General features: G+C 56.9%; 3 protein-coding genes across 3 annotated transcripts; all 3 read right to left on the bottom strand.

Moving 5' to 3' along the window:
- Positions 1-27,472: 27,472 nt before the first annotated feature.
- Positions 27,473-28,583, bottom strand: Utf1 (undifferentiated embryonic cell transcription factor 1). Its single transcript, XM_077105287.1, has 2 exons — positions 28,031-28,583; positions 27,473-27,942 (listed from the first exon to the last, which is right to left on the bottom strand). The coding sequence occupies exons 1-2, from the start codon at positions 28,581-28,583 to the stop codon at positions 27,473-27,475; spliced, it is 1,023 nt and encodes a 340-aa protein (XP_076961402.1).
- Positions 28,584-33,905: 5,322 nt separating this feature from the next.
- Kndc1 (kinase non-catalytic C-lobe domain containing 1) lies at positions 33,906-78,317 on the bottom strand. Its single transcript, XM_077105436.1, has 30 exons — positions 78,219-78,317; positions 71,337-71,535; positions 70,622-70,680; positions 64,876-65,022; positions 64,353-64,470; positions 62,625-63,355; positions 60,098-60,212; positions 59,240-59,311; positions 59,112-59,173; positions 55,916-56,074; positions 55,331-55,408; positions 54,963-55,056; positions 54,353-54,512; positions 53,638-54,278; positions 53,208-53,352; positions 52,798-52,883; positions 51,602-52,011; positions 47,184-47,277; positions 47,016-47,113; positions 46,690-46,910; positions 44,633-44,746; positions 44,032-44,179; positions 43,763-43,942; positions 42,984-43,190; positions 42,243-42,325; positions 41,955-42,105; positions 36,655-36,777; positions 36,516-36,575; positions 35,695-35,852; positions 33,906-34,137 (listed from the first exon to the last, which is right to left on the bottom strand). Exons 1-30 carry the CDS (start codon positions 78,315-78,317, stop codon positions 33,906-33,908), a joined length of 5,244 nt encoding a protein of 1,747 aa, XP_076961551.1.
- Positions 78,318-87,732: 9,415 nt separating this feature from the next.
- Adgra1 (adhesion G protein-coupled receptor A1) lies at positions 87,733-131,725 on the bottom strand. Its single transcript, XM_077105452.1, has 7 exons — positions 131,331-131,725; positions 130,402-130,610; positions 123,252-123,379; positions 119,106-119,229; positions 115,603-115,748; positions 91,340-91,438; positions 87,733-90,616 (listed from the first exon to the last, which is right to left on the bottom strand). Exons 2-7 carry the CDS (start codon positions 130,402-130,404, stop codon positions 89,416-89,418), a joined length of 1,701 nt encoding a protein of 566 aa, XP_076961567.1. The 5' UTR covers positions 130,405-130,610; positions 131,331-131,725; the 3' UTR covers positions 87,733-89,415.
- Between the last annotated feature and the right edge of the window lie 6,827 nt (positions 131,726-138,552).

Raw genomic sequence — 138,552 nt, 5'->3', positions numbered from 1 at the left:
GGCCCTTTGCCTGGGGAGCAGCACCTGTCTGTGGGGTCCTCCTGGGCAGCCGGGGTCTTTTGTCCACTGTCTCTGTGGTGCCGTCCCCGTGCTGGCCCAGTGTTCTTGCCCCCCACGTTGCGGAGCCCTGTCTTGCAACCCCCAGGAGCTCTGGGAGGAGAGCCTGTGGCCCCAGGAAGGCTCTTTGTGCCTCACACTTGGGACAGAGGTCTGTGCCTCACTTGACCCTGAGAACAGAGGCCACCAGAGGCCCAGATGGGGTGGCCTTCCCAGGGGCAGAGGTCTGGGGCTCAGTGCCCGGAAGAGTGAAGGCAGCCATGGCCTGCTGGTTGAGTCTGAGTTCCTCACAGCCCAGTGTCCAGCAGAGCCGGCTGAGGTGCTACTTTCCCCGAGCTGGGCAGCCCTCGAGGGGGAGATACCCCCCTTCCTGGATGAGCGATTCTCCCCCGTGTGCATGTTCTGGGCCCCTGACGCAAGCAGAAGCAACATCGTGAGATAAGTGTTGAGGGGCAGCCTGCCAGGGCTGGCCCCATCCCAGCTCCTGAGCCAGCAGCCCCAGCTCCGGGGCCTAGAGCCCACCCGCCCACCCGCCTGCTCAGAGCAGGTCTTTGTGCCCCAGCCTTGCAGGTGCGGGGGTGGGACGGGGTCCTTGGCACAGAGCAGCTCTCTGACCACATGGGACAGCTGCTGGCCAAGGTCTCCGCTGAGGATAAATGAGGCTCTGGGACCGTGCAGCAGCAGGCGCCACCGCACCACAGGGGAGTCCTCCGCTCTTCTCCCTGACCACCAAGGATCCAGCAACCGGGAGCCTGCACCAGGTAAGGCTTGGGCTGCCTCTGAGGACACAGTCGGCGGACGGGGCACTCCTCACAGCACAGGGTGGCAGGCCTTGGTCAGCAGCTCCTCGCTGCTGGCTTCGCAGGACCCCTCCTGGTGGATGGCCCTCCCAGGGTGAAGAGCCACCTTGGCAGAAGCCGGAAGCTCTCGCCGTTCCTTTTTCCTATGCATATACTTCTTTGAGGATCTGGCCGAAAGAGGTATAGGGCATGGGAAAATGGGGCGGCGAGTCCTCACCAGCTGGCACCGGACACCTGCATCCTGCCAGCCCCGACCTCCTTTCTACCGGATCCAGCCGGCTTTGCTGCCCTCTTCCTGGGGAGAGGCGGGCAGGCCTGCCAGGGCCAGGGCAGCAAGGGTGGGCTTTCCTGTGTGCCCTGCACCCTGCTGGCCTGGGTTCCGGGCTGCCTGGTGGGGCAAGGCCATTGGGCACCCAGGACTCATTCTCTGGTAACTTCTCTACAGGTGGAGCACAAGGAGTGACCTTTCTTTGCACACAGGTGGATGGCTGTGGGTCTGACACTGGAGGAGACGAAGTGCCAGCCAGGCGTGTGTCATGGTGCTGGGTGCAGATTTTGCTGCTTCCCGACACCTTTATGCTATTTTGAAAGAACGGGCATGCCTTGATTTTTCTCATCAGATGTCAGTAAGACTGGGGCTGGGGGTGTGGCTTGGCAGGGGAGCTCTTGCTTGGCATGAGTGAGGCCCTGGGTTCCATCCCTAGCATCCAAACACAAAGCAAGCGGAAACGTCGGTAAAGCGGATTTCACTGGAGCTCATCAGTGTGGCCAACTAACAAAAAATAAAAGTCCAGAGAGAGCAGTTGTGTTGTGCTGTTTTCCTCCGTCCTCGCCAGTTCTCGCCCATGCACTGTCCCCAGGGACCCTGACTAAGAACAAAATGGTTCTCAGGGGACTGGCAGGGCTTTGAGGCCAGATGTGGGCCTGGCGCCCCCTCTCTGAAGCCCAGAGCCTGGGGATGCTGTGGTGGGTGGGAGAGCCCAGGGCAGAGTCTCCTGAGCCAGTGGCCTTAACTCCCCTGGATCCAGGGTGGACAGTGACGTCCACTGCTGCTCTCAAGGGATCTCTCCCTCCAGCCAGGCCCAGAGTCTGGGGGGGGCGCTGGTTCTTCATAAGCCCAACAAAAGGCAATTAGCCTGGGGGTGGACCCCTCTACCAGCGGTAGCCTGCCCTGGGCGGGGCCGCAGCTTGTCCTTAATCTCCATAGCTGGTCCCTCCCTCCTCGGTGCAGATGGTGTGGGGAGGGAAAGATCAGCCCATAGGCAGACGGGGTTTCTGGGTAGAAGGTGCTGGGCCATGCTGGCAGCCCCCAAGAGGCCCTCCCTGCACAAGTGGTCACCAGTCCTCATATTGCCCCAGAAGGGGCTCTGCTGATGAGCCTCAGACCCCCTCAGCCCTGCAGTTGTCTTGTCCCCAGGGGCCCAGTGGATGCTTGAGGAGTATGGGAAGCAGCACCCCCCATGGTGGGGAACAGGGTAGGGGGAGCCTGGAGCTGCGGCTTCCTGTGGAGGGGGCAGGGCCTGCAGCTGGGGGGAGGGCCCCAGGAGCCTGGCTTCCCAGCCCAGTTCCACTCTGTGTCAAGGCTGGAGATGCCCCTCGCCATGACGGTACCTCCCCTCCCTGCCAGAGCTCAGGCTTAGGCACCCCCGGGCTCAGGATGGCCTTGGCCATGGGAGAAGCTGGTCCAAGCAGTCCTTCCCAGCACCTTCCTAGGATACTTTGAGGAGAAAATTTGGAAGGAAAGGGACAATACCACCCAGAATCTCACCACCCCAATCCAGCAGTGAACACCCTGCAGGGTCTGCTTTATCCCACTCCGTTTTGAATGCTTTGAATGTCAGCTTTGGATCACGCAGGCTCCGAGACAGCTGTGTTCCTGACCTGGGGGTGGGGTGGGCGCCCACCCAGTACTGAAGAGAGCCACTTTATCCTCTGGCCCTCACTGGCCCCTGCTGCCCCTTTCTGTTCTGCCCTGCTCTGCTGCCCTCAGTCCTTCAGGTATTGTCTGCCATCTGCAGGCCCTGTACCCATGTCCCTTGTTTCTGTTCCCCAGAGACTGGCCTGTAGGGTGGGAGGCGAGGTCCGGATGCCAGGACAAGGGTTATGAGGACATCAGTTGGCTGGGCGGAGCCAGGAAGGAGAGTGTCGCTAGGGGGCAGAATTGCGACGTATGCAGTCGAGGGGAGAAATAAAGAATGTCCATACACTTCTGCCCCTTTTAATGCTTTACTTACTCAAATTACTCCATACAATTTCACTCTATGGGTTCTTAATCAAGAAAACGACAATCCTTAATGCTAGGCACTGCAATAGACATAATCAATTCACAGCAAACAATTCTAGATTAATTCTAAGCACTGCAAAACACACTTAATCATTACAGGCTAATGACAGACATTTCCTCTGTATGCTAAATTCAAAAGTCTTAAGCCTTAGGCTTTATATCCAGCAGATGCACACTCACTTAGACTGTGGTGGCCAGAGCTGGAACCAAGGCAGGCCTTTCCTGGCGTGGAGTGGATGACCGGATGAGGAGAAGGTCACAGGGAGAGGTTGCGGCTCTCACCAAGGTCCAGATGAGGAGACAGAGTTTGAGAGTGGTGAGGATCACGCAGAGGCTCAGAACAGTGACAAGTGATGGGACGTCAGGTGCTCATCAGGCTCTCCAGCTCGAGTGCGTCCTTGTTGTGGCTGCTGAATCCCTGTTCATTTGCTCTATTAATTATACTAAATTTGGAGGCTTTTGACTCTGCTGCAATCCTTATCAGCTACCACCAGATTTCTCAGTGACATCATTTACCCTGGGGTCAGAAACATCTGGTCTGGTGGTCTCCACCTTGATCTTCTCTTCCTTTCGCCCTTTCCCTCTTAGCAGGCGAGGCCAGCCTGCCAGGGGCTTCACTCTGTTTATCAGGGTGAGGGGAAGTAACTTGTCTGAGGTCATGCTCCAGGGCTGTGTGGGTGTCCTGGTGAGACTGCAGGTTTCAAGCTGGAATTTTAAAAATGGAGTTGCTTAGGCTCAGGCCTAAGGCCATCCTTACAGTTCAACCCCTTGATTCACAGTGTTCATGCTGGGGCGGGGTGGGGCCGGCGGGGGGGGGGGGGGGGGGGGGCGCGTGTGTGCCCGAGCTGGCGCTGCAAATCAATACAGAGGCATCACCCATTCTGCCGGCCAAAGACAGGACTCCACATATGTTCAAAAGTCACTTCTCATTGTGGTTTGTTGTATTGTTCCATAACCACCAATAGTGACCATAGTCCAATGACATCTGGTTGAGACCAAAGTGGTTGCAATGTACCCAGAGATTTAATTATAATATAATTAAAATCAGGTGGTATGATAGGATTGAGACATGTATAAGTTTGTCTTGTATGTAAGTCCCAATGGACTAATTCTGTTACATTGTCCCAGTTGATTCTAATAGTCACTATGAGATTGTCAAATGCTCTGAATCTAAATATTGACTAAAATTCAAGAATGAAGGTGTTCCTCTGGTCGTACATACATAGGCATTGCAATCCCAACTTCCATCTCTCTGTATTCATAATAATACAAACTTCCATCTTCGAAAACAGAGCCTGGCTTTTCCTGAATCCACCCTGGTTCTACCCATTCCTTTAGATCAAAACCCTTATGGAGCTCTCTGAGATCTGCGTCAATGTATTGCCCTAAGTTTGCACATGAACATATTGTACAGAAGGGAAAGAATCCTTAAAGGATTGGATTCTAATGTTATTTTTTCTGGTTTGTTCTCATATTATGTCCTTTTTAAACTTGTCTGTAAGATGTGGAAATCGACCTGGTATGGTGATATGGGCTTTGATCCTGCTATTAAGATCAGTATTGCAGCCTGTATAGGTATTATGCCCTGTATTATTTCTTCTGGATAATATGCTTTATTCATAAAAAGTACATAGCTGAAAGAGTTGCAACTTGGGATCTTGTATCTAATGAGAAGGGACGAATCTTGTTATTAGTTGGGTCAGGGAGCAGCAGGGCAGCTGAATTGTGGGTGAGATTATAAAAGGGATAAAGCTCAAGCTTTTGTGGAGCACTGTCAGCACTGGCAAAGCTATCATGTTCTGATACCACTATACTATCTGTATTTACTATATCATCTGTATTTACTATATCATCTGTATTCACTCTATCATCTGTATTCACTATATCATCTGTATTCACTCTATCATCTGTATTCACTATATCATCTGTATTCACTATATCACCTGTATTCACTATATCATCTGTATTCACTATATCACCTGTATTCACTATATCATCTGTATTCACTATATCATCTGTATTCACTCTATCATCTGTATTCACTATATCATCTGTATTCACTATATCATCTGTATTCACTATACTATCTGTATTCACTATATCATCTGTATTTACTATATCATCTGTATTTACTATATCATCTGTATTCACTATACTATCTGTATTTACTATATCATCTGTATTTACTATATCATCTGTATTTACTATATCACCTGTATTCACTATATCACCTGTATTCACTATATCATCTGTATTCACTATATCACCTGTATTCACTATATCATCTGTATTTACTATATCATCTGTATTTACTATATCATCTGTATTTACTATATCATCTGTATTCACTATATCATCTGTATTCACTATATCATCTGTATTCACTATACTATCTGTATTCACTATATCATCTGTATTCACTATATCATCTGTATTCACTATATCATCTGTATTCACTATATCATCTGTATTTACTATATCATCTGTATTCACTATATCATCTGTATTCACTATACTATCTGTATTCACTATATCATCTGTATTCACTATATCATCTGTATTCACTATATCATCTGTATTCACTATATCATCTGTATTCACTATACTATCTGTATTTACTATATCATCTGTATTCACTATATCATCTGTATTCACTATATCATCTGTATTCACTATATCATCTGTATTCACTATACTATCTGTATTCACTATATCATCTGTATTTACTATATCATCTGTATTCACTATATCATCTGTATTCACTATATCATCTGTATTCACTATATCATCTGTATTCACTATATCATCTGTATTCACTATATCATCTGTATTTACTATATCATCTGTATTCACTATACTATCTGTATTCACTATATCATCTGTATTTACTATATCATCTGTATTTACTATATCATCTGTATTCACTATACTATCTGTATTCACTATATCATCTGTATTTACTATATCATCTGTATTTACTATATCATCTGTATTTACTATATCATCTGTATTTACTATATCATCTGTATTCACTATATCATCTGTATTCACTATACTATCTGTATTCACTATATCATCTGTATTCACTATATCATCTGTATTTACTATATCATCTGTATTCACTATATCATCTGTATTCACTATATCATCTGTATTTACTATATCATCTGTATTTACTATATCATCTGTATTTACTATATCATCTGTATTCACTATATCATCTGTATTCACTATATCATCTGTATTTACTATATCATCTGTATTTACTATATTATCTATATTTACTATATTATCTGTATTTACTATATTATCTGTATTTACTATATTATCTATATTTACTGTATTCTGGCAAGATTCTATATTAAAGTGGGAGTCATGAAAATTAAAAATGAATAGATGGGTCATTGGGCTTTTAAAAGCATCCCAAATAGGTGGTAGTTTATATGGATATATCCACCCCTCAGTATAAGCTTTGTGTGAAATCCAAGCATTGCTCTGAAGCACACACCAAAAACTACAGTGTTGTATATGAGACACAATGACATGACCTTTCTTTACATTTTTCATTAAAACATCTGTCAAATCCTGATAAATGGTCTCGCTTCTCTTAAATCCTAAATATCTTAATTTTCTAGTGATATTCTGAGCTCCACAGTCCGTTTCTCAGGAAGTCCAGGTAGGTGTTGACACAGATAAGTGAGTCCAGTGGTATCCAAGTGAGCTGTAAAGTGCAGATAATAATCATAAATGTTTTGTCCACTTCTCCATAATCAGAGGTGATTGTAGAGTGGTCACACAGCCATCTAATATTACCTACATGTGTTTTAAGTTCTTCTTGTCTGGTTTTAATTTCTTTATTCCATTTAGCATGCATCCTGAAATTTTTAAGGCTATCATGAATATGAGTATCAGCAGTGTATAATGGACAATTTCTTTTCTGTCCTGGAGCCAATTTGGGATGTGCCGGCATTCCATGTCAAACTTGAGGAGCCTATAGAATGAATCTGCCCAAGAACATCGTCCATTGATTACATTATGTTTGTATGCTAAAGAATCTGTTTCCATCACATGTGCTGTCTGTGAGACAATGTGATTTGTGTTGTTAAGGTGTGCTATATCCAGTGTTACTTGGGCATCCTGTTTTTGTAGCTGTTCCATATTATGTTCAATCTGGTTTGGAAGTTGCTTCATACGTTCCAATTGTATGTCTGTTTTATCCTCATCTTCATCAAATACCACATTAGTCTGTAATGTATGTTTCATCTGTATCTGTTGATTTGGGAATGCTGTTGAAGTTTTACCTGATTTAGTGTGTAATGTCAACTTCCATGTGTTGGATACCATATGGCATCCTGCTTCATGGGTTGTTCTAATTCATCAAAACATATATTGGTGTCAGGATGTTCAGAGTAATAATAGTAGTAATCCTCGCTATGGGAGGTGCTGTCAGATGTGTCTTGTGTAGTTGGCACTGTTTGTGTTGTAGGGCATATGTGTTTACATGGATAAGTTGTACTAAAGGTATTAGGTGAACAGACTGCAAAAAAGATTATTTCCTTATGGTATCACTTCTTCCTGTGGGTCAGTTATAGTGACCTTAGATGTATGTAACTCATGAGGTTTATATGTCCTGAGTATAGGCAAGTCAGTGTGCCAATTGGTATTACTGACTCTTCTGGTAAGTTTGTTTCATTTAGGATAATGCCTGATCTTACTGGTTTTATGAAAGTGTTTCCTATTTTCTTGTATAGTATAGTGTGTGTCCATGATATGCTGTGTGTATGTCTGTGAACAGAATTTTTAGTAAAGATAATTGACAAAGTGTTTCAGTGCAGTATGTGTCTCTACTGGGATCTAGTGTAATTTTTATGTGAGTTTGTTTGTTCACCTTGTCCTGTATTCAGCAAATGTTGTAAGTCTGCTCTGGCCTGTTTTTGTAACAGTTCCAAGTATGTACATTCATATTGGATGCTATTATATTCATTTTCTTATCCATTTTATGTATAAAAGCATCATAATATTCCTTTTGGCTGTTAGTGTCTGAATTATAGTGTGCCTCTGTAGTTCAGCTTGATGTATTATTTCTGTGATTGTATATAAAGATTTAGAAATCATTTTGAGTCCATGAATTTCTTTGTCTCTAGTGTGTTCCAGGGCTGTAATTCTAACATCCAAGTCCTCTATATGTTTTGCGTTAACAATTTCTCCTAATGCTAGTCCAGGTATAGCTATCCATTCTAAAATCTTCCTTGTTCTCCTAATGTGTTGTCTCTGTATTGTGGTAATGTGCCATGTTGTTTTCTGAGGGCATCTCCTATATAGCTCCTTAGCATATATTGCTGTGTCAATAGTTAATGTTATCCTCTGACTTATGGGATTTACAATTAGTTATAGAGGAATTTTTATATTTGGTATTACATAAGATACTTTGGTGATTGTGGTTAGTCTTGGACTTTCTCTATATAATTTTACTCCTGATGGGTAATGTGCTGTAAATAGTTTATGTGTGGAATTAATACTTCCTCTATCAATTATACATGGTTGGAGGTAGTCCTTAATGTAACATCTTTCAAAGGACATGGGTAATACAAATACATGTTCCTGTTCTTGCCATGATCTTTTGATAATTAAAGATCTGTTAAGTAGAGGTGTATGAGACACAAAATCATATTGAATTAATTCCCATGGCTTGTTCCATCATGGTAGTAGCATATAGAAATGGTATGGCATATAAGTATAATCTCTGCTATATTGTGCTACCCTATCAAAATTCACACCTTCTGATTTCCGCCATGATAAAGGCCTTTTATCTGCTGCTTTTATCTTATACCTGGATAGAAGTAGGTATATTCATTTTTACACTCACCCCACTGTAGCGATCCCATTAGTATGTCTCGTGTTACATAATCATCTATCCACACAGCTCCACTTACGTTAAGTTTATGGTCTGATCCTTTGTCTAGGTATGGTATTATGCGTGGTTGGTTGTCTGTTTTTATGTCTAAGGGAATTTCAAAGTCTAATGTGTTGTCCATGTGTACTGCAGCTATTTGGTCACACACAAAGAATACAGATAATCTAGATGTGCATTTATTGACATCTATACTATGGGATGTGTTCATAAGTCTTTTTACTTTCATTAGTTCTTGTAGAGATATGACCAACATTTTGCTATATGTCTGGGTTTCTATTTTGTGGGGGGCTATATGGTGTTATGAATAATACATTAGAAAGTGCTGTATAGTCAAAGAATGCTACTAGACTCTTTTCTAGAAGCATGGAATGTGGCTTAGGTGGGTCCCAATGTGTACCATTGTGTGTCCATGTGTGTGTCCAATTCCATGAAACATGATAAGTGTTCTCCTGTTGTATAGTTTATTAAGTTTAATTTTATACATGATGATTCTAATGTATAGTTTTCCTTATTATCTTTGCAAAGATATGATTTATTAGCATAATGTGTGAAATTATTGAAATGTGTAAAGGTGGTATCTTGTGCTATTTTTCTTAAGAAATTATATTTGGTGTCTAAAGCTTGAAATACATCTCCAAAGTTGTTTGTTTTTATGTTCCTATACATAGTTAAATTCTTATGATTGTAGTTAAAGCAAGAATATTCTAAGAATGCTTGTGAGGTTTCTCTTGTGTAAGGCTGTACATCAGGAGTGTCTGAGAGTAGAAACTGTGCAGTGTACCCATCAGTGAAAATTGTTTTTAAGCAAAGGTAATCCCAATGTAGGCATTCCTGTTTTGGAGGTGGCCAAGTTTGTTTCACCAGTTTGTGAGGCTGAGGTATGGGATCTGTAATAATTATAGGAAATTTTTATGTTTGTGTACCTGATGCTAATATGTCTAATCATGTCTCAGCTGTTGGAAATGAGTCATTATCTATCTTAAAATCTGATGTCCCATGTACTAAGTCAAATTTACCATAGTACGGGAAATCTATTACACACCATATTGTGGTGTCTTCATTACAATTCCCTGTAATGAAGTTCCATACATCCTCAGGACATGTGAACATAGATGCTGATTGATTGTAATGATGGAATTTTGCCTCAGGATAATTGGTTGATTATGTAATTGGTCTGTGTAGGAGGTTCTTGGGGATTGTCCCCATTGAGGTTTGTGTAGATGCATTGCTCATTAGTGATCTCTAGGCATGAGGTCTGTGGGAACATAGGTGAAAAGAAGAGTGATAGGAATTTAAATTCTGTAGCCCCTTTGCATGGAAATATAGGTTCTTGTGTATTCATATATGTATGTTGCCTGTGTTCCATTAGGTCTAATCCTGTGAGTGATTTCTCTGTGGATTTAAGTGAAGTGAGTAGAAGGGGTTAATGGCCTCCAGGGAAGTCAGGTTTCTATAATATTCAATGTATGCACATCTTAAAGGGTTTTGTCCCAAATATTATAGTATTATCTAAGTCAGTTAACTCTCTGTGGCCAGTGGTGGTGATGAGTTGGTGGCCTTATAGTATTCATCACAACTAAGTTATTGATATATATCTGTTCTACAATGAGCATGTTTTGAGAAAAAGGCTTTAGTTATGAGTGTCAGATTGTGTCTTTCCCTGTTTACCATTCTGTTAGCCTCAAGGTATCTGTTTTCTGTAAGCCACGTCATTGATGTCAACACTCTGTATTGGCAATGTAGGGTCAGGCTGTGGTGTCTGTGCTGTCAAAGATGTTATGGATAGAAGCAGTATTCGATGCATCAGTGCCTACATTGTCACTGTGTCACTGAGTGTCAATCTGTCCGCCTGTCCAGATGTTACCTGGACAGAGTGGAAGGAAGTTATTAGTATATGTCTTTTATTTTGGTGAGTTTTAACTCTCCTTTCCCTGATGTTGGCCACACAGTATTTTCTGTGCCTCGTGCTATGATTTCTCCTGGTGTAGTGCTAGCATCTGATTATTTTATATGGTAATAATATGGGGTTATCTTGTGTATTGAAAGTGAGGGGAATATCTTGTCTAGCTATAACTTCCTCAACTGGGGAAAGTCTGTTTCTCCTAGCTCTGTTGTTTAAATTCACTGTAGCCTCTTGTAGGGCTTTCTGTAAGGGTTCACCTTTGTGAGAAAGCAGTTTATTTTGAAGTAATCCATTCCATCTCTCTAGATTCCCTGCTGCTTTGGATTGTTTGCTAGATGATAATTCCATTGCATATCAAGAGTTGTTATTAGATGTTTGAGTAATTTCCCTGTGAAATGGGTGCCCTGATCAGATTCTGTGATAGTGGGTCTGCCATAAGCTGCTATCCAACCTAGGATACGTACTATAGTGATGTGTTGTGCTAGTTTGTTAGCTGCAAGTGTCATCCCAACACCTGTACATATGTCCACCAATGTGGCAACATACTTATTGTGGAAATCCTTAAGAGGTCCTATGAAGTCAGTTTGTATTCTGTAGTTAAAGATTTTATATTCTAAATTTGGTTGGGGAATTTTATGTAGATTAAATCTCAATTTCATCTTTGGGCAGGTGGTGCTCCTGTGTAAAGCAGCGCTGATGGCATTCCATGCCACATCTAAGTACTCCTATGTGACCTAATTGCTCATGTAACTTTATAATATCATGTTCAGTAATGTTTATTATTATGTTATCAGGTTTGATGTTTTTCCTTGTTCCTTTAAATTTAAGTTTAAAAAGATCTTTGGTGGGTTTCAATTGGCTATTTTTGATAATTATCTACTGTGTTGTTAAGTGTACTGGTGCCTGTGTCCCTGTGTGTAGTTCATCTACATGTGTAACTTTTATGTTAAGTTTTGTACTGGCTTCATAGAGTTCTTTCCATGTACCTCTTGACCAAAAGGTTTCCCATTGACATGAAGTCTGGAGAAGCCCGTTTCCCTGACCAGAGCGCTCTGCCATTTGCAACACACCATGGATCTGTATAAATACACATTTCTTTACATTCTGTCAACAAGGCCTCTCTAACGACTAATGCAGCTGCTCCTAGTTCTGCATGTTGTGCTGATTTGTGTTCTCCTTGCTCTGTCAAGATCTTGCCTGTCTTAGGGTCATATGCTGCTGCTTCCCACTCAGTATCTCCTTTCACTACTGTGCGTGATCCATCTATAAACCATGCATTTTGTATATTTCCATTGTGTTCAGGCCCTCATGTGCCTATACTTCTCAGTGTGGGTTGTGTTGGGATACCAGGCATTGGTACAAATGGTAGCTTTGCTACTTCTTCTGTGACTTTATATGTGCCTACGTTTTGATCCTCCTCTTGTAGAAATTGCTGTAGGTACCATTGCCATATCAGGACTTTCTTTTCCCATCCAATATTTTGTGTCTCTTTAGGGGTGAGTTTACACCTGTCTTTAAGCGAAACAGGAGTTCTTAATATAATGTGATCATTGGTCATGGTTTTAGCTTGTTTAGGTGCCTCAAAGGCAACCCATGCCAATTTTTCAAATATTGAATATCTATTGGATGCATATGGGAATCTTTTACAAAAGAATCCTATTGGTTGGGGCTTAATTTTGTTATTATAAAGTCCCTATATACCATAGTCCTGTGTGAAAATGATGTCCACAATCATAGTTCCTTGGAGGTTATGCAATTTTCTAAATCCTGTTGTATACTGTTTTAATATATCTGAAGCTTTTTGGTGATGTGATTCCCAGATAAAGTCCTGTGATTTCCTTGTTATTGCATATATTGGTTGTAAAATAAGATTTAAATATGGTATATGGTTGCGCCAACCCTGATATTCCTATCAATTGTTGTGCTTCTTTCGTATTGGTAGGAGGTGTAGTCCCAATATTCTAGCTGTGATTTGATCTGGGACTTGCCTTCCTTCTGCTGTGATCAAAACTCCTAAAAACTTCACTGCCTGGTCTGGTCCCTGTACTTGCTCTCTGTTGACTGTCCACCTTTTGCTGTCTGGTGTTGGTCACTCTCTCTGACACTCCGTGCAGACGTTGATTGTCATCCTGATATTAGTGTACCATCTACACATGTGTATATTGAGGTAGCTTTAATTTTAAGATCCTTAAGGGATTCTGATAGAGCAATATGTGCTATTAGTGGGCTATTTTTATAGCCTTGTGGTAATCTTTTGAAGCGACACTGCACAGAATTCCACATAAATGTGGTTATCTCTCTGGATTCTTCTGCTATGAGGATAGCAAAGAACATATCTGACAAATCTATAGTTACAAAAAATTTGAAATTGTTGGAGTGTATTTGTTGTAATATTGTGGTGATATCTGGCAAGTCTCCTGACATCTGTGGTGACAGTGCATTGACTGCTCTATAATCTACTGTAAATCTCCATTTACCATGAGGTTTTATCGTAGGCCAAATTGGGCTATTATAGTCAAATGAGAAAGTTCTTTCTTTGATGTCTTCCCTCAACAATTCTTCAATTTTATTAGTTATCTCAGTGTGTCCTCCTTTTATTGGGTATTGCGTTGTGAAGCTATGTTTAATTTTAGGTAGGACTATGGGGTCCATTAGTAAAAAAGCTAGGTGTGTCTGAGACTTGGTCATATTATTTTTAAACTTTTTGTTAGTTATCCATAATGGAAAAATTTTAGGTATAAGGTCCATTCCTAGGACCTTAAAAGGTATTTCAGCTAAAAGTATCTTGGTTTTAATGATTTCTCTAGTCCATAAAGGATTAGTTACATTTTTTCCATTTTGCTTTAATTTCTGCTCCCTATTCCTGCTATCTTATGATCACCTTGCATAATATTATATGTTACTCCCCAAATAGTTACTTGGCTTCCTGTATCCATTAGGAATTTATGTGTTTCTATTTTTCCTGCTTTTTCTGAGAGTATTAAAGGTATGTGTAGGTATATTCTATCAGCCCCCGGCTGTTCTAATATTGAAAATGCTGTCTAACTTCTGGGTTCCCTTGTCTGTTGAATGTCATGTTCCTGTTGTAAACTGGTGTGTTTGTGTGCCTGAAATTGCTGTTGTGTTTGGGGAAGTTGTTGTTTTGGGTTCTTTGTTGTTGGTGTGGATCATCTGTTTGAATGGAATCTGCCTCCTGATGGGAATCTGGGTCGTCCTCTGAATGGTGCACTGCCCCTGGGCCTCCTGGGTGTGAGTCTCCCCCTGACCGGGATCTTGTCTGGGAGGCTGCCTTCGCTGTCTGTTGTTAGAAGAAGGGAATCTAATCTGGTTCTGTGAGGTCTGAGCTGGAAAACTTAACTGGTTTGAGCTGGGAAAGAAAAAGCTGTAGCACCACCCAGCTCTTTGGCTTCTTTGCAGTAAGTAACCTCATCTTGTAGTGTATGCATGCCTTAAAATGCTGAGGTGAAGTTAATCTGAGAGGAGGTGGACCCCTCTGATTACCAGTCTTTTCATCTGCGGTAACAGCTCTGCTTGTAACGGCGTGCTACATGGGTGCATACTGCATATCATGAAGCATATTCCTGATTTCCTATTTAAAAGCCTGCTGGTGTGTAGTCCGTTGTATCTGTGACTCAAACTGCCTATAGCCACCTCGGGAAATGCCCTCACCCAAGCTGATGTACCCACTCCAGGAGAGTGTGCTCCTGCGATCTTGTCTCACTAGTTTCAGCCACTAAAGCCTCACACGTAGATTCATTTTCTACTACAGAGGATATTGTATGCATTTCATCTCCACTGACTCTGATGGCGTGGGCTCCATGTTCCCATAGTCTTAGTAAAAATTCTACACCTTGCCACCCTTTCTGGGCAAATTCATTCCTGAACTGCTGCAGCTCTATTCTACTAAAAGTTCTCACTTCCACTTCCAGGAACTTTCTCATATGGTGGCACATATCCAGGGGTCCCTAGATATGTGCCACCATAGGGCAGCCTAGTAAGACCCCCAATCACTATCTTCTGATACCCTTTTCCTTGGCGTTTTGGGCTCCTTTCGTGTAGTTACCGGTAAAACTTCACTGTTATCTGGGTGACTTTCCTACTAAGGTTTCACCTTTAGCTCTGTCCTCATCGACGTCCTTATTAGTTTTAACTCGCAATCCCAGATTTCTTTTGGAGTGGCTCTAGCAAAGACTGGCTGAACTACCTCTGGGTGGGATAAGGGGACATCAATTCCTTCAGTTCCCTGGTTAAATCCTGGCAGTTTCCTGTGTACTGCCCTTTCTCGTTCTCTCCAGGGACTATCAGAACTAAGTTCCTGGTTAATTTTTTTTTTAAAGATGTTCTTTAATTTCCTCATTTTATCAATATGCTATAGACCAATTTAATATACTTTTTCCTACAATACCACACAAAAGACGTGTCTGTCTCTCTCTGCTTTAGTGCTTTTGCAATTTGACTTTCTAGGTGTCTGTGTAAGTGTTTTTCTATCCAGTTCATGTGTTATTGTATGTATCTGTCTAGGAAGCAGATTGTGTAGTTTGCTATATGATGGTTTATCCGTGTGGTGTTATTACCAATTTAATATATGTCTTTGCAGAAGGTGTAATGTCCTATGGGGTTTATTGCTATAACTGCCAATGTAAATATTATAATAAGCTTAACTGTGTTAAGTTTCTGAATCTTATATGTGGTTGTCACACAGGCAGGATAAGACATTTTTCCCAGATACAGTGTCTGTTTCTTTGATTGCTGACTATGCCAACTGTCGAAGGAGGCAAAATTGTGACCTATGTAGTCCAGGGGAGAAACAGAATGTCCTCGTGCTACTGCCCCTTTCAATGCTTTATTCACTCAAATTACTCTGCACAGGGAGGCACGGTGACACGCCTGGGCATGGGCCCTGCAGGTCCAAGGAGCTCTGCAGGAGTTCAGGCCCAGGACAACACAGCACCTTCTTTCCTTCCAAGGCTCCTTTTCACATACAAACCTTTTAATGTATACTTTTTTTCAGCCAGAAAACCAGTTTCTCCAACACCTTTCAGTGAGTAACTATTCCTTTCATCTGCTGAGAGCCCTGCACATCACAAGCCCACTTCTAGCTTCTGAGCTCGTTCTGATACATCAACTGCTCCTGAACTGATGCTTGCAGAGATTTTCAGTGAAGGGGTGGATTTACAGCTTCTCCAGAGCTGGACATGGTGGCACATCTAGGGACCCCGCACTCGGGAGTCCGAGGTAGGAGGATCCCACGAGTCCAGGGGTCCCTAGATATGTACCACCATAGGGCAGCCTAGTAAGACCCCCAACCCGCAAAAGAAAACACAAAACAAAACTCCTTCAGCTTTAAAGTCTCAGGGTCTTGGGTGGCCAGGGCTGAAGTTCCACCTGTGGACAGGACAGTTTCAAGGACAGTTATGGGTTCGGGCCACTGTGCGGTGGATGTCAATGGCAAGCAGCCTCCAGGGGGCGCAGGAGAGGGCCTGAGCCTCAGGCATCCTCAGAAGGTATCCTTGGGCTCCAGCAGAGTGTAAGGTCTGCTGGACAAGGCTGGTCCCAGGTGTGCAGGTAGCTCCCAGGGTCTGGAAGGTATGTCAGAGGCCGGCCTTAGCATGAAGCCCTTGCTTCATGGAGGGGAGTTAGGGGAGCTTGTTCCATGGGGCAGAGACACCAGAAGCAGCCAGGGCACAGCACCAGAGCTTGGGGCTGAGATGTCTGTAAGTACTGCAGCTGCAGGTCCAGCCCAGGACCTTGTGGGGAGGCCCGGACAAGGGGACTTTCATTGGAGGTCCTGGGTTTGACATTTGTGCTTCATCCAGCGATTCTGAAACCACGTTTTTATCTGTAGGAAAAACAAGCTCAGAGCTGGGTGAGAACAGGCTCCTGCCCAGCACCCCTCCCAGGCTTCACCCTACTTGTGACTCTGACAGCTGCACCTCCGAGGCCAGCCTCCTCCGCTCCAGTGGACCCAGGTACTGGTGGTGCTGGAAGGTGCGCTCCAGGGCCATGAGCTGCTCCCAGGTGAAGACTGTGAGGGTACGGGGTCGGGGGGGGGGGGATACGGGGGGGGGGGAGTGGAGGTGCGGGGGTGGGGGGGGGCACGCTGCACGGGGTCTGGCTCTCTGCTCAACCCTGGAGAGAAGGACAGGGCACAGGTCCGCCTGGCTGAAAGTACCACCCCATGGCGCAGGCCGGGAGGGCAGGGGCTCTGCCCTGACACAGACCAGCCAGAGCAGGTTGACTGCCACCTTCATGACTAGCAGCCCATTGTGGCCTCCCTGTCCTCATGTAGGATGGGGACCAGAGAGATGCGGCTCAGTGACAAAGCAGTCAGTGGCACTGAGGTCCCCTCACCTGCAGGTCAGCATGCTGGGGTCTCTGTTACCCGAGGGCGGGAGGGGAGTTTAAGTAAGGGACTCAGAGTCCCTTCATGAGTAACTCCACGACAGCATATCGCTACACCGTATGTCCCTGTTGCCCCCCTTTCACTGTGTCCCACAGGTTACCATCACACAGGGCCACACCGTCCTGGGGGCAAGGTACCCTTCACTGTGTCCTGAGTGCTCAGTGCACACACAGCCACCTCCCTGAGCAGGGACCCTTGATGCAGTGCAGACAAGGGGTGCTCACGAGAGTTCAGTGCCTTCTGCCACCACTCTCTGCCACATTTCTCCCAGTGGTGACAGGACAGACCAGGCCTGTCCTCAGTGCAACTCCCAGGCTCTCCCTGATCCAGGGTCCAACACCACAGAAGCCTCCCACCCTCTGTTCTTTGCACACTCCTGTGTCCAGTGGAGACTGGAGGAGGATGCCCATCAGGCGGGGCAGGCACCAAAGGCTTGGCAAGGCAAGGGTTGGCAAGGCAAGGGTTGGCAAGGGTTGGCAAAGCAAGGCAAGGGTTGGCAAGGCAAGGCAAGGCAAGGGTTGGCAAAGCAAGGCAAGGCTTGGCAAGGCAACCCCAGCTTGTCCCTTGAAGAGCAGGAGCAGTCCACGGAGAGAGCATTTCCCTCAAAGGCTAAGTCCTTAGAGCTGGCAGCCATAAGCCATGAGCAAGCCATAGCCCTTCCCGTCTGGAAAGTTGTGTCTCCCCAAAACCCCTGCCCTGAAGTCCTAACCCCAGGCAGGACCTTAGAGAAGATGGGTCAACGTCAAAGGAGCTCCTGGGGAGCCCAGTAGCTCAATCTCATCAGTGTCTTTACATGAGGACATAGGAGGGACGCCCAGGGACAGAGGCCAGGCTGTGCCAGGAGGAGAACCCAGAAACAGCCTTGGGGGAAAGGGTAGGAGCCACCCACAGGGTTCCAGAGAGAGTAGTCCAGCCCTGATGGCCAAATGGAGGAATGACTCTGATTTGGCAGGGGTTGAATTTATAAGCTCAGGGAGAGGAGGTGGGATGGGGGCTGCAAATCCACAAATAAGTTGCACCTAATTGCCTTCAATTCCCAGCACAAAGGAGGCGGTTCACACCCCCCAGACTCCAGGATGTATTGGAGCAGGGGTGGAAGTGTGGCATGGGGCCTAGTCACATGCTTTCATCTCCCCTGCACAACCCTGGCCCAGGCTGCTGGAACCTGAGGACTGTCCCCTCCCACCCCAGTAGTGCAGCCTCCTGAGGTTAATTCTGGAGCAAGCCCCCTCCCAACTCCATGCCAGTGCCCAGCCTAGAGGTGATAGGTGTGAACACCTGGGAAGTTGTTTGGCAAGATGGGTGCACTGGCTGTGGAGCATATCCAGGCTGTCCAGCAGGGCAGATATTTAACGAAAGGACACTACGACAAGATACACCGCGGGGTCCAGGGAACTCTTTAACGTTGGCCCCTCTGTGCACTTTGTCGCCCCTTGGGCAGCTTCTGTCCTGCCTGGCTGCCGGCTCAAGGCGTGAACAGCCCTACCTCATCTTCCAAGCAGAAAAGAAAAGGGACCACCAACCTGTGTCGCTGAAATTGTGCCTGGAGCCGAGCCCCAGCTTATCCTGCGCTGGCCTTCGGTACTGTCACCCCGAACCCAAGCCTATGCACTGGAGTCTGCGTCTCGGGCTCGGCGCTGGTCTACCGTGATGGCGGAAGTGCTGGCGGGACCAAGTTCGCAGGCCAGTGAGCGCGGGGCGGTCACAAGTCCACAACCCAGGCAGGGCGGAGTCGCAGAGACCTCGGCCTCGGAGACCAGGTCCGATCCGAAACGCCGAGTCCCGGGGTGCCGGCGCCAGCCGCACCTGACCTGGCCCAGGATTAACGCTCTGACCCGCCCTCGGGCCTCTGCGGGGAAGCGGAAGGGAACCCGGAGGGGGGGGCCCACTGGACCCGCAGCCCAGCGGGGGACTGACCTGCCTTCCTCAACCGGAGACCAGACCTTAGCGTTCCCGTTCCTGCTCTCGGTTCCCCGGGAAAGGGGATTTGAGTCACTACTGTAGGACCCCGAGACGCAGGATGCAGGTTGTCCGGCAGAGGGCGCACGGAGAGTCCCTCAGACGTGTACGGTATCTGCTCCGAGGATGCTCCAGGTGTGGAATTCCTACCCACCGCGACACCAGGGACTGTCTTGTTCCCTGGAAAGAGCCTGTCCCCGGGGGTGGTTGTTCACTAGGGCAAATGTAAGCCCCCCCCAGCTGCTCAGCCAGGAATAGGTCAAAGGCGCTTAAATAAATTAAGATACTTGTGGAATCATTGCGTTTTGCGCTCCAGAGCCTGAATTATGAACTGTAAATCACTAACTCCCTCACTTTGAAACATAAACGTGTATTTTTTTTTTCTTTCTTGCGGGGGTGACTGAACCTAGGGGCTCTTTACCACTGGGCTACATCCCCAGCCCTTTATTTTGAAACAGGGTCTGAATTCCCCAGGCTGACCTAGAATTTGGGATCCTCAGATTAGCCTCCGGAGTAGCCGGGATTACAGGCACGCACCATCGCGCGACTCTTTTCTTTTTCTAATCTCTCGGTGGGCTCTTTGCCCTGCCTGCCGCCCCTCCCCCCACCCCGCCCAGTCCCAGCTCTGCGACTCCATCTGCATCCGGCCCTCACCCTCGCCTCCACTCAGCAGGGGCACACGTCCCGCCTCCCTTGGCCCGCCCCCCAGTTCCTTGTGGCTGCCAGAGGTGGTCCCCTCGCTTCCCCTAGCAGACAGCTCTAGAGAACAGGCCCCTCTGCTCCCCGGGGGCTGCTGAAGCCAGGACTGTAGTCCCGGACACCCTGCCTCAGCCTCTTACTTGGCTGCTAGGAGTACCTTTCCGGTTCTGGGATCCGTGCCCACCTCCGCCCCTACCACCCGCGGCTACGGGCGGATCTCCAGGCCCAGACTGCGCCGGGCCCCTCTGGGAATGGCTCCCCGCACCTGCCCGGGGCTGGGCGCTGTAGAAGCCAGCAGCGAAAGGCATTAGCCCATGTTCCCAAGTCCACTGCAGGACTTGGGGGGGGGGGCGGCAGCACCTGTTCTCCACATGAGCCAAAGCCAAACTCCCCAGAAACAGTGCAGGCCGGGTTCTGAGCTTGCGCTCTCAGACCAGCATCTCCTCGTCAGCACCTCCAAGACCTGTCCAAGGAACTGTGTTCTCCCCTGCAAACGCCTAGGAGAAAAGGACAGTTGGGGGGCGGCGGGGGGAGGGGGGGGCTGGGGTTGTGGCTCAGTGGTAGAGGGCTTGCCTGGCATGTGTAAGGCACTGGCTTCAATTCTCAGCACCGCAAATAAAATAAAGGTCCATTGAGAACTAAAAAAAAAAAAAATTAAAAAGAAAAGGACAGTTTCGTGGTTCTGCCTCCTTCAATCCTTGTGCCTGGATCTGCTCACCCATTGCAGGCCGCTCTGCCCTGGAAGCCCCTCCCTTCTTGTGGTCAGAGCTCTCTGGCTGCTAGTACAGACCAGTATGGGAAGAGACTCCTGTGGTGGGATTCCGTGGGGGCAGAGCCCCTAGTGCTCATGTAGGGAGGGGCTGCCTTATGTCTCCTCATTTCTTGGGGCCTGCTGCACCCCTTCCAGGAGGTTCAGGGACTACCTCCACCCTGCCCACCGCCCATCAGAGGTTGCAGCAGGGGTTCTGGTGGGACAGAGTAATGAATTCCATCTGGACTCTCACTGGGATCCTTGAGAGTTGTGGTAGGCAAGAGGGAGGCAGAAGCCAGGTAGACAGTCAGCCAGCCACCTCTGGCCACACTCTCTGCAGGGACTAGGAATAAAACCCAGGTCTGGTAGGGTGTTGGCCCAGAGAAGTCAAGCCTGATGGGTTCCTACTGAGGATACCATGATAGTCTACAGGGTCTTCCCAGGACACATGGACACCTGTGGCCTTGGAAGTGCCCAGGGAGCTTTGGCCGGGATTCCCAGGCCTGGAGGGGTCCCAGGCATGTTGCCCACCCCCATTCCACTGAAGGCCAGTGCTACAGAGTCCAGGCACTGGGGTGAGGGGAGCCATCCTCCCCTCACAGTCCACAACACCTTCCCTTTGCTTTAATCAGCCCTGTAGTGCTCCTGACATCCAAGGTGCCATTTCCAGGACTCGTGGGTGGCAGCATGAGTCTTTCTGTCCTACAGTTGGGTGGGCCTTATACAGTGCAGTCCACAGTGAGATGAGGGCCTGTGGCCAGCCCTTCCCCAGAGAGGGGTGGCAAGAGCAGGTGCTGAAGGGAGTCTGGTTAGAGTGGGCTTGGGAGCTGATGCTCTGCTCGAGACTGGGGAGTGGAGGAGACCCAGCCTGGGACCTGTGGTGAGAGGAATGGGCTTGTTCAAGTGAACACATTTAGGCTTAGGTGACAGATAACACCAGAGTAATAGAACTAAACATGCAGGCTGCAGATTCAGGCAGAGGTGGTGTTTTTAATTAAACAAAATCAAGGAAAGAATTCAGTCCCATGGTTGCACTGGACTTGTTGTCCTACTGGCCAGTGGAGTTCTAGAACATTCCATGTTTCCAGAGTGTACTGCTCAGCACTGTGCGGATGGCAAAGGATATGCTAGCTGCTGTGGAAACCCACAGCACATCCAGACATTGGGGAATGTAGGAAAGACTGCCACTCTGTAAGGAGCGGGCCGGGCTCTACCTGAGGATGGTGGCAGAGGTGACAGCAGGAGCCAGCACAGGAGCCATGCACAGGAGGGCTGTACTGAGAGGGCACAGGAGGCGCTGAAGTTCTGGAGCACATTCTGATGGGTTATGGGGTGGGGGGTGGCATTGGAGGTGACTCTGCAATCGGGAATCCAACTTTAGGTGCACCAGGCCTCTGGTAGGGACAGGAATGTGGGGGGATTGATTCTGCCCTGCAACCTGTCTGGACAGGACCCTCTGTTAGAACAGATGAGAACAGACGCCTCAGAGAACTGGGGGAGGAGCAGGTGCTAGCGGCTCATTCTAGGTAGGCGGGAAACTGACAGACCCCTGGCACCAGTGGAAAATCTACCAGAAGGAATAGCCTGTGGCAGACCTGCGGCAGACAGGTGCAACCTGGCAATCTCCAGCTGCCCACAGTGGGGGAAGGAGGGCTGCTTCTGAGGCCCGGGAGGGATTGGAGTAGGTGCAAGAGCCTGGCAGGTGAGGGAGAGTGATGCCCTGCCTTGGTGGTGCCATTTTCTGTTAAAAACTGAAAGAGCAGGGGGCAAGGACCTCTCTAGAGATCAGGTGGAATGGGCACTGGGAAGACCAGCTGGTGATGAGATGGGAGCCCCCAGTGGGCCTTGCGGTCAGTGAGGTCAGCCTGGCTGAATGGCCACAGAATGCTGAAGTGAGCAGTGAAGCCTCCCAAGTCACAGAGAGGGTGAGCACAGGTTTCCTAGAACCTCAAGGATAAGCTCTTCACAGACACCATTATTAAGAGTGAGAAAAGTGAGGTTAAGCAGGGCATGATGGTGCACGCTTGTAATCCCAGTGGCTCTGGAGGCTGAGGCAGGAGTTCAAAGCCAGCCTCAGCAAGACAAGGTGCTAAGCAACTCAGTGAGAGCCTGTCTCTAAATAAGATACAAAAATAGGGCTGGGGATGTGGCTCAGTGGTAAAGCACCCTAGGGTTCAATTCCTGGTGCCAAAAAAAAAAAAAAAAAAAGAGTTAGATTAGGGAAGTTTGCAGATCTCAGGGACCATCCAAAGAGCAGACAGCATCAAGTTTGGTGATGATGGGACACTGTACGAAGGATGTCCCTGGGGGAACTGTTGCCAAAAACTCAGTCCTTGTCCCAGATGCCAACCTATTAATAAGGACATGGTTTTGAGAAAAAGGAAAAAGTCTTCTTGCTTTGCTAGCAAAGGAGAAACACAGGGGACTCCTGTCCCAGAGGTTGTGATTCTGCCCAACAGCAGGAGCAGGGGGCTTTTAAAGAAGTGGCTCAAAGGCTACATTCCATAAGTTCTCTGTTGGAGTTGTAATTTACTTGTTAATTTGGGAGATGGTAATTTCTGAGATCTTCTGATAACATCCCCAAAGACTGGATGACCTTGTTTCTGTGGTGGGTGTGTGCTCAGGGTAATCCTATTTCCCTTGAGATTGGGGAGGGGAAGAGATTAGGGAGGAGCAGGGAGAGGAAGAGAAAGAAACCTGTCCATTTAAAAAATCAGTTGCAGTGGCAGAGCAGCAAGGGCTATATACAAAGCATAAAGTGGACACTGTCATGCAGACAATGACTTGAACAGACATCAAGATCAGGAAGATAGGCAACTGTGAACCTGAAATTTTAAAGCAAGTTCACTTGTTTTATTGAGATGCTGGGGATGGAACCCAGGCACTCATGCATGTTATGCAAGTGCTCTACCACTGAGCTACACCCCAGCCCTGTTAACTAGTTTTGCTGGTTAGAAGCTTAACAAGTAAGGGATATAGTTCAATGGTAGAGCACTTGTTTAGCAAGCCCAGGTGCTGGCTCCATCCCCAATGCCTCAAAAGAAAAAGAGTATAGGCTTCTTCTGGGGTAAAGAATGAATCCTAAACTGATAAGTTCAGTTAACAATTTACAGCCGATATTTTGAATTGCTAGGAAGAGCTGACCTCACAGGGGCTCAGGTGGCACAAACCATGAATATTTGCACCCCCACCCCCACCCCAGGGCAGCATTAAGGGATTCTGAGTAGGAAATCAAGGCCAAGACCAGGGCCCCAGGAGAGGCGGGGGGCTAGGTGCAAACTCACTCCTGCTCTGAGCAGAAGCTATGGCTGGAGAGCACGTTAGGGCCCTAACAATCCTGGAGCTGCTGGGTGACAGTGACAAGGGCCAAGTGTCCTCTCCTGACAGGGGCCAGGTACTGTGGCTAAGGTCCCAGGGAAGAGGGTGGGCCACAGAGGATGCCTCACAGGCCACAGCTGACCTGGAGGGGGCTATTGAGCTCAGCAGGGAGTTTAAGGGGTTCCCCAGAACTTCTCTCAGGAACATCTCTCAGGAGGAGCCTGTCCCCACACAAGGTGATAGTCTGGCTGCCAGTTAACCTGAAAATGAAAAGATTTACTTGGTTGGTAGGTGGGAAGCACGGGAGAGGGGGTCATCCTGAGTGGGAGCAGACACTCCACCTGCCACAGCGGGGGAATTCTGAGCAGGAGAGCAAATCCACTGGGCTCAGCACCAGGTCAGGGTGGAATACGAATGAAGGACATGACGGACAGCTGGGTGGTAGGCACCACTGTCGGGAAAGGCTTTCTCTCCATTCCGTGTGCTGTGAAAGCCATGAACGGGATGCAGCTCAGAGGTAGACTGGGCTCAATCTCAGTCCTGCAAAATTAAAATGATTTTTTAAAAAGGGGCTGGGCACAATTCACAATAGCCCAGTTGTAGAGCTGGTCCAGTTGCCTGTCAATAGATGAATAGAATAAGACAATGTGGAATATTTACACGGTGAAGTTTTACTCAGCCATGATGAAGGAGTTACGGCATGTGCCAGTAAATGGATGGAACTGGAGAACACCATGCTAAGTGAAATGAGCCAGACTCAGAAAGTCAAGGCTGTGTTTTCCTCATATGTGGAAGCTAGCACAAAGAAAGGTAAGAAAGGAGGGATGGTAAGATATCACAAAGACAGGGAAGATCAGTGGAGCAGAAGACTGGAGGGCAGTGAAGGGATGGGAAAGGGGAGGAAATGCGGGATGCATTTAGCAAAATCATGTCATGTGCACACAGAAATATACCATGGGGAATTTCACCTTTATATATGTGTGGAAAGCACCCATCAAAAATAAATGAACAAATGAGGAAAAGGAAGATCAGTAGCATAGAGGAAGGAGACTAGGGGGAGGGAGGAAAAAGGGAAGGGGGCAGCAGGGACTGAGATCAAATACCACGCAGGTACGATTTCATCAGAATGAACCCAATGTGTACCTATAATGCTCTAATTAAATTTTTAAAGTGGGGGGCTGGGAGTGCCTCAGTACCCCAAGCCCTGAACACTACTGTGCAATGGGGGTGGGTGCAGTTCATAAATCACAGATCTGTGCTACCTGGGTCCTTCGTGACACAGAATTCATAAATAAGATGAAAGGGCAGACCTCATGTCCACTGGGAGCATAATGATAATAGTAGAGGTAGTGAAATACGACACCCAGCAAGTAAGAGTGTGTGGATGAAGAGAACCAGGAGCCCTCGAGCGCAGCTGGTATGAACCTAAAAAGAAGCAGCTCCTGTGGAGTATGTCCTCCCAAACAGAGAGTTCCTGCATGAGCCCGTAATGCCACCTCCCAGCACCCTGGGAAGAACTAAAATCAGGTCTCTAGGAGAGGTGTGCGGTAGGCCTGGAGGAAAAGAGCCAGCACAGAAGAAATGTGGTGGGTGTGGAATACCTGGTCAGGAAGATGTTCTGATATGGTACTGCTGCACGAGGTGGCTGTGTACCTGGCTGAACCACACCTCGACAAGGTCAGGAGATGATTCAGAGGTCACATATTATTAAAACAGGTTTGGATCTGCTGGCCAAGGGGGCACTGGCAAGCCACAAGGGCACTCACCTGAGAAGTGGCCCTTGGGGACCCTGTTAGAGACAGTTGTGGCCTGAGGCTGGGGATGCCCCACCACTCACCAGGGCAGATCAGGATGCCTGGCACAAGATGAGTCTGAGATGGTTCTCTCCAGTAGGCAGGGTGAAGACGCAGCAGCTTTGGGCAACATAGGCAGGTTTAAAGTCTAAGGAAACTAGCCAAGGAACTTAGGGGAGCCACAAGCTTGGCCTTTCAACTCCCTCTGCCCCTGGAGCACACAGCCAAAACATGCTCCTCTCCAGATGAGAAGAGGGCAGTGCAGGAGTGTCCATTCACTATTAGCAGCAGGGAGGCAGGGGGCATCTCTCTGGTCCTCAAGGACCTCAGCTCAGAGAAACTGATCTCCTACAGGCTGAGGGTGGCAGAGGATCCATCCTTAGGATGTGGGTGTATTTGCTGGGAAATACAGAAATCTTTTTCTTTTTCTACCCTTGGATACTGGGGATTGAGCCCAGGGCACTCCACCAGAGCTGTATCCCATGCTTTGTTAAAAAGTTATTTTCTATCCCAGTCTGTCTTCACTTTTGAGACAGGATCCTGCCAAGTCTGAGGCCCCCAGGCAGGGGGCCTGTAGTGTCTCCAGTGGTGTCTCTGACTTTCTAGGGAGTATGCACTTGTGCGGGTTGTTTGCAAGCTTGGCTCATCCAAAAGGTTTTGGGGGCTTGCAACTCTCAAAACAGAGTGGGGGCACATGGCACATGTCTTAGATGAGGTGACATCCAAGTCAGCTCCCGACTGGTCTCACAGAGCTCCAGGACCTATTTGGTGTCTCCCCAGAGGATGTGGGGGAGGGGCAGTGGCCCTGCTACTCACTGGGCAAACCCCTCAGCTGTGTGGCCCGGATGGGCTCCCGTACTTGTAAAATGGGGCCATTGTCTCGCTTAAGCACACATTGTCATGCTAGTGAAGGGCCTCAGGCTACATCCTAGCCTCAGGCCACCCGCCCTCCCCCACCCTGACTCTCCAGTCCAAGGAGGGCTCAGGAACTGCAGCTGCGAAAAAACTTCAGGGCAGCTTCGGTTCGAACCTCGGCTACCCAAAAGTTTAGACCCCAGCCCAGCCACCTCCCCAGGGACAAGATAAGGGCCTTCACAGGAGCTGCGCTCTAGGGTCTCTTTGTGAGGAGCGTCCGACTGAGCGCAGCCCAGAGGCTCCAGACTGGCCCAGGCCCAGGCAGGACTTCGGGACGCCCCACCCACTCAGCGCTCGGCGGACCCGGCGCGGTCACCTTCTTGCCCCTCCCCCTCCGGCCTTTCAGCCTTCCGCAGAGGGCCGATTCCCGTCGCTGGTCCCTGCCACCCGAGATTCCGGTGGGCAAGGTCCGGTGTGGACTTGAGAGCGCTGGGTGGTAACGGGGACCCGTGACAAGATACCCGGTGTCCTCCCCGAGGAGGTCCCAACGCCCCCCAGAGTGTCGGCATTTTAACCTTGCCCTGACCTTTGCAGCCCCTAACCACTCATTCACAGGATCAGTCAAAAACAATCTTTTTATTGAACGCACCTAGGTTTGGGTGGGGGTAAGGGCTGTAGGAAGGGGTCTAGGCGGACGGGGGCTCTGCCCTGAAGAGGGAGGCTGGCCGGCCGGGCCTCACTCTCGCGGGTCCCTCAGGACGCCCCGCTCTGCGGCGGCACTGCCCAAGATGAAACCCACGGCCAGGGACACCGTCTGGTCGAAGGAGCCACGCAGCTGCTCCACGTGCTGGTTCAGGGTCAGCAGCTGGTCGCGCAACGGTCCCAGGACAGCCACGATGTCGCCCAGGTGCGTCAGGGTCTGCAGCAGCGCGGCGTTCAGCGACGGGGGCGCAGCCTGTGGGGGCGCGCGGTTCTCGGGACTGCCAGGCGGCTCGCCCGGGTCCTCGGGGGCGGGGTCCGGCGGCGGTGGGGAGCCCGGCGCATGGCCGCGTTCGGGGGAGAGTGTGCGGAGAGCCGTCTGGGCGGGGGCCGGTGGGGAGCCCGGGGCGCGGCAGGCGTCCGCAGACTTCGGCACGGACGGGCTGAACCTGAGCGCGCAGACGGCGTCCACATCTGGATCCCGGGCGGCCGGTAGCGGCGAGGCGCCTGAGGAGCGGAGCGCGTGGTGGGTCAGGGACCCCGGCGCGTCGCTTCCTCCCCCTCCCCCTCCCCCAGCCTTTCCTCCCGCACATACCTGGGTCGTCAGGGGCGGGCGCAGCGGCGGCCGGGCGGCGGCCGCGCTGGGGGCGTCCGGGTCCAGAGGGGCGGCGGCGGACCCGCCTGCGCCCGTTGTCGCCCAGCAGCCCCATGAGCTCGCGGATCTGTGCGTCGAAGGGCCCGGGCGGCTGGCCCTGTGCGTCGCGGAGCTTGTCCTTGAGGAACTTGTACCGGCGGCGGCACTGCGCGGGCGTGCGCCGCACCTGCTGGCGGGCCAGCGCGGCGGACACGCGGCGATAGGTGGGCAGCGCCTGGCGGCGGTCCAGCAGCAGCGAGCGCCACACGGCCGGCTGCAGCAGCGTGCCCAGCAGCAGTTCCGTCTCCCGGGCGCTCCAGGGCGTGCGCTGTGCCGATCCCGGGGACACGGGCGACTGGGGCGACTCCGGCTCCGCCAGCGCGCCTAGCGTGGTGGGACCCACAGGTGGGGTCCCAGGGCCGTCCCCGGCGGGCCGCAAGTCGGCGTCGGGACTGTCTGGCGACGGCGGCCCCGGAGGCGCGAGCGGTGGCGGCCGCCGGGGACGGAGCAGCATCCCGGAGCCGGGCCGGGGCGCGCGGTTCGGGGGTCGGGGCCTTACCGTAGAGGCGCCCGAGCCGCCCACACGCGCTCTGAGGACCCTGCGCCGCCCTCCGCGTCGGAGCCGGGTCTACGCGACCCTCCCACCACTGGGCGCCCCGCCCCCGGCTGCCCCGCCCATCAGGCCCGCGGAGTTCTGCTTGGATCGTCCGTGCGTCTTGGTTTACTTGACTTGACTTATGGGCGCCTAGGCCGAAAAGTTCACAGAGCAGAGCTCAGCCTCTGTCCGACGTGTAAGAAATTGCAAAAACAATAGGGATCTTAGTGATCTTACTTTTAAAACCATGTATTGAGGTACAGTATAATACAGAAATGCAAGTAAGGTGCTCAGGGGTCATTTTATTTTTACGCATGTGCCATGCCCTTTAATCACCGCCCATATCCAGCGGTGGAACACTTCCAGCCACAAAAATGGTCGCGCCTTCTTTTCCGACCTCAGTAGATCGGAGTGTGTTTTTTCCAAATAGTGCTTATCCTGGCTCTGCAACCCCCACCGCTCTCCCCAGTGAGGTTGTGTGTTTTGGCAAATGCACATCAGGCCTGTTCATTGTACTAATCCAGGCATCAAGGGGGTGTTCACCTTGAAGCCAGGCTGCTTCCCTAAGGTAGATAGAGCTTGATCTGATAGAGCATCAGCCCGCTCTTGGGCCTAAAGTCATTCACACACGCTACAGAAAGGGACCATCTTTGGCCTGGTAAAGTGTATTTGCAGCTGTCAATATAGGTAACATAAAGTACTGGGCATTTCCTCTTTGAAACTAGAACTAAGACAAGAATGCCCAACATCACTTTCATCCAACCTTATTCTAGAAGTTCTGGCCAGTGCAGTAAGACAAGAAAAAGAAATAAGATTTATAAAACTGGAAAACAAGCAATAAGATACTCATTCTTTGCAGATGGGCAGACTGTGTACATAGGAACTAAAAAATAATCTCCAGGTCCCCAATGGCAAATGGTGAGAAGATGCCATTATTTGTCATTAGAGACCTAGCAAACCGACCCCCCCCCCCCAAGCCAGACACTGATCATACTCAGGGCTGGTGAGGAAGAATGGGTGCTCTCACCAGAGTTGGTGGGGATGCAGAACCGCAGCTACCATTTTTTTTTTTTTTTTTTTTTTTTTGATATGAGAGACTGTACCACTTAGTCAGGTCCTTAGCCCTTTTTGTTTTTTATTTTGAGGTAGAGTTTGTGTTGGGAGGCTGCAAAATTGCAGCATATGCAGTCGAGGGGAGAAATAAAAGAATGTCCATGCATTTCTGCCCCTTTCAATGGTTTATTCACTCAAATCACTCACTACAATTTCACTCTATGGGTTCTTAATCAAGAAAACGACAATCCTTAATGCTGGGCACTGCAATAGACATAATCAATCCACAGCAAACAATTCTAGATTAATTCTAAGCACTGAAAAACCTACTTAATCATGACAGGCTAACGACAGACATTTCCTCTGCAGGCTAAGTTCAACAGTCTTAAGCCTTGGGCTCTAAGTCCAGCAGATGCACACTCACTCAACCACGGTGATGAGGGTGATCAGGTCCGGAACCAAGGCAGGCCTTTCCTGGCGTGGAGTGGATGACCGGTTGAGGAGGGGGTCAGAGGGAGAAGTTGCAGCTCTCACCGAGGTCCAGAGGAGGCGGTAGAGTTTGAGAGCAGTGAGGATCACGCAGAGGCTCAGGAACGATGACAAGGGACGTCAGGTGCTCATCAGGCTGTCCAGCTCGAGTGCATCCTTGTTGTGGCTGGCTGAATCCCTGTCTTTTATACTAAATTTGGGGGCTTTTGACCCCCCTTTTAATCCTTATCAGCTCCCACTGTATTTCTCAGTGACATCGTTTACCCTGGGGTCAGAGACATCTGTCTGGTGGTCTCCACCCTGATCCCCTTCCCTCTTATCAGGCGAGGCCAGCCTCCCAGGGGCTTCACTCTCTGTAGCAGGGTGAGGGGAAGTAGCTTGTTTGAGGTCATGCCGGAGGGATCTGTGGGTGTGCTAATGAGACTGCAGGTTAAACTGGAGTTTTTAAAATGGAGTAGCTTAGGCTCAGGCTAAGGTCATCCAAACAGTTTGCTGAGTTTCTGAGGGTCCTCCTGCCTCAGCCTGGTTTACATACAATAGCCACTTTGGGACAGTCTGGTGGATTCTTGTAAAACTATTCTCTCCCGAGGATCCATCAGACACGCCCATGGTATTTATCTAGAGAAGCCGAAACCAGATGTCCCCCTAGAACCTGCACAAGAACGTTTATGGGCCACAAGGCAGCCCATATCTTGTCCTGTGGGGGAGTAGGATTGGGGATCAGTGGGGTGGATGCTCACTTCCCTAAACATTCCTTGGAAAGCTGCCGTGTGGGAGCATGATCTGTCCTAAGCTGGGGACCCCACGTGTGCTTCTCTGTGAGGCAGTGGGGGTCTAGGGAGGTGGGGGCACTGAGCGAGGTGAGGAGTGGCAGCCAGAGGGTGGCTCAAGCCCACTACCTCCATGGGAGTCCTGCTGCCTCTGCAGCTATGAGGTGCTTCCCTGGTGTCCCTGGACTGTGGGAGCCCTCAGCCAGGAGGCCGGGTCTCTCAGAAGGGAGCTGACTAGCTGGACATCCTGCATGACACTTGGTCATCTGTGGGGTGATGCAATGAGCCACCTTTTCATTAGCTGGTGACTCTGTCAGGGGCTTGGGTGAGGACCAGGGACTGCTTGCCTGTATCTCTTATGCCTGAGGCAGGTGAGGGCAGCCTCTGGCTGGCCACAGGAACCTGGTTTGTCTGGGCAGTACTACTTTTTCTTTCTTTGATAATTTCCTGTTGTTGTTTGTAGTGCTGGGAATTGAACCCGGGCTTTGTGTGTGCTGGGCAAGCACTCTACCAACTGGGCTACATCTCCCGCCCGGGGCAGTCTTTCTGGGCTACAGCTTGCTGTCCTTGAGGTTCTCAGGTCGCCTCCAGGTGCCCTGTGCTGCTGCCTGGTGGCTCCTAGATGGGCCCTGGGGCGTGTCTGTGTAGGCCACCATGTGGCTTCTTGGGCTTGCCACTGGCATGGTGGCCTCAGGGTTGTTGAACCTCCTGTGTGTGGGTGGTGTCCTCTGCTGCCGCGTGCAGGGCAGGCTCCAGTCGGCTAGGAGAGGCACACTCCCGGAGGCTGCACTGGCCCTGGGTCCCCCAGGGTCTGAGTTCCCAGACTTGCTGCCCTGATGGGAGACCTTCCTGAGCAGTCTTCCAGCCTTGCAGGAGGGGAAGGGGGGGCACACAGGGAATGGCTGCCACATGACTGTCCCATTGTCTTTTTGGCAGATAGCCAGGCAGATACAGCATTGTTCATGGCAGGAACTTCCTCAGAGCCTCAACACTTCCATAAAAACACCCAGAGTTCGCACTCGAAACTCAGAAGAGCCTTAAGCTCCTCCTTTGGGGTGTCCCCAGTCCTAACCGATCACGTGGGCCTGAGAGCCCCCACAACAGTGCCCTCCCTCACCCCATTCTGAGCCAGGGCTGAAGTCCTGGTGAGGCCTTGCTGGGTGAGCAAGGGATGCACTGTCTCACCTGTGGGCTGTGGGCCATGTTGGGCTGCCGGGGGACTGGCTGGGGTGAGCAGGGCGCATGGCAGAACGGCCCGAGATGTGGACCTGTCCCCCAGGTCCACAGCCCTCACTCTGGTTCTTTCCTGCAGCAGGAGGTAGGTCTGCTTTCACACTCCTGGGGATTCAAGGCACTTGGGTTCTGGTAGCACCTGAGTTAGGGTGAGTCTGCAGACCCCGGCCCTCTGGGTGTCACTGAGTGTGCGAGTGTGACCATGTGACGGTGCTGTGGCCTGGCAGTTTGTTTCCAGGCCTGGGCCAGGCACGTCTGCTACTGCGCATACCTCACCTTACCCTCGGTGGGGTATGGCTTTGGAAGGAGCCGCACAGCAATGGCTTGGTAGAAATGACTTTATTCAGAAATCTGTACCGCGTGACATCAGGGTGCCATGCCAACAGTGCTGAAGCCGGAAGCCCGCTGCTTCCCCAAAGACAGGTGGGTTAGGGGTGCTGCTGCGCTGGGCACAGACAAAATCTGAAGACGGCGCTCATCAGCAGGACACAAGGGTCCTCACAGTGAGTCACAAGGGCACGTCCCTGCACCCTCACACACGCGGAAGCAGGGCTTGGCCCCAGTGGGTTCACGTGGGGAAAACCTCAGCATTGACGTCACTAGTGGCTCACTGGGGCCACCTCCTCTAAAACACAAACAGTCTTGGGTCTCACAGCAGGAGGCTCCTGGGATGGCCCATGTGTTTAGCAGGTGAGTCTTCCTGACCCACTGCACTCCACAGGTTCCCAGGTCCCCTGGCTAGAGGGGCTCTCCACTTGCTAAGCCAGTGCCCAATACAGACTGTCTAGACCACAAACTCAGGGAAGGGCTTGGTACCACTGGGCAGCAAGCCCCATGTCCATGTCTGACAAAGCGCTAGTGCTGGTGCCAAGCAGAGGGACGCGGTGGTCAGGAGTGCACATGCTTGGCAGCTAAAGGCATGGGCAGCCCTCCCGCACCGGCTGTGAGGCGTGCATAGGCACCTTCAGCTCAGGTGGCCTCCCTGCTCTGGAGCTGCTGTTAGTGCCTCACCCCCTGTTCCAGGGCTGAAGCCTTGGCCTGGGCATGTCCCTTAGGGTAGCTGTTCCCAGCCGGGGCACCAGGCATGGGGGAGGAGCAGCTGCCACAGCAGGATGGCTGGCTGGGATAGAGCTCCTTCCCCCACATGCTGGCACAGTGGGGGTGCCCGTGGAAGGCCAGGTGGGTGGGTGGTGGGAGCATGATCCCAGCAGGGCCCAGTCAGAAGCCTGGGAGCTGCTGGTGCAGGGATCAGTTTTGGTCCTTTGCTTCTGGACAGGTGTGGCAACACTGTTCAGTGAGCAGCTGGGTCTGGAATCTGTGGGGTCAGGGATGGATGGGTTTTGGGTTGTTTTGGGCAGGAGTCACCCAAGAATAGAGTGAGAGACATTTGTTTATGGAGATATTGTGAGTATGAAACTGAAGGAAGTCTACTTATTCTAGTTTCATTTCAAGTTGCAGCAGAAATGGGCTAACAAATGCTACGCCCACCCTGTGCAGTGTCCTGGAGCTGCCGCCTCTGCTGCGGGGTCAGGCTGGAGCAGCTCTGTGCGCCCTGTGGCAGGGCCTGGGGCCAGCTCCTCTGAGCTCCACCTTCGGATCCGGACCTGGTGGAAGTCCAGGTTCTGCGGGGTTCTGGGAATGCAGCTGCCTCCCCCAGGTCTGGTCCCGCTTGGACCCCCACCGGCCAGGTCCTGAGCTACTGGAACGTGGCCTTCATTCTCCGCAGCTTGTCCTGGATCTTCCGAGAGTGCTTCTCGCTCGGGACCTGGTGCAGCTTGGCCCTGTTGTCTGCCGCCAGGATGGCAATGTCGGCCCCGCTGAAGCGGGCAATCCTCTGCTTGAGGTGAGACTGCAGCTTGGGGTCGGGGCTGAACGTGTAGGGGTTCTCCTGGAATGCGTGCACCTGGCTCACCACCTTGGCTATGTTCCTGTGGTGGGGAAGGAAAAGCCACAGTCCGTCTGAACAAGCCTCAGGGAGTCGCGTCCCTGTGAATCCTGGCGTGTTCTTAGGAAAGGCTCGAACCCAGCGCTCTCAAAGCCTAGACACCAAAGGGCAGGTTTCCTGCCTCTGTTCACAAGGCCTTGGCTCAGGTCCCACATGGCCTCGCCCACTCTTGGTTCCACAGCTTTTACTGACCCTCTATCAGGCTGCAGAACTGAATGTCCCAGCACGAATGAAACCCAGTGCCAGTGGTCACGGCTCACCGGGGGACCATGCGTGCAGATGTGTCCTCGTGTGGTGCCTCTACTCTGTGCTGCAGTGACGCCAGTGGCCAGCATACCACTGGTTATCAGCTGAGGACTCAGGCCCTTTTGCCTGTCTGGGGGGTTGCAGGCCCCGCAGACAGGCACTCCACCTGAGTCTGGATGGAGAATCAGTGTGTCCAGCAGGAGTTATGTGGCTTTTGTCCATCAGAGACCAACTGTGTCTACACACATCCACACAGAATCAAGAGAGGTCACCAAGCCTCAGCCCGAGTCCCTTCTAAATGGTGGCACTGCCTTGTGTAATTAGTTCTGTGTACTGAGGCAGGCTTTCTGGTCTCTTATGATAAACTTACATTTGGGATGCATTTAAATTTTTTTTTTTTTTTTTTTTTTTTTTAAGTTGGTGACTGTCTGAATAGGGAGCCACTGTGCACTGGGTCCTCTGGGCCTTGTCTGTCCAGCCAGGCTGCAGCCTGACCAGGTACTCTGACTGCCATGTGGATGACGCAGAGCAGGGGTGAAGATGCGAGCTGAGAAGGGGAGGCTGAGACTGGCGCCTGGGTGTGTCTGCAAGCTATGGCACCTGGAGGGGTACCTTGGACAGGTCCTGGGTCTCTGAGGAGAGGCCACCTGGCCAGCACCTCCTGAGGCAGAATGAGAGCCAGGATCCTATGAGGCCTGGGTGTGTGGGCTGCTGGAGGGTCATAGCAGTGGGCTTTATAGGTACTCTGTGGTCCATGCCTCCCAGGCAGCATGTGGATGGCAGTGTGGTAAGTATGCTGGTCAGGGAAACAGCGGGACCTGGGAACGGCTGGAGAACTGACTGGTTCCAATTGATGTCTCGGTGAGGTGCCTCCGGGAGGCCTAGAGAAGGGACACCCAGGCTGGGGCCTTCCTGTACTGGGAGCCTCCCCGCTGCAGAAGCCAGGGAGGTGATGGTAGGGTGCCTGGGTTCCATCAGGAGGTCACACGAGAACGAGGGGCATTTAGGGACTGTGGAGGCCAGCAGTACAGGAATCACTCTGTTTTTTGAGGAGTGCTGAGGCCCTGGGGCAGGGCAGGGGCTGAGACAGGGTAAATGCCCTGGCCTCTGAGCTCCATCTGTAAGCCTGGACTCTTATGCTCTGGGCACAGAATGCCGGCAGCCAGAGAGCAGGAGGAACTGGAGGAGGGGTGTACCTGTGCCTGCTCACCTGTGGGCACTGTTGGTCATGGTGAAACTCTCCCACCTAGTCAGCTCACCTGTGGGCTCTGTTGGTCATGCTGAGCCCCCTTACCTGAGCTTGCTCCACCTGTGGGCTCCATTGGTCATGGTGAAGCCCCCTGTCTCCAGCTGCTGAATGTGCATGGCCAGGAGGCGGGCTGAGGGCAGGGTGGGCTGGGCTCGAAAGCGCCGACCTTCCATCAGACACAGGCTGTCGCTCTTCAGGAACACCTGGTGGCCCAGCCAGGGGTGTCAGCGGGAAGTCAGGGCAGCCTGTGTACTGGCTGTGTGGGGGGTGCTGCACAGCACTCTGACTGCACATTTAGTTCAACATGAACCTGGGGTTCCTGGACTGAGGGTTGTAAGCCTGGACTCTTATGCACTGGGCACAGAATGCCGACAGCCAGAGAGCTCTGAGCTGCTCTAATGGCAAATTCCTTATTCTCTGCTGGGCTCCTAAAGAGCCAGGAGCGCGACCTTCCCAGATGAGACCCCTGCTGGCACGTGGTGCAGCCCCGTGATTGTGTTTGCAGTGAGCACACACCAGCCCGACCACGTGGATGCTCTGGGGTGTCTGCCTTAGGCTGACAGTTGAGGCTCTTGCTGCCTCACTTTGGAAAAGTCCAGGTCACTTCAACAGGTCTACTTACTATCCTCCGGGGCCACCTGGGTGCCTGGAAGCAGGTCTCTCAGTCAGCCATGCTCAGGTCCCACTTCCAACCTTGGTTGGTGCCCTGTGCCAGGAGGGCACCCAGCCAGGCCATGTGACCTGGCAGGTGGGGCCCCTTTGCCTAGGTGACCAGGCTGTGTCTGGGGTCCTGACCTGGGCTGTGTGGGTGGGTGCCCTGCAGGGTGTGGAGTAAGGCCTTAGGTTGGAAGCTCTGTGGTCAGTACCTCCACGGCTTTCAGCTCCTCCAGGACCTCTGCGATCTTGGCAGGCAGCATTCTCCAGGCCTGCAATGGAAGCGCAGGTGAGACCCCTGCTGGCCGTGTGCCTTCCACCCACCCATGGCCATGGCCCAGGTGCACGCACAGGAGACTGCCTCACAGCCAGGTTCTCTAGCCCACCCAGGATCTGCATAGCTGTGGCGAAGTTCCTCTGCTCATAGCAAGACTTCGCAACCAGTAGAAACTTGGACAGCACGTTCACCTGCAGCTGAAACAAGGAAGCAACAAGTTCAGTGTCTGGGAGCAGCGGGGGTGGGGTGGGGTGGGGGTGGGGTGGGCAGCTCAGTGGAGAGGCTTGCCCAACATGAACAGGCCCTGGACTCCACCCCACCCAGCACTGTAGAACCAGGCCCAACAGAGAGAAGCAGACGTTGTGAGCAGGTTAACCAAGGTTCAAGGCACACAGTGGTATGGCTGGGTCATTTGTACAAAAAGAAGGTGGGTGGGGTACACAGGTCTATAGTGGTGGTGGCTGTGGGGGCTCCACTGGCAGTGGGGTGGGGTTCGCTTGACCAGCCAGCTCCCACCAGGGTTCTCTGCAGTCTGGTGTGGTCCCTCCATCCCCTGCCTCCGCCCCCTCCTTCTGTCCCCTCCGTCTGTCCCCTGCCCATCTCTTGCCTCCAGCAATGGGTGGCTTCTCACACCTTCTCACAGCACACCACGTGGCTGCATTCATGGACCCACTTCCAGCCACTTGAAGACCTGGAGAATCTGGCTCGTCCTTGGTTTCTGAGCTGCCCTGCCCTTGTTGCCAAGCTGGGCACCCTTCAGGTGGGAACAGGATGTGTGCTGGACACCTTGCACCAGGTGTGACCAGGTCTGCTTTGGTCCTGCCTGGCGAGGGTCAGCCCTACTCCAGGAAGTCCTTGGTGACCAGTTCTGCTGTGGTCCTGTGGGGTAAGGGTTAGCCTTGCCCCAGAGGTCCTTGGTGACTAGCCTCTGGCTATCAGCTTGAGCCTCTTAAAGAGTCTTCAAAGACTCTCACTTGCTCATAATTTGTAAGTTAACATCTCAATTTTATTCTTCATAGATACAAGGTATATCATTTCCAGTGTTTTCAGATAAAAATCATTCTATCACTTTTTTTGTTTTTAATTCTTTTCCCCTCAGTGCTGAGGATCAAACCCCAAAACCCAAGGTCCTCACACCTGCAGGCCATCACTGTACCACTGAGCCACATCCTCCGTCTTGTTTTTAATTGTAAAACGCATGGTTATGGCTGTGGTGGTACAGTCTGTAATCCTAGGGCCTCAGGAGACTGAAGCAGGAGGATTGGGAGTTTGAGGCCAGTATGGGCAATTCCGTGAGACCTTGTTTCAAAATAAAAAAGGGCTGGGGATGTAGCTCAGTGGTAAAGTATCCCTGGGTTCAATCTTCAGCACGGGAAAACCACAATAGAACACAGAGAGTCGTGATGTTCCCCGGCTGTCCTCAGGGGTCCTCCCCCAGCATCCCACAGAGCCAGATGCTCTATTAAAGAAGCCTCTTCCTCCCAGGCCCCTGGCGGCCCTGGCCATCCTTGTGTCTGGGGCTTGGACCCTCAGGTGCTGCTCTTGCTCATGATGGAGCCTGCAGGCACTTCCTTTCTGTCTGGCTCTGTCTCTTGTGTTCTCTCCTCAGGCTCTTCCACCTTGGGGTGTGCCAGAACTTCCTCCCTTTCAAGGTTAGATGGTGTTTCTGGATGTGTGTCCTCTTCTGGCCCCCATCTGTGGACATTCAGCCCTGGGCTAGTGGGACCAGGGTCGCGGGCCTGCCAGGCAGGGATTCTCCACTGAGCTACATCCTCAGCCCACTCCAATAAAATAAAAATCCTATTTTGCTTTCAAAACCACCATTATTCATCTAAGAAAAAGACAGTGTTCATTAAGGTGAGAAATTTCACACCGTCTCTTGTCTTTCCACCCCTACCCCAAGCATTAGGTAGAGTGCCGCTGGGGGCCAGCAGCCTCTGGCTGGGAGAGGCTCAGAGGGGACTGTATATCAACAAGAGCCAACGTTGATTCCATTATGCTTTCTGACGATTTCTGTATTTTAAGAATGTTCTGGGAACATAAGTTTGCAAATATAAAACTCAGCTTTGTTCTGAGTTATAGTTCTGGCACCACAATAAGTGAAATGCAAAGATGGCAAAACCATATAGATTTCAGATTGTGCTGAGCACACTGGATAGAGACCCTTGTAATTTTGCAGGAAACACTTCCCTGGGGAGACTGTGTCTGTGTCCTGTCTCAGAGAATTGTTCCTTTCAGGGGGTTCTGCTCCTCCCAGATGGTTCTGCTCCACCCAGATGGTTCTGCTCCACCCAGATGGTTCTGCTCCTTCCCTGGTGGTTCTGCTCCTTCCCTGGTGGTTCTGCTCCTTTCCTGGTGGTTCTGCTCTTCCTGGTGGTTCTGCTCCTCCTGGTGGTTCTGCTCCTCCTGGTGGTTCTGCTCCTCCTGGTGGTTCTGCTCCTTCCCTGGTGGTTCTGCTCCTTCCCTGGTGGTTCTGCTCCTCCTGGGGGTTCTGCTCCTTCCCTGGTGGTTCTGCTCCTCCTGGTGGTTCTGCTCCTTCCCTGGTGGTTCTGCTCCTTCTGGTGGTTCTGCTCCTTCCCTGGTGGGTCTGCTCCTTCCAGGTGTTCTGCTCCTTCCTGCAGCTCTGTGGTTCTGGTTCTGGTTCTGGGGTGGGGGATGATGCTCAAGAGTCTTGCTGCTGTGGTGTCATGGGTGGCTTTTGCCCTTCCATGTGGGAGTCACTGTCCTGTTGCCTGCAGATGTCCCTCTGCCCACCCCGTGTCTTGCAAGCTGGGCGTTGTCTACCCAGATGGACGGCTCTTCCTGCAAATTTGGGCTGAGTGCAGCAGGTGACAAGCTGCCTCTCTGGCTGGGAGGGGCCATCCTCCACCTTCCAGCAGCTCGGCTTGAGAGGGCCTGAATGCTGGGTCTGCAAGGTGACGGTCACCATTCTTTGTCTGGTCCTGTGGATCCCAGCCACACAGGCCCATTGGAAGAGCCTGACGGCCAATGTCATGTGATGTTTGTGACACTGTTCCTTGGGCTGGAGAAGACAGTGGGTGTGTGGCTGATGAGTGTGCGGCGGCGGGAGCAGCCTGTGAGGCTCAGGCCTGGGAACTATTCCCCGTGGGCTGCTGGGGTTGGGTGCTTTGCCTCAGGGAGCCTGAGTTGGAGGCTGGATCCCCAGGGTGGCCCTTCAGGTGGCTGGGGTTGAGGGACCTGTCGCAGAAGGCTCAAGGCACTCTCGGGGACCCCTCTGGCTGCCTTGAGTGGCAGCGGCAAAGCCCCAGCCTGGGCCCTCTGCTGCCTGGATCCTGTCTGGCCATTTCTCGTTCACCCCACCAGCGCCCCTCCACCTCTGCCACTGTGATGTCATGGCCACAGGAGTCCAGCTGATGCAGGTGCCAGGCCTTTGAACCCCTTCGTAAACAGCCTCCCTCTACTGACTGACACGTGAGCCTCAGTTGCTCCACAGGGACTGTGGCTTTGAGAGACTGCGGAGAGGAAGAGCCCACAGTGGAGGCTGCTTTGGAGTCCAGCAGGGCCGGGACCTCTGGGCCCCAGGGCAGCCCTGGTCAACACCATTCCAACTCTGAATTTCCTGTGGTGCACCCAGCCCAGCCAGAGCCATGCTGGCGAGCATGCCGGGGGCCTGTGTCTGGGGCCAGGTCTGCTTCAAGGGAGCTGGGCCCTGGTGGTGGGTGCTCACTGGGACCTGAAGTCACTGTCCTCTTGCTGTAGGAGACAGGGCCACATTGCACAGGAGCCCTTGTACCCTGATGCCTGTCCTCTGCCTGCCGGTGTGGCCACCTCACAGGAGAAGCACCTAGCTAACCCCAGCCCACAGAAAGCCAGGTCCTGTGGACCTCCATCCAGGGAACTGGAGGCCCCTGCAGTGGGGAGCTTGCTGCATGAAGGTGCAGACCCCTCGGGCCCGAGGCTGGACACTGGGCTCTTCCTGGGTGGAGGGTGGTCCCTGCTGGGCTGCCAGGAGCCCCCTGAGAGCAGGTGGTCAGGTTGGGCTGAGAAGCCGTTGGGCAGACCCAAGGCCTGTGGGACTTTGGAACCTTGGATTTGGCCACAGCAGCTGGAGCTGGACCCTGGCCTGGCCAGAACACTGAGCTAAGTGTCCTTCATTCCAAAAGGGCTGAGGTCTGCATCCGGAGCATGGGCTGCAGGCAAGGAGTTTATGGCTGCCTTAGAGGAGCTCTGGGCAGGGCCGGGTAGTCACAACCCTGGCCCGGGGCAGGACAGGCACAGGTGTGAGGGCCGCCTGGCCGAGGGCTTGCTCTAACGGAGCCCTGTGGGAGGGTGTGTGCAGGACTGGGGACTGTGTGTGTGAGAGGGTGTGTGTGTGTGTGTGAAGGATAGTGTGTAAGTCAGGCTGTTTGAGTGTGTAGGAGGCAATGTGGGTGGGTGTGTAATAGGGAATGTGTGTAAGAGGGCCCTGTCACAGGGACCATGTGAGTGTGTAAGATGGCCCTGTTGGAGGGGCTGTGTGTGAGTGTGAGTGTGTAAGAGGGCCCTGTCGCAGGGGCTGTATGTGTGAGTGTGTGAGAGAGAATGTGTGTAAGAAAGTCCTGTTGGTGGGGCCGTGTGTGTGTCAGAAGGTCCCTGTTGGAGGGGCTGTGTGTGAGTGTGAGTGTGTAAGAGGGTCCTGTTGCAGGAAATGTGTGTAAGAGGGGCCATGTGTGAGTGTGAGTGTGTAAGAGGGTCCTGTCGCCGGGGCCGTATGTGTGAGTGTGTGAGAGAGAATGTGTGTAAGAAAGTCCTGTTGGTGGGGCCGTGTGTGTGTCAGAAGGTCCCTGTTGGAGGGGCTGTGTGTGAGTGTGAGTGTGTAAGAGGGTCCTGTTGCAGGAAATGTGTGTAAGAGGGGCCATGTGTGAGTGTGAGTGTGTAAGAGGGTCCTGTCGCCGGGGCCGTATGTGTGAGTGTGTGAGAGAGAATGTGTGTAAGAGGGTCCTGTTGGTGGGGCCGTGTGTGTGTCAGAAGGTCCCTGTTGGAGGGGCTGTGTGTGAGTGTGAGTGTGTAAGAGGGCCCTGTCGCAGGGGCTGTATGTGTCTGCGGGTCTGTGTGTAAAGGACCAGGTGTGAGAGGGATGTGAGTGTGAGCACTAGCATGACCGGTGTTTCTGGGCAGGGCCCACATGTCCTGGTGTCCTGTAGCCCACAGCGCTGGAGCTTCTGCAGAGGAGGGTCGGCCTGGTAATGTGACGGCCATGCCCGTCTGGGCCCGTGTCCATGGCCACTGTGGTTTGCTCTTTCCCTTTGACTTGGGTTGAGTGTTGCTGTGGGGGACAGGAAGTGTGGGCTCCCTGCCCCTGGAGAAGGGGCAGGCTGTGGGCCGACACCCGTGGGTCCCCGCCTCTCTCTGACCTCAGCCAGGAGGTGCCTACCTTGGAGGTGTGGCTGGTCACGATCTCAGCAGCCACCCAGGTGCTGACGTCGTCTGCGTTTCTTAGAAGCTGTAGCAGGTACTTGTCCTGGACGTAACTGGGCAGAAACAGGCTGCAGGTTTGGGCAGACAGAGACTCGGAGGAGCTGGCCCTGGGGAGAGCATGGAGCACTTCACCTGGGGATGGGGCGTGCGGAGCCTCTCTGCAGCCAGGAGCAGCCAGGAGGCACTTGGGGGAGGCCCCAACCCCCCACCAGCCCTCTGGGCCTGGGACTCTTTGACCACTCACTTGGGGATGGTCCCACTTGTGTCCATGACACCCAGGGCCCGCGAGTTCAGGAAGTGGACGGGGTGGCACTTTTGAAACAGTTCCTGCCGGGACATAGAAGCAGATGGTCAGGCCACTGTCCCCAAGGGCCTGGAAACCACGGTGGTGTCCCAAGGAGGGCTGGATATTTGGGTCGTCTCTTGGAGTATAGGGTGACCTATGCAATGGGCCAATGTGCCATGAGCTTGACCAACAAGCTCCCGTGCTCAGTCCTTGGGGCCGGTGACATGGCCAACCCTGATAATGGTAGGATTTCTTGGCATTTCTGTCACCTGCCTTAATGGTATGGTATCCTAGGACAGCAGGGGGTCATGGAGGGGCTCCTGGGCTCTGGACCCAGGCCAGGAGCAGAGAGAGGAATTGGGCAAGGACATGAGGAGCTGTGCTGACCCAGGCCCAGAGTGTGGTGGCCAGTATGTGGTGACCTGGTGCCATCTGTGTGCCCTGAGCAGCTGGAGAGGAGGGTCCAGCTTGGCTGGAGACCAGTTCTGTCCCTGACTCCAGCCTCCCCACTCTTGGAAGCTGCTCCTTAGGACCTGCGTTCCTGGCAGCCAGGTCCCTCTTCGACTGTCCCATCTGTTGCTCAGGAAGTGTCTGCTGAAGCCCATGATGCCAGACTGTCCCTGGCTTGCCCCTTGCTGCCTGTGGCCAGTCCAGGTATGGGTCCTCTGCCCCCTCCTGGTGCCCGCAGCCCCCACGCACCTGTTGCAGCAACGTCAGCTGAGTGAAGAGCTGGTGCGTGCTGTACTCTGTCAGGAAGTAGGACCCCTTCCCGCTAGCCTTGGTGTAGGGGCCGTAGAAGTCCTCGAAGAAGCAGGGCTTGGGCAAGGCGGACGCAATGGTGTACTGGCGCTCTCTGTGGTGTGGCAGAGTCAGCCCGTTGCCCCGGGGCAGTCTCCAGGAAAAGCTCTGTGGGCAAGCCAAATCCCCTCCAGGTCAGGCAGGCCAGGTGGGGGGGGCTGGGTGAGGAAGGCAGGGTTCTGCCCAGGGCTCTTCAGACTGGCTCAGCCAGAGTCAGAGAGCAAATCCCTCCCATCCACTCTTAGAACAAAGACCACTGTCCTGGGTTCTTCCACCCAGGCCTCCCACCCAAAGGTCAGAGAGACGTTGGCTAGGCACAGTAGGACCCACCTCATGGGAGTGCATGGTGGGCCCCTCCATTGCCCTTGCCCAGGGCAAGGGACCAGCCCCAAAGAGGAATGTGCATGGAGAGCATGGGTGTGCACATGTGTACACACACATGTGAGTGCAGGTCCATGCGCACAGTGCGCACATATACACACATGCATGCACGTGCAGATCTGTGTATGCAAGTGTGTTCCTGTATGTGCACACTGTCTTCCAGGTCGGGTGTGTACATGCATGCATTCTCTGGATGTCTATGCATGTGCACGTGAGCACTTGCACACCATGTCCTCCAGTGGGTCTCAGGGAACATCATCTGCCATACAGGGAAGCCCTTCCCTGGGAAATGCCCCCACCTTCCGGGAGGTGCCATCCTCTGAGAACCTCTTGCAGAGGGCATTGAAGGGTCTGGTGTCCTCCTCGGTCTCCTTGGGATCCTCTAGGTCTGTGCTGCGAGGGGAACCATCAGCCCGCCGGTCAGTGCCCACTTCTAGGAGGCCCAGCAGGTGCTCAGCAGAACCGTCCAGGGGCAGGATCTAGGCAGAAGCATGGCAGGGGTGGGGTCAGGGCAGTGCCTCCCTCTGTGCAGCCTGGAGTGCTGGCTGGCCATAGGTGCAGTGGCCACCTTAGAGGAGATGAAGTCCTCCAGCCGCCCCAGCAGCCCTGCGTTCCTGGTGAAGTCCACGGTGTAGCAGTCCTCCACCCAGGCCTGCAGCACGCAGAGGCTCCGCCTGTAGATCTTGGTGAAGGTCGAGGTGGGGTCCTCGTGGGCCCTGGAGGGAGACAGGATGCCTGTGGTGGGGCACCCAGCTTGTGTGGGTGAGGGGCATGTGGGGTGTATGGGTCATGTGGGGTGATGACCGGCCAGGCCAGAGACCAGGCCAGAGCTTTCCCCGTAGCCCACTGCCCCTCTCCAGCCCTGTCACTGCCCTGCTGCCCTGGAGAGGGAGGCTAAGGCAAGCAGGCCTCTACCCCTGCTTGGCTGTTCTCTGCCGGGGGTGGGCTTGGCTCTCCCCTGGGCCAGCAGGAAGGGGCCAGCCCTCGCCAACCAGGCTGCCTCCCAGAGCACCCAGATGTGCTGGCCACTGCCCTGCACCCTGCTGCGCTGCGTCCCAGCCTTGGCCTTCCCTGGTGAGGCTCTCCTGTGCCTAGTCCCTCTTGGGGTCTCCTGGGGCCACCTTGCCCTTCACAGGGCCCTCTCCCCAGCCTGTCCCAATTGGTGATACCTGGACAGGGTGCTGCTGATGCGGTCCAGGAGGAAGTGCAGGAAGTCCTGTGGTGTGCAGAAGTACCGGAAGGTGTACAGGAACTGCTGGACGTAGCCCTCCAGGAAGGCATCGCTGGGGAGAGAGCGCAGCCCGGAGCCTGGGCCTCAGGGGCTCCCACTGACCTGGACTCACCTGTGCTGACGATGGTGGGGGGTCCCGGGGCGAGCGTGAGTGTGTGAGGGAGTGTGGCTTTGTGGCTGTGGGCTCTGAGAAGGAGAACCTCTGTGAGCTGTGTGCTCCTGGGTGTGGATGGGGGAGCTCTAGGCAGCTCAGATGCCCCTTGGGGTCCTACACCCCTGAAGTTCCCAGCCTTCCTGATGTGCAGCACCAGGCGCCCGTCCCAGCTCCGCAGGCTGCCTCTGAGGGCTGCACTCGGGTGCTCAGGGAGCCGCACCTGGACGGAGCACTGTGCTCACGGGCTCCTCACTGGGTGTCCCAGCTGGGGACACTGACTGGAGCCCACAGGTGGGCTGGGGGCGGGGGAGGGCTGACAGGGTGCTGCCCAGGTCCAGGGAGGAGTCCAGGGCTGGGACATTGTGTCCACCATAGGGGACCCCCAGGGGACGAGGACCGCCATGGCCACAGCCCCGTGGGGGACTAGACAGCCGCTGGCTCAGCTGGCCCTGCAAAGGTGATGCTTCTCAGAGCTGGACAGAGGTCCTCTGCCTCGTGAGCATTCACCACCACCAGGGCCCGCCCACTGCAGTGCTGCGCTCCCACACGCACCACACTCTTGCATGTACACCAAGCATGCATGCCACACATCACAACTACACCACACAGCACCCCAGTGTGCATGTGTGTGTGCAAGCTTGCACATAACTCATGCACAATCACACAGTACCCATTTTACCCAACACATCATCCACACGCACACATGTGCCACATGATACCACATAAGGCCCCACATACCACACGACACAGTACACATCACACATCACATGCACCACACCATGCATCACAGACAGCACACGCCCATGAACGCACATCGCTCTATACACACTTGGAGCACAGCACACCCCTGAAGCTGGCAGCAGGCCCCATGGTGGGCATGACTGCACCCTCCTGCAGGCAAGGGGAGGCTGAGTTGAGGGTCAGCCTGGAGTCCCAGCAGGCAGGAGGCCCCAGCATGACTGGGTGAGTGCTCCTGGGAGACAGGGCTGGTGGGAAGGAGGCGGCTGTGCCAGGAGGCCTGGGTCTCTAGAGGGAATCCTGTTCCTTGACTGGCCTCTCTGGGCCCTGCTGACACACACTGATCAGGTCTGGGGTTGCCACAGCCCCTGACCCAGAGGATGCAATGGTGTGGAGCCTGGGAGGAGCCCTGTCATCTGGGAAAGTCCGGGTGATCCATCCGCCCCCATGTCTAGTGTGGGTAGTGCCATCAGGGGAAGAGAGCCTGTGGGAGGCCTGGTGCTTGGGAACATGGTGACACTGCCAGGCCAGAGGGCATGGGGCTGGTGTGTGGGAGAGGTGGGCACCTAGCCACAGATGGCTCTGCAGCCCTGGCAGAGGGAGTGGGTTCCAGGGCTCTTCCCTTGCTTCCTGGTGGTCACTCAGGGCATCTGACAGCAAAACAGAGCTCACACCAGAGGCTGGGGTGCAGCAATGCACACTGAGTGCTGAGCCCAGCCCAAGCCTTGCTCCAGGGGTTATGGCAGAGGCCGTGTCAACCCTCCGGGCCGTACCAGGCTCCTGTGAACATTCGTGTTGGAAGCCCAGTGGCGTGCTAATCATGCAGCCTGTTCTCCACTCTCCCAGGACAACCTCCTGGGTGCACCCTGAGACCCGATGCCGGGGCATCTGCAGAAACGGCTGAGGCTCCTTGGCACAGCAGTGACAGTGAACACAGGTCAAATGAGCAAACATTTTCCTAAATTAAAGAACAACCCAGCTTAGATGGGGCTTTCCCTGCCTCTTCTGGGGCCTCTTTCCTTTTCCTGAATAAGCTCTTCCCGCTCCTGCTCTCAACCTCGTGCCCAGGGATCGGCAGGCACCTCCCGGGCACCTGTGCGCACCTGGAGTAGAGGTAGGCCATGAGCCCCAGTGGTGTGCCAGCCTGCAGGATGCGGGCCTTCTGCTGCCGGCCCCCACACGGGGGCTTGTTGACGTTGTAGAAGATGAGGGAGGAGGACTCGTCCAGGGGGCTGAAGTCCAGTGTGTCGCAGGGGGCTGCCGCGATGTTCACGATCACTGGCAGGGTGCAGGGCTCCAGGCCCCAGCGCTCTGCGTACATGACCTGGAGGAGGGCCGAGTCACGTCACGGCTGGCAGCGCGCTCACCCTGCCTCTGTCCCCCGGGAGGGAACCTGGGTGCCACGTGCCGCGCCGGGGAAGGGCCTTGCCTGCAGGTACTTCTTGACCAGGCTGAGGAACTGCACCTTGGCCTTCGTCTCCTCCAGCTGCCCTCGCAGCTTGGACAACATGGTCTTCACCTCGGAGCCTGCGGGGCAGAGCGGTCGGCACTGGCGGCCCCAGGCCCCGGGCTGGCCTGTCTGTCGGGGTGGGCTTACCTTTGTTGCGCTTTTCCTTCTGCAAGAGCTTCTGGTAGAACTTCAAGGTCTTCCGGTAGTTTCTCTTCTCTATCAGGAGCTGCTGCTCCAGCTCCTAAGAGGAAGCACACAGTGTCAGCCCAGCTGCCAGCCCGGGGCAACTGCAGCCGGAGCCACCCCTGGCCCCTCACATGAGGCCAAGGCCAGGGGGACATGCCCGAGGGCTGATAAAGCTGTCCGTCAACTGAGGAGAAAGGGACGGGAGGAAGTGCTCCACGGAACACTGAAACAGGGCAGCCAGTGGTGTGTCACCTTACAGTGACCATCACCCCAAGGGGCACCGCATCCACGAGCTCTGGTCTGCCCCCCCCACCCCCAGGGGCCCTGTTTGGGACATGTCCACTCCTCCTGAGATCTTGTTCCCCTCTTCCTCCAGGCCAGGGCAGCAGGGCTCGCCCCTGCCCTTAGTGGCCTCTCCAGATGAACATGTGTGCCTATGAGTGTTTCTCCTGAACCTGTCTGGAATCCAGGTTCCTGCCCCAGAGGACAGCAGGGCTCACCTGAGTCAGGGTGCTCAGTCCTTGCAGGCATCAGTCCACCTCCATGAGGGCAGCAGAACTTGGGCCAGACCCCCCCTGCCCTGGGCTTTGCTCGAGGCACCCTATGCCAGGTGGGTCTGAGCTATTCCTAGGATGAGGTGGGTTTTTTTGTACCAGGGATTGAACCCAGGGGCACTTAACCACTGAGCCACATCCACGGCCATTTTAATTTTTGTTTTGAGACAGGGTCTCACTAAGTTGCTTAGGGTCTTGCTAAGCTGCTAGGGCTGACTTTGAACTAGTGATCCTCCTGCCTCAGCCTCCTGAGCTGCTTACAGGAGTATGCCATTGTGCCTGGCTGGATAAGATGTTGCGAGGGTTCATTTGACATTTAGGAGGAGGATGCCTTACTCCCCCAGGACACCTCTGTAGCCTGGCAGGCAGCCCCCCTCCAGGTACTATGTCCCCTCTGTCCCATGGCCTGAGACATGGCCTCCCTAATTGCACCCAGGGGCCTTGGGCCCAGCTGGATGGGCTGGGCTGGGGTGAGTATGGGCCCTCAGCTGGGACTGAGCCTGGGCTGTCCCCATAGGGAATGGGGTGGGGGCCAGTGGGCAGCTCCACGATGGTCAATGTGGCCAGGCCCAGGCAGCTGTAGAGGGGTCCAGACCCAGCAGAACCTGAGTCTTGCTGTTAAGCCAGGTGGTGCCAAGACCTCTGGCCCTGCCACAGCTTGGCCGAGGCACACTCTGGGCAGGGTCTGTCTCCATGGAAATGTATTGGAGAACACCGGTGTGGACCACGTGAGGACCCCATGCAAGGGCCTTTGCTGGCACTGCCCCAGAGCTGCTGAGCCTCACCTTCCCGGGGCTGGAGGAGAGCCTGGGTCTGACATCCCACAGCCAGGCTTCCAGTCCGCCTCCCCTCAATGGCGGTCTGAACCAGCTCTCTTTTGTGGTGGGGAGTAGGACGGGTCCCAGGCTGTGCCATGGCTGCGTGCCCAAAGCCTGGCCTCCCACTTGGAGCCACATGAGGCTGTCTAGATTATTAACATGAAATAAAACTGAAGTGCCAGTTCCTTAGCCACACGGGTAGCATTCAAGTGCTCAGAAACTGCATGTGGTGGCTCCCTGCACACAGTGCAGACCCAGAACATCCTGTCCTGGGGAAGGCCGGGGCACCTCAGAGGTCGAGGCTGGTGACTGCAGCCTCCCGAGCTGTGTGCACAGGCTGCATCCCGCTGTCTGCTGGCTGGAGCCAGGCCAGAGGTCCTCACAGCTGTGACCCTGGCCTCTGAGGAGGGGGGCCATGGCCCCAGGGCTGGGCGGCTCCTGTCTGTCCCTGGAGGTCACCCTGTACCGGGTTCTGTCTGCCCTGTTGTCTCTTGTCTGAGTGGAGGTGCTGATGTTGACAAATCCTTGGGGAGGGTTTGTGGGTGCCAAGGACTTGGGAACCTGAAGGTGGTTCCCTGTGAGGCAGCACGTGCCTGCCGCCTGCTAAAACACAGACTGTGCAGACGTGCTGCATCGAGGCCGCTCCCAACGTGAGCAGCACTTGGCACCGCCCGGCTCTGCAGACAGGTGTGGATTTTAGATAGATCTACATGACGTGATCTTCACACAACCTGCAGAGGAAGACACAAGAGCTGGCCTCCCTATGGGGTCCACACCGTGGCTGATGCACAGAACAGCGTGGCCCGAGGCCCAGGTGGTTGGTCAGGCCCAGTTGCAAGGACGGTGAGGCAGGCTTTGCCCCTATCCTGACCAAGAGCTCTTAGGAAATCAGAAGAGCACTGGTTTGTTACAGAAGTAAGTGTGTGTGATCTGAGGTGCAGTTTAGGCACAATGGCCACTGGATTTAATGGGCCAAATGGCTAATGGACCCCAGGGTAGACAAAGAAAGCAACAATCAGAGGTTAGAAAACCCGGAAATTACAAAAAAAGGAAGAAAGCAGGGATGAACTGAAGCCACTGCCAATCCCCAAACACAGAAAGCAAAGTCCGTTTCCACAGCAGAAGCAGAACCCGGTGCCCAGGCTAGGACTCGGGGTGTTGGGTACGCAACCGCGGCTGCAGACACTGCAGCATGCATTCCCGCCTGTGGCCGGCCACAGGCTCAGGGGCTGTTGGTTCATGCTGTGAATGGTCAATGCCACCTCCCCTCCCCAGTGAAGGGGCTGCCCGTGCAGGCCCTTGCTCTTTGGGGCACAATGTGAAGTCTGCCCACAAACGTGATGCTCTCCTTGCTTGAGGCAGACAGTGGTTTCTCACAGGCACAACCGCTGTGCCGTCTCACCTAAGCCACCCGCCACGCAGACCAGGGCACAGGAAACTCATCCGACATTCCCCCCGGGGGGCAGGCCACTCCTTGTCTCCTGTGCCCCAAGGGCAGCCACCCTCCTCAGAGGAACCCCTGTATAGCCATCCTGAGCAGGAGCCACAGCAGTAACGTCAGCCTGGCCACCTGTGCCCTCACTGGCTGAGGACGGGTCAGTGCTTAAGGAACCTGGACCCAGCTGTGGGATCACAGCCGAGTCAGCAGGAGCTGGCCTTAGCGTGTTTTCAAGGTCTTTTCTGGGGATAGAGCCCATGGCCCCTTCTGGAGCAGCCTCGCAATACACACCCCTGTACCTGGGCTCTTTCATGGTCTGAGCGTTGGAGCAGCCCAGTCAGGGCTGCCCAGCACACAGCTGCAGGGCAGTGCTACTCAGGTTGCCACTGGTGGAGGCCTGACCTCTGGTCTGGTGCATGTCCTGAGGGTGCTGAGCCTGGTCTCTTGCCACCTGTGCTAGTGCCTTACCCCTCCTGGTCTGTTTCTTGTGCTGATGGATGACAGGCCAGTGGCCCTGCGGGCACTTTCTGCCGCGCGGTGGTTTTGTTTTCTGCTGCCTGGAAAGGTGGGGCTGGGGGGGGGCAGTGCTCCAGGAGCTGCGGGGAGACAGGAAGCAGGATGAGCCCCACAGAGTTGAAGGAGCGAGGCTCAGGGGCATTCTGGGGCCCGGGAGGTGCCAGGCACCTTGGTCCTGTTCAGGGCTGAGCCTCGTGACGCTGAGTCCCTGGTATGAGAGGTGAGGGGTGCTATGGGCTCCCCTGCAAGGCACGGTATCTGGGCCCTGCTCGTCAGTGGATGTCTGTGCAGAGCGCCCCTGCTTGTGGGGTCCCAAGGCACACGTACAGGGCTGAGAGATACTGCCCTGGGCCATGGGCTGGGGCCAGAGGTGTGAATGAAGTGGGCAGGGGGGTGCCAGGAGCCCATCTGCTGAGGGTCTTGTCAGACCCCATGGGCCTGGACCTGTGTGGCTGCTGCCCTGCAGGGGGCTCCTGGTCACTGTTGGGCCCCAAGAGCAGGGACAGCAGCCCTCCATCCAGAGCTCTCCTGAACATGGTGCTGGCCAGGTCCAGCTGCTCAAGCCACAGCCTGCTTGTGCCCTGTGACCCGGAACAAAGAGCCTGGGTTGCCCCTGACCTGGATGGTGCTGCCCACAGATAAGCCCATGCCAGACCACATTGACCCCGGGTCCAGCCAGGACCTGCTGCGGACCAGACGCTCTGGTGCTTGCTGTCATCTCCAAATGGCGCTGCTCAAGGCAAGGGACCAGATAAGGAGGAAGAGGCTGCACCTGCCCATCCCAGTGGGAGGTGACCCAAGCTTACCGTGGTGGCCAGGATGGGTGAGCCGGTACCACACGCTCCGTAACAGGAGAGAAAAGCTATTGCCTGCCTCCAGAATGTGCACAGCGTGTGCCAACGAGCAGAGCACCGTCCCCACAGGACCCCGGAGTGGGCCACGAGTACAGGATGTATGTCATCATCAACCCTCAGGGCGACCTAAAGCTCTGCCTGAGCAAGGCCCTCTGCCTACAGTGATCCCACCCCCAGTGGGCAGATGCCCTGGACTCACAGGGCTCTCGGCTTCAGGCTCTGGGTGCCCGCTGGCATTCCGCATGCCCAGACCCTTCACATAGTTGTGGACATCGGCCCCGAAGCAGTCGGCCTCGTAGAAGGCGCTGGACCAGCCAGGGCTGCAGCTACGGAACTCTGCTGGGCCCAGAGACCCAGCAGGGCCACGCTCCTTGGGCCTGGCCAGCCGGGCCACCGTGTCCATGTCTGAGGCCCTGCTGGCAGGCTCCGGGCCAGGGACTTGCTGCCCGTTCACCTCAGGCTGCCCTTCTCGAGCAGCTTTTATCGACTTCTGAGGCCGGAATCCCACCTCAAAGTTTCCTTGTGAGAGTATGTCAGAGTCTCTGTCCGATTGCGTGGTGGGCGAGCAGGGGCCCCCGCTGCCCCGGGCTGCCACCACCTTCTCTTTGCCTTGGGAGAAAGAGGTGAGGGTCAGGAAGCAGGTTCAGGTCATGTGTCCCAATGAAAGGGACTCGCCACCCAGGGAGTGTGGGGAACACTGCTCATGCCCTTGGGGGAGGTCCCAGCCATGCAATCCTGGGACAGGGCTGGAGGCTGAGGAAGCCAGACTTCCTGTGAAGTTCCAGGTGAGGGCCCTCCCACAGGCCTCCTGTAGGCATCTGCATTGTTTCCAGACTTCTTGTGGGCCCAGGCCCCTCTGTCCCTGCAGCCCATCCTCTCTGGAACATTCAGACTCAAACCCCACTCTATCCCTTCCCTACAACCCTCAGGCCCTTGGTTCTGTCAACTCTGAAGCTTCTGTCTGCTGGTGGCTTCCTGGGACCCTGGCCATCGAGAGCAGGTGGACCTCATGCCTGGCCTATCATCTGCTCCCTGGTTTGCTGAAATAGGGATGAGGCCACCACAGAGGCCCTACTGCAGCCAGGTGTGGTCAGCACCCACCCGTCTGCTCCCTCACATAGGTTCGGACGTTAGGTTTCAGCTGACCTGGAGCCTGGGCTGATGATCTGGGAAACCAGCTCAGAGGGTTTAAATGGCTGGTGTTTCTAGGTGGGTGCAAAGGCCCTAGTGGGTGCTGGTGGCTGGCAAAGGGAAGGAGGAAGGCCCCTAACTGACAGCCCTCAGTCCCAGGATCCTGGGTGTCCTGGGCACCCAAAGCCCTTCCTGCTACCGAAGGGCCAGGACTGGCTGGCAGAGTGCGCACCTGTTCCCCGCGCTGCAGGCGGTATCTCTTACCCAGTCCGTGGAGCGAGGGCCTTTTGCCCAAGGTTGGACAGCTGCCTGACGAGCTCTCAGGCTGAGACCCCGGTTCCTGGGAAGTGCTGGTAATCAGAACAACTGGTCAAGACCCTGCCCTCTGGGATGGTCTTGGCCGATGCAGCTGGCCCCCAGCAGGGAGCCTCACCTGCACACACTGGGGGAGGGTGGGGCCTCTCACCTCTAGCCTGCACCTCCTGGGGCATGGGCCCCACAAAGCTTGCTGGACAGGACTCAGGGACAGGTCAGAACACCTTCTAGAACCACGAGCTAGGGTGGGCCTGCCCCCAGGCAGCAGAGTTCCCAGGCAAGCACCCCGCGGCCAGTGGCCATGTGTGCAGTCACCCTGGGGGCGGGGCCTGGAAGGTGGTCTTGGCCTGCACACCCACCTGTCGGAGGGTGAGGCTGGCTGGTTGACCACCTGGAAGAGATTCTTCAGCAGCCGCTCATCCCAGTAGAGGTCACAGAACTTCTCAGATATGGCTCCACAGAAGGTGGCGAAGGTGAGGTCTTTCAAGGCGTGAATATACTCCCCTGGTTGTGTGGACAACAGGGCACCTTGGGCATTTCTTGTTCTCTTGCTCCATCACCTGGAGGAGGTGGTCTCGAGGTGCAGAGGGCTGGGTGTAGGTGGGGGGACACAGGGTGGGCTCCCCAGACCTGCCTCCCACCCGAGGCTGCCAGGTGCTGTCCCTGGCCCCTGGTGGCCCTTGGTAGGGCTGATGAGTGGGGCTCCAGACTGCCCTTCAAGCCTCCCCCTGGGGCAGGGTCTGCCTACTCTGCCTGGTCCTGGGGCTGCTCTTGGCCTGTGGCCCCTACCCATGATCAGAGCCTCCAGCCCGTTGTCCAGGTAGCCATCAAAGGCAAACTCCTCGCGGATAAGGCGCATAGCTTCCTGCAGTGAGGGGCAGGCCGTCCTCTTGGAGGGGGACGAGGTGTCCACACTGGACGGAGAGATCTTGCGGTCTGCTGTCCGGGGCCTCTCGGGGTGTCTGTCTGGGCCCCTGGGGCTGTCTGGACTCAGTGCAGCCAGGGTGGGGCTCTGAGCCGACGGCTGGGGACCCTCTGGCTCTGTGGCCTTGCTCCTGGGTGGCTTGCATGGGTGACACGGGCTGTGGTTGGCTGAGGAGGGCCCTGGGGGCAGAATGGCTCCGGCCAGGGCCTGCCCATCTGGCCCTTGGTTGGGGGGCAGGGCAGGGCCCAGAGACCCAGGCACTGCTGCTGTGGCCTCCTCTGGCTGGTTGGTTGGGTCAGGGCCTGACTGGCAGGGGCTCTCTTGGTCCCCAACAGGCTCTGGGGCTGCTCCCTGTGGCCCTGGAGCAGACTCTGAGTGGCAAGGTGTTTCCAGGCTGGTGGCCCCCGCTGTGTCCAGGGCAACCTGCTTCCCCTTGCCCGCTGTGTCCAGCTGGGTGCTCCTCTCCGCCTGGCTGGCCGGCCCTGAGGACACAGCAAGCTGGTCCCTGTGGGGAGAGGGAGAGTGCTTGGGAGGGCCACCCACGTGCTGTGTGCCAGCAGCCAGGGTGGGCGTGCTCACCTGGCCACACCCGAGCCTTGCATGAGGACGATGGGTCTGAAGTGGACGGCTTCAGAACTGAAGGTCTCAGGCGGCTCTCTGGCTCCTTCGCTGGAGGGCGGGTGAGGCACAGGCCCCGGCACAGCCAGGAGCCTGGTGTCACTGCTGACTGGCAGGAAGCCTGGGGCCGTGGGGGTTGAGGTAGCCGGTGGGGAGAAGGGTGGTTAGGGGGCTGGCAGACGCTCTAGAGTGACTGCACCTCGGGGCCCCCAGCTCCTTGGGCCCCAAGACTGGGTACTGTGCCCTTTGTACGCCTCCCCAGAGCCACCTCTGTCAGGCTTGGCCAGAGGGCCTGGAAGGTGGAGTGTCCATGCCTGGGGAGGACTGAGGCCAGGCGACAGACTGGAGGGCTGGCCGCAGCCAGGGGTGGAGGAGCTGCTGGGAGGGAGCCGGCAGCACAGAGCTGGGCCAGGTGAGGACTGGGCTGAGAGCGTGGATGGGAGGGGTGGAGTGGAGGGTGGGCAGGAGGGCCTGGTGGGCTGCCCTCTGTACTCGCCGTCCTGGTCTGGGAACCAGGTACCCCGGGGCGGGACTCCCAGGGGGCGGGACTCCCAGGAGCTGGCAGACCCACCTGGGCTGGGCTGAGGAGCAGGTGCCGCTCGGGGCTTCAGCTCAACCACAGAGAAGGCGTCGTGGAGGCTGACGGTCTCGTCCTCCTGGTGGACCTGCGCAGAGGGCCACGGGAAACTCACCAGGGGTCACTGGGGTGCAGTGTGGACACGTGCCCATGGTTCCACTTCGAGGAGCTTTCTGAGGGATGGACAAGCCCAGCACAGAAGGCCTCTGCCCCCGAGACTCAGAGCAGGGGCCCGTCAGTGAGACCGTGGCAGGATTATGGGATGGGAGACGCTGGCCCAGCAAACTCGCTGCCTACTGGGGAGTCCATGCCCCTGGGGGTGCCCGCTGTGCAGGTCACCTGGGCATGGAGTGCTGTCTCACCTTGCAGGTGGACACCCGCAGGTGGGCGAGGATCTTGCTGCTGTCCATGCCGCGCTGGAGGAGGTAGCTGCCACACACCTGAGGGCAGAGAGAAGGTTGGGCCGGCCAGTGGGTGGCTCGGGCCTCGGCCCTACCACGCCAGCCGTGTGCCCTGACGCTGCAGCGGGGTGGGCAAGAGCCGGGAGACCTCAGTGAGACTCCACCTCTGGGGTCTGCCCTCCCTGTGTGCAGCTGTGAACAGAGACCGAACAGGAGCTCCCTGCCTCCCTGCTGACACTCGGGGCAGTGCCAGGGGCTGCCCTGGCTCTGCTACCTCTGAGGGCCAGAGACGAGAGGCACCAGACGAGGAGAGGGTCTCACTACAGAGCCTGTGGGTCTGGCCAGGACCAGTCCCTGCACATATACAGGACAACCGCAGCTGGTAGCCTGCATAGCAGGAGGGACAGTAGGTAGAGGTCCAGGCTGTGGGGCAGCCCCACTCTGACTGCCCACATGGATTTGGTCAAGGAATGAGACTCACTCCCTTCCCTGCCCAGTGGCCTGAAGGCCCCGGGACTGTGAGCAGGGAATGACCCCTGTGGTTACCTTAATGGCCTCAGCCACAGATGGCCGCTCAGGGGCGTGGCGCCTTGCCATGTCCAGTAGGAGGGTCTTGAGTCTGCGTGGCAAGGCCAGCTTCTGCTCACGGGGCATGCTGAACTTGGCGGCGGTCCATAGGACGGCGGCCACGCAGTACACAGAAGCCTGCAGGGCGGAAAGAGGAGGATGGTGGCGGCTGGGCCATGGGGCCCAGCCAGGCCTGGAAGACCTGGTGTCCTAAGGGGGACTCAGGCATAGTCCTTTGGAGCCAGGACCAGCCTGGAGCCTGGGGGTCCACCCTAGCCAGCCCCCAGGGGAGCCCCGGGGCATGGCCTGGGGGCTGCATGGCTAACACCCCCTTTCGGGTCTGGGCTTTGAACATGGGAGTGTGAAGAGCTCCACTGGGACGCCCCCTCCGTCTTCACAGGTAGCTGGTGGGCAGTGTGAGGAGGCAGCTGCCCACATGGTACTCTGGACACCTGCCCAGTGGTGCAGGCCTGCAGTTAGCAGCAGGCCCTCGGACAGGCCTGCTCCCTGTGCACAGGAGCCTCTTGGTCTGATGAGGGGCCGCAGCCCACACCTGAGATGCTTTCCCGAGAGCTCAGGGTGGTGCCTTGTTCCCATCTAGGGGAAAGCGTCCAGTCTTGGGCTACTGAGTACTAGGACACTAGCCGCGGATTGCTTATTGCATTTATTCATTTATTTTTTTTTTTTTTGGTGGATGCTTTTTTATGAACTTGAAGATGTTTCTTCCATTTCTATGTTTTCTAGAGTTTTTTCTTCTTTTTTGTAAGCTTATGAATGGGCGTTAGACCCTGTCTGATGCTTTTTCTGCATCAATCATCACGATTGTGGGTTTTTGTTCTGTAGTGTTGATAAGCTTATCTGCACTGATTTTCAAGTACTGAAGCAGTCTTGGCTTCTTGGAATAGAACCTTCTGCCGAGGCGTATGACTGCTGTTTATACTGCTGCACTACATTTGCATTTGCCTTCATTCTGGTGAGAGATACTGATTTTTTTTGGGGGGGGTACTCTTGTCTAATTTGGGATCGGGTGATACTAACTCCATAAAATGAATTGGGAAACATTTTTCTCTTCTGCTTTCTTGAAAAAATTGTGTAGAACTGGTGTTAATTATTCCTTAAACACTTGGTATCATTTTCTAGTGAAACCATCTGGCCTAGAGATATGTTCTGGTGAATTTTAAAATCATAAACTCGCGGTCCTCGGTACTTACTGGGCTGTTCGAGTGACCTGCTTCTTCCTGGGTGGTGGTGGTTCGCTGTTGCAGAACTGGGCATTTTATCTGCGCCTCCGGAGTGGGTGAGGGCTGTGGGCAGCCCTCCTAGGCTGTGCTTTCCACGTCCGCAGGCCATCGAGATGCCCCTCTGTTCTCTCTGGTGCTGGTAACTCCTGTCTTCTCTCTTTTCTTCCATCAAATTCCATTTTGTTCATAGTATTTTTTGCCTTTTTGAGTTACTGGAGATTGAATCCAGGGCTGCTTTACCATGAGCTACATCCCCCAGCCTTTTTTAAAAAAGTTGCCAGGCTGCCCTTGAACTAGCAATGCTCCTGCCTCAGTCCCCTGGTGGCTGGGGTGACCGGGGTGGCCACACGTGTTCTTAGCATTTCCTGCCTTCCTCCTCCTCCTTCCATTTTCCTTTCTGCTTAAAGATTTCCATTAGCCATTCTTGCAGAGTGGATCTGCTGGCCACGAGTCCTCGGCTGCCGTTCACCGGAGGCTATCTTGCCCTGTCCTCCATTTCTGAAGAGCCTGTGCTGGCCACGGGGCCCTCTGCACTCAGGCCTGGAGCCTGTGGGCATGTGGCAGGTGCCATCTAGTTGGCCGCCCTGCACAGCAGTTGTGGTTCCTTCTCTTTTCTCTTTTGGTCTGCAGCATGCAGGGTTGACTGTGCTGTTGTGGTGTGGATGCCTTGGAATCTGTTCTGTTTGGGTTTCATTAGCTTCTTGAAGCTGTAGGTCTACGCATTCTGCCATAGTTGGGAAGTTTTCATCCATGATTTCTTTGAGTACCTTTTCTGCCCCACCTGCTATTCTCCAGGACTTTGATGACATGGCTGCTACGTCTTTTGTCATGTTCCACAAAATCCTCAGGCTCTGTGCAGGTCTCAGTCTCTTTCCTCTTTCTTATTCACACTGTGTCATGTCTGTGGTTCTGTCTTCAGTTGCACCAGTCCTTTCCCGTGTCCTTTTCGTCCCAAGCCCATCTGCTGACCCATCTCGAGTGCGCATGCTGCTGGGACCAAGTGCAGGCCTTGAGCATGCTGGCAGGGCTCTGCCCCTGAGCCAGCCCGCCAGCCCACGGAGTCGTTATTTATCTATTTATTTTTTACTTAGTTCTAAAAATGTGCACTTTGTTTTCTCTTTCATTGTCGTAACTTCCTGTTTCCATTCTGTCCTTTCTTCCAGCCTGTTGGTGACTGCTCACTGAAGCCATTAGGATGGCTGCTTCCAGGTGCCTTAGTCACCCCTGGCGTCTGTCACCCGGCCCACACCGGCTCATTCCAGTGGGGGCCTCCGGCGCTTTCTTGGGGGGTCTTCACTGGAAGCTGTGTTCCTGTTGGGACCTGATCTTGTTGGAGCCTGACCTCTGGCCTTGCCTGGCTGTGGTCCCCACCGACTGTGAGGGTGACGGCCTGCTCCTGTCTCCGCTGGCCAGCGTGGTGGCAAGCGCTCTGTGGTGTGGGCTGCAGAGGGGGCTCACGTCTACACCGCCCGCTGCTTCCTCCGTCTGCCCACCAGGCTTGCCCAGCTCGGCCTCTTTGGCTCCAAGTGTCCACGTGAGGCCCTGCCTTGCCCTTGGGGAGTTCCTCAGGGGAGCCCTCGAACTGCCTGTCCTCTCCCTGCAGACTCTGGTGTGAGGAGTGTCCAGCTCGGGAGCCTCTGGAGCGCCCTCCGCCTCCCCGAGTGGAGGACCCGGTGCTGACTGCTGTCCTTACTGGACTTCAGGGTTAAGTACTCCTGACGTTGCCCTCGGCCCTGCAGAGCCAGGGGCAGCCCGCACACACACTCACCTTGCCCAGGACCCCGCCCTGGCTCTGCCTGTGCCCTGGAGGAGGCCTGTGCTGGGCACTGCCCAGCTGCCCGCAGGCAAGCCAAGGTACCGAAGGGGGCACCGGACAGGAGAGGGGTGTGGGCTCTGTCGGGGTGGGGAGGGTGGCCTGAGGAGCTGGGCCTTACCTTCTCTGTCACCAGCCTTTCCTCTGCCACCTCGGGAGCCAGGAAGAGCGAGTTGTAAGAGCCTAGGAGAGAACACAGCTTAGGGTGTGCCCTCGTGGGCCCCAGGGGCCCCCGCCCCGTGTGCGTACCATTGGCAGGGGGCGGCCCAAAGAGCACAGCCCCGTCCTCGGCCACCAACACGTTGTCCAGGCACAGGCAGGCTGCAACAGAATGCGGGTCACGAGAAGCTGCCAGGAGACGGTGCTGCTCTACCTGAGCCTCTTCCTGCTACAGAGGTCCTGGGCCACCTCTTCCACCCCCAGGCAGAAGGGCCTCAGGCAGACACTGCTGTAGTGCCCTCATCAAGCTGGGGATGAAAAGGGCAGGACCAGGAGGAGTGGGCTGTGGTCCATGCTGTGTACTGACCGAGGAGGCTGACCTGGGAGTCTGGATCTCAAGGCCCCAGACACACCGGGCAAGTGGTCTGCCCCAGAGCTGCACCCAGCCCTTCTATTCTTACTCTAGACAGACAGGGTCTGGCTAAGCTGCCCAGGCTGGCCTGGAACTTGGGGTCCTCCTGCCTCTGCCTCCCGAGTTGCTGGGATGACAAGAGAGGCCACCGTGCCCAACCCTCCATCTCTTCTAGACACCATTCTTGTCACGGCCGCAAGAGCTTTGAGAACACAGATGACCACCCATCTGTCCTAGGGTCCAGCAGGGTCCAGCTTGGGAGGCCACACGCAGTGCAAAACACTGCCCCACCCTAGCTCACCTGTGGACAGTGCCCCCTCCGTAGCTCACAGCATGGACACTGTCCTCTGTCCTCGCTAACAGTATGGATACTGCTGCCCCCAGCTCACAGAGTGGACACTTCTACTGCCCCCTGTTCTGGTCACTGTTTGGACACTATTCCCCCAGCTCAGAGCGTGAACACTGCTCCGCATCCTGGTCACAGTGTGGACACTCCCACCCCAGCCTTTCTTCAGCTGCCCCAGGCCCCAGGTCACCTGGGTGCTGGCTGTGGGTCTGCAGGGCTCGGAGGCAGGCGAGGCACAGGGCCCATAGCTCATACTCCCGGAAGGGCCGGCCCAGCTGGCACAGGAGGTCTTGCAGGGACAGGCTCTGTGGGGGGAGAGTTGTCCTGTGAGGCGCCTTGGGGAAGCACTTCCACGAGACGACAGGTGAGAGCTGCCTCCATCCCACGCACAGCGCCCACGAGAGACCCGGAGTGGCAAGGGGACGGCCGGGCAATCCCGATGCTGCTTCTAGGCACACCTGGACACTGGGTGGGGCTGAGGACGTGGCTCCCTGGGGGCAGGAAGGCACGGCAACATGTGGACCTGGAGGATGGCCCCGTGCCTCCTGCACAGGCACTGGCTGGGCCCCTTCTCAGAGCCCAGTGGACTGGCGGGCAGGTGGCTGGTGGGGGGTGAGTGGTGGGGGCTGGGCGCTGTCTGGGCTGTTGGCTGGCCAGGCAGGTCTTAAGGTCCGTGTGTTTCACACAGGAACTCCTGGATTCCTGTGCTTCCTCCACGTGTGAGCTGGGCCAGCAGCGCCAGCCTGGGTGTCGGAAGTTTGGGGACCCTGTGCACAGTCCCAGGTACCCCTGAGGGCTGAGCTACATGTGGCCTCAGTGCCTCGGCTCCTCCTTACTCACGGCTGGGGCTGGAACTGGGGTGGGCATGACTGACAGGCCGCCCCCGACACCGGGGGCCAGGGGGCCTGAGCCCGGGGCCCTGGGCCCAGCTCTGACGGCTCGGCAGGAGCTGCACTCATTGGTCAGTCCTTCCCTGTGCCCGGCCGGAGACCTCGGCCCAGCCACTCTGACGGGCCACTCTGCCACCGGCCGCGACGCGAAGTCTGGAAGGTGGGTATGACGAGGCCCTGTATGTGGAGTGTCCCGCCCGGGAGGTGCTGGCGCCACGTGTGCCGCGGTGCAGCTGGCTGAGCATGGGTTGCGCCAGGCCCAAGCAGGCAGGCTCGGTGCCATGGCTGCGTGCTTCCCTGGGGCGTCCCTCCCCGCCGTGGGAACAGGAAGGACAATGTGACCACAGTTGCCCACCCCTCTTCCTTGGGCCGCAGAGCCTGGTGGAAAAGGGCCGTTGCTGTCACCTTGTCCTCGAGCCTCGGTGCTGCCCAGTGGACGGGCCTGTTTGTGCCACTGGCTCAGGTGTCCTTGCCCTGAGGGGCGCCAGGCCTGGGGACATGGACCTCAGGGGGCTGAGCAGCCAGCGGGAGCTCTGTGCTGTGCTGTGGGTCTGAGGCCCCACTGGGACAGGCATTTTGTCCCCACTGTCAGGTGTGAGAGGGGGGATGGAGTCCGGCCCTGTGTTTGGCAGAGGGCTGGGGAGGTGCAGAGACACTGACATGGGGGGAGCCCACAAACCCTGTGGCTTCAGAGGGGAAGAGAGACCAGAGACACACACCCCCTGCCTCTCCAGGTGAAGCCTCGTGAGCAAGAAGCCTCCATCAGACGCGACCCTCAACCTGAGCCTCCAGAGCAGTGAGCTAAATAAGCCCCTTTTCTTCTTCTTCTTCTTCCTTTTTTGTACTGGGGATTGAATACAGGGCCCCCAGCATGCTAGGCAGGCTTTGGGCTACATCCCCAGTGCCCCTCCCTCATCCCTGCTTTATTTCAATCTTATTTTGAGACAGGGTCTTTCTTAGTTTCTCCAGTCAGCCTTGAATTTGTGATCCTCCTGTTTCAGCCTCCTGAGTTGCTGGAATTACAGGTGTATGCCAAGTTAAACCTTTTTTTTTTTTTTTTTAAATCAAGTGGCCTGTTTCAGGTGTTTTGTTATAGTAACAAGAAACTGACAAATATGAAAAATTAATGATATACTTGCTAGTTCCAACTAGCTCAGGTGTCCCTGACTGAACAGAAGGGCCAAAAACGTAGGCTACTCTGATGGTCTATGGCAATGCTGAAAACTACACAAATATCCCAAATGGTTGGTTCCAAGCAGAACCCTCTGTCCCTCACAAGGAGGGTTCCATGCCAGGGGACCTGTCTTGTCTGAGGACCCTGTCCTGCTTGGGGGACCCCCTGTGGCTGGGGTACACTGTCCTGTCTGAGGCCCCAGCCTTGCAGAATCCCGGAATTGACCAGAATGCTGATCAGGCTCAGCTACTGCCAGCACCTTCTGGCGCCAGGATGGACAGGTGAGCAATTACAGCTCAGTTTTGGTTTCTAACCTTTAAAGCAATCATAAGAGCAGGACAGGGAAGGCCCTGGGATGAGAACTGGGGAAACAGCCCCTAACCCCCAGCTGCCAGCCTCAGTCTGTTGCAAAAATCCAGCCCCAGGATGTGCTGATTGGTGGGTACGTTGGTCTGGCGGGGCTGGAGGCTGCTTCCTGGCCACTCAGAGATGAACACCCACCTCCAAAGACCCTGGGAGGCGCTCTGGCTTGAGGCGGCACCTGGCGTGATAGTGCCTGGCAGCCCCCACCCCCAGCACATTCACAGCTTCCTTCAAACACAGGCAGCTCCAGGCCCAAGCCGTTCCCCACCCACCCCACCTCGCCCACCCACCTGCTCTGTGGCTGCCTTTTCCGGCTGCCCGGCTCCTCCAGGAATCCCCTCGGCGTCCCCTGGAGTCTGGGCTTCCCGGCCTGCATCTCCGGGTTCTATGGGACAGGGTCGGGGGCTTTCCTCCGCAGGTTCCTGGCCAGGGAGTGGGGTCTCTTGTTGTCCTGAGGCCCTCAGCCCCCTGTCCGCTCTGAGGCCTGCACCTGGTGCGCCTTCCAGCTGGAGCCTGGGTTCCTGCTCTGACCACAGTCTGCTTTGGGGCTGTGCCTTGAAGCCAGGGAGGCCATTTTTCCCTTCCAGAAAGACCTTGGGGTCCGGGGGGAAGAGTTCGGAGACGCTCAGACGGTTCCTGGGGCTGCTCAGTGGGAAGCAGAGGGCACTGGCCTCGGGGCCCTTCGGCAGCAGCCTTGGGAACGTCTGCACTTTCCTCAGGCTCCGCCTGAGGAGATCTTTGTCCAGCTCGTGGAGGGGACATTTGCTGTCCAGGACGAGGCTGGCCAGTCCTTCCCGGCCAGGGTTCTCTCCATTTTTCATGGGGGCTGATAGCAGTGGCCTGGTGGGCGGGGGTCTGGGGCCCCGGATGGCCTCCTGCTCTGGGTCTTCATGTGTGGTGGGCTGGGGCAGGCTCTCCGGCGTGGGCAGGGCCTCTGGGCCAGCGCTGAAGTCCCCGGGAGGCCTCCTGGGGCCCGAGCTTCTCGAGGCAGGTCTTCCCTTCCAAGTGTTCTCCCCGACGTCTGCAGGAGGTGGTCACCACGGAGAGGCTGTGACTGCTGGGTGGCACCATGGCGACCGAGCCCCCAGCACAGGTCTCACAGGTAGGGGACTCTTGTCCTGTGCTCCAGACCCCACCCCTCCCTCAGGGCAGAGCCCAGAGACCTCCTGGGGTCACCCAAGGCCTCCCTGGCCCTGCCTAGCAGAGCCTCCCTGGCTGGCCCCAGCCTGTCCAAGCCTCCCGTCCCCAGCTCCTCCTTCTTCTATGATGCGTGCACAGGTCAGGCTGACAAGGACAGGACATAACCCGGGGCAGTCCTCCATGCATCTGGCCCTATGGGACTCTGCGGCCTACTTCAGTGGCACCCCTCCCATGGGGTTCTGCACCTAGAACCAACCCTCCTGCTGTGGGAGCAATGCAGGTGGCCACTCTCAGCAGGGAGGACCCCAGCCACCGGGCCCTGCACACTCCTTTCTCAAGTCCCTGAGGCTGCCCAGACCCCACCAGAGCCCCACGTGTGCAGAGAAGCCGACACAGCAGCAGGTGTCTGCAGGCCCCTGTGGTGTGGGCGTGGGGTGGTGGGACCCAGGGCTTTCCTTCTGCAGGGCAGTTTGGGACAGGCAGGGGTGGACAGTACCAGCTTTGGTGGCTTCTGAGTGTGAGCCCAGTGCTCAGCTCTCCCTGCAAGTCTCGCTCAGGTCACTGGATGAGTGTGCACATGCCATTGTGGCACATGTGGCACATGACACAGACATGCAGATGCATTTGCACGCTTGTGTAGAGTGTGAATAGACTTGTGGATCTGCACGCATGTGAGCGTAGCTGTGTTTGTGGGGTGCACACAGCTCTCCTTGAGCACACATGCATGTGACTATGTGATGTGGTGGGTGTTTGTAGGGGTGTTGGTATGAGCAAGTGTGAGTGTGCCTGCATCTTAATGTGTGTGTACATTCGATGCACATTGCATGCCTATATGTGCATGTGTGCAGGCAGGTACGTGTGTGGATGCATGTGCTTACCCTGGAACGCTCCAAAGGACTCAATGGAGAGCACCCTCCTCCCGACGGCTGAGAGGCTCCGGCATAGGCGGCAGGAGGACCCGGGTTGCACCTTCTCCTCACACAGTGCTATGATGCTCTGTGGACATGCGTGTGCCGCTCAGTGAGGCTGGTCTCTCAGCAGAGAGGCTGCCCTCCTGAGACAAAGCTCCAAGGTGGCCCGTCCCCAGCTGCCCACTTGCCCACCACATGCACCTTTTGTATAAAAAGGCAAGGTGTCCTGGGTTGCAAAGAACGGGATTGTCTTTCCATGCTAACTGTAAGGCAAACCCTTCACTGCAAACATGCACACTAAGAGTCATGCCCTTCTTTTAGCACAATGCAGTGCCACCTAATTCTGGTTGAGGGACCCCAAAGAGGCTTCTGGGGTCTGTGTGTGTGTGTGTATGTGTGTGCATGTGTGCCTGGGTGTGCAGCATTAGACGTGTGGTGGGCTGGGCAGGGATCAGCTGTGGGCATTGGCAGGCAGACACTGCGGACTTACCTCCAGGTCAGGCCGGTCCCTGGGGTCCTCCGCCTGCATCTGGCTCAGTAGCGCCTCCAGGTCTGGACTCAGCCTGGGTTCCAGGTCGGACTCCGCCACGTACTCCAGGGCAGCCTTCAGCGTGGCCCCCAGAGAGTAGATGTGAGCCTGCGGCAGCAAGGAGCCATTATTTCCGGCTCTGCCCATGGGCACCCTCTGCTGTGCTCAGGACTCCGGGGCACCTGTCGGTCTGGCAGGGCACTGCCCACTGAGGCCACTGTTCCTGGAGGAAGCAGCAGCAGCCACGCCGCTCCAGGGTCCCAGAGGCCCCACCAGCACACTCTGCACCCCTGTCCAGTCCAGCCACAGCTGGCCCTGTGGTGCAGACTCAGCCCCCGACGCTGCCCCACCTAGGCACTCTTCAACAACAGCAGGGAAAATGCAGGTTTGCTTTTTGTTTGAAAGTGGGGGCTTTCCTAACTGTGCGCCTGAGAGTGGGCCCTCCATGTGGTCCACGCCAGGACACCGACCATGCCGAAGGCCGGCCCCAGGTCCTGGTGGGGCCCACAGCGGCCTGCTGTCCCCTGTGCCACACGATGCCATTGGACCTTGGGCACTTGAAGAACAAACCAGAATGGCTGGGATTGTGCTGTGACTGCAGTGGCTTCTTATATTAATTTGGGGGAGATCAATTTTTTTGCAAAATAATTTCTCTATTGCCGAGCCATGGCCTATCTTTTTTGTTAGTTTTCTCTTTAACCAACAGGTGACTGGACACTCCATTTTCTCCATTGCTGGGAGGGACCCAGGGCCTCCACGTGATACTCCATGCCCGAGTGTGGGCTCTCTGCCTCTGGCTGGCTTTCTTGCATCACAGTCCTTCCTGCTTGTTGGCACCCTGGTTTCTGTGGGCTTTGTGGCTATTATCATGGGACAAATAAGCTTCATTTCTAGCTGGTGATTGCCAAAGAGGGTGCCATTTGCTTGGGGACGTGTCTTGTTTCGGCTGGCCTCCGACATTCTCTGTTCTTCTGGGGTCCAGGTCCACAGATGGATTGACAGACAAGGTGATTCTGCCCCATGTCACTGCAGTGTCCAGAGTCTGTCCTGAGTCTGTCTCCTCAGGCTCACACCAGGACTATAAGCCACCCCACCCCTGGCAGAGGGATAATGGCCTCTGCTCACATGCTGTGAGGCCTTGGCCAAACCACAGACCCTCTCTGAACCTCAGGGGATCCTGAGTGTCGTCCTTCACAATGACCAGGGCAGTGGTGAGCACAGGGTCTGAGAATGGCTAGAGAGGACATAGGCAAGAGAGGGAGGCCGTAGCCCTGCCCTCTACCACCTTCCACCTTGTCTGTCTCACAAGCCCCTAGGCCTCCTGCCAGTGTTCACTCAGATCCACACAGCTTCTCTGTGCCCCGCACTTGCTGGGCACAGGCCCTGGGTGGGGACACCAGCCACACAGACCGTCTCCTGGCTGGACCCCTGGACCCACAGTGCTCAGGGCCAGGGGCTGGAGGAGACCCACAGGGCCAGAGCCCAGCAAGCTCAACTTGTGGGGTCTCCTGAGCAAGGATCAAGGTTTCCGGTGTGTCCGGGGATTCAAAGAGCCCAGGGGTCAGTCTCAGAGGTGGAGGGAGATGGCCCCAGGAGGAGCAGCTGCATGGTGCCTGGAGTATAGGGTGGGCTGGGGGAGGTAAGGGCTGGGGGAGGTTGTTCTTGAGCCTGGAGCGACGGGGAGGCTGACGTGTGTGTGTGTGTGTGTGTGTGTGTGTGTGTGTGTGTGTGTGTTGGGGGCAGGCCAGCAGGGAAGGAGCAGGGCCCAGCTGCATTGATCAGCACCATCACGCTATGACTGGGCAGTGGGGTCTGGGGTACCAGGAGGGGCACAGGTGAGGGATGGGGTGGCTCAGCCTGGGTGCAGCCAGCAGCCTCGGCCCAAAGGGCTAGTACCTCAGTCCAGAGACCCAGGAGGCCGGGCAGGGTGTCTCTCCATGGTGTCCACCTGGCCCTGCCACATGCTCCTGAGAGCAGCATGGCGCCTGGAGGGTGACCTGGCCATGGGCACCTGCTCCTGGCACGGTGTGCACCTGAACGGGCGAGCGCTGTCCAGGTGGAGGTGCGCTGAGCCCTGCGCTCCTGAGGCCACGGGTAGCACTTAGGTCATACAGGGGTCCTGCAGCTCCTGGCTGAGGGCCCCAGAGCCAAATTCATCTGGGACAGATGAGAGATCTCCGGGCACCTCAGGCTGGCTGGGATGATGGGTCCCATGTCCACGTGGGAACGGGCCTTGGTGCACCTGGAGGGCCTTTCCACAGGGCAAGGCAGGAAGGACCCACCTGCTCTGTGGGTAGAAGAATGGAACCATGATTGTCACCTGGGAACTTAGGGACTCAGAACAGAAGTTCCTTGTCATTCGACAATTCTGAGGTGAGGACCTGGGGCCCTTCCTCTGTTCCCCACGCACCAGCTTCCTGGGTGCTCCCTGGTGAAAAATACACTGAGCCCTCCTGCCCCACACTGTCCTCCTGGAGAGCGTCCTGTGAGCGGGGTGGCGCTGGCCCGGGGGGCCTCAGGGCCTCTGCAGACACGGGAGCTCAGCATCCTCTATGGGGAGAGCCATGTCTGCCCACCAGCAGAGCCTGGATCTCAATGCACTCACCTCGATAGCCAGTAGGGTGAGTGGGCAATGAGTTAAAGCCAACCAGTGCTACAGAAGATCCAGCCACAGCCCGACGCGGGGCGGGGGTCACATCACAGGAAGCTGCGTCCTGCCCAGGGGCACGAACCTCTCAACAAAGAAAACCCCAGCAAACCACAAACAACTACAGCACACAGACAGCCCTCTGCAGCCACAGTGCGACCGAGTTAGGAGTCAGAAACAGAAAGAAAGGCCTAGTGCGTTCAGGAAGAAGAGAGGGCTGCTGGGCCTGAATGCTCACCAGTGACCACGTGCTCATGACGGGAGTCGGCTGGCTAGCCCTGCTGAGTCCACCCTGGGAAGCAGAACAGCACAGAGAAGCTGCTCTTAGCTCTGTGTGGCCTGGAGCCCCTGAGGGATGGCGGGTCCCTAGTGTGGAAACACCGCTCTGGCTATGTGGATGCTGCTTACAGGGATATGCAGTTGAGAGAATCCATGGGGCTGTGTGCTCAGGGTATCATTTTTCTGTATACATATCTCAATGAAAAGTAAGAAAAGCTCAACCCATTCACAAGACTGACTAACTCATGGGCTAAAGAAGGAATCTTGGTGGAAATAAAGTTCTTAGAAGCAAACGCCATGTGGCAAAGCTCACAGGATGCGGCAAAACTCACTCATTGAGGGAAATTCATAGCCTGTGTTGTCAACACGGATGTTGGGGAGAGGAACTGAAAATGGGTGAGCAGGTCCAACTCAGGTTAGAAAAGGAACAGACCCCAAACTCAAAACAAGTAAAGGGAGACAGAGTGATCAACATAAAAGAGTGTGCAGCCAAGAGAGAGCGCAGACCCTGAACAGACCAGAAAGCAATGCTGTGCGGCCGACAGGAGGGCGAAGTGCAGGTGCAGGCTGTGCTCTGGGTGCAGGTGGCAGCCTGAGGACCCCTGGCACAGGAGGGCATCACTTGCAGCCAACCCTTCGACCTGAGCCCACTGTCATCTGCTGAAATTGACCAGAAAGCCCACTCAGAAGAGCGCAAACCAGGTTAGTCCTGAGACTGTTAATAATCGGCTGTGACAATGAACGTTTCTGCCAGGAAACGGCGAGCTTTGCCGGACTGTCAAGGACAGATCATCCCATTCTTAGACAGGCAGGGACAACAGGGCTGCACAGACAGGCCTGGGACCATCCCGGTGCCCAGAGGGGGAAGACCACCAGCACCCACGGAGCATGCAGGGGGTTCACAGAGCACACTCCCGAGTCCAGCTCCACTGCATGTAGGAGAGAGGACACCTGGCCAGCTGCCCTTTCCTCGGTGGGAAAGGGCAATTTAACACCAGAAAGTAAATAGGTAAAGTCAATCTTTTTTTTTTTTTTTTTTTGCACTGAGGATTGAACTCAGGGGCACTCGACCACTGAGCCACATCCCCAGCCCTATTTTGAATTTTATTTAGAGACGGCATCTCACTGAGTTGCTTAGGGCAATGCTGAATGAATTGCTGAGGTTGGCTTTGAACTTGCAATCCCCCTGCCTCAGCTGCCCGGCTCTGGGATCACAGGAGAGCACCACTGTGCCTGGCTGGTAGAGCCGATCTGGATGACAGCACAGGAGCGCCCCACAGAGGCTCAAGGTGGTCACTGCCATCAGTGCAGCAGGGCTGAAGTCTTGCGGGGAGGGTGGGGCGCACTGCTGGACGGGGCGATCCTTCCCCAGACAGGACGAACTCGCACTGTGCCTCGACCCTGGCTCAACACCCTTCCTCACAGCACAGAGTACCCCAAGGAAGGCAGCCCCCAGGGGTGACCCTGCTGGTTAGGCTGGTGATTTGATCAGTGGAAGAGAAGAGCTGAGGGAATCTGTCCACTGCCAGAAACAACACAAGAGTGTGCAGATGGGTGGGTTTAAGGTTAGGATGGTAAAGCGACCTGTCCGTCTGTAGACTAGCAACAAGCAGGAGAAACTGCTACTAAAACACAACGTCCATTTCAGAACAGAAGCAGAATGTAATAAATTTCTGAGAATAAACCTAATAAAAATCTAACACCCATGACAGGTAAAAGCTTTAGCTGTTGCTAAGATGTTAAAAAGACCACAGCAGGTAAAAAGCTGTCAGATGCTCACAGAGGAGACCAGGAATCTAACTTAAAGCCACTCCCACCACACGCCAGCAGAGCTTCCTGGGACTTGCAGAGCGGAGTCCAAAGTCCACCTGGGATAAAGTGCCGGAGCAGCACCACTCTGCAGGCACAGGGCTTGCTGAGCACTGGGGGATCTAGAGGCCAGTTCTAGGGCAGGGATGGACCTGGGGCGCCACAGGACGGAGTCTGCTCCTGTGGCAGGGAGCTGGTCCACTAACTGCACTGGCAAGTTGCCTGGGATGCGGAAGGAGGAGAGGGGTCCCTGTGTCACACTGGGAAAGAGTGCACGGACTGCTTAGTCTGACTTAGTCACTTAGTGGTGTGCACTTTGGGCAGTGCGTGGCCTGGTACACCGTGAAATGCACAGATTTTGTTTATTAATCATAGTTGAATAAAAAGCAACAACAGCCTCAGGTAGATTACGTGTGAAGAGGGGCTGGGGTTGTGACTCAGCGGTACAGCGCTTGCCTAGCACGTGGGAGGCACTGGGTTCGAGTCTCCGCACCATATATAAATAAATGAATAAAATAAACGTCCATCAACATCTAAAAAATATTTTTAAAAAAGATCACGTGTGAAGAACAAAGCTCTGAAGCTCTTGGTGGGAAACATCAGCGAATACCTGCTGGGCCACGGGGTAGAAGCCCTTGGAGGACACACGCTGCAACAGCGAGGGAGGACCCAGGCACTCGGCCACTTCCCTGCCAGCCCCCTCTCCCCTTTCCTGTCTCCAGGCTGCAGGGACGTCCTCAGAGGCCACCTGATATGCTCTCAGCAGGAAATGGAGTCCGTAAGGACAAATGGCCCAAGGCCACCCTCCAACACACTGCCCTCAAGGTTCAAGACGGGGCCCAAAGGCAGCTCCCCTGGGGTCAGCAGGTGCACTCAGGCCCAGTCTGCAGCCCACTGTAGTGGCCAGGGTGGCCAGGTAACCCCAAGGTAGCAGGAGCGGGGCTCAGTGGGTTGCCCTCCTGAAGCACATACCTCAAAGGTGTTCCCGGTCAGGTCGAACTCTGGGGGGACAAAGGCACCCTCGGGGTCATCTGGAGAGGAAAAGAAAAGGCGCTGCTCTGGTCGGCTGTGTAGGGGCAGGCGGACAGACCCCGACCAGACCCAGCCAGGACCTGCGAGCAGTCAGGAAGGCCACTGGTGCCGGGCAGTGTCCTCCCTCCACCCCGCCCCACTGCAGGAGGGCCCAGGCACTAGGAGAAGCAGTGGTTAAAAAGAGGACCTTGACCAGGGGAAGGAGGCAAGGTTCTGTCCCTCTTCCTGAAGGAGCCGCCTGGGAAGCTGCCCAGCAGCTCTGCTCTCCCTGGGAGCAGGGCAGGGCAGCCCGCCCACCTGAGACAGGTAGCCTCATGGTCAGGTCCCCTGGGTCCTGTGGCCACTCCCCACAGGCCAGTAGGGAGAGGAGGCGCTGGGGTCTCCCATTGAGCAGGGCCCCTTGGGGGCTATGGTGGGTGGGTCAGACTGGCACAGCCCCTGCTGGGCTCTCTGAGGGCATGTGTGGCAGCCTGGGGCAGCGGGAGCCCCCCAGCCACCCAAGTCCCCCGCGCAGCCCCTTTCACCCTCTGTGGTACCTCGGGCCGAGGATCCCAACAGGCTGCAAAGGACCCTGGTCTCTGGGTCTGTGCTCCGTCCACCCGAGAGGGTGCCTCTGCCCCGCCGCGCCCACCCAGCGGCCTGCCCTTGGCCTCACCGCTGAGCTGCTCCATGAAGCACACGTTCCCACTGGTGTTGAAGGCCAGCGTGTCGGGCGTGAGGCACAGCGTCTGGAAGATGGCCGCGTGGGCGACGCTCCGCATGGACAGGCTGCACTCCAGGCACACAGCCCAGGCCTCCTGCTCGCTGAGGCCGCTGCCCCGCAGGGAGAGGATGTCAGCCAGGGACACGTTCTCCTGCCGAGAAGGCCTCCGTGAGCCACAGAGGGCTGCCCCGCCACACGCCCAACGTGAGCAGGGCGCTCAGGAAGCAGGCGGCTCGTGCCGTCTTTCATGGTCGGAAAGGAGTTTCAGACAGCACCTTCCATTTATGACCATGACTTACGAGGTGGAGTCTCCTGGATTTCCCAGGCTGGCCTGGCGCTCCTGGGTGCAGCTGCTCCTGAGTGCTGAGCCTGTAGCAGCGCCCCCACATCCCGCTCTAGCCTCTCTCTTTTTTTTATCTTTATTTTATTTATATATTTATATGTGGTGCTGAGAATCGAACCCAGTGCCTCACACATGCCAGATAAGTGCACTGCCGCTGAGCCCCAGACCCAGCCTCCACCCCCGCTCTAGCCTCTTAGAATTCACCTGTTTATTTATTTGTGGTGCTGGAACCTAGGGGCTTGTGCTTCCTTGTCCCACCCAAGCCCTCACCACTGAACCACACTCCCCTCTTGGCCTGGTCTTTTTTTTAAAAAGACTCATCCCACTGTTCTCTGGCAGTCGAAACTGTGATCATTTGGCGAACCCCAGCACGTGGCCTGAAGCCGGTGTCTGCTTATGCAGCGCTGGAACGAGGCTGGGGGAGGCTGGTTAGAGCCTGTGAGCTTGTGCCCAGCCGGCCACCTGCTCAGGGATAGCCTGGCTTGGCAGCCTCACAGCTTGGCCAGCACACTGAACTGTGCACAGGCTGAGCCACGGGACCGTGGAGGCAGTTGATGCCTACAGGCCATGCTCCAGTGCCCAGGGAGCCGCCCAGTGGACGAGATAGCAAGACTGCAATATGGTCACGTGACATCCAGCCACACCTGCAAGACGGGAACATGCGTCCAGACACTAGCTGTGGGCAGTTCACACAGAAGACGCAGTACAGAGGACCCTGCTCAGCCTCCCCACGCTGAGCTACTGCAGATCCTGCGTAGGCTCCCCGGGACACGATGGCCAGTACCAACACCACCCTCACACAGGCACGCAGCTGCCAAACGCACTCTTGCACACATGAGCCCACATGTCCCCACCTACCACCTATGCACATGCATGCACGCACATGCACAGAAACACACTCATCCACACATGCAGTAACATATGACCACATATGTCCACACATATCACACATGCTTACGTATACACAGCTACACATACATGTCTCCACCCTCTGTCATACAGTCACACAATAAATACTATGCCAGCCACACCACACACACTGACTCACACCCACCCACCAGACACCTGGACTCCAAGGCTCTGTCCTGGTCACTGCTCCTCACCGGCCACCCCCTGTGTTCGTGTTGGTGCACTGCCCCACCTGCAGGAGGTGGTGGGAGGTTCTGAGGGAGCCGGGCTGTGGTGCTGGTCCAGCAAAGGTGTGGGCACTCTTGGAGGGACGCAGATGGGGGAGGAGACAGAGCTTCAGCCTTGGCCGCAGCTCCACCAGGACATAGGCTGTTCTTCGATTGTGGCCAGGGGCTCAGGTCCTAAAAGGTGTGCCTGTGTCCAGGTGGCTGGCACAGGATCCCCATAACCAGAGGTGAGGGGACCAAGGGCTCCACAGTGGGGCCTGGGTCTGCCCTGCTGTGCGTCTCTGCATGTCGGCCCGTCCATTTCCCTCTGGAGTCCAGGGAGGGGCTTGTAGTGGCCCTTCCCCAGACCTTCCAACTCATTCTGTGTGCAGATGCTGACTGCTGCTCCTGGCTGTTCTGGTGTGAATCTAGAATGTCCCCAAAGGCCCCTGTGTTGCAGGCTTAGTCCCCATGCAACAGAGTTCAGAGGTGGTGACCCTTGAAGGCCTGACTTCCTCAGTGGGCGAACCCCTTGGTGGATTCACAATCTGAATGGACTACTGGGAGGTGCTGGGAACCTCAGCAGGCGGGGTTGGCGGAGGAAGTGGGTCACTGGGGCATGGCCTTGGACGATGTCAGGTCCTTCCTGACTGCCATGAGCTGCAGCCTTCCTCCTCCATGCCCTTCCACCATGATGCTCTGCCTCACCTCAGGCCCAGAGGCATGGAGCCCGTCAGCCATGGACTGAACCTCTGGAACCATGAGTCCAAAACCCCTTTCCTCCTCCGAGTTGTTTTCATCAAGTGTTTCATCACAGCGACAGGAAGATGGCCAACACATTGGCTGATCCAGGTCTGACGTGAGTCTCCCAGTGCCACCCAGGGCTCTGGGTGTAGGACCCAGCCCTGCCATGGGACCTACACACACACACACCTCTCAATGCACCTCACACATGTGCACAGTGCAGTGCCCACACACAAGCACACATGTGCACATATGCACACACACAAGCACAATGCACCTCACACAAGTACACAGTGCAGTGCACACGCACAAGCACACATGTGCACATATGCACACACACAAGCACAATGCACCTCACACAAGTACACAGTGCAGTGCACACGCACAAGCACACACACAGCACACATGTACACACATATGCACACACACATCACAAACACAAGCACACGAATGCACATGCACAAGCACACGCGTGCACACAAGCACACACGTATACATACACACACAAGCACACACTAAGTGAGGCACTGCCCATGCAGGCCCCGTGGTTCTGTGCCACTTTGAGGAACAAAGCCCGCCCACGACATGAGTCTGCGCCAGGCCCAGTCCCACGGCAAGGCTGCCGACACCCTGCTGCCTGCTGCTCACACTGGCCAGCAAGCCCGCCAGCTCACAGACTGTGCCACCAAGAGAGGAGAGCCTCTTCAGGCAGGGCCGTCTTGTGGCCCACAGCACCACCTCCTTCTCAGGCCCCGTGGAAAGATGCTCCTGAGAGTCAGGAGCCTTGCCACTGCTGGGCAGCTGCATCTCCCAGCACCTGTGCATGCTGCGAGGGTCCAAGTGAGGGGAAGCAGAAGCCCTGGGGGTTCTCTGCATGACTTGAGTGAATCCATGGAGGCCTCTTACAGGACAAGGTCATCTCCGCCCTTGAGCTCTCATGGTACCCCAGGCCCTGCGGGCTCCCCTGATCCTGCGCAGAGGGACCCCAGGCCTGGATGCTGGGCCCTGGAGCCACCCGCCCTCTGAGGCCTGCAGTGGCTGAACTTAAGATGAGCCTTGACTAAGGGGCCAGGGGCAAGGATGAGAGACCGGAAGGGGTGGGCAGCGCTCACTGCCTCTCAGCCTTCATCCATAGCACCCCAAACTTCAGCAGAGGCCCACGGCCACTCATGAACAGAGCCAGCCACATGCCTGCACTCTCCTCTAGAAGGGGCAGCTCGCAGCCTGGTTGCCAGGCAGGTCCAGGCTCCAAGTGAAATATGCTTAGCCCAGCTGCAGGGCCTAGAGTGGGTTCCATGAGGCTCAGTGGGCCACAGTAGACGCTTCCAAGGGGGGGACATGCTCGGATGCGCCCAATTGGCCTGGGCTCCTGAAGAGGTCACCTGTATAGACCCCCTGTCCAGCACACACACAAGGTGCACACAGCTGGGGGCATCATGGTTCCTACTGCAGCCCCTCTGGCTCCTGCCATCTAACCTAGTGCTTCATCTGCTGGGTGCAGGCCCAGCTCCTTGGGTGTGAGAGGGTCCTGCTCACCCTTCCTCAATAAGGGGCTGCCCAGGGGTTGTGGGTAGGTTGAGGAGGTCACCCAGATTTTGTTCCCTGCTAGGCAGGAAAGAACAGTCACCATCCTGCAGTTTGTGGGTCCAAACCCGACCTCCATGCCTGGGGGGGGGTGATTGGAGGACAGCTGGACGGGGCCTCCCACCCCCACCCCCAGGGGCTACTCTCCAGGGCAGAGGTGGTACTTCAGCTCATCTCCAGTCCAGAGGGTGGGGCACTTCTCTGGCAGTGCAGAGGGTCCAGCTCAGGCTTCTGCGCATTGAGGGGCCTCCCCCCACTGCTCAGACCTTGAGCCTGGACTGCGGGGCACCCAGAAGTCACTGCCTGTTTCAAATACACTTCTCATGACCAATCGACTTTGAGGTGTGGTACGTTCCAGTGAGGCTTCTAACTCCAAACCAAGTTCACTGCCGAGAGCATGGGCACGTGGCAGGCCAGTGGGCTGCCTGACCCCCTCCGGATCCCAGCCCTGGCCCGCCCTCCCGGGAGTCCTTCCTCCCCTGTCCAAGGCTGTCCCTCCAGGCAGCGCTCCCTGGGTCTCAGGCTGCCTCCTGCTCTGGGTCCATGGGTCTGGGTGCAGGTCATATGGAGTCCAGGAAGGCACACTGGGAGATGCTCCTGGCTGTGGCCCCAGCCACCTTGGGTCCTGAGCCTAGCCCCACCCCAGGAAGTTCTGGAAGGTGCTTTCCTGGTTTGACAAGGGTGAGACACTCCCCTCAGGGGAGGCATGGGGTAGGAAACGCCCTGCCTGGCCTGGTCTGCACCCTGACCTGGGCCTAAGCCACCTGGCATGTGTCTGCTTGTCCTGCAGCCACAGTCCTGCCCAGATCTGATGGTGCTGTTCTGCTTCTGATCCCACATCCCTGTCCAGAGCAGCTGGAATCCATGGGAGTCCAGGAGGGATGGCTCCTCCCAGAGGCTGGCTTTGTGCAGTGCTGGGGCAGAAGGTCTGCGCTGTGGGTGGAAGGTCCTCTGCGGTATGCCTGCAGGTGTCCTGGGATCCAGAACCTAGCCAGGCCTTGCTGTCTACTCACTGAGCTCTGCGTGATTTCCAGCCCAGCACCTTCTTGCACACTACGGTCTGCCCATGTGCTATGCAGATGGGGGTGATACTGCTGGGCTGTGGGGTGCTGGTCTTGCTGTTTTCCAACAGGCTGTTCCTGCTCCTGCTCCCACAGCAGTAAGGGGGCATAGCCAGCAAGTAGGTCCTGCCCTCACACACCATTGTCCACCTCGGTCATCGCCATCTGGTGGCTATGGAAAAGTATTCAGGATGGGCACATTCTGCCTCCCGCTGACTGTAATGAACTTTCTCTTGAGTTTGCCAGCCATTTGGACTTTCTCTGGGTCATGATGGGGAAGAGCCATCCTGGGCCTGCTGTCTGTAAGGTTCACTTCTTGACCTCCTTGGTCCCATGTGGTCTGTTGTGTCCTCATTGGCACTGCCCTGGGAGCTGTGCTCTTTGGAGGCTCCTGCAGCAATGCCCTCCAGGTGACGTGGCAGCTGCCTCTTCCTCACCCTGTAGGACAGGTGCAGAAGGCTGACAGGTACAAAGCACATTTCTTCCATGTGAACCAGGCAGTGCAGGAGGCATGACGTCTGCACCCCATGCCTGCTCTCAGACACGGGACACCCGTCGATTCAAGACTGGGCCCTGGGCACCCCACTCCTGCTAATAGGAGAGAAGGCAGCACCCTCCCCTGCTGAGAGACCCACCTGAACTTGCCACTGGACACCACTAAAATGGCAGTGTCACAGAGGAGACCCTCCCACGCACCGTGCACACGGAAGCTGATGCAGTCCAGGGGGTGCTGGTACATTCCTGCGACAGAAGGCAGCAGGGCACAGTGGGAGGGCAGACCACGCTTGAGGTGCAAGGCTTGTGTTCAGACCTGGCATTGCCCTGTTTGGTGCCTGCTGCTGTCTGGGGTGCTGGGCACAGAGCAGACCCTCCAAGCTCAGCAGCTGGTGCACAAAGGTGCTGTGTGCAGAGCCACATTCTCAGATCTGCTTCCAATGGCGACTAGAGGGCGAATCTTCTGAGGGGTACACTGAAGCGTGTCCTCTGGGGGAGTTTCTGAAGGCTGTGGCTGAGGACACCCTTTCTTTTCCATCAAAGACAGGGAGATATATAAAGGTTTATTTATTTCCTGGCCTCTCCTCTCTGCGGCCTTTAATTGCACCAAATCCAGGCCACATCGAGGGTGGGGGCAGTGCCAACCCCCTGCGCTGTCCAAGTGGCCTCTGGGTGGCCAGGCAGCAGCAATGGATTCCTTCTTCCTCTGGAGCTCACTCCCTGGGGAAGTGTGGGGCTGGCAGAGGGGACAGGCTCAGGGGACTGCAGCCATGGGGCCTCTGCTCCAGGAAGGTTGGGACCAAGTTCCACTCATCAGTCGGCCAGTTTGCCCACAAGGGCTGCAGGAGGGTGTTCAGCATCTCACTGTCCCCGGTGGCTGCAGAATGCTGTTTTCCTCAACAGAGAGCCAGTAGTCCAGGTTGGAAGCTCTCCCAAAGACCCCATGTTCTGCAAGGAGAGGGCGTCCCCCGGGGGTGGCTGCACCCTCTGGGGGCTGCTTTCATACTTGTTCAAAACATGGAGTGCGTGCATGGGACTCCAGCATAGCCTGTGGGGCCAGGTGGGCCCACCTCTCTGTCCCTTCGGGGTGGAGACCACAGGCAGAGTGCTCCTGGGAGGTGAGTCTGCCTCAGGTTCCCAAGTCCAGGGCGGGAAGCACAGCTCAGTCCCAGGGAAGGACGGCTCTCACCCTGCAATAACCCTCCACCCACAGCTCGTGAAGCTGGCCTACTGCAAAGGTAAGCAGTGCCCCACTGTCTACCCAACAGTTAAAAGAAGCCCACCCCAAGCTGGGCACCAACTTCTGCAGTGACAGCTTCCACTGCTGTCCCGTGAGGCATGCCAGCAGCGCTGGGAGATATGAGAACAGGGACTCCCAGCGGCCACCACCTGCCCCAGGGGGTCTGCGGGGGCGGACACCGCCCGGCCCTCCCCTTTCCTACACTGACCTCTGCGCCAGGGCCGGTGGGGTCCCCCAGTGTCCAGGGCTCACCTCGTCCTCCGGCAGAGTGGGGAGCGGCTCAAAGTCGTAGAAGTCCAGGTCCTTGCCTTCCTCCTCATAGAAGCTCGCGGCGGGGTCCATGGCCTGCATCCTACGTGCTGGGCCCGGCCTGCGCCGCGGGCTGGTGCTTCGGCCACGTCGGCGCCCCTCGCTGGCCCTCGCGTCCCCGCGGGTCCCTGCCCCGCAGCTGGCTCCCCTGGGGTCCCTCCCGGGAGGTCCCCTCTGAGGCTGGCCGCCGCCTCTGCGCCCGCTGGGCCGCGCTGGGCACCACCGGCTACGCGCGCCTGGCCGCCATGGCAACGCGCCCGCCGCCTGCCGCAGTGTCGCCCGGCGGCGGCGCGGGGGACGCCTGGGGCGGGGCCGGGGCGGGGCCGAGGGCCGTGTCACTTCGCTGGCCCGGGGGCTCCGCGGGGCCCAGGCGTCCTCCGAAGAGACGTCGGAGTCCAGGGTGAACGGCGCGCCGCCCGCGCCCGCCGCTGTCACTGTTTGGGGCGGAGCCACTTTGGATCCGCAGCGGCCGGGTCTGTGCCCACCCCTGCACGCCGAGGGTGTAGGGGCCTAGCCCACCAGGAGAACACCCAGAGGTGACCTTTGCCTGATTCCTGTGCAGTCTCCCCTAGGGACCAGCTAGGTTGCAGCAGTCTCCTCAGCGGCCGCGCAGGTGGCTGGAGGACAGGGCGCTGGGCTTTCCTGAGCGCCAGGGTGAGTCTTGCTGTGGTGGGGCCGAGAGGCAGGATGCTTGCCCCTCAGCATAGCAGAGACCCAGTTCCTCGCCTGCCCCTCTCCCCACTCCCCAAGCTTTACCCAGAGCTAGGACTCCCGCCTCCCACCTTTCCACAAAAGGGTGCACAGTACTCCTGCCATCTTGGTGGGGTCTCCCCATGCCTTAGAGAGCAGGACTGTGGGTCAGGGCTTTCAGGAGAGAGGACACTGGCTGGGCTCCCCATGCAGCTGGCCCTAACTCCAGAACCTAGCTTGGCTAGGAGGTTCTTAACAGTACTCCTTGTGACAGGTCCTGTAGAGCCTAAGAGTGCAGTGTGGACAGGGACACATTCTGTCCCTGGGGCAGGTTCCCACAGGCTCCTCCCTGCTGGCAGGTGTAAGGGTCACCCAGGACCCTGGAAAAATGGCTGGAAGTAGTTGGGTGCAGTCCCACTGTTCAAAACCTGATTCTAAGCATGGCATGCTGGGGTGCACCTGTACTTCCAGCTACTCTGGAGGCCGAGACAGGAGGGTCACTTAAATCCAAGAATTGGAGGTCAGTTTGGGCAACATAATGAGACCTCATCTCAAAAAACAAAACAAGACCTGGCTCTAGGGCCAACCAAGTCAGCTGAATCAAACTTTGACACTGCTCCCCCGGGTTGTTTAGGAGTTAGGATCAGTAGTCAGGGTGGGTTGGGGAGCACAGGAGACCACAGTTGGAGAAAAGACATCTCATGGTTGAGTGGCCTTGGCCAGCTGGCCCTGCTCTTTCTCTGGGCACTGCATAGGGTCTGCAACAGCCCTAGCCCTAGCCCCAGCCTCAGGAGGAGAGGAGACACAGCCAGCAGACCTGTTCCAGTCCCAGCTGGGGTGGCTTCCGTCTTTGGAACCTGGGTTTGGAGGTGCATGCTCATTTGTCAAGGCCTGGGTGTGGGTGGGGCGCCTCTATGTCCCCTGCCCCCCTGTGTCCCTCAGGGAGATCTGGGGGTGCATGGCCACAAGGAGAAGACCACAGCCTGGTCTGGTGGAGGTGGGTTTTGTCAGGACTTCAGGTGTCCCTGAATCAAACTTTGTCACTGCCCCCCTGGGTGTTTAGGGTTAGGGTCAGTAGTCCTCAGGCTGCGTCTGCCCTCAGGCTGTCTTGCCTTCACTCTCATGCAGACGGTGTCCAGTTGGCTCACCGAACACGCGCCATGCGTTCACAACAACCCTGGTCCCAACACGTATCTCCCTGTGTTCTGGTACCTCGAGCGTCAGAGTACTCGCTTCATGTTGGGTGCTCAGACCAGAGCAGGCCTGGGTTGGGCCGCATCTTCCCAGAGCTGATGAGTCAGCCCTGTGGCTGCTCTGACCACCAAGTGGTCTCTGATGTGTGCTCCATGAACAGATTGTGGGAGTGGCCTTCCTGCGTGTGTGCCTCCCACATACCTAGATGGCACACCTTCCTGTGGCGGTCTCTCCAGGGACGTGGGACTTCTTCAGAGCAGGCCAGGCTGCACCCTCTGGCCCTGGCCCTGGCGGCACTCCTGTCTTCCAACAGCTAGCTCCTCAGTTTTTACTCTTCCCTGAATGTTCCCTCTTCTGTCCCCCTCCATCACTGCTCCTGCAAGACCCTCCCTTCTGCATTGACATTTGCCTGTTGGGTCCCTGCCCACCCTGCCCAGGGCCTGCCTGCCCTGGACTCCCTCCTCCTCAAGGCACTCAGGGACCCAGCCTTGGACACTTGTTTTGAAATCTGGCTCCATGTTGCACCAGGCCCTTGTCACATTCAGCTGCTGTTGGGATTTGTCCTGTTCTTCTGCCCATCTCTCCACCAGATGATGGCTCACTCCTGTGCTGCGGCATGCAGTTGGCTCAGCTTGACAAGGCAGGTAGGCGGGGACTTTGAAATCTTGGCTCTAGTTCTCCCAGAAAGGGCTTGACAAGCTGTCAAATCACTTGTATATTTTGAAGTCAACATCTAAATTTTTTAAAAAATAAAAAATATAAATAATTGCAAAGAAGGTAATTTCTTGTGGGGTATAAATATTGATGCTCTAAAATAAAACTGTTAGTCACTCCTGTCAACGTACCCAAGAAGCTAAGTACCAAAGTGGTTTTTTACCCACCATCAATCATCCACAAAATCCATAAACACTTTTTTTCTAGGTTAGAAATCTTCTCTGAACATCTCTCCCTTAGCTGATCCTAGGCATCTCGTTCTGCCCAGAACCGTGTCCTCCAGTGACATGTTTTTATTACTTAAAGTTTCTATCGACCCTTTATCAGAAGGTGTGACAAATGCATGTAAGTTTTAGAAAGCTAAATATTTAAAAAACAGGGCTGGGATTGTGGCTCAGTGGTGGAGCATTCACCTAGCATGGGTGGGACGGTGGTTCAATCCTCAGCACGACATAAAAACAAAATGCATTGTGTTGTGTCCATCTACATCAAAAAATAAATATCAGAAAATATTTAAAAAACAAAGCATTTTTGACCTTTTTTTTTTTGCTTGCAGTGACCTAAAGCTCATGCATGCTCCCTTTACAGGGTGGAGGTAAGGGATAAGGCCATCTGTGCGGTGGGGGCAGACCCGCAAGGAGGCCTCGGTGTGTGGCTGCTTACCTCTGGGCACGCTGAGCTGTCTCACCCTGACCCTCCTTGCAGGAGTGCTGAGGCAGCCGGAGCACAGGTGGAGCCCACCCTCCCAGGTGGCAGGCGCTTCCTGCAGTTGCTGTTGAGGGAAGCTGGCTGTTGCCTTGCCAGCCCCTGACACCTGAGCACCAGCTTCTGGCAGCAGCTGCTGCAGTCCCTCCACTTGGGGGCGTCCCATCCACCTGACAGAAGTCACACAACTGTGAGGGCGCCCGCGAAGTTCATATCACCAGCACACGCCCTGTGTGCCACCTTGCTGAGCTCCTGGCCCATGTCCCTGTTGCCTTCCCCACAGGAGGTCAGGTGTGTGCCTGGGTGTGGAGGTGACATCAGCACAGAGGACAGGCGTCACCAGCTCAACTGCCCCTTGCAACATGTGGGGCAGGGAAACTGCCCCAGGGAACTTCCGACACCTGTGACTTCTGACACTGGGCTCCCCACCCGGCGCCCTTGGTGAGAAACAGCTCTGGGAAACTGGATAGAGTCCACTGGAGAAGGGACAGTCCACCTCCAGCTGACTGGCCAGGAGGCCACACCCCCAGCACACAGGCTACACCAGCACCACCTTCTTGAGGGCTGCAGAGCTCTCCACATGCACGCTGGCCCCGCTGCCCTGCATTCCCTTGGGCAGTGTCTTGGCTACCCTTGTCCTTTAGGTCACGTACACATTCTACACCAGTTTGCTGTGCACCTAGGAATCTGATTGGATGACAAGGCTCTGCTCTTCCACAGGTCTTTGTAAGGCTCTGATCATGACCACAAGACCTGTCCACTGTCCCAGCCTCCCTCTGTCCCCTGGACAATGCCTGGCAGCTGTCTGTGAAGGGACCTTGGGCATCTTCTATCATAGTTGTCATGGGTCCTTGAATTTGTGGTTTTATTGTGATGACATCTTTGTACATAGTTTGTTTTCTGCTCAGTGCTGGCCTGTGGAAGTGACGTGGGCTTTTGTATGATGACCTCATATCCAGTGACGTGCTCAGCATGCCTGTCAGTTCCAGCCTCTGGATCGCGCTGAGTTCCTATGTAAGGAGGTTTGACTTGGAGGCTGGTCCTTGTCACGGTCACGTTCCTTCCTCTTCCTTGATACTCCTGCCGGGACCTCATAGACTCTGACTGAATGTCAGTGGTCTGGTTCCTGCTGTTCTAGTTCACACTAAATGTACTTTTGCTGAGTTTTTTTTTTTTTTTTAATCTCCCTTTAGCAGAGTAAGCTTCCTTCCACTGCTGTTTGCCAAGGGTTCTTTTTAAAACCACAAACAGTGGTTGGATTTCGTCAAATGGGCTTTCTGCACCCATTAAGATGATTGTGACGTCCCCCTTTGTTCTGCTGACATGCTGGAGCCCCAGATAGATGTTTGATGCTCCTGGAATAGATGCACACGACTGTGACCTTTCATCTTTCCTAACACTGCTGGGCTGGGTGGAGGGTTCTAGGGCAGGGTCTTGGCTTTGCTTTCATTGGCCTGTAATTGTCTTTCTCTCACCATCCTCATTGACTGTAAGTACAGGTGGTGCTTGCTTGTGGGTAAGGGACCGTGAGTCTTTTCCTGTTCTCTGGAACAGTTCCTGCAAACTCCCTTGATCCTTCCTGCATGTTTGGTAGAATTCTCTGATGAAGCCATCAGCCATCTGCACAGAGATGCCTTTTTTTATGAGACAGTTTCACATTATGTTTCAGTTCCCAGTTATGTAACCGTGAAGTCGTTCAGCTCCTTCTTCCCTAGGAGTTCTTGGTCCCGTCTTGCAGGACTGCCTCTGGGCACTCCCAGGCTGCCCTCTTGGCCTTCGTGAGCTGCGGCCACTAGAGCCCCTCCAGCTCCTTCCTGTGGCCACTGTGCCTTTCTTCTTGGATCAGATTTTTTAGGCTGTTGACTTCATTCATCTTTTTATAGAACATGTCATTTAGTTTGTTGATTTCTGCTCTTCTCTGTGTTGTTTCGTTCTTTCGGATTTCTGCCAAGGGCGGGCTCTGTTCTGTTCCCCAGGGGTGTTGATCTGACCATTGATCCTCTCTCCCGACCTCTTCTCTGGCTGCTCTCTCTAGGCACGATTTTAACATGACAGGGTTGACATCACCATGTTCTGGCCACTCAGGTCAAATGTTTTCTTGAATTCCAATTGTGGGGTGTTTCCTGGTCACCTGGAGGGGCTCCCTGGTCCTCGCTCCCCGTGCCCCATACCCTTCTCCGTTGTCTGGTTGCTCTTCTAGCCCCGGAAAGGTACGTGACAACCATTCTCTGTGATGAGAACTGGCTTCTGCTCAGTCGGCCTGTTCTGATGTTTTTGCTGTCATACATGCAAAGCACAGGGTGTTTTAAATTTTCCTATTGAAATTATCATTATGAAATGCACTTTTTGTGAATTTGGGCAAATACTTCTTGCCCTAAAAAGTATTTGGGAGAATATTCAAGGGCCAGAATCAGCAGTGTCTGACTAGGCAAGACTTTTGTTCATTCTTTTATTCTTACCTTCCTATATCCTGATGTTTAAGTTGTAGATTTTGTTAACAGTAATCAGAGACATAAAGATGTAAATAAGATCCAGCGTGACCATTTTTGTGTTTGAACTGGGACATTTACTGTGTTTATATTTAATCTAACTACTGATATATTTGCATTAAATCTATCACTTAACTTCTTTTTCCCCTTGTTCTATGTTCCTTTTCTTTCTTCTGTCTTAAGTTGCATTGTTATTGTATCTGTTTTTCATCTTCGTTCATTTGCAAGTTTGTAGAACTTCTGGAATCCCTGGCTTGTGTTCTTAGTCAATTTTGGAAAGTTTTGTCTTTAGATATTGTTTCAACCACTTTCTCTTATACTCTATTCACCCCCTTTCTCTTAGTGCACCCATAAGGCTTTAATATTTGGATTCCAACTACATTTATGATAGATCTGCTCATACTATTCTCCACCTTTTGCTCTCTTTTCTGAATTTTCTTTTTGCACTTTATTCTGTATATTTTCATATGGTCTACCTTCTAGTTCACAAACTCTCTCTTTAATTTTGTCTAAACTACCATTCAATCTATTCTTTGAATTCTTTTATTTATTTTTTTGGGGGGGGAGTATAGAACTCAATCATATTAGATCATTAAAGGTTTTGGATTCTTTGCCAAAATTCTCAGCCTTATCTTTTATATCCTTGAGTATGGTGAGCAAGTTAAGCATGTGTCTGAAAACTCCAATAGTGGGAGCCCTTGTGGGTATTTTCCTTAGCTCTGTTGTTTCTGCTGCTTTTTATTTATGTGTTTTTTTTTTTTTTTTTTTTAAATCATGTGCTTGTTGCTGTGTTTGCAAAAGTACTCTTGGAAATCATTTGAGAACTAAGATATTTTGTCTTCCCCAAGGGGGGCCTGAGTTTGTTCTTTGCCACAGCTTATGCTAATGTATTTTACAGTAGATTCTATAAAGGGGCTCCTTGGGAAATGGAGTTTCAAAGCAGGTTCTGGTCATTGTCCTGGTGAGCTCCATTTTGTTTCCAGTCTCTTCTCCCTCCTGCCGCCTCCCTTTCCCCCTCTCCCCTCTCCCCCTCTCCCTCCCTGTCTCCATCTCTCCCTCTCTTCCTCCTTCTCTCCCCCTTTCCTTCTCCCTTCTTCTCTCCCCCTTTCTTTCTCCCTCTCTCTCTCCCTGTCTCCCTCTCCCCTGTCCCCTCTGTCCCTCATTCCCTCTCCATGTCCCTCTCTCCCCCTCTCTCCCTCTCCCTCCCTCTCTCCATCTCTCCCTTGTCTCCTCTCCATCTCCCTCTCTCCCTCCCTCCCTCCCTTTCTCTCCCCCCTCCATCTCCCTCCCTCTCTCCCCCTCTCTCCCTCTCTCTCCATCTCCCTCTCTCCCTCCCTCCCTCTCTCTCTCCCTCTCCCTCCTTCTCTCCCCCTTTTCATCTCCCCCCTCTCTCCCTGTCTTCCTCTCTCCCTCTCCCCCGTCCCCTCTCCCTCTCTCTCCCTTGTCCCCTCTCCATCTCTCTCTCCCCCCTGTCCCTCTCTCCCCTCTGTCCCTCATTCCCTCTCCATGTCCCTCTCTCCCCCTTTCTCCCTCTCCCTCTCCCTCCATCTCTCCCCCTCCCCCTCTCCCTCCTTCTCTCCCCCTTTCTTTCTCCCTCTCTCTCCCCCCTGTCTCCCTCTCTCCCTCTCCCCTGTCCCCTCTGTCCCTTATTCCCTCTCCATGTCCCTCTCCCCGCCTCTCTCCTTCTCTCTCCCTCTCCCTCTCTCCCCTCTCCCCCTCCTCCCTCTCTCTCCCCCTCCCTCCCTCTCTCTCCCCCTCTCTCTCCCTCTCCCTCCCTCTCTCCATCTCTCCCCCTCTCCCTCCTTCTCTCCCCCTTTCCATCTCCCCCCTTTCTCCCTGACTTCCTCTCTCCCTCTCCCTGTCCCCTCTCTCTCCCTTGTCCCCCCCTCCCCCCTCTGCTCTCTCTGAGCCATTTCTCCTCCCCAGCTGATCTCCAGTTTCTGGAGTAGCAAGTTCTGCATGTGGATCATCTTGTGACAGAAGCCAAAGTTGCCCCTCAAACAATAATGACCTCCCGGTGCCATCAGGACCATTCAGTTAGCAGTCAGCCAGACTTCGGTTTAACCATGCAGAGTTGGGGAGGAGCACTCCTGGCAGAGGCCCTGAAGCAGACATAGAGAGCAAAGAGGCCTGGGGTGGAAACGGGTAGTGGACTGTCACTGAGCAGCGGTGGGAGGCTCATGGTAGGGCCTCGCCTGCAGAGGGGTGTCTGCGTTCATGTTCCCAGGCTGCTGTGGTGAAGGGCTTCATCCAGTCTTGGTCCCGGCAATCCTGGGGCCGGAGTCTAGAAAGTCCAGGTGTCGGCAAGGCCACAAGGTGGGCCTCTCCCAGGCTCCTGCTGGCTGCCACAGCCCCCAGCGTCCTTGACTGTGGCATGACACTGCAGTCCCTGCCCTGCCCACGTGGCGTCTCCCCTGTGCCCATGTCTGTGACCAGACTTCCCCTTCCATGAGGGCTCATCGACTCCAGCAGCACTCATCTGAGCTGGGTGAAGTCTGCAGGGCTGTATTTCACAGAGGCCTGGGAAGGGAGACCTTATTGGGTCTATAGGTTTATTCTAAAGGGTATTATGGAAGCTGCAGCTGAACAGCCAATGAGGTGAGGTGCTCCCTCTTCTGCACAGGGCCGAGGATCTGTAAGGGTTCCTGAGTCCTGCACAAGAGTTTCCACCAGCGGGGTCACCAACCCCTCGCCACAGGGCTCCGACCCCATCTCTGGTGTCTCTGGTGACAGGCCCTATCCTGAGGTTCCCTGGGGCCCTACATCACCTCATTAGCATAAACTCCAAGTCTTCAAAGGGCTCCTTGGGCTCCTGCCACTCAGAGAGAGTCTTGAAGAGAGTCTTGCCGCTGCAGGTAGGATTGGCCCCAACAGTTCTTCCCTGGCCAACTCATTTGTAGACCCTCATAAGACTTCCTGGGGGAGGCCGGGGCCCAGGGGGCTCTTGTTCTCACTAACCAGCTCTGGCGCCCCAGCAGGCAGACTCACTAACCAGCTCTGGCGTCCCAGGCTGGACTGGGGCCTTGCTTCAGGGAGCTGCAGAGCCCCAGGGTCCTGGTGCGGGGCTCTCTACTCCACCACTTTAGATGGACATCTCTGTGTGGTGGGGTTACACACCAGGGTAGAGAGGGCGCCCAATGCTCTGTCTCTGAAGGTATCCATGTGCCTCTGTGCACACATGCACACATGCACACACACATGAAGGTCAGCTCCCAAATGGGTACTCTCGTGTGCTCACACTCATGCACACCCCCCCCCCCATAGACAGCACGCCTCACCTACCCAAACACACACTCAAAAGCAGGAAGAGACACATGGAGGCTGCAGACAGGGGCAGTGGGCAGCCCTCTTGTTCCATGGCGTTCCTGGTGCAGCTACACGTGAGCCTACACACTGAAAAAAATGCACAGGGGGAGTGTGTCACACACTGGTCCCACGCGGACCCCGAGGCTGAATCAACATTGAAAAGCCACACAGTCAGTGTTTAATGCTGAATTCTTTGGTCGAATGATGAGGTGCTCTCTCTTCTGCCAGGGGCATTGAGGGCAGAAAGGACATGAGGGGCCCAGGGGGGCATATTGAGTGAGGCTCAGATCCCCTGGACCCTCCTTCTCGTCAGGGCGAGAGACACACACGGATGCTATTGACCAGTCTCACCCAGGACAGACAATGGCAAACACTGTATTTTCAGGACGGTATGCTTTGGTGCAGACCGTCAGGGTCCACGTGTCGCTATGGAAGCAGGCGGGAAGGTGCACGGTGACAGGGACTGACCCTGCCTGGTGGCCCTCGCTGCCCGGTGCTGACTGTCTGCATGGAGGAGTCTATGTTGGGTGCAGGTGCTGTGGGAGTCACAGCATCTCTTTTGGGTTTCCAAGTGGTGGGTCCCAGGTTCTCGCTCAGATACCAAGTGCCAGCCTCTGGATGGCTACCCACCACAATGCTGCAGAGCAGCTGCTTGAAGGCACTCCACGTATCCATGCCCTCTCCTCTGAGATGCACATTAGAAAGCTCTGCTCCCTGAAGCCACCTGCCCAGCTGGCAGAGCAGAGCACATGGGTGAAGCGCACAGACAGCAGATTCTGTTGCTGACACCCACAGCTGCAGTGAAAACCCATGCTTGGGGCAGCTGGAAAACACCTAATTCTCTGTGTGCACATGTGCATGGCATGTGCCTGTACCTGCATGCACACACATCACATTGTGTACAGTACAGCCACTCTAATGCATGTGTGTGATGTGCACACTGAATGTGTGTCTGCACTTGGTCATGTATGCACATGTTCTGGTGTGTGTGTGTGTGTGTGTGTGTGTGCACATGTGCCACAGACTGGGAGGGGAGAAGGAATGGAAGGGCTGTGGGATCTCATAGACACGCCCTCCGGACCCATGGGCTCCTGCCTTGGGAGGACACTGGCCAGGGATGGGCCACTTGCTTCCATAACAGACTCCTCGTCATCTACATCTGTCCTATGATTTGGGCTTTGTTCCTAGATGTTCATGGAAATGCAAAAGAGAAAAAGAAATTCTGTCTGGTGACCTCACCCCCAGTTAGCCCCTCTTCCTTGTGCAAGGGAACTTGCTAGTGTGTGCCCACACTGGAGCAGAACCCAAGCCTGACAGCGGCTGGTGGGGGAAGCTGAGTCTCCATCGAGAAGGATCTGGGCATCTTCCAGAGGCAGGGCCTCGAGACCCAGCCATGAGGCCGGCAGCCATCAGCTGCCCCTCCCCACAGCTCCAGAGTGGGGCTCGTCTTCCAGCACCCAAGGAGTTCTCGGGCTACAGGGTGGGCTACCTCCAGGGCAGGGCTTGCTTGGAGGCGGGGAGTGGGCAGGGGGCTCCTGTGGGTGCCCCACATGTAGCTGACAGACGTAAGGATGGCAGAGGGGTCTGCAGACCGGGCCCAGCATAAGCGTGCTCTGGAGAAGCAGCAGCCCCAGCCCTGGAACGCACTCAGAACACCCTCACTGAACACCTGGGAATGTCCACAGGGGCCTGCGGAGGGCTCCTGGTCACCGCCCTGCATTTTCGGCCTGGGGTCTGGGCGGCTCCTTTGAGAGAATCCCCGTGCTGTGTTTCTGGGCTGCCCGGGGACTGGACTCTACAAACGGAGAGGGGGTGACAGTACATGGACAGCCAGGCCCACCTGGGCTGGTGCAGCTGCAGCCCAGAGTGTTTCTCACTGGGGTCTTCACAAAGAGGGTCTTGGTGATGGCGTCTGAGCCACATCTGAAAGGCCCAGTCACTGGTGACCCCCGGTCCCTGTTAGATGGCAGATGGTCCCTGTAAGTGCTGAAGCTCCTGGGGGACATGGTGGCTCTGGGGAGGCCGATGTGCTCCCACTCCAGTTACACCGTAGTTTCATTTTTCCAGGGCCCCGTCCGGATGTTGCCTGTCCCATCAGTGCTGAACGGCAGGCCTTCTCGGATGTCACCCTTGAGCAGCCCGTTCTGGCCAGGGCTTCCGAAGGGCAGCGACTGTGTCCTGCGGAGCATCTCCAAGTGGGCTGGGCCTGGAGGCAGCCGTGGTGGGCAGCCATAGAGGGCAGAGCTGGCGTCGCTGCCCTCAGGCTGGCTGACCATGGGGAAGGGGTCGCCTGGGGTGCAGCAAGCCAGCGTGTGCACCCCCATCGGGCCCTCGAGGGAGCTGGGGGGACTGTCTGTGCGGGAGCTGTGGGGGCTGCCGTCCAGGCTGGACGGGATGTGGTAGGCGTACTCCCGTGGGGCCGAGGCAGCAGGGTGGAAGTAGTGGGGCTTAGTTCTGCCCTCGAGGCACCTGTGCAGGTGGGGCTCGTGTAGGAAGGCCTCTCCCTCAGGCAGGTGACTGTGGGCCTCATCCTCCATCAGCTGCTCACAGTGCATCTTGGCACAGCAGGGGGTGGCCGGCGACAGGCAGCTGGCGTGGCCCTGGGCGGCCTGCAGGTTGGTCATCTTGCAGTGGCCTGGTGCTGGGTGGCTGAAGCCCCTTGCCTGGCCAGGGCACGGTGAGTCCTGCAGGCAGGCCATGTGCCCCAGCACGTCCCCGTTGGCGTCGAGCGTGGGGTGCGTGCTGGGCTGTGGGGGGCCGTCCCCACGGGAGGGGCAGCAGGACCACCAGCACTGCCACACATCCTCCCGCTTGGCACAGTGGTGGATGAGCACGAAGAGCCCCAGCGTCACGCAGAAGGCGCCGTACAGACAGCTGAAGACCATGTCCAGGAAGTGGCCCTGAGACACCGCCAGCGCCCCGAAGGCCCAGGTGGCCATGAACAGGAACAGTGTGAAGGCCGCAGCCCGCAGCTGGGCCTTGAAGGAGTGCTCGTTCTGCAGCTGCGAGGCGGCCAGTGGGTCACAGGCAGGCGTGGTGCAGGGCTGCGCCCCGTGGCGGTGGCCCCCCTCAGGCACCGCCAACCGCTGCTGCTCCTCTGAGCGCTCTCTGAGCTCGTACCTGCGCTCCGGGTGGCGTCTCAGCTGGATGTAGGTGCCGAGGAAGTACACACAGGTGACCAGAACGATGAAGGCAGCGGGGCCGTAGAATGCGCCCAGGCTAGGCTCCCAGGCCATCCAGCAGCTGCAGGGAGACGTGGGTGAGTGCAGCCCCGGGGCACGAGCTCCCGAGCTCCTGGGGCCAGGGACCTCAGCTGGCTGCTTTACTTTTGTGGTAAGGAAACAGAAAAGGGAAGGTGCAGGGCACTGAGGCCCATTGGGTGCTGAGATGCAGGCACTGGCTGACTGCCACCCCATCTTGGTGACACTGAGACAGTTTGGATGGGCATCTGTGATCCGAATGGTCAACTGGTAGTCCTGCATGCACGGGGGCTAGCGGGACTGTGTTCTGGGTGGGGAGGTGGCAGAGGTCGGTGGGGTTTGGGGACAGGGGGCCTGAGAGCAGGGCTTCATGGCCAGGCGGATGTCCTGTGCCCAGGGAGAAGCTCGGGTGGGTGCTGAGAGGGAGGAGGTCAGAGGCTGGGGAAGGTGGCCAAATTGTTATCTGCCCCCAGACTTTTCCTATCTAGAGAAAGCCAGGCCCTGGGTGGCCAAGGAAAGAATTCCGTGGGAGCTGAGTCTGCAGGGAAGAGAGGGCTCTGCACACCCAGAGGAGGGGCGTGGGCACAGCTCTGAGTGGCCCCGGGGCTCAGGGACCAGGACTGCAGCTCCCCTCCAGGGGTCCTCACCACAGGCACCTGGGGGATGGTCACCGACAGCTGGACACCACTGTGGGCACCTGCCTGGGGGGAGCCAGCAAAGTGGCTGCAAGTGCCCACCCTCCACTCTCCTGGCCGCCAGCACTCACTAGGCTGTGTCTTCATCCTCGGTCCCATAATTCCTGATGTTTGTGGCAGCAGTGACCCCACAGATGACGAAGGGGACGCCTCCACTGATGAGGTAGAACCTGCCAGAGAGCAGAGGGCGCTGATGGCCAGCAGAGGGCACTGAGAGCCGGCCGTGGGCACAGGCTGCACCTCCAAGAGCGGCAGCTGGGTTTTCAAGCCATCTTTGGGGCCCTGAGAGGAGGCCCAGGGGACCCATGGAGCAGCACCCCCCATGGACAGTGAGCATGGCCACAGGAGCCCGGCCGCTCCCCTTGGGAGCTGCTAGTGGGCCTGTGGCTGCTCTGATCTGCTGCAGACCACTGGCCCCAGGGAACCCAGGGTGGAGGGGGTCTGGGTAGGTTCACTCCTGGCAGTGAGGACAGGCTGTCGGCGACACCACTTGGACCGTCCCTAGAGTCCCTGGGCCGGGTGCTGGTGGCTCAAGTCTCCTCTGGACTTGCCCAGCAGGGCCTGGGTGGTGCCCCTCCTGTCTGTCCTGGTCCAGGGACTGTGCACTCCTGGCCACAGGGCGAGGGCCTCTGCCCGTCCAGCCCTCTGGCTGTGGGGAGAGCTGTCACTTGGAGCAGTTCATCCTGGTGGGCTGACACTCCCCTCAAAGAGCCCTTGGCCAACAGCTCCCCCAGGGCAGAGAGGGGCCGGCACACCACCCTGGGCCAGCAAGGGGCCCCACAGAGCTGCCATCTGCTGAGAAGATGGGCAGCCGCCCGTCTGGGTATCTCAGACCCCCTGACTGGCAGTGTGTCCCACAAGCTCCACCCAAGGGCTGGGACTGGGAGGCCCCACGGGGAATCCAGGCCACCCAGAAGCTCCCTGGACCTAGGAAAACAGTCTTCGAGAATGAAAGAGAAATCAGATTTTCTGAGAAGATTGGGACCTTGGGAGGCCTGGCGGCCGTCACTCCCTCAGGGAGCGCCTCAACACTGCTTGGGAATCAGGGTCCCCTGGGACTGGCACAGGGGCCCGGGGGCAGGGGGTGCAAGGCGCTCTGGGTGATTCACGTGAGTGGTACGACTTTACACAGGTGTGAAGGAGTGGATGGCAACCACGAGAAGGTGATAGGAAAACAGCCAATGAATTAACACAAAATTGTAAAAAGTGCTACAGCAGCACAGACGAGGGAAATTGGAATGAAAAACAACAAAGAGAACCACAGCACAGTGTCCAGAGGCAGAGCAGAGGCTGCTCCAGGTATTCTGCCAAGGCACTGAGCAGCACCTCCCAGGCTCCCCTGGACTCGCTCACGGTGCGCTCTGACAACACATTCCCAGCAACCCGTCTTCCCGGATCTCCGTGGTTATCTGGGTTGATGTGGTCACTTGGTGTGTGTCCTGCTGCGCTCAGTCATGTGGGAGGGCGAGACCCATGTGATTCCCTGTGAGTGAAACTCACACACCAGGAACTGGAGACAACCTTCACCCCCACCTACTGACCAGCTTGGAGGGCATTTACTGACCAAAATGCACAAAAATAAGGCAGACGATGTGGAATGGATAGACAGGTGGAGGGTGAAGGACAGGTGGAGGGTGATGGGCAGTGGAGGGTGGAGGACAGTGGGGGGTGAAGGACGGGGGAGCATGAAGGACAGGTGGAGGGTGAAGGACAGTGGAGGGTGAAGGGCAGGTGCAGGGTGAAGGACAGTGGAGGGTGAAGGACAGGGGGAAGGTGAAGGACAGTGGAGGGTGAAGGACAGTGGAAGGTGAAGGACAGTGGAGGGTGAAGGACAGTGGAGGGTGAAGGACAGTGGAGGGTGAAGGACAGTGGAAGGTGAAGGACAGGTGCAGGGTGAAGGACAGGTGCAGGGTGAAGGACAGTGGAGGGTGAAGGACAGAGGAGGGTGAAGGACAGAGGAGGGTGAAGGATAGTGGAGGGTGAAGGACAGTGGAAGGTGAAGGACAGTGGAGGGTGAAGGACAGTGGAGGGTGAAGGACAGGAGGAGGGTGAAGGACAGGGGGAAGGTGAAGGACAGTGGAAGGTGAAGGACAGTGGAGGGTGAAGGACAGTGGAGGGTGAAGGACAGTGGAAGGTGAAGGACAGTGGAGGGTGAAGGACAGTGGAAGGTGAAGGACAGTGGAGGGTGAAGGACAGTGGAAGGTGAAGGACAGTGGAGGGTGAAGGACAGTGGAAGGTGAAGGACAGTGGAAGGTGAAGGACAGTGGAGAGTGAAGGACAGTGGAAGGTGAAGGACAGAGGAGGGTGAAGGACAGTGGAGGGTGAAGGACAGAGGAGGGTGAAGGACAGAGGAGGGTGAAGGACAGAGGAGGGTGAAGGACAATGGAAGGTGAAGGACAGTGGAAGGTGAAGGACAGTGGAGAGTGAAGGACAGTGGAAGGTGAAGGACAGAGGAGGGTGAAGGACAGTGGAGAGTGAAGGACAGTGGAAGGTGAAGGACAGAGGAGGGTGAAGGACAGTGGAAGGTGAAGGACAGTGGAGAGTGAAGGACAGTGGAAGGTGAAGGACAGAGGAGGGTGAAGGACAGTGGAGAGTGAAGGACAGTGGAAGGTGAAGGACAGAGGAGGGTGAAGGACAGAGGAGGGTGAAGGACAGTGGAGGGTGAAGGACAGAGGAGGGTGAAGGACAGTGGAAGGTGAAGGACAGTGCAAGGTGAAGGACAGTGGAAGGTGAAGGGCAGAGGAGGGTGAAGGACAGTGGAAGGTGAAGGACAGAGGAGGGTGAAGGACAGTGGAAGGTGAAGGACAGTGGAGAGTGAAGGACAGTGGAAGGTGAAGGACAGAGGAGGGTGAAGGACAGTGGAGAGTGAAGGACAGTGGAAGGTGAAGGACAGAGGAGGGTGAAGGACAGTGGAAGGTGAAGGACAGTGGAGGGTGAAGGACAGTGGAAGGTGAAGGACAGTGGAGGGTGAAGGACAGTGCAGGGTGAAGGACAGTGGAGGGGGAAGGACAGTGGAAGGTGAAGGACAGTGGAGGGTGAAGGACAGTGGAAGGTGAAGGACAGTGGAAGGTGAAGGACAGTGGAGGGTGAAGGACAGAGGAGGGTGAAGGACAGTGGAAGGTGAAGGACAGTGGAGGGTGAAGGACAGTGGAGGGTGAAGGACAGTGGAGGGTGAAGGACAGAGGAGGGTGAAGGACAGTGGAAGGTGAAGGACAGTGGAGGGTGAAGGACAGAGGAGGGTGAAGGACAGTGGAAGGTGAAGGACAGTGGAGGGTGAAGGACAGTGGAGGGTGAAGGACAGTGGAGGGTGAAGGACAGTGGAGGGTGAAGGACAGTGGAAGGTGAAGGACAGTGGAGGGTGAAGGACAGAGGAGGGTGAAGGACAGTGGAAGGTGAAGGACAGTGGAGGGTGAAGGACAGTGGAGGGTGAAGGACAGTGGAGGGTGAAGGACAGTGGAGGGTGAAGGACAGTGGAAGGTGAAGGACAGTGGAGGGTGAAGGACAGTGGAAGGTGAAGGACAGTGGAGGGTGAAGGACAGTGGAGGGTGAAGGACAGTGGAAGGTGAAGGACAGTGGAAGGTGAAGGACAGTGGAGGGTGAAGGACAGTGGAAGGTGAAGGACAGTGGAAGGTGAAGGACAGTGGAGGGTGAAGGACAGAGGAGGGTGAAGGACAGTGGAAGGTGAAGGACAGTGGAAGGTGAAGGACAGTGGAGGGTGAAGGACAGAGGAGGGTGAAGGACAGTGGAAGGTGAAGGACAGTGGAGGGTGAAGGACAGTGGAGGGTGAAGGACAGTGGAGGGTGAAGGACAGTGGAGAGTGAAGGACAGTGGAAGGTGAAGGACAGTGGAGGGTGAAGAACAGGAGGAGGGTGAAGGACAGTGGAGGGTGAAGGACAGTGGAAGGTGAAGGACAGTGGAGGGTGAAGGACAGAGGAGGGTGAAGGACAGAGGAGGGTGAAGGACAATGGAAGGTGAAGGACAGTGGAAGGTGAAGGACAGTGGAGGGTGAAGGACAGTGGAGGGTGAAGGACAGTGGAGGGTGAAGGACAGTGGAGAGTGAAGGACAGTGGAAGGTGAAGGACAGGGGGAAGGTGAAGGACAGGTGGAGGGTGAAGGACAGTGGAGAGTGAAGGACAGTGGAGGGTGAAGGACAGTGGAGGGTGAAGGACAGTGGAGGGTGAAGGACAGTGGAGAGTGAAGGACAGTGGAAGGTGAAGGACAGTGGAGGGTGAAGAACAGGAGGAGGGTGAAGGACAGAGGAGGGTGAAGGACAGTGGAAGGTGAAGGACAGTGCAGGGTGAAGGACAGTGGAGGGTGAAGGACAGAGGAGGGTGAAGGACAGTGGAAGGTGAAGGACAGTGGAGGGTGAAGGACAGAGGAGGGTGAAGGACAGTGGAAGGTGAAGGACAGAGGAGGGTGAAGGACAGTGGATGGTGAAGGACAGTGGATGGTGAAGGACAGTGGAAGGTGAAGGACAGTGGAGGGTGAAGGACAGTGGAAGGTGAAGGACAGTGGAAGGTGAAGGACAGTGGAGGGTGAAGGACAGTGGAAGGTGAAGGACAGTGGAAGGTGAAGGACAGTGGAGGGTGAAGGACAGAGGAGGGTGAAGGACAGTGGAAGGTGAAGGACAGTGGAGGGTGAAGGACAGTGGAGGGTGAAGGACAGTGGAAGGTGAAGGACAGTGGAAGGTGAAGGACAGTGGAGGGTGAAGGACAGTGGAAGGTGAAGGACAGGTGGAGGGTGAAGGACAGTGGAGGGTGAAGGACAGTGGAGGGTGAAGGACAGTGGAGGGTGAAGGACAGTGGAGAGTGAAGGACAGTGGAAGGTGAAGGACAGTGGAGGGTGAAGAACAGGAGGAGGGTGAAGGACAGAGGAGGGTGAAGGACAGTGGAAGGTGAAGGACAGTGCAGGGTGAAGGACAGTGGAGGGTGAAGGACAGAGGAGGGTGAAGGACAGTGGAAGGTGAAGGACAGTGGAGGGTGAAGGACAGAGGAGGGTGAAGGACAGTGGAAGGTGAAGGACAGAGGAGGGTGAAGGACAGTGGATGGTGAAGGACAGTGGATGGTGAAGGACAGTGGAAGGTGAAGGACAGTGGAAGGTGAAGGACAGTGGAGGGTGAAGGACAGTGGAAGGTGAAGGACAGTGGAAGGTGAAGGACAGTGGAGGGTGAAGGACAGTGGAAGGTGAAGGACAGTGGAAGGTGAAGGACAGTGGAGGGTGAAGGACAGAGGAGGGTGAAGGACAGTGGAAGGTGAAGGACAGTGGAAGGTGAAGGACAGTGGAGGGTGAAGGACAGAGGAGGGTGAAGGACAGTGGAAGGTGAAGGACAGTGGAGGGTGAAGGACAGAGGAGGGTGAAGGACAGTGGAGGGTGAAGGACAGTGCAGGGTGAAGGACAGTGGAGGGGGAAGGACAGTGGAAGGTGAAGGACAGAGGAGGGTGAAGGACAGTGGAAGGTGAAGGACAGTGGAGGGTGAAGGACAGAGGAGGGTGAAGGACAGTGGAAGGTGAAGGACAGTGGAAGGTGAAGGACAGAGGAGGGTGAAGGACAGTGGAAGGTGAAGGACAGTGGAGGGTGAAGGACAGAGGAGGGTGAAGGACAGTGGAAGGTGAAGGACAGTGGAAGGTGAAGGACAGTGGAGGGTGAAGGACAGTGGAAGGTGAAGGACAGTGGAGGGTGAAGGACAGTGGAGGGGGAAGGACAGTGGAAGGTGAAGGACAGAGGAGGGTGAAGGACAGTGGAAGGTGAAGGACAGTGGAGGGTGAAGGACAGTGGAGGGTGAAGGACAGTGGAAGGTGAAGGACAGTGGAGGGTGAAGGACAGTGGAAGGTGAAGGACAGTGGAAGGTGAAGGACAGTGGAGGGTGAAGGACAGTGGAAGGTGAAGGACAGGGGGAAGGTGAAGGACAGGTGGAGGGTGAAGGACAGTGGAGAGTGAAGGACAGTGGAAGGTGAAGGACAGTGGAGGGTGAAGAACAGGAGGAGGGTGAAGGACAGTGGATGGTGAAGGATGGGGGAAGGTGAAGGACAGTGGAAGGTGATGGACAGGTGGAAGGTGATGGACAGGTGGAGGGGTGTATGGATGGGTGGAAGGTGATGTATGGGTGGAAGGTGATGGATGGATGGAAGGTGATGGATGGGCCCTGAGTAGATGGGCAGATGGAGAAGTAAAGAGATGGGTGAAGGGTGACCGACAGGTGGAGGGTGATTGGCAGGTACAGGTGTGCATGGACAGATGGGGGGAGTGGTGGAGCAGGGCTACCTGCCACAGCATGAAGTGTGTCATCAGTGGGATTTCAGCCTAAAGCCCATCTAGACAGCAGGTGCTCCCCTTGCACGGGGTCCACCTGAGGGGCGGCAGCCACAGACAGGAACTGCAGGACACAGAGCTATGTGGGCCTGGAAGGTGGCTGTGGGATCTGGCCTGGTACTGGATTTCACGGGCCCCTTGGTGTGGTCCCCCACAGACCAGAGCAACTTGGGGAGAGCTTGGTCCTGGTGCCCTCTCTGAAGCCCAACAAAGTCCCTCTTGGCTTGGGTAAATGAAGAGCAGACCCCGGAGGACTCCTGTGGCTCTGAGCGGTCAGCCTGTCCCTCCCAAGATGCACAGGCTCAGACAGGTGGGCATGGGCTCCAGGGCCAAGGCAGGGAAGGGCCCTGAGAGGGGCCGCGAGGCTGAAGTCCGAGACCATGGAACTGGAACAGTAACTCAGAGGATTTGGTGCTTCCACAGCCCCTGCTGGCCTCAGGAAGCATGGAGCTGGACGAACCCTGGCTCTCACCAGCCCCACTGTCCCTGGTCTCTGCCCTGGCCACCTGCCCTCAGCACCTCTGAACAGCAGGCTGATTTCAGCTTCACGCTGGGCTCCTCAGGGAGGTGAGGCCAGCACAGCATGCCCTTGCCTGTCCTGGCCACTCTTTCAGGACAGAGCAGCTGAGTATATCCCCTTCTCCCAGGGACCCCACTCTTCCTGGACAGAAGCAGGGATGTGTCCACTGGACTGGACACATTTCAGCCCAATGACAATGGCCACAGAAATCACTGATGGGGCACCTCTGGGTCCCGCACCACCTGCAGCCTCCAGGCTGGGCCCCAGACCCCTCCTGGCATAGTCAGCACCTGCCTGCTCCCTTCCTGTCCCTGTCCCAGTAGCCCTGCCCCTCCTGCATTCTCCCTGGATGGCTCTTGAGAAGCTGCGGCTATGTGCCGTGCATGCACATGGGACACCCAGTGCTCCTTCACTGGTCCGTTTCTGATGTGGGAGGGTAGCTGCCCGAGCCTGTGCAGCTTGAAGGCTGCGGCAGGCTGTAGGTGCCTCCCATTGGGTGGGCAATGAACCTGTGCTGGGGTCTTCACAGTTTCCTGGTGAAATCCGGTGTGAGGAGGAAGCCCTGGACCCACCGCAGGGATGCTGTGTGGCCAGGAGTCTCCCAGGGCTTTCTCTGTGTCGAGTATGAGCACACACCCTCAGCCAGCCAGAGTGAGCAGGAGGGAAGAGGAGTCGCCGTGACACAGCCCAATCTGTGAATGCTGCCACAGGATGTGCCTGGCCACCAAGCCAGGACCGGCAGAGTTCCTGCTGAGAGCACAGGACGAAGCAAAGAGGCTTTCAGACTGCTCTCTGGGTGGAAAGCAGGGGTGACCCAGCCGGGTGGGATCCCCACACAGTGTGTAGGAGGCTCAAGCAGCACCTGCCAGCAGGCCAGCAGGACAAGATGGCCAGAGAGCACCGACTCTCCATAATGACCGTGGGGTGATTCTGGGACAGCTGAGCTCTGTCTGCCAACACAGTCCTGGGCAGAGCCTCTTCTAGCTGCTGGCCTGAGCTCTGCCATCCACATACAGCTGACCTGACTTCACGTGTGGGCCTCTGCCCTGCTCCCATGGTTGGGGTTCTGCTGCTGCCACTCATGGGAACCCCAGGACTCTGCTCTGACCTGCAGAGGGCCACACACCCCATATCATCCCTCCACCCTCTAAAGTTCTGACCACGGTGCAGAAAGGCTCAGGGCTTGCTGTTCAAGAGGGCAGACCTGCGATCCCTTGTACCCTGGGTCCTGGGAGCCCACAGGATGCCAGTCCCTGAGGTGCCAGGCTGCAGGGAGGATGTCCATCATCACTTGGAGGACAGCTTGTCCTAGACACCCTGCAGGGGGCCCACCTGGCCACTCAGCACTGTGCACGCTGTCCTTCCCCGTGGCTGCAGACCCCATCTTGGGGAGCCTTGGGCCTGGCAGGCACAGGTGGGGAACCCTACCCTGCATCTGCTCAGCGGGGAGATTCCATCCACAGCTGGGGCCAGAGAGGCCACCTGCCCCTGCGCAGCTCCATCGGCAGCCATCAGGCCTGTAGGCAGGACTCCTCTGCAGGTGCCCTCCTGGAGGCAGGGCCAGGCTCAGCAGAGGGTGCTGGAGGCCACCACAAGTGCCTCCCATCTGGCCATCACCTTTCTTGCTGCTGCCAACAGGATATCAGTAGTGCAGATGGCAGGCATGGGTCCCCAGAGAAGCAGCTTCTGCTCTAACCCAGCCAGCCGGGCCTCGGCAGCTCACCTCACCATTCTCTCAGAGCCCCTTGTCTACCTCCTCCTTGGGGTCCATGACCATGCCTCACACATTCACCTCTGCTATTGGAACCGGTGGTCTTGATGGGAAAAATTCTCCCGGGACAGAGTAACTGTGGAAGGGGCTCACTGCCACGACATGGCTTCTGCGTTCACACACAAGCCCACGGTTTGCACGGGTGGCTGAGGAGTGCCTGGGCAGTCATGATGGAGCTGGGTGGCCCTCACTCAGCACCTTCCTGCCCAGCTGTCCACAGGCTGGGGACAGGCTCTGTACCCACAGACTCCCCTCCAGGAGCAGGGGACCTGGTACCCTGCAGCACCCACAGGCTCCCCTCCAGGAGCAGGGGCCCTGGTACCCTGCAGCACCCACAGGCTCCCCTCCAGGAGCAGGGGCCCTGGTACCCTGCAGCACCCACAGGCTCCCCTCCAGGAGCAGGGGCCCTGGTACCCTGCAGCACCCACAGGCTCCCCTCCAGGAGCAGGGCCCTGGTACCCTGCAGCACTGTGCCTGCCTCCACTCAGTGCCACTCTTGGACCTGCAGCGTGCACACTCATGCTCGCACACCATGTGCACTCACATCACACACAGCATGTACATGCACTTGCTCACACTTCTACCCACATATGTGTATAAGCACCTGTACAGTACACAAATGCACACTTACACACACACCTGCATGCACACATGGTATGCAGATGCACACTTGCAAACATCTACATGCACATTAACACACTCACATACACTTATGCTCACACATGCACACATTTGCACTTACACATACCACTGTGCACGCTGTCCTTCCCCTTGTATACACATACATGTGCACAAATCACACACAATCATGCACACACAGTATATAATGCATGCTCACACACTTCCATTCACACAGATGTTCACAGTACACACATGTAGACTTGTGTGCACTCATAGTACTCACATATACTTGAACACATACCACACACAGGCACACAATTGCACACACTCTTACATGCACACACACTTGTACTCTTACACACATAATGTACTCACGCGGGTAGTGCACCCACAATCTGAACACACACATACTTGTGCACTTACACTCTCACACATTCTTGCTTGCACGCTGCAGGAAGCAGCACGCTGGTTGCCAGCTAACACTCTGGCGAGAGGGACATAAGCAGGGTGAGGCCTGACCTAGGACGTGGCTCTGTGATGCGAGCCCCCGTGGGATATGGTGGCCACTGTGTGAGATACAGCCAGGCCCAGGAGTGTGGGGGCCTAGCAGGAAGGGGCTTAGGCCTTGTTCCTGGAGGTGGTGAGACCAGAAACCCCCTGAAATCTCCTGTGGAGGTCAGGGCACTTGGCCTGGGACGCCCCTGACACTTGCTGGGATTCACCCTGGCCTGCTTGTGGTCGCCTGCCTCCCTAGTGTCACACACAGCTTTGTCTGTAGATAGACAGGACCCACTGCCCTCCTGGATGGGGACCAGAAAGTGAGCAGAGGGGCAGGTCAGAGAGCAGTGACCATTGCTGACCAGAGACGACGTCCTGGGGCCGTGGCCTTTACCAGCAGTGGGGGGTTCAGGCCAGCCCTCGTGGGAGCTCATGTCCCTAGTGGCCATAGCCATGATGCCCTGGGGCAGCTCTCTGCTGGCCCTATAGCTGGCCCAGACCAGAATCCAAGCCCCTCCAGCACTGTGGTCAGTCTCCACCAGGTGGCCATCACAAAGAGGTCCCCACAGGCACATGACACTTGAGGGATCTAAGGAAGAGCAGACCTAGAGCTCCTGGCCCTTGCAGGACAGTGGGCGGGTGGGGCAGGGAGTGGCCGGGGGCTGGCCCTTTCCTGGGAAGGGTCTCTGGCAGGCAGGAAGGGATCTGGGGCTGCACGGGCTGCCCATGTCTGGCAGTGACCTGGGAGGCTGGGCAGGAAGACTCCTGAGCACCTTGAAAACTGCTTCTGATCAGGGCCCAGGGTGCAGATGGCCATGGGGGCCAGGACAGGGCCAGTGGCCTGTAGACTGCTGCCTGGTCTGTGCTGAGTCAGTGCTGTGTCTGGGTGTGGGCCTCAGTGTGGACAGGGTCGGCATCCTTGGCCTTGAGCAATCCCATCACTGTCTGGCCTCGCTCTAGGGACCTGTTCTGGGTACTTTTCTTAATTTCCTTCAATTGCTCCTGATGACAGTCCTCTCTGCACCTTCAGCGAGTCTCCCTGGGGGAGGCTGCAGCCTCGGTACCTCTGCAACGGGCCGCAGCTGTGCTTCCTGGGTTCCCAGTGAGCTCCTTGGGGCTTGGCGTCTAGGGGGCACAGCTGACCTTTGACAGGAAAGTTCAGGGTCTGGCCTATGCAGACCCAGAGCTTGGCTGTTTCCTGTGCTGTGGAGTCTCCTCCCAGGTCCTTGCTGCCTGCTGACCACACTGTCCAACCCAGATGTACTCCTCTCCTGCCAAGAGGACTCACCCAGCCCAGGGTGAGGAGAGGCTCCTGGCCAGGTGGTGGACTGGGATGGGAATGCACAGCCTCAGACAGGCTGCAGCTGAGGCCCGGCAGCGCCGCTCCTCAGGATGGCCGGAGGCGGTGCCTGCCCTGAGCAGCCTGCACCCTCTCTGCTCCAGACGTCTCTGCCCACGTTTGCCTTGGGGGCTGCTGCTGTACGTGGGCACCAGACCCAGTGCGACCTGCCTGCCCACTGAGGCTCCAGCTTCCGAGCTCTGCAGAGGGAGCTGACCAGAGGGCACTGGGCTTGTGCTGCCTCCCTGGTGGCAGTAAAGGGCTTGTGGAGAAGCCTCAGGTGCCCTGCTGCCCCTCTTCCTGGTCCTTCTGGTGGTCAGCAGGCTACAGGAACAAGACCCTACTACGGCCCTCTGTTGGTCTAGGTGGGGAATATGTCCCCATGGGGCCCTCCATCTTCTGGGTGAAGAGGGGCCAGGGTGTCCACTATTTCTGCAGTCACAGTGCTGGATCCTGACTGCTCAGCTGTACCTTGGGGCCACCTTTTGCATCACTCTGAGGTCAGCTTCCCATCTGCAACGCTCAGGGATGGTCCAGGAGACTGACTCTAAGGCCCCTTCTGGCCTGATGCCCAGGATTCATGAGAGGTGGGAATAGGTATAGGGGCTGCTGCTTTGGGACTGGGAGCTCCCGCAGTCCCTGAGGGCCTTTCCTCTCTGTGAGTGCCCTCCTCCGCCCCCACCCCGGGGCCCTCTCCATCCCTTCACCTCCCCAGGAACTCCACAGTGTCCTGCAGCTGGGGGAGGGGCACCAGCTCTGCCCCACCTCCTGCACAGCCTCTGTCCACCTGCCTGTGGCCCAGCTTGTAGAAGCGCTGGCCCAAGGATTGATCTGCAGGAGTAGTTCCAGCTGGAGCAGGAGTGAATGGACTGGTCCTGGTGGCTGTTCTGAGGGCTGGTGTGTTCCCCAGGTCCTGGCTCTGCATGGGTCAAGTCTGGTTGGTGTTTGGCTGTGAGCACATCCAAGCCCAGGGTAGTCCAGGATTACCACTGCCGCCTGAGAAGCTGCTCCTGGTGGGGGGGTCCCAGGGAACTGCATTCATGGCTTTGAAAGGACAGGTCAGGGCCTGGCGCCTACAGAGTTGGCCCCGCATGTGGGAGGATGGAACTGTGTCCTTGATGTGCAGCAAGGGGGTCTTCATGCCTCTGATATTATCCTTCCAAACAGAAAAGCCACCAGCAGACCTTCAATAATGGAAACCACCTAGGCGCGTGGTATTGGAAGCGGCAGGACAGGTGTACAATTAGGTTGTGATCACATGTAGCTAAATTGGGAATTAGCCCCTGAGCATCTACCAAATTGTAGCAGGAGTGTCTGAATGGCTCCCCTTGGCTGGTGGGAGTGGAGGACATGGGCAGATGGTGTGCCCAGAACCCTCCCTGATGAGGAGGCAGCTGTCATCATGGCCCACCTACCTGAAACCTGTGGGGACCAGCCACATCCCACTGACTTAGCCTGTCCCAACAGGTGGAGGGAGCTGTGCCCACAGTCCACTGTGCTGCCTGTGGTAATGATGCAGAGTGAAATCGGAGACACTGGCTGGGAAGTGCTCTGACTGAGGTGAGGAAAATTTCAGGAAATAGCCTGGTCTATGAGATCTTGGCATGAAGTCCGGATCCTGTCAATCCTTCAGAGAAGGGCTGCATGCCACCTGCCCTGCTTTAACAGAGGGGGCAGCTCAGGGGACATGGTGTCTGTCCTCGTTCTTTCTCAATGCTGGAATGGCACCTCAAGCAGGCCAGGCAATCCCCTAACACTGGTGACACCCCCAGCCACTTTCTTTCAGTATTTCCTGCCTGATCTTTCTCTAAGCCTCCCTCTCTCTTCTCACCATGCAGTCGGCAGTGGACCATCTAGAGAAGGTGAGCCTTTGCAGGAGGCTGCCTTTGCAGGTGATGCTTCTCTGGGTGGGGCCAGCTCTAGGGAGATGAGGGCCAGTGTCTGGGATTTCTGTTTTGGGCACATTCTCCATGCTGCCAACAAGCAGGGCCGTGAGTGTGGCACTGGGCCTGCCGACCAGCCCTGGACTTGATATGCGAGTCTGGGCATTTGAGGTTGCAGCCAGCGGGCAGGAAGACAGCACCTGTGGCTAGTTCCAGCAAGATCCCAAGGTGTCCCAAGCCAGCCTGCCTGGGTGAAAAGGGCACACGTCTCTGTGGACGCCCCTCCCAAAGGGACAGCTTTCTTCACTAGACCCTGCCTGATGAGGCTTCTGCCCTCGCAGGCCCTGCAGAGTGTCCTGCTGCAAGAGGGGCTCTATCTAGGAAGGAAAAAGCCTGAGTGCCAAGGAACCTGGCACCAGATGGTGGGAGGCACTGGGACCCAGGCGACACACAAGAGCAGGAAACAGCTGATCACTCTGACTGCAAAAGGAAGAACTGAGAGGTGTATTTCTCTCAGCACCATCCAGCTCGGACTAGGCACTGAGGTATCCACCCAAGGCCAAGCTAGAACTATATGCTGGACTCGGATGACTGACCTACTTGTAGTAAGTATCAGCATTTAATGAGTAGAGTTGGAAGCCAAGCTGTAATCAGGAGCTCCACATGAATAGTGGAGGGCGGTCCTGGGTCTGGGTGGACAAGGTAAGGAGGTCCTGGTTCCCTGTGGAGAGTGGTGGAGGTCCTAGTTCCCTGTGGAGAGTGGTGGGAGGTCCTGGTTCCCTGTGGAGAGTGGAGTGAAGTCCTGGTTCCCTGTGGAGAGTGGTGGGAGGTCCTGGTTCCCTGTGGAGAGTGGAGTGAGGTCCTGGTTCCCTGTGGAGAGTGGTGGGAGGTCCTGGTTCCCTGTGGAGAGTGGAGTGAGGTCCTGGTTCCCTGTGGAGAGTGGAGTGAGGTCCTGGTTCCCTGTGGAGAGTGGAGTGAGGTCCTGGTTCCCTGTGGAGAGTGGAGTGAGGTCCTAGTTCCCTGTGGGGAGTGGTGGGAGGTCCTGGTTCCCTGTGGAGAGTGGAGTGAGGTCCTGGTTCCCTGTGGAGAGTGGTGGGAGGTCCTGGTTCCCTATGGAGAGTGGAGTGAGGTCCTGGTTCCCTGTGGGGAGTGGTGGAGGTCCTGGTTCCCTGTGGAGAGTGGTGGGAGGTCCTGGTTCCCTGTGGAGAGTGGAGTGAGGTCCTGGTTCCCTGTGGAGAGTGGAGTGAGGTCCTGGTTCCCTGTGGAGAGTGGTGGGAGGTCCTGGTTCCCTGTGGAGAGTGGAGTGAGGTCCTGGTTCCCTGTGGAGAGTGGAGTGAGGTCCTGGTTCCCTGTGGAGAGTGGAGTGAGGTCCTGGTTCCCTGTGGAGAGTGGTGGGAGGTCCTGGTTCCCTGTGGAGAGTGGTGGGAGGTCCTGGTTCCCTGTGGAGAGTGGAGTGAGGTCCTGGTTCCCTGTGGAGAGTGGAGTGAGGTCCTGGTTCCCTGTGGAGAGTGGAGTGAGGTCCTGGTTCCCTGTGGGGAGTGGTGGAGGTCCTGGTTCCCTGTGGAGAGTGGTGGGAGGTCCTGGTTCCCTGTGGAGAGTGGAGTGAGGTCCTGGTTCCCTGTGGAGAGTGGAGTGAGGTCCTGGTTCCCTGTGGAGAGTGGTGGGAGGTCCTGGTTCCCTGTGGAGAGTGATGGGAGGTCCTGGTTCCCTGTGGAGAGTGGAGTGAGGTCCTGGTTCCCTATGGAGAGTGGAGTGAGGTCCTGGTTCCCTGTGGAGAGTGGAGTGAGGTCCTGGTTCCCTGTGGAGAGTGGTGGGAGGTCCTGGTTCCCTGTGGAGAGTGGAGTGAGGTCCTGGTTCCTGTGGAGAGTGGTGGGAGGTCCTGGTTCCCTGTGGAGAGTGATGGGAGGTCCTGGTTCCCTGTGGAGAGTGGTGGGAGGTCCTGGTTCCCTGTGGAGAGTGGAGTGAGGTCCTGGTTCCCTATGGAGAGTGGAGTGAGGTCCTGGTTCCCTGTGGAGAGTGGAGTGAGGTCCTGGTTCCCTGTGGAGAGTGGAGTGAGGTCCTGGTTCCTGTGGAGAGTGGTGGGAGGTCCTGGTTCCCTGTGGAGAGTGGAGTGAGGTCCTGGTTCCTGTGGAGAGTGGTGGGAGGTCCTGGTTCCCTGTGGAGAGTGATGGGAGGTCCTAGTTCCCTGTGGAGAGTGGTGGGAGGTCCTGGTTCCCTGTGGAGAGTGGAGTGAGGTCCTGGTTCCCTGTGGAGAGTGGAGTGAGGTCCTGGTTCCCTGTGGAGAGTGATGGGAGGTCCTGGTTCCCTGTGGAGAGTGGTGGGAGGTCCTGGTTCCCTGTGGAGAGTGGTGGGAGGTCCTGGTTCCCTGTGGAGAGTGGAGTGAGGTCCTGGTTCCCTGTGGAGAGTGGAGTGAGGTCCTGGTTCCCTATGGAGAGTGGAGTGAGGCCCTGGTTCCCTGTGGAGAGTGGTGGGAGGTCCTGGTTCCCTGTGGAGAGTGATGGGAGGTCCTGGTTCCCTGTGGAGAGTGGAGTGAGGTCCTGGTTCCCTGTGGAGAGTGGAGTGAGGTCCTGGTTCCCTGTGGAGAGTGGAGTGAGGTGCTGGTTCCCTGTGGAGAGTGGAGTGAGGTCCTGGTTCCTTGTGGAGAGTGGAGTGAGGTCCTGGTTCCCTATGGAGAGTGGAGTGAGGCCCTGGTTCCCTGTGGAGAGTGGTGGGAGGTCCTGGTTCCCTGTGGAGAGTGATGGGAGGTCCTGGTTCCCTGTGGAGAGTGGAGTGAGGTCCTGGTTCCCTGTGGAGAGTGGAGTGAGGTCCTGGTTCCCTGTGGAGAGTGGAGTGAGGTCCTGGTTCCTGTGGAGAGTGGAGTGAGGTCCTGGTTCCCTGTGGAGAGTGGAGTGAGGTCCTGGTTCCCTGTGGAGAGTGGAGTGAGGTCCTGGTTCCCTATGGAGAGTGGAGTGAGGTCCTGGTTCCCTGTGGAGAGTGGAGTGAGGTCCTGGTTCCCTGTGGAGAGTGGAGTGAGGTCCTGGTTCCTGTGGAGAGTGGTGGGAGGTCCTGGTTCCCTGTGGAGAGTGGAGTGAGGTCCTGGTTCCTGTGGAGAGTGGTGGGAGGTCCTGGTTCCCTGTGGAGAGTGATGGGAGGTCCTGGTTCCCTGTGGAGAGTGATGGGAGGTCCTGGTTCCCTGTGGAGAGTGGAGTGAGGTCCTGGTTCCCTATGGAGAGTGGAGTGAGGTCCTGGTTCCCTGTGGAGAGTGGAGTGAGGTCCTGGTTTCCTGTGGAGAGTGGAGTGAGGTCCTGGTTCCTGTGGAGAGTGGTGGGAGGTCCTGGTTCCCTGTGGAGAGTGGAGTGAGGTCCTGGTTCCTGTGGAGAGTGGTGGGAGGTCCTGGTTCCCTGTGGAGAGTGATGGGAGGTCCTAGTTCCCTGTGGAGAGTGGTGGGAGGTCCTGGTTCCCTGTGGAGAGTGGTGGGAGGTCCTGGTTCCCTGGGGAGAGTGGAGGGAGGTCCTGGTTCCCTGTGGAGAGTGGAGTGAGGTCCTGGTTCCTGTGGAGAGTGGTGGGAGGTCCTGGTTCCCTGTGGAGAGTGATGGGAGGTCCTAGTTCCCTGTGGAGAGTGGTGGGAGGTCCTGGTTCCCTGTGGAGAGTGGAGTGAGGTCCTGGTTCCCTGTGGAGAGTGGTGGGAGGTCCTGGTTCCCTGTGGAGAGTGGAGTGAGGTCCTGGTTCCTGTGGAGAGTGGTGGGAGGTCCTGGTTCCCTGTGGAGAGTGATGGGAGGTCCTGGTTCCCTGTGGAGAGTGATGGGAGGTCCTGGTTCCCTGTGGAGAGTGGAGTGAGGTCCTGGTTCCCTATGGAGAGTGGAGTGAGGTTCCTGGTTCCCTGTGGAGAGTGGAGTGAGGTCCTGGTTCCTGTGGAGAGTGGTGGGAGGTCCTGGTTCCCTGTGGAGAGTGATGGGAGGTCCTAGTTCCCTGTGGAGAGTGGTGGGAGGTCCTAGTTCCCTGTGGAGAGTGGTGGGAGGTCCTGGTTCCCTGTGGAGAGTGGTGGGACGTCCTGGTTCCCTGTGGAGAGTGATGGGAGGTCCTAGTTCCCTGTGGAGAGTGGTGGGAGGTCCTGGTTCCCTGTGGAGAGTGGTGGGAGGTCCTGGTTCCCTGTGGAGAGTGGAGTGAGGTCCTGGTTCCCTGTGGAGAGTGGAGTGAGGTCCTGGTTCCTGTGGAGAGTGGTGGGAGGTCCTGGTTCCCTGTGGAGAGTGGAGTGAGGTCTTGGTTCCCTGTGGAGAGTGGAGTGAGGTCCTGGTTCCTGTGGAGAGTGGAGTGAGGTCCTGGTTCCCTGTGGAGAGTGGTGGGAGGTCCTGGTTCCCTGTGGAGAGTGGAGTGAGGTCTTGGTTCCCTGTGGAGAGTGGAGTGAGGTCCTGGTTCCCTGGGGAGAGTGGAGGGAGGTCCTGGTTCCCTGTGGAGAGTGGTGGGAGGTCCTGGTTCCCTGTGGAGAGTGGAATGAGGTCCTGGTTCCCTGTGGAGAGTGGAGTGAGGTCCTGGTTCCCTGTGGAGAGTGGAGTGAGGTCCTGCTTCCCTGTGGAGAGTGGTGGGAGGTCCTGCTTCCCTGTGGAGAGTGGAGTGAGGTCCTGATTCCCTGTGGAGAGTGGAGTGAGGTCCTGGTTCCCTGTGGAGAGTGGAATGAGGTCCTGGTTCCCTGTGGAGAGTGGTGGGAGGTCCTGGTTCCCTGTGGAGAGTGGAGTGAGGTCCTGGTTCCCTGTGGAGAGTGGAGTGAGGTCCTGGTTCCCTGTGGAGAGTGGAGTGAGGTCCTGGTTCCCTATGGAGAGTGGAGTGAGGTCCTGGTTCCCTGTGGAGAGTGGAGTGAGGTCCTGGTTCCCTGTGGAGAGTGGAGGGAGGTCCTGGTTCCCTGTGGGGAGTGGTGGGAGGTCCTGGTTCCCTGTGGAGAGTGGAGTGAGGTCCTGGTTCCCTGTGGAGAGTGGAGTGAGGTCCTGGTTCCCTGTGGAGAGTGGAGTGAGGTCCTGGTTCCCTGTGGAGAGTGGAGTGAGGTCCTGGTTCCCTATGGAGAGTGGAGTGAGGTCCTGGTTCCCTGTGGAGAGTGGAGTGAGGTCCTGGTTCCCTGTGGAGAGTGGAGGGAGGTCCTGGTTCCCTGTGGAGAGTGGAGGGAGGTCCTGGTTCCCTGTGGGGAGTGGTGGGAGGTCCTGGTTCCCTATGGAGAGTGGAGGGAGGTCCTGGTTCCCTGTGGAGAGTGGTGGGAGGTCCTGGTTCCCTGTGGAGAGTGGTGGGAGGTCCTGGTTCCCTGTGGGGAGTGGTGGGAGGTCCTGGTTCCCTGTGGAGAGTGGAGTGAGGTCCTGGTTCCCTGTGGAGAGTGGAGTGAGGTCCTGGTTCCCTATGGAGAGTGGAGTGAGGTCCTGGTTCCCTGTGGAGAGTGGAGTGAGGTCCTGGTTCCCTGTGGAGAGTGGAGGGAGGTCCTGGTTCCCTGTGGGGAGTGGTGGGAGGTCCTGGTTCCCTGTGGAGAGTGGAGTGAGGTCCTGGTTCCCTGTGGAGAGTGGTGGGAGGTCCTGGTTCCCTGTGGGGAGTGGTGGGAGGTCCTGGTTCCCTGTGGAGAGTGGAGTGAGGTCCTAGTTCCCTGTGGAGAGTGGAGTGAGGTCCTGGTTCCCTGTGGAGAGTGGTGGGAGGTCCTGGTTCCCTGTGGAGAGTGGAGTGAGGTCCTGGTTCCCTGTGGAGAGTGGAGTGAGGTCCTGGTTCCCTGTGGAGAGTGGAGGGAGGTCCTGGTTCCCTGTGGGGAGTGGTGGGAGGTCCTGGTTCCCTGTGGAGAGTGGAGTGAGGTCCTGGTTCCCTGTGGAGAGTGGAGTGAGGTCCTGGTTCCCTGTGGAGAGTGGAGTGAGGTCCTGGTTCCCTGTGGAGAGTGGAGGGAGGTCCTGGTTCCCTGTGGGGAGTGGTGGGAGGTCCTGGTTCCCTGTGGAGAGTGGAGTGAGGTCCTGGTTCCCTGTGGAGAGTGGAGTGAGGTCCTGGTTCCCTGTGGAGAGTGGAGTGAGGTCCTGGTTTTTGTGGAGAGTGGAGGGAGGTCCTGGTTCCCTGTGGGGAGTGGTGGGAGGTCCTGGTTCCCTGTGGAGAGTGGAGTGAGGTCCTAGTTCCCTGTGGAGAGTGGAGTGAGGTCCTGGTTCCCTGTGGAGAGTGGTGGGAGGTCCTGGTTCCCTGTGGAGAGTGGTCGGAGGTCCTGGTTCCCTGTGGAGAGTGGAGTGAGGTCCTGCTTCCCTGTGGAGAGTGGAGTGAGGTCCTGGTTCCCTGTGGAGAGTGATGGGAGGTCCTGGTTCCCTGTGGAGAGTGGAGTGAGGTCCTGCTTCCCTGTGGAGAGTGGTGGGAGGTCCTGGTTCCCTGTGGAGAGTGGTGGGAGGTCCTGGTTCCCTGTGGAGAGTGGAGTGAGGTCCTGGTTCCCTGTGGAGAGTGGAGTGAGGTCCTGGTTCCCTGTGGAGAGTGGTGGGAGGTCCTGGTTCCCTGTGGAGAGTGGAGTGAGGTCCTGGTTCCCTGTGGAGAGTGGAGTGAGGTCCTGGTTCCCTATGGAGAGTGGAGTGAGGTCCTGGTTCCCTGTGGAGAGTGGTGGGAGGTCCTGGTTCCCTGTGGAGAGTGGAGTGAGGTCCTGGTTCCCTGTGGAGAGTGGAGTGAGGTCCTGGTTCCCTGTGGAGAGTGGAGTGAGGTCCTGGTTCCCTGTGGAGAGTGGAGTGAGGTCCTGGTTCCCTGTGGAGAGTGGAGTGAGGTCCTAGTTCCCTGTGGAGAGTGGTGGGAGGTCCTGGTTCTCTGTGGAGAGTGGTGGGAGGTCCTGGTTCCCTGTGGAGAGTGGAGTGAGGTCCTAGTTCCCTGTGGAGAGTGATGGGAGAACCTAATTCCCTGTGGAGAGTGGAGTGAGGTCCTGGTTCCCTGTGGAGAGTGGAGTGAGGTCCTGGTTCCCTGTGGAGAGTGGAGAGAGGTCCTGATTCCCTATGGACAGTGGATGGGAGGTCCTAGTTCCCTGTGGACAGTGGTGGGAGGTCCTGGTTCCCTGTGGACAGTGGAGTGAGGTCCTAGTTCCCTATGGTCAGTGGTGTGATGTCCTGGTTTCCTATGGACAGTGGTGTTAGGTCCTGGTTCCATAGGACAGTGGAGAGAGGTCCTGGTTCCCTGTGGACAGTGGTCGGAGGTCCTGGTTCCCTGTGGACAGTGGAGTGAGGTCCTGGTTCCCTGTGGATGGTGGAGGGAGTTCCTGGTTCTCTTTGGAAAGAGGATGGAGGTCCTGGTTCCATGTGGACAGTGTATGGGAGGTCCTGGTTCCCTGTGGACAGTGGATGGAAGATCTTGATTCCTTGTGGAGAGTGTAGGGAAGTTCTGGTTCCCTGTGGATAATGGGAGGGCAGTCATAGTTCCTTACTTTCACACTTGAGGCAGTTGATTTCCTCTGTAGGTGGTGGAACCATGTGTCTGACCATTTGGACCACGTGAAGTCTGTCTAGCAAGGAGACAGAGATCCATGAGCAGAAGTTCAGGGTGTCAGATGTGACAATGGTGGGGCTAGTAACATATCTCACCGTCAGAAGAGGCCCTGTGGGTCCTGGGTTGTCTGGGCAGTGTCTCCCAGGAGCTGGATGGACCATGTTCAGTGCAGTCCTGTCCCTTTCACCTGGGCCACTGCCCTCTTGGGGTCTCCTCTCTTGCCTCCTGGTGTCCCTCCCATCTCTTCTTCCCCAGCACCATCTTTCTTCACTTTGTGCTCTGCTCTGGTGTCTGCTGGCTCTTCCCAAGGTCACCCTCACTCCTTTGGGAAATCCAGACCAGTCCTCATGCTGAGGACAGGGCTCCAGGCCCTGAGGATGTCCCTCCTAAACCCCTTCTCTAAGAATAAGGGCAGCACTTGTGTTGGCCGAGGCTGATACTCAGTTCTTGTATCTCACCTGCAGGACCAAAGTGCCAGGCCTGACTCACACTCAATTTACAGCTATGCCTGGGCCAGAGACTCCAGGCCCTTGGTTCTGCCCAGTGAGGTCTGGGTGAAGCCTGCTCAGGGGCCTAACCCTGGCAGGCCTAACCACCTCTCTATAGGTGGCAGCTCTCCTGGCCACATGGCCAACAGCCCTAGATCTCCTGAAATCCCAGGAAAGCAGGTATTGGCCAGCCTGGCTGCAGTTGGCCACACAGCAGAATGCACAGGTTAAGCCCCTCCTGGCCCTTCTGTGGCCCTGCTGCAGCTGCAGAGCCACATGGCAGATGTGGATTTTCCAAACATGGGGAAGGAACAGACATGTCTCATCACTGCAGAGATGTCTCCACAGAGACTGGCCAGCCATAACCATTCAATCAGATGGGAATCTCCATGATCCACCACCCAAAGTCCCACACATTTCTAGGGAGGTGTTTCCCCTTGAATGTCTACTGATCTGTGAGGATGTAACTATACACTCTTAAGCAATCAGTGGCCAAGGAGGAAACCCCAAGGGAAGGTTGAAGATGCTCTGAGCTCGACCAGAAGCCCCACAACACACCTTGGGACACAGCGGTGCAGTTGGAGGGAAATGTCCACCTTACAGGAGAAAGGTTTCAAACCAATGATGGAGTTTATGCCCTAGAACCAGAAGGAAGAGCAAACCAGCTAAAGGCCGGGGAGAAAAGGCATCCAGACCAGAGCAGAAATCATAGAGAAATAGGGAAACAGATAAACAAGAGCTAGATTTTAGGAAGAAAAACAGTGATGACCTCTGCTGGACTTGAGGCATGGCTCAGAGCAGTCAGGCAGAAAGAGGAGCTGGAGGGCATGGGCTGGTGTGGAAGGGCAGCACCGTCCCCAGGCACAGTTGACACGAGGAATTAGCAAAGCTGTGGGTAGGAATTGTATTTCTGCACATTGAAAGGTGGGATGCAGATGGGAACCCTGTGTACACTGAGAGTGAGAAGGAAGCAGACCCCGGAGAGGCCAGACCCCGGAGAGGCCAGACCCAGGAGAGGCAGGACTTGTGCACTGCAGACGACGGAGTGTTGCTGGGAGGAACCAGGAGCTGCAGGTGCAGGACTCAGTCCCGTGAAAGTGCAGCCCCTCCTCTGCTGTGAACTGCTTGTCTGTGTGACCCAGTGGAGCTGGGCTATGAGCTGTGGTGGCCCATGGCCTCCCTTCACCTGAGAGCCTTTGGCCTCTGATGGCTTGTCCCCATGCCCATGTCTGGGCACTCACCTGGCCCCACACAGGACTGGGCCTGGGGACTGCTGTAGTGGCCACGGCCCCCTCTTTGGTGCTCCAGTTTGGCTCATGTCCCAGAGACGCATGCTGGTGTGGGCTCTGTCATCAGGGAGACCGGGGAGGGTCACTGCTTTGCAGCTTCTGCACACGCCCAGCAGGCTGTTCTCTGAGGGTCTGGACACCCATGTGATGCTTCCAAACAGGGTGCTCGGGAGCCTTGCCTCAGTACAGACCATGTGCACCAGGGGCACGTCCAAGAGTGAGGGGAGGCGAGACCAGGCAAATTACCATCTCAAGTGGCCAAATGTCTGCTGGGCCTAGGCGCATGCTTTCGGGAAACCACAGACCTCCATAACCATTGGGAGCAGGTAGACATGACTTGGACCTTGGCAGTGAGTCCACTTAGCAGGAAGTTTCCAGCTGCAAGAGGCTGAGGCCTCATTCTTCCAGGCCTCCACTGAACCTTCCCGCTCCGCCACCCAGCTGACCCAAGGGCAGGCTCCTGGTCCATATGTTGGGGCAGAAAGGTCAGCACCCTCTGTTCACCAGGTGGTCTCACGGAGAGAGGAGGCACCCAAGGTGACCCAGCCACGGGGTGCGCAGGCTCATGCAGAAAGAGGAGGCAGGCTTATCCTGGGTTCATCCACTTGAGTCCTGCAACATCTCCCACGGCTGTACTTTCCTGTGCTCCCCTGGACTGCGCTTGGTTTCCCCATGTCCAGTGAGGGGTGTGGAGTGCCACAGAACCCCGTGTGGCCTCAGGAAGAGGCTTCTCAGGATGCAGGGAGCCCCAGAGCACCACTGGGCATCCTGCAGAGCATTTGGGACGTTATTTTCTTTTTATCCCATTGGAGAACTTCAGGTTGGGCCAGGACACTCAGGACTCCCTCAAGCTCAGATAGAAGTACAGCCTGCTGCCCATAGGAACTGGCTGCCCAGCTGCCATGGCCAAGGGTCCAACAAGAAGGGGGCAATGTTCTGTCCAGGCTGTTGAGCAGGATGTGCACCTGGTAAGGTGCTCCGAGGCTCCTGCTCCCCAGGGTCGAACAGCTCCTGGGGCTCAGACCTGCTTTCTGTTATTGAAATGCCTGGACTGCATGTGAGTTTTGGGCCTGGGGCCAGCAGTGCAGACCCAGGATGCCCATTGCATAGCCACCCATTGAAGAGCCACTTCTGAGTGGAATGCTGGGTCAAAGAGGACGTGGCCAGGGCTGTTGTCAAGTGTGCTCAGGGCCCTTGGGGTCTCAGAGAGGAAAGATTCCAGCTTATAGGTTCCTGGGGAGAGGCAGGTGCCGCACATTCCCAGCAGCACAGGCCAAAGAGCTGCAGAGGGGCTCGGGGTTGCCCTGGGCAGCCTGCCCCCAGATGCTCTTTCAATGGTGCTAGACCATGGTGGAGTTTGGAGTAGCCCTTCGAGGTCAGGGCCAGAGGGAGCTGTATGAGGGCCTGGGCTTCCACCGTCCCTGCATCACTCCTCATAGCAGCAGGTGGCTCTCACAAGAACCACATGTAGGTCATTCCAGGAAAATTCAGTAAGAGGCTCAAGGTGGAGACCCAGTGACCTTCTAGACAGGAGAGACGAGGCCTGCTTAGAGCTGGGAGGTGCAGGCTGCAGAGTTTGAGGCTCAGTCTCCACTTAGAAGAGTGGATGGCAGAGCTCCTGTTGCTCTCCTGTTATGGTTGCTGGTGTGAGGAGCTGGGGACCTCTGGTTCTGTGGGACTTCCCTGCTCTGCCCCACGAGAGGGAGGCCACTACCTTGCCCTTGTCCTAAGCTGTCCCCAGGGCCCCAGCACACAGTGGTTCCTGCCACATCTACTGTGCGTCCCCTGAGAAAGGAGCAGTGCCCCTTTACCAATCCTCCCAGTCCCACATGCCAGGCCACAGTCACCTTAAAATTACTGCCCGAGTGAGTGATGGCTTTCCAGCTAAAGAGCCGCTGAGACCAGGGAGTGAGCCACAGACGTCCAGCCTCCACGCCCGGCCCCCAGGCCCAGAGGGCCTCACTCTAGCTCCCAGCACAGGGCAACTGTCCCCAGCCCCACCTCAGGACGCCCCCCATGCTGCCCAGTCCCCAGTCCCATCTGGCCCCAAGTGACCCAGGAAGATCTGATAATTCTCAGGCTTGGAGTTGCCTAGAGAGGAGTTTCCCCAGACCTGTGGAAGGCACATCCTGGGGCAGGGTCTCAGGTGGTGGGGGCTGTGCCAGTGAGTGGGCTTGTGTACCTGAGCAGGGGCTGCTTGGGGTACGGCGGTTGGTCTGCACCTGGGCACGGCAGGGCCTTCTTGGTCACCTGCTTGTAGATGTTCCTCGCAGTCACTCCGACCCACAGCATGGTGGACAGTGTGGAGTAGTGCAGCAGGATGCCCACCTGGAAGGGGAGAGTTGTCAGCTGCAGCCCCCGCCCCCGCCATGGGCGGCCAGCCTCCCAGGAGCACCAGGTGGGCTGGGACCACACCCTCTACCCAGCAGCTCCTACAGCCTGTTAGCCACAAGAAACAAGGCTCAGGGTGTGGGGGCACTAGCAAGGGTGGCAGAGACCCTTGACTGTGCCACTTTGATCTCTTGCAGAGAAGCTGGCGGGCGCCCAGGGCAGCCCGTGGCCTAAGTACCCTTCCTGGGCAGCATCCACGCCAGCCCCATGCTTCTCCTCTGCAGTCCCATGACAAGGGGTGCCCAGTGGAAGGGGAGGCAGCTGCACTGCGGGGCTCTCTGTGTGCTGCCGTCTGTGGCATTACGTAAGAAAAGCACTGCCGGAGAGGTTTGGACAGCCACCCGCGTCAGAGTGACTCATTACTATGGAAACGGCCGCGGGAGCTGCATCCCATCCCCGGCCCTTGTGCGCTAGCTAATTACACATTCTGCACTACTTCGTTTCCATCTCATTTCATGAAACGAGGTTACCTTCAAGGTAATAACCTGACATTTCAAAATGACAAGTAAAATATTGCTATAATTGGGAAGGACATAAACGTTTAAGGAATACAGAGATTCCCCGAAAAAGCTAATGTTGCACCATTAAAATGATTTATCAAATCCGGAGTTCAATTTTTACTTATGAGCAAACTCTGTAATGATTGATGTGGATTTTATGGGGGTGGAAAGGTCAAAGAACTCTGTTTATGGTTTTGCAGGAGCTCCCTCTGCGTGGCTCCGCGTTTTCCTGTGCCTTCCGGGCCCCTGGCTGGGGTGGGGGCTGGTGTGCACATCTGAAGGACTAAGGGGGCCCCCAGCCCGGACAAGAGTGTGAGGCGCTGGAGCATCAGTGGCCACCTGGGCCTGGCCCTGGCTTGAAGGAGGGTCCCTCTTGCTCCTCAGGAATCCCCGTGTGGCCGCCATTGTCATGTGCACACAGAAACTCAGAGACATCCTCAGAAGGAGCCCAACTGCCAGCCCAGGGTGCCGAGGAAGGTGACAGAGCTCAGGGAGGGAGGTGAGCTCAGGGCTGGTATGTGAATGGAAGGACTCTGTCTCCTGAACGCCAGCTGTATGCTGGACACGTGGGGAGGCCAAAGCGCAGCGGGCTACTGTGGGAAAGGAGGCAGCACACAGCCGCGCTCACGCCCTTGCTTCTGGGCCCAGTGCCAGCACTGATGCACGCGGTGGCCCGTTTCACTCATGATGTCACTTAATACTTCAAAGAGGCTCAGGGTCATCTCTGTCACTATAGCAACGTCTCTTCTCTCCAGCCACACAGAGGGCTGGACCACTTCTCCAGGCATTCTGCTGTGTGGCTCGGGAGTGGGCCAGGCTGTGGTCACAGGTGAATGGTGAGCCGGAGGCATTGGCCCCTGGGTTCTCCCCTGCAGCTGGTGTGGGAGCTGCCATGCTGTGTGAATGCCCAGGCTGGCCCCCTTCCTCCTGCTTGACTGCACATCAGAACCCCAGCTCCCTCTCGAGGGCCCTGCAGTGTGCAGCCACGCGGGTCCACAGGCAAGGGGTTGACATCAGGCTGTGGGTCTTACACCTTGCGGCCTGCACAGGGCGTCCTGAGCTGCAGTGCCAGGCTCTGCTCCTCCGGCCAGCAGCTTAGCCACTCCTAGGGTGCTACCAGCTGTGGCTGGGCTGGTCTTGCCTGCTGCTGCCCAGAGTCAAGTTCTAGCACTTGAGTGAGGCAGGAGTGTTTCAGGCTGCTTCCACATCCATGGTATGGCCTGGCACCTGGCAGGCATGTTGGCCAAGTGAATGGGTGAGTGAGTGACCAGGCCTGCTCCTTCTGGAACCCTAGCAAGACGTGGGGGCGGCTCTGCAGGGGTCATGGTCTTTCCTTTGCAGAGGGCCATTCCCTCTAGAGGTTCCTGCGGCTGTCACGATGGCGGAGCATTGAGCATATGACATGACCTCTGTGACCATCACTGGGATCTCCAGACCTGATCCATCCCCCGGGCCAAGCTCCTCTGCTGGGGTAGGGCTGGTTTCAACTCCAGGGGCTGGTCCAGACTGGCTTGAGCTTGGGGACTGGTACAGGTTTCTGGGAGGCCTGGCAGGGTCCCTGAGTCCCCAAGGTGATTCCCACTGGCTCTGTGGCTGGCAGGTCCCAGCTGGGGAGCAATCAGAGGCCACATGTGGACATAGAGATAATGACCCACTTGACCACTTCTCGGATGGTCCCAGGTGCGTTTACAGCAGCACACAATCGGGACTTCCCAGGCGCTTGCTATGGCTCCAGTCATGGAGAGGCAGTCTGGAGCCTGTCCACCTGGGGGCCTCCTCGGGCACACATCTCCAACTCTCCTGCCTGGGCCTGGGCATTGGGCCGGCCTGCTGGGTCTGACATGACACATTTAGAACATCTGGTGGGAGGGCTCTGGGCACCAGCACTGTCTCCCAGGTTCTCACCCCACGTCAGTGCTGGGAGAGCAGGCAGCCCCGAGGGTGCTGGATGTGGCCAGTGGGTGGCTCAGCGGAGGAGAGCTTTACTCACAGCCTGGGTGGCTCCTGAGGCACACAGAGGCCTGGGACGAGTCTCACTTGCAGCTGGACAGGTCAGGGGATGCCAACAGCCACTGAGGGCCGTGTGGGTCACAGGGGCCTGAGGAATGGGGCAGAGGTTCCGCCCCTGCCCATCAATAGGTGTTTGCTATATCTGCAGTAAAAAAGGCAGCAAGGGACCAGCCTGAGACCCCAGGGGCCCAGACAGACACTGGCCCAAGAAGTGACAGACTGCATGGCTTCTTGGCATGCTGCTCTGGGTCCTGGAACAGCCCCACCCATGGAGCCTGGGTTCAGAGCAGGTTGGGGGTTTGTGTGTGCACACAGAGGCCACCCTGGAACCGTAGCGGGGCTCCTTGGCCAGAGCCACAACCCAACGTGAACAGGACTAGGCCTGGTTCTTATGGAACGTCCTCTGCCATGGGCTTTACCTTCCCTGAGAGAATAGAACCACACGTGGCCTGCATGTGGCAAAGCTCCTCCTGACTCCAGGCTGGTGGCATCTGGGAGTCTGACTGGTCCCTCCCCGAGCCCCACCCGACTGTCTCTTCAGGAGGGGCAGCACAGCACGATTCCTGGGAAGGAGGCTCAGAGCAGGCCGCCAGTGGAAAATATGTTGTTCCGCATGATTGAAAGCTGAGCAAATCGCAGGCTTCAGGTGTCAGTCCACAGCTGTCACGTGGACTGCCAGACGGATGCCTGACTCCCTTCCAGCCACAGGAGGCAGGGCCCCACTCCCACCCCAGGGACATGGAGGATACTGCATCTGCAGCAGGATGAAAACAGCGACACTCACCCCCTGGCACAGGATCGGGTGCTTGGTGCGGTTGATGCCGCCAGCGAACACGGTGAAGGTCAGGGCTGCGTGGAAGCAGAAGTTGAGGAGTGTGTGCCGGCCTTTCCGGCTGATCCTGATGGCACTGCGGGGGACGGGGATCTCAGGTCAGGAACTGGCACTTCATGGAAAAGCACGAGAGAGCACTCTTCCCGGATCACCCTCGGGGAGCTGAACACAGTCGGTGGGCCATGGCCATGCCGACTTGCTCTAGCAGGTCCCGTGCCGTCCCCATCTCTTGCTGCTGTTCCAGCAACTCTGTGCAAGATCACTTGGATAGTGAACCCGGGAGGGCTCTGCAGAGTTCACCAATCTGACCATGTGATGGACAAAGGGACATCATCCCCTGGTTCCCAAGATGGGTTTCTCCCTCTCCAGCAGGTGTCCGACCCTGGGGAGGATGTGGTCATGTAACGGTCGGTGAGTGCCTGCAACCTGGATGGGACACCCTCTGGGCTGGGACCGTCTTATGACAATGGTGGGTCGAGGCTCTGCCCAACCAGCTGGGGCCAGGGCTGGGTGCTCAGCCATGCCCTGGACACATCTAGTTCTCGACCCATGATCCCAGGGCTGAGGTCTGCAAGTGTGTGCCCCTGTTCCTACGCTGAGCCCTAACTACCAAGGGATGGTACCGGGAAGTGGGTGTTCTGGCAGAGACCTAATGAAGGGCAGCCATGTCCCTGCAAAGGCCAGCTCTGGGAGCTGCCTGCCTCTTCAACCACAAGAAGCCTCAGAGAGCAGGCGCCCCCTGTGGGCCAGGGAATGGGCCTCACAGGCACCAAAACTGCCAGGGCACGGATTTGGAACTTCCCAGCCTCCAGAATTGTGAGAAATCAACCTCTATTGTAAATTATTGTTGATAAACCACCCAATCTCTGGTCATTTGTTATAGCATCCCAGACTGACAAAGACAAGAACTTTAGACTGCCCCAGCCCCTTCCCGTGGCCATGGCCTCTCTTCCTGCCCCAGCCTCTCCCGTGCCATGGCCTCTCTTCTTGCCCCAGCCCCTTCCCGTGGATATGGCCTCTCTTCCTGCCCCAGCCCCTTCCCGTGGATATGGCCTCTCTTCCTGCCCCAGCCTCTCCCGTGCCATGGCCTCTCTTCTTGCCCCAGCCCCTTCCCGTGGATATGGCCTCTCTTCCTGCCCCAGCCCCTTCCCGTGGATATGGCCTCTCTTCCTGCCCCAGCCTCTCCCGTGCCATGGCCTCTCTTCCTGCCCCAGCCCCTTCCCGTGGATATGGCCTCTCTTCCTGCCCCAGCCCCTCCCGTGCCATGGCCTCTCTTCCTGCCCCAGCCCCTCCCGTGCCATGGCCTCTCTTCCTGCCCCAGCCCCTCCCGTGCCATGGCCTCTCTTCCTGCCCCAGCCCCTCCCGTGCCATGGCCTCTCTTCCTGCCCCAGCCCCTCCCGTGCCATGGCCTCTCTTCCTGCCCCGGCCTCTCTTCCTGCCCCAGCCTCTCCCGTGCCATGGCCTCTCTTCCTGCCCCAGCCCCTCCCGTGGCCATGGCCTCTCTTCCTGCCCCAGCCCCTCCCGTGCCATGGCCTCTCTTCCTGCCCCAGCCCCTCCCGTGCCATGGCCTCTCTTCCTGCCCCAGCCCCTCCCGTGCCATGGCCTCTCTTCCTGCCCCAGCCTCTCCCGTGCCATGGCTTCTCTTCTTGCCCCAGCCCCTTCCCGTGGATATGGCCTCTCTTCCTGCCCCAACCTCTACTGTGGCCATGGCCTCTCTTCCTGCCCCAGCCTCTCCCATGACAGGCCTCTCTTCCTGCCCCAGCCTCTCCCGTGACCATGGCCTCTCTTCCTGCCCCAGCCCCTCCCGTGCCATGGCCTCTCTTCCTGCCCCAGCCTCTCCCATGCCATGGCCTCTCTTCCTGCCCCAGCCCCTCCCGTGCCATGGCCTCTCTTCCTGCCCCAGCCTCTCCCGTGCCATGGCCTCTCTTCCTGCCCCAGCCCCTCCTGTGCCATGGCCTCTCTTCCTGCCCCAGCCTCTCCCGTGTCATGGCTTCTCTTCTTGCCCCAGCCCCTTCCCGTGGATATGGCCTCTCTTCCTGCCCCAACCTCTACTGTGGCCATGGCCTCTCTTCCTGCCCCAGCCTCTCCCATGACAGGCCTCTCTTCCTGCCCCAGCCTCTCCCGTGACCATGGCCTCTCTTCCTGCCCCAGCCCCTCCCGTGCCATGGCCTCTCTTCCTGCCCCAGCCCCTCCCGTGCCATGGCCTCTCTTCCTGCCCCAGCCCCTCCGGTGCCATGGCCTCTCTTCCTGCCCCAGCCTCTCCGGTGCCATGGCCTCTCTTCCTGCCCCAGCCTCTCCCGTGCCATGGCCTCTCTTCCTGCCCCAGCCCCTCCCGTGGCCATGGCCTCTCTTCCTGCCCCAGCCTCTCCCATGACAGGCCTCTCTTCCTGCCCCAGCCCCTCCCGTGCCATGGCCTCTCTTCCTGCCCCAGCCCCTCCGGTGCCATGGCCTCTCTTCCTGCCCCAGCCCCTCCCGTGCCATGGCCTCTCTTCCTGCCCCAGCCCCTCCCGTGGCCATGGCCTCTCTTCCTGCCCCAGCCCCTCCCGTGGCCATGGCCTCTCTTCCTGCCCCAGCCTCTCCCGTGCCATGGCCTCTCTTCCTGCCCCAGCCCCTCCCGTGGCCATGGCCTCTCTTCCTGCCCCAGCCCCTCCCGTGCCATGGCCTCTCTTCCTGCCCCAGCCCCTCCGGTGCCATGGCCTCTCTTCCTGCCCCAGCCCCTCCCGTGCCATGGCCTCTCTTCCTGCCCCAGCCCCTCCCGTGCCATGGCCTCTCTTCCTGCCCCAGCCCCTCCCGTGGCCATGGCCTCTCTTCCTGCCCCAGCCCCTCCCGTGCCATGGCCTCTCTTCCTGCCCCAGCCCCTCCCGTGGCCATGGCCTCTCTTCCTGCCCCAGCCCCTCCCGTGCCATGGCCTCTCTTCCTGCCCCAGCCCCTCCCGTGGCCATGGCCTCTCTTCCTGCCCCAGCCCCTCCCGTGCCATGGCTTCTCTTCCTGCCCCAGCCCCTCCCGTGGCCATGGCCTCTCTTCCTGCCCCAGCCCCTCCCGTGCCATGGCCTCTCTTCCTGCCCCAGCCCCTCCCGTGCCATGGCCTCTCTTCCTGCCCCAGCCCCTCCCGTGGCCATGGCCTCTCTTCCTGCCCCAGCCCCTCCCGTGCCATGGCCTCTCTTCCTGCCCCAGCCCCTCCCGTGCCATGGCCTCTCTTCCTGCCCCAGCCTCTCCCGTGCCATGGCCTCTCTTCCTGCCCCAGCCCCTCCGGTGCCATGGCCTCTCTTCCTGCCCCAGCCCCTCCCGTGGCCATGGCCTCTCTTCCTGCCCCAGCCCCTCCCGTGCCATGGCCTCTCTTCCTGCCCCAGCCCCTCCCGTGCCATGGCCTCTCTTCCTGCCCCAGCCTCTCCCGTGCCATGGCCTCTCTTCCTGCCCCAGCCCCTCCGGTGCCATGGCCTCTCTTCCTGCCCCAGCCCCTCCCGTGGCCATGGCCTCTCTTCCTGCCCCAGCCCCTCCCGTGCCATGGCCTCTCTTCCTGCCCCAGCCCCTCCCGTGCCATGGCCTCTCTTCCTGCCCCAGCCTCTCCGGTGCCATGGCCTCTCTTCCTCTCCATGACCATGACCTGGGCTCCCCAGACCTCCTTCTTTGGCTGTGGCTGCCGCTGCCTGAGCTGATTGCTATAGCCTTGAATGTGTCCCCATCTGCTCCTGGGCTGTGACCATTGCCGAGGCCCAGCTGGCCTGTGCCTTGGTTGTGGGTAGGCCTGACTGTCAGCGCCCCGCTCACACTTCAGTGCCTCTGAGGTGACCCAGACTCCAGACATCCCCCATTCCCAGACAAGGTGGCCAAACCCAGCCCAGAAGTAGGAATCTGACCAGACTGCTCTTCCCAGACAAAGAGCCTCAGCACCAATAGGCATGGGTGCTGCTGGCCTCTAGGCATGGGCTCTGGGGTGCTGACCCACAGGCACTCAGGAAGGCCTGCCTTCTCGAGATCTGAGCCCCTGTGATGGCCCTGGGTGCTGGAGGGTGTCCTGCCACCGGAAGGGTGCTGAGCCCAGCCCAGGGCTTGCATCTGAGGGTGGGCATGCAGGGGCAGGTGGCCTGCCAGCCTTACCTCCGGTGCACGACGTAGGTGGCTGCAGAGGCGAGAAGGCAGAGCAGCATGACGGCGGTGCAGGCATACACCACGGGGTGCAGGAACTCCCCTGGGAACCGGGGCAGGGAGAGGACAGTCTTCAAATCCTGGAGAGGAAGCAGAGGACCCATGTGACCCGAGGCCAGGCGTCTGAGAGTGGCTGGTCACGAGTCGGCCTCCCCTGCCTAGGGTCAGGCATCTGACTGACCCCCAGTATGTCTGCTCAGGGGTTGATGGTAGCTGAGAAGACCCTGCCCAGAGGCTCATGAAAGAGTTCTATAGCCGCCTGCTGCCCACGGGCTAGATCTTTGTCTCCCCAGCTCCGCTGGGCTGAGGCGTCCTGTGTCTTTGACAGTGGCTCCCAGAGGGTGGCCTTTCTCCAGAGCCAATGCCTGCATCCCGTTCTGTCCAAGGTGACTGGCCAAGGTAAAGTGTGACAGTCCAGACATGGGGTGTCCCCCAGCAGCCCAGGTGTGAGACAGTGCAAGAATGCTCAGAGAGGTCTGACCTCATCCCCTGACGCAGACTAGCTGGGTGGTGACCCCAGCAGGTGGGTTGTGTCTGGAGCAACTGGGCCCCGGGGCGCGTGTTTGGGGTTTATATTTTGTCTCTGCTTCCTGCTGCCATGCCCTGAGCCGCTCTCCTTGGCCTGGCCCTTCTGATACGATGTTCTGCCTCACTGGGGCCCAGAGCCATGGAGTCGGCCCACCATGGACAGAACCTCTGAAACCCTGAGCCCAAATAAATGCTTCCTCTCTGCACTGTTCTCTTTTGGTCATAGCGATGCAGAACTGAGTGACGCAGGCATGGTGCTGGCCTCCACAGCATGTGTCTCCTGGCAGACGCCCACTGTGTCTCGGTGGACCTTACAGAGAGGCTACCCCAACCCACCCCGGGACTCGCACCCACCAACGCTCTGTTCTTAACCATCCCTCAGGAGTTGGGTGCACGTGTCCATAGGTCTGTGCAGTGTCCACCCCAAGTACATGGAGGAAGAAATGTTCCTGTGGACAAATATACAGGGACCGAGGCCCTCACTCATCTGGTGTCCCTGCCTCTACTGTGCACGGCCCCAGAGCCAAGAGCTCACGGTGCAGTTCCCAGGCGAGCGTGACGTGCCTGTGCTGGAGTAGAACTGACCGTCCTGGTAGAAACATTTGGAGCTCATGGAGGTTTCGTTCTCCTTGGCCCCCAGGTGGCATCCTGTTCTGGGCAAGTCTCAAGCATCCCTAGGGGCCACACGCTGACCAGATGGCAGCTGCCTCCGGTGCTCACTTCCTGGCCCCTGCCTCCCAGACGGCTGACATGGGCAGTGCAGGGCGTCTGTCGAGGCCCAGGTGTGGATGGGGCAGAACACCCATGACTCGGGGGCTCAGGGCTGTAGAACTCTTGGCTCCGCGCAGCAGTCGTCCTGCCAGATGCGAGCTCATGAGATCACCTGGACACTCCGGCCTCAGCACAGGGCCACTGTGGCCTGCACCATCTCCACTGGAGAACTCAAGGCTCACCTGCTCCTGACTGACCAAGAAAGGGGGTAAGCCCCATCCTGGCCTTCACGTATCCTCACCCCAGAAGGCTGTTCCAGGACCTGGACACACTCTGCCTGAGTGGGTCTGGCACTTGCTGGGTGTGGGTGTTGGAGGAGGTAAGTGGTTGGAGGAGCAGTGGGACCGGCTATTTCCCCAGGCAGAGTTTGTAGGTGGTTCTCTCTTCCTGGACACTGATCAGGCTCAGCTCTGAGATTGGTCTGGATACTTGGCCCTGAGCGTTGAAAAGGGAAGGCTGGCTGGAGACTCCTGGCCTCCCCGTCCCCTCTGAGGAAAGCAGAGGTGGAAGGGCCACCTGGGTCTTCTGAGTTCCCTGGGCCCAAGTGTCAGGAACCTCCTGTAGCTCAGAGGGCTGAGGGCCGGGTCAGGATCCATCAGGGTGGACAGCGGCCTCCTCTGGGACACCCAGCCTGCTGGGATGCTCACACATCTCTTGGTGCCAGCCTCTGAGTTGGCTGTGGGTGATGGGGCCCTCCTGCCCCCTTGGGAAGGCCAAGGCTCTTCTCCTGTGCCTGTCACAGTTCAGCGACTCCCTGTGAAGTGGAAACAGCTCCATGCTGGAGACACCTGTTAAGTTGTCTGATGAGTTCCCTGCTGAGAGGGGACTGCCCCTGAGGGCCTGGGATCAAGAGGTCCGCTGGGCACAGGGGCGGCTGGCTCTTCCCTCCCATGACAGGCCCCTTGGCCGCTGTTGGTGGCTTCACACCCATGTCTGGGGGCTCTTGAGTCCTCCGCGGCCTTCCTCCGGGGCCACTGTCACTGCAGTGGGACATGTGGTGGGCCAGCCTGCCTGCGGTTTCAGATCCCGGCTCGGCTGTGTTGGGGGAGGGGAAGAGTCACAGCATGCAGAGGGCTCATTTTGGCATCTGAAGCAGCGTGCCTCCTGTCCCTTTCCTGTCCCATCACATCTGTCCCCAGGGCCCATGAGGCACTTGCATTTGAACACAGCTTATCTGTGGTTCAGGTCACACGGCTATGGCAGGCCACGTTAGAAACTGGACAGGCTGACCTCTCAGTGAGCCAGCTCAGGACACGGAGGTGTTTGTAGAAACATCAACTAGGCTGGGGCATGTAGCTTGGAGGCCACCATGCCTGGGGTGGGGGCCGGCCTCTCACCTGGGGACCCAGGGGGTGAGGCAGAGCACAGGAGCGGGCCGCAGGGCCCCAGGATGTCACCTTGGGCTTCCACTACAGGCAGCTCACTGGGGTCAACAGTGAATTTCCTAAGGAACTAGGATTTGATTTGATTTCCTGTGTTTTTCTTTCTCCAAATTAGTTACGGCAGTGCCTTGCTACATGTTTAGAGTTGGCATTTAAAATTCAAACTAGCTAATGCAAAATAGAGTAACATTTTATATTTCAAAGTTCACACATGGGCAAGTTCCTCTTGGAAGAGTTTACTGTGCAAATGTTCTCTGGGCACAACCATGACGCCGATCCCACGTGCGTTGGAATCTGCACGGCTTAGGTGCATGAGTCCTCTGACGCCAGGAAGCTGGAGCCCTCCTGATGCAGTGACAGTGAGCCAGCTCAGCTCTCAGGTCAGAGACTGGGGGACAGCTGGAGAGCCTCTGGGCTGGGAGGGGAGGGATCAAGGCCTGACGAGAGGCCTGGAAGTCTGCTGGTTTCTGTGCCTGAAGGAGGGCAGGCTGCTTCAGAGGCCACCGAGGAGGTGCCTCTGTTCCCTGGGAAACACGGAGTCCCTTGCCCAGGGTGCTGCATGCCTGACAGTCTCAGGGATGTGCCCGCCCTGTCGTGAGCAGTTGTACCCCTTTCTCAACCCCTTCCAGCTCCCCTGATGTAGGTGGACACAGCCTTCTTGGTGGTTCTGTGTTGGGCAGTGCAGGGTGTTGAGGAAGGCAGGAAGAAGGGCGAGGACGGAGGAAGACCTCAGCCGGGCACATGCCAATCCTCTGCTCCAAGTGCACCCTCTTGGTGACCGGGGGGAAGTGAGCACCGCACCTGGGGACAAGGCCCTCTCCAGGCACCTTCCCGTGCAGCGAGCACCCGCGGCCAGGCCTTCTGTCAGCTTCCCTGTCCTTCTTCCACCCTTTCCTCCTCTTCCTAGCTTTTCCTGGGTCTGTGCAGACTCCACCATGGCCATCAGGACCCGACGTGTCCCGTGTGCCTTTTTAATGACAGCTGCATCTTGTGGAGCGATCACGTTTTCATGAAAAGGTCCTGGCGAAAGCTGGAAGATGAGTAATCTGTTTGTTCTTAGCACAAATTACCCGAACGCTATATAGGTAGCGTTTGTCATGGTTTCATGCTGGAGGGGCACACGGGACCCTGAGATCACAGAAAACAGGTCGACAACACCGTGGAGACTTTCCTCCTGGACTGGTGGGTACTTGCTTAAAGTGCAGAGTTTAAGGGGTAGTGTGAGGTGGGATGACACTCTCCCCTGAGATCAAGGTACATTTTGAAGTTTTTAGACTGGAGAGAACAAAAGCAGCAAGCCAAAAAGAACTTGCCAGGGTTCTGGAACGTTGGCGGGGTGTGGCAGGAGCGGGGAGCTTTCCTTGCACCCAGGCTGGGCTCCGTCTGCTGCTGCTGGGTTGGGGAGGGGAAGCACTCGGAAGGTGCTTTTATGTGCCTGTCCAGGCTGCTTCCCACCCCCTCAGCGCCAGAGGGGGACATGCCGTCACAGGTGTAGCTCACACCTTCTGGGAGCTTAGAGCTGCCACCTCCCACCACCTACTGTGGCCCGGTCCTAATTCTCATTCTCCCAGAGCTGACTTCATGAAGAGAAGGCCTCAGGCAGCTCCGAGTTCCCCATCCACCTGGGGCACAGCAGGGAGAGGGCGTTACCCTGGGCTTCACCGCAGGGCGGGTTGAAGGCCTCTGGGCTCCATCCCTGCCTTTGAGGTCTTGACCCATCAAGTCTGTTTTGGACTGGGCACTTCTGCACGGAGGGGAAGAAGGACTCCAAGAGAAGCTTCAAAAGCACCATGTGCTGGACCCTCCACTCCAGGCAGGGGCTGGGCAGGTCCGTCATGGCTCTAGGAGCCCTGCTGAATGTGGCAGAGGACCCTTCCAATGACAGCCCCGAATCCCGAGCAAGTCGGGTAGAGCGAGTCCTCAGTGAGTCGTGCTGCTGCTTCAATTCTTGGCGCCAAGACCAAAGCAAAGCCACTGACACCAGATGCTGTGCCACCAGCAGCAGACGAAAATCGGATGAGAGAACGAGCCGGTCCAAAGGCCCCACCTGACGGTTCCAGCCCACACCAGCAAAGCCTCCTCATATTCCCCACCAGCACACGCAGCGCTGTCACATGTACACCACGCTGAGTGCACGCAGCCCAGGGCCCACCCCCTAACCCCACAGTCCACCCCCTAACCCCCGTGGCCCGCCCCCAGCCCCGAGGGCCCACAGACGCCTATGCAGGCCGCAGGGCTCTACATGCCACGCCCTCCCACTCTCAGGGCCCTCCACACAGCTCCACTCCATGCCACCCCACATACCATCCTATTGCATCCCTGGACACACAGGTCTTCATCAGGCAATGCCAACGCACCCCACCAAGCCACCCTGCCCAACTCCTGGCTCCTGGAGCGCGTGGGTGGAAGGCGCACCTGAGGAGCACCCTCTCGACCTCAGCCCAGACGCTCTCGAGGAGGCGGGGGAGCACCCAGGTCTGCGCAGTTCTTACTGCGACTCTCAGGTGTCACTCATTCCCTTAGGAACAGGCCTTCTTGGAGTCAAGGGTGAGGGCCACAGGTGACCGACAGTCACATGCTTCTTAGTGTCTGCTGCCTTCCAGGGTCATGGCACCTGTTAGGGAAGCAGCTGGGCCTCGTCCGCTGGTTACAGTCAGGGCTACAGAGCTGCCATGGGGAGTGGAGGTGGCCTCAGCTTCCTAGTGGACCTAGGTCCTGCAGGACGTGTCCGCTCTGGCAGGGAGCAACTTGTCTTGTCAGAGCTCAGGTCAGCTCTGTCCAGGGAGGGAGCCTGGCCAGGGGTGGTACAGCCTGCTGGCACAAGGCTGCATGCAGCGCTGCTTCAGGGTTGTGGTTTGGAAGACCAGATGCTGCTTACACTGGGAGCAGAGGAAGCTGCTCACTCCTGGGCACTGTGCAGGCGCCATGGTGCTTCAGGGGCCCCCGTCGGGGCTCCCAAGTGGACTTGTGCACGCACCTGCACCACAGCCTCTAGACACACAGAAGAGGTGGAACCCGGCAAGGCCATCTGCAGGGCGGCCACACACGCTGCCTTTGGGAATCCTCAGGTGTGGATGTTATTTGTTAAGAACAACCCTGCAGACTGCTGAAAGACCGCTCAGGCAGAGTGCCCCGGCAGTCTGCAGTGTGGGGAGCAGGAGGGTACCTCCCCAGCAGCAGGGAGCAGCAGGGAGCACACAAAGAGCTCCACAGGGCCACTGGGGGCAGAGGCAGGTTCCACCTGGGGACTGAGAGGCTGGGAGCCCTGCATTCATGCCAGGAGGGGCTGAGGGTGCCCTGGGAGGGGGTAGGTAGGACTGAGCAGTGGCCAGACCCTGCCCAGTGGGTCTACAGGGCGAGTGCCATGGCCACCCTGCCTCTGGAAGCACCTGTTGGCTCTCTTGGCGTCTGCCAAGGGCAAGCTTCCATTTTGCAAACATTCTAAATCTGAGGACAGAAACCATGAATAATGCCAAATGTAGGTGACAGCCATGCTGGGCGTGGCACTCTGGGGAGCAGCTGGTGGATGGAAAGGAAGCCAGGGCCCAGTGCCCACCTGCCATCCTCTGAGAGCCACCAAGCCTTGGACACAGCCTTGCCAGGGGTCCCAGAGGGCATGTGGCCCGTGACCTTCAGCCTTGGGGCCTGTGCAGGTTGAGGAGATGCTGGATTTGGCAGAAAGTGTCTTTCTTATTTGGACCTTTTGAGTCAAACAAGAAGAAAAGGTGGTGACTCAGAAAGAGTGCCACTCACGAGGCGGATGCTGGGTCTGCACAGGGTGCCCTGCCGGCTCTGGGCCGTGGAGCCCTGTCCTGAGGCCATCAGCACTCCCTGCACGTGCCCGGCCGCGGCTGCCCGTCTCTGTCCCTCAAGAGCACACACAAGCACTATGCACTCTGCTGTCAGCCTTCCGGAGGCCGTGGCAACCTCAGCGAGCCCGGAGGGGCTCCCAGGAGGCCCCAGTGGGTCCCCGTACCGGCTCCAGCCAGCTGGGTACACGGTGCTCATTTCTGGCCAAAGAAATGCCCCAGACAGCAGGGGTGGGGGTAGGGCCTGTGGCTGGGCTGAGCCCTGATGGGGAGGGACCCAGGGGGCCTCCCTGGGGCCTGGGCTTTATCCCCACAGGACCTACGTCACTGGATTAAATGATCTGACATTTCCACACGCCTGCAGCTAATCAGTATGAACAGCACTGAGCCAGCCAGCCAGCAGAAGGACCTGGGCAGGCAGCGAGACCCAGGTAGCCAGAGGCCGTGGGCCTCTGCCCACAGAGCTTCCCCATGCCAGGACAGAGCACGTGGAGGGCTGCCCTTAACTGGTTGGCACTCCTCAACCAACTTTCCTGACCAGGCCTCCTCCTTGAATGGGGTCAGCCATGCTGGGCTGCACCCAGGCCATGGCCTGGGGGGTCCAGTACTCACCATGAGCCCTGCAGAGTTACCCAGGCAGGAGCACCGGAGGGGGCCCGGATGTGGCGGGAAGGTTATGTCGCGCCCTTCTCCCTGCCAGCCTCCATGGCTGTCCAGAAGGTCAAAATCCCACAACCACGGGCGGAGCTTCCGGACAAGGACGCCTCAGGGTGCCAAGGTGGCTGTGACAGGGTGGGCGGGGGTCTGCAGGCTGCACCCATCTGTGAAGACAGCATATGGTCAGTGGCCCTATTTTTTGGAGGGTCCTCCCTGGTCTGCGGCTGGCAGACCCCTGGTCGGTGCCCAGGCTCTGGCAGGAAGCAGTGGCTCTTCTGGAAGTTTGCCCCTCTGGACTCCTCTCAGCAGCCCAGCCTGTTGGAGTTGCTGCTCAGGCTCTGTCTGGGGCACGAAGGGATCTGGGTGACAACCTGGTTCACGAGCCTTGGGGACCTCAAGGCGAAGAAGGGAAGTGCCTTCAGCCCGCTATTGCCCTCCTGGGCAGCATTCCCGTCCTTATTTAAAAATCAATCTTTGCTCACCATCCAATACAAGAACCAAACTCAATCGTTTCAGGCTGCACAAAGCCAAATAAACATGTCTGTCAGTTTAAATCAAGAGAATCAAATAAACCTGAATGAATCTCCCGGCACACGGCCAGACCCAGCAGGCGGAAGCTTGGGCTGCCTGGTGTGGCTGGACAGGGCTGGCGCCCTCCCACAGCCACTCTCTCTGCAAAGAGGCTGGGGCTTCATCGGGCTCCATGCCTCCGCTCACCCAAAGTTATCCAGAACCTGCTTCTCCAGTGGCGGGAGTCACCTCTCCCCCAGTTGGCATGTTTGCCCAAGAAATGGTCCTGATGAGCGGACCCTGCTGCCAGCAGCTCATCCTGCAGGAGGCCCCCACCCACCACTCAGACCCCAGGAGCAGCACTAACTTCTCACCTATTTTGGCAGAGACAGCTGGAGGGGTGCTGGTCTCCTGCTCCCCTGTGCAGGTGCGGAGTGGCGGGTTCTCAGCACCGGGGAACAGATTTCCATCACCAGTGGCCTGGAGCTCGCAAGTGCAGTTATCAACAGATTGCAGGGCTGCAGTCCGCCTGGAGCTGTGGCCAGGCACAGCGGTGACGGCGCTCTGCACCGGGAGAGGATGAGTCAGAGCCAGGAAGAGCAGGCATTCACCGCGTCTCAGCGGGCGGCTTCCAGGGCTCAGGTGGGGGGCGCCAGCCGCCTGTGCCTGCCTGTCTTCCGCGGGCGGGCAGGGACCAGGGACCGGCCAGGAAGCAGGAGCCGTAACCATGGGGACTGGGGGAGGCGCGGATGGCGGCGCGGTGGCCGGCTCCTGCCGCAGGGTGGAATGGTTCTTCCCAGCTAGGCGGCCAGCCACCCGCCCGTCACACTGCAGAGCCGATTTAAAGAGACAACCGCCCAGGGTTTGCTGCTCCCTCCAGCAGGTTCAGACCGCCCATGTCAGAGCCCATCCAGGAAGGAGGACCAGACAGCGGCACTCCGTTTATAAGGGAAATACCTGTCATTCAGGACTCCAAGATCAGAAACGTGAACCAGGAAACTGACTTTGGAGGAATTTTCGGTCTTTGTATTAAAATGTCCTTAAATCCAGACATGCTAAGACTGAGGTGAAGGCCAGCCATCCCAGCATGAGTCAGCAGGCTGCTCCTCCTGTAGACAGGCCTGGTGGGGCAGAAAGTGCCCCCTCGCCCCGGGGGTGCCTCCCTCTCCTGCAGTCTGGGTGGCGGAGCTGGGCCTGTGGAGGAAGGTGCCTGGGGAGCATGATGGGCCCCACTGCCACCCCTCGGCAGGCCACCGCTGCCTGAGCTGCCCTGGAGGGTCTCTACCTCTTTACAGGGTTACAAGGTTAGCTCCCCTGGGGGGGGTGCCTGGGGGCAAAGCCCAGCAAATGTGACTGAGCCACGCCCACTGGGGGCCCCCCATCTCCCCAGCTTTACTTCCCTGTACTCAGGCCCTGGTGCCTGCTCCAGAGCATCTCCAGGCCCCTGCTGCCCTGGATTTTGAGGGCCCCCAAACTGGAACTCCTGGTGGAGGTTGTCCTGAAGACACAGGAGGGCAGAATTGGGTACAGGGCACCCAGGCTCCTGCCTTGTGGGTCCGGCCGGGAGCATCTTGTGGGTGCGCTGGTTCTGTCCTCTCTCTTGCTAACTGCAGCCCCTGGATGCTGCGGCGTGCCCTGAACTCAGCTGAGGGATACGAGGCCCTGGTGGGCTTCATCTGCCTACAGCCCCCCAGGAATCCTGGAGACCCCCAGATATCCTGACTTCTCAGGTGGCTCCCCCAGGGCTGGGTGATCTGAACAAATGGGCAGAGAGGGACCCTGGGCCATGAGGGCTGCTTGACACCCGTGCCCCAGACTCCAGAGGCAGACCTACTGTGCAGTGCAAGGTGAGCACAGATGGCATTCTCCCCTGGAGGACCTCAGCCTGGGGGTGGGGTTCGCAGGGCCCTAGTGAGGGCAGAGGAGTGTCTGGCCTTGAGCATGGTTGAGACTGTCCCCCCACCCCCGCCTCCTCCCAGAGGAGCTGGGCCTGGAGCCGCCCCGACCTGGAGAGAAGGCCTCAGAGCTGCTGTAGACCTGGCCTGTGTCCTGCATGGTCCTGTGCTCTGCTCTCCCACAGGGCAGGACATCATGGCCTGGGAAGCTGAGACCCGGAGCAGTCAGCTGCGCCTGGCCCAGCCTGCTGTTAGGACCCCCGTCTGCTGGGCAGGCGAAACCCATGCCCTGGTGCAGCTGTTCTGTGGCTGCCCTGTGCTCTCGGCGGCCTCGCGCCTCAGGCCTCTTTTCCTCCTCTCTAGGACTGCTGGAGTGGCCAGGGGCAGGCTGGAGAAGCTGGCCCTCAGGGGGCGCCTGGCCCTGAGCGCAGCAGGCCAGGGTTCCTCCACCTGAAGTTTCAGGATGCTACCCCCAGGTGACATGTGCAGGGCCAGCCCTGCACTCTTTCCATGCTGCCCATCTCAAGGCTCTGCTTGGTGGACTCAGAACTGAGCACAGACACGGTCCCCCAACGTGTCCACTGTTCCAATGTCTGCCACAAGGAAATTTCTCCACTAGGTGTCACAGAGGCACATGGCCCCCTCTCTTCACTGGCCAGATGAGGAGGGTGAGAGGACCGGACCAGGCACAGCTGAAAGCGCTTGACACACTCGTCAACCAAGAGTGGAGGGAGCCTGGGTGCAAGGCAGCCACTCTGCCTGTGGTGGGCCCTCACTCAGGGCGGGCTCAGGCACACATTTTCTGAGGGACTTCCTGGGTCTGCACCTGACACCTGCAGAGCAGCAGAGCAGGGGGGTGAATTGCTGCCCACGCTGGGCACTGCCACTGGCTGGAGAGGCTCAGTGCGGGGAGACGGAGTGGAGGCCATCGGCAGGAAATCTTGGGCACGAGGTGAGCTGCTGTCCACTGTGGGACTCCTTCTTCCTCAGCCAGCAGCTCTAGTCTTCAGGCCGGTCTATTGACCATTGCAGGGCAACCCACCTGGTCATCCAGGACAATCCCTTTACCCATAGGGTATGGTCAGTGGATTATCTGTAGAATCCCTTCTCAGAAACACCTCGATCTGTGTTTGAAGAAAAAATGGGGGACACAGACCACCTCTCTGTAAGGGCCAGATCACAGCTCCTCGGGCTTCTCTGGCAGGGTGCCCCCTCATGGTACTTAATCCTGTCCAGCAGACGAGCTGCCCGCAAGTGGACGTGGGGGGTGCTGGGAAGCTGATGGTGGGCACCAACTCTGAGTGACACATAATTTTCACGTGTCTTGAAACATTTTTCTTCGGATTGTTTCAACCACTCAGGAGGAACGTTCTGCTCGCTCTGCACACTGTCTGCCCCACCACGGCAGGAGTGGGAGCCGCCTGGCCTGCACAGCTTCCCTGGACCTCTGCCCAGAGCTGGTGGGACAGGGCCGCCACGGACACATGCAGACCCTAGTCCTTCTGGGGGCCGTTTGCAGTTGATGTACTACTGGGGACAGACTTCACCCAGTTCAAAGCTTTCTCCAGGAGGCAGACAGGGCTGTCTCTGCCTGCCTCCTGGAAAGGTCAGTGTACTGGACATCTCGTGAGATTGACCAGCAGGTCTCAGTAGCAGGACACTGGCCTCGACAGAGCTGGCCTCCTCAGCAATTCCGAGTGTCTGTCTGGCCGATGGGAAGGTCGTTGGCACAGTCAGAGAGTGGGCTGCTGGAAGTTGGCTGCCCCTGCCCAGGGTGCTGGTGGGTCCAGCATGCTCGCTGCTGGGGGTCCTGTCTTGTTAGGGATGGGAACCCAGCTGGGGCCAAGCCACCCCCTGCTGAGCAAGAGCAGGCCCGGCTACCCTGCCACAGCTGAGGGGCCAGGTCCAGGGCCCACGGAGACCATGTTTCCTTCTGCACCTTGTGGCCTCCGGATCTGCAGGCTATTCATGGACTTCAGGAAACCGTCTGGCCATGAAGCTGGCCTCGAGATGGGCTTACGCTCCACTAAAGGGGTGCAGGTCCATCAGACCGATGGCTCAGGGGACTTCTGGCAGTGACTGAGCATCTTCCCACCCGGGACAGGCCAAGGCGCTGAGGATGGCAACTGGCACTTGTGAGAATGCACGTCCCTGGAGGAAGGATGGCCGCAGCCTGCAGGCCGCCCAGGCCCTGGGCTTCTTCCCAAGACTGAAGTTGGACTGATTGTGTCCAGCCATTTCGAGGAGACTGAGAAACAAACCAGGAGCCGCTTGAACGTGGAGATGGTAGCCTGCAGGGCTTGTGCCTGCCTGGAGGGTGTGGGGCCATGGCCAGCTTGCCTGTGAGCATCACTGCTCTCTGGGCGGAACTAAAGCCCTCTCTGGTTGCCATGGCAACCAGCGTCTCCCCGCGGCACAGATCTGAACCTGTGTCGACCATTTCTAACAGATTCAAGCCAACAAACTCACGTTTACCCTGAGGGGAGGCTGGGCTCAAGGACCAGATAATAGAATTAATAAGCTTAAAGCATTCTGCTGCTGCTGGTCCTTTAGCCAGCACTGTCCAGCCAGAGAGAAGCCTTGGGGTCCAGCGGTGCCCACAGCCATGGTGGCTCTTTGGCTATCTCTGCCCATCTCATGCCGACCACACTTCCTTTAGGTTCTTGGGTGGGTTTCACCTCTGAAGGGTGTTTGCTTCTTGGGGTCCACGTCCTCTCCAGCCTTGAGCCCTCCCGGCCAGGCGCAGGCCCTGCTGTGTCTGGGCTCTGGGTGGGACTCCGCCTATGGCTCGCTTGAGCTCTGGGGCCTCTGCAGGCCACAGCTCAGGCTGGAAAGGGGCGTCCTTGCTTCCACGTGCCCAGGCCAGAGCCCTGGTGGTCTTGCTGGCCTTCTGGGCCTCAGAGCCTCGGTTTGTGGGGGTTGATGGAGGGTGGCAGGAGGAAGAAGCGGCACCGACTTGGTGGTCCATGAGGAACTGACCCTGCCCTGCCAGCCTGATGATGGCCCTGGGAGTGACCTGCTCTCACCCTTGCCAGCTCTGTGGAGGGTCACTGAGGAGCCATGTGGTCTGTGACACCCACCCCGGCCTGGTCTGAGCGAGCCTGGGAGGTGCTGGGGGTCCGGGTGGGCGGGGCCCGACATGTGCAGGCCCTGAGGACCATAGCAGGGGCCTGGAGAGAGGGTGAGAAGCAGTTTGCCCCCAGGTGTCATGGTGACGTGGGGTGTGCGTGACTCTCTGCTTCTTGGTGCCTTTGCCTACGGCTGGATGTCCCAGTGGCCTCCTGGGAGCAGTGTCCCCTGGCAGTGTCCCCTGCTGCCTGCCGGCCTCACATGCCTCAGGCTCACCCGGCTCCGCACAGGGGCATTCCTGTGTTTACAAGAACACATACCTGCCTGCCGATGGCCTGGGCAGTAAGGAAGCGTGCTCTGACCTCCAGCTGTCCTCCACCTGGAGGACCCTGGAGAGGCCGACCCCTTGCCATGGAGTTGGGGTTCTAGGGCCTAAGGGGGACTGTTGGTGCCTGGTAGAGAAGAGAGCAGATGCAGCACCGGGCACAGTGGCCATGCTGGGCAGCCTCGCCACCCTCAACCCACCCCCACCAGCCCCCTCCTGGCCAAAGCGTGGCCTGGCCTCCGCTGCAGACTGGAAACAAGGAGCAGCCCATGAGCTCACTGCAGAAGCTTCAGACGCAGCTCAGAATTTTAATGAGGCTGATCACAGGGAGATGGGCAGCACACGGGGAGCCGGCTCCTGCTTCACCGCAGATGCCGCTGCCACGAGTGGACGACCACTCCGGCCCACGAGGCACACAGCCACCAGGTGCCGGCTCCCCGGACGCAGGGATGCGCTGACTGAAGTTCCCACTTCATGCAGACAGTTCCCGCTGGCCTCTGGAGTCGACGCGGGTTCTCAGGAGCAGGTGTGCACCAGGGCCTTTGTCTCCAGAGTGGCCGCGGCCTTCCTGCAGCAGAGCGGGTCTTCCACCTGTGGCCTGGAGGCCGGCCCCTGCTCCTCGAGTGTGGGGTGAAGACGGAGCAGAAGCACCCAGGTGCTCAGGTAGCCCCAGATTGTAGGGACCTTTTGGTTTTCAGACCGAAATAATCAACCGAGTGACCTGCTTTTAGTGATGGGATGGGATGGGAGCCTGTGTCCTGGGGGCCTGGTGCTCTTTGGGCAAGAAGTCCATTTTGAGGTCCTCCCAGGAGTGGACCTCAGGCTGCTGGGCAGCCTGTGTCCTGCCCCTGCTCTCAGGACCAGGACACCACTCTGTTTGGCCTGCTGTCCTTGGGAGGCAGACACAGAGAGGAAAACTCAGGGAGAACCAGGTCCTGGCCCTTATTCCATCCATCAGGGCCATGCACAAGCCGAGGAAAGGAGGCCTAGGGAGAAGGGGTGGTGGCCCAGACCCTTCCTCCCCATCCCATCTCACATGCCCCTGCCAGCTGCCCACCCCTTGGTCCTGGCCCATCTGCTATCCCCTGGCAGCTCATGCCCCCATCCCAGATTATACAGCTAACACCTTCCTGGTGTGCTAGTCAGCTTTTCATCACTGTGACAAAGTGCTTGAGGTAAATCACTTAGAATGAGGAAAGATTTATTCTGACTCATGGTTCTGGAGGTTTCAGTCCATGATTGAGTCGGCCCTGTGGCTCTGGGGACTTAGCAAGGAAGAACAATGGCAGGGAGTGAGTGGTAGAAGAAACTGCTCACCTCATGACGGCCAGGAAGCAGAGCCAGAGAGGAGGAGGGAAGGGTTCGGGACAAGATGCCCCTATCAGGACATAGCCGGGGACCCATCTCCCCTACTCAAGTTCCCACTACCTTCCCATGATGCTGCCAGCTGGCAATCAAACTTCCAGCACATGGGCTATGGGGGGCGGGGTTGAGACCCAAATCACAGCTCCTGACCCCTACCAGCTGTGGAGATTGAGGGTCAGCCCAGGGGCCGTTGGGCTGGAGACTCTGCACAAGTACCTGGACAGCCCCTCCTGGAACCTGCTTCTTGGGGGTTGTCCCTGGTGCTGCCTGGAGCTGCTGGGCTGTGGCAGCTGGGCCTGGCCCCTGTCCCCTCAGCCTCCACCCTCTGACCAGCCCAGCCTGGGTGCTGCTGCCTGAGCTCCGTTCACAGAGGCCCGTCCCATGCTTGGCCCCTCCCAACTCTCTGCCCTGCCCACTGGCCTGCCCACTGCCCTGCCCACTAGCCTGGCTCCTGCCAAGGTTTCTGGCAACTGTGCCAAAGCAATTTTCCAGATTAGATGTGGAAACAAGTGGTTCCACCTGGCGTTTTGTTAAAGTGGTTATTTGGGGGTATAAATAGTACTCAGGCACCGATTTTTCTAGGGTTAGGATTTTGGCACACCATGGGACAGCTTCTGCCTCTTTGCATCTTTTTTTTTTTTTGGCAGGGGGTTACTGAGGCTTTAGCCAAAGTGTACTTAACCAGTAAGCCACATCCCAGCTCCCCTTTTTTATTTTTTATTTTGAGTCCAGGTCTTGCTAAGTTGCTTAGGGCCTCACTAACTTGCTGAGGCTGGCCTTGAACTTGCGATCCTCCTGCCTCAACCTCCTGTGCCACTGGGATTACAGGCATGTGCCACTATGCCTGGTCCTCTTCAAATCTTGAAATATTTCTTTCCCTCCTTTCAAAATGTCTTTGAGCCTAAAGATAATCTTTTTATTTTAAAATTTCCAATGATTTTC

The sequence above is a fragment of the Callospermophilus lateralis genome, chromosome 15 (genome assembly GCF_048772815.1).
Source record: "Callospermophilus lateralis isolate mCalLat2 chromosome 15, mCalLat2.hap1, whole genome shotgun sequence".
NCBI classification, from domain to species: Eukaryota; Metazoa; Chordata; class Mammalia; order Rodentia; family Sciuridae; genus Callospermophilus; species Callospermophilus lateralis.
The sequence above is the reverse complement of the archived record's forward strand: the minus strand, read 5'-3'. Positions and strand labels throughout refer to the sequence as shown.

Excerpts from the sequence above, each read along its gene's own strand:
- Utf1 (XM_077105287.1), bottom strand. The coding sequence starts at position 28,583 with ATGCTGCTCCGTCCCCGGCGGCCGCCACCGCTCGCGCCTCCGGGGCCG. Across the intron at positions 27,943-28,030 it reads GCCCGCCCCTGACGACCCAG|GCGCCTCGCCGCTACCGGCC; the intron begins GTATGTGCGGGA and ends TCCGCTCCTCAG.
- Kndc1 (XM_077105436.1), bottom strand. The coding sequence starts at position 78,317 with ATGCAGGCCATGGACCCCGCCGCGAGCTTCTATGAGGAGGAAGGCAAG. Across the intron at positions 63,356-64,352 it reads GTCCTTTGGAGCGTTCCAGG|ACGTCGGGGAGAACACTTGG; the intron begins GTAAGCACATGC and ends CACCTCCTGCAG. Across the intron at positions 54,279-54,352 it reads CAAGGCTCGGGTGTGGCCAG|GGACCAGCTTGCTGTGTCCT; the intron begins GTGAGCACGCCC and ends CTCTCCCCACAG.
- Adgra1 (XM_077105452.1), bottom strand. Across the intron at positions 115,749-119,105 it reads ACCCGATCCTGTGCCAGGGG|GTGGGCATCCTGCTGCACTA; the intron begins GTGAGTGTCGCT and ends CTCCCCTTCCAG. Across the intron at positions 91,439-115,602 it reads CCCAAGCAGCCCCTGCTCAG|GTTCTACCTCATCAGTGGAG; the intron begins GTACACAAGCCC and ends GCTCTCTGGCAG.